General features: G+C 35.9%; 1 protein-coding gene across 1 annotated transcript; it reads right to left on the reverse strand.

The window, feature by feature from the left end:
• Positions 1-24,761: 24,761 nt before the first annotated feature.
• Positions 24,762-85,720, reverse strand: TACR3 (tachykinin receptor 3). Its single transcript, XM_065877607.1, has 5 exons — positions 84,638-85,720; positions 60,858-61,046; positions 58,971-59,121; positions 27,199-27,395; positions 24,762-25,782 (listed from the first exon to the last, which is right to left on the reverse strand). Exons 1-5 carry the CDS (start codon positions 85,180-85,182, stop codon positions 25,470-25,472), a joined length of 1,395 nt encoding a protein of 464 aa, XP_065733679.1. The 5' UTR covers positions 85,183-85,720; the 3' UTR covers positions 24,762-25,469.
• Positions 85,721-144,179: the final 58,459 nt, after the last annotated feature.

Genomic DNA, 144,179 nt, shown 5'->3' on the forward strand with positions numbered 1-144,179 from the left:
ATATTTGAAGAGATTATAGTTGAAAACTTCCCTAATATGGGAAAGGAAATAGTCAATCAAGTCCTGGAAGTGCAGAATCCCATACAGCATAAATCCAAGGAGAAACACAACAAGATACATATTAATCAACTATTAAAAATTAAATACAAAGAAAAAATATTAAAAGCAACAAGGGAAAAGCAGCAAATAACATAAGAGGGAATCCCTGTAAGGTTAGCAGCTAATCTTTTGGCAGAAACTCTGCAAGCCAAAAGGGAGTGGCAGGACATATTTAAAGTGATGAAAGGGAAAAACTTAAAACCAAGATTACTCTAACCAGCAAGGATCTCATTCCTATTTGATGGAGAAATTAAAACCTTTACAGACAAGCAAAAGCTAAGAGATTTCACACCACCAAACCAGCCTTACAACAAATGCTAAAGGAACTTCTCTAGGCAGGAAACAGTAGAGAAGGAAAAAACCTACAGTAACCAACCCAAACAATTAAGAAAATGGTAATAGGAACATAAATATCGATAATTATGTTAAATGTAAATGGATTAAATGCTTCAAAAAAGACATAGACTGGCTGAATGAATACAGAAACAAGACCCGTACATATGCTGTCTACAAGAGACCCACTTCAGACCTAGGGACACATACAGACTGAAAGTGAGGGGATGGAAAAAGATACTCCATGCAAATGGAAATCAAAAGAAAGCTGGAGTAGCAATTCTCATATCAGATGAAATAGACTTTAAAATAAAGACTATTACAAGAGAAAAAGAAAGACACTACATAATGATCAAGGGATCAATCCAAAAAGAAGATATAACAATTGTAAATTTTTATTCATTCAACATAGGAGCACCTCAATACATAAGGCAAATGCTAACAGCCATAAACGGGGAAATCGGCAATAACACAATAATAGTAGGGGACTTTAACACCCCACTTTCACCAATGGAGAGATCATCCAAAATGAAAGTTAATAAGGAAACACAATCTTTAAATGATACATTAAACAAGATGGACTTAATTGACATTTATAGGATATTCCATCCAAAAACAATAGAATACACTTTCTTCTCAAGTTCTCATGGAACATTCTCCAGGATAGATCATATCTTGGGTCACAAATCAAGCCTCGGTAAATTTAAGAAAATTGAAATTGTATCAAGTATTTTTTCCGACCACAACCCTATGAGACGAGATATCAATTACAGGCAAAAACTGTAAAAAATACAAACACATGGAGGCTAAACAATACACTACTAAATAACCAAGAGATCACTTAAGAATTCAAAGAGGAAATCAAAAAATACCTAGAAAAAAATGACAATGAAAAAACGACGACCCAAAACCTATGGGATGCAGCAAAAGCATTTCTAAGAGGGAAGTTTATAGCAATACAATCCTATCTTAAGAAACAAGAAACATATCAAATAAACAACCTAACATTACACCTAAAGCAGTTAGACAAAGAAGAACAAAACAACCCAAAAGTTAGCAGAAGGAAAGAGATCATAAAGATCAGATCAGAAATAAATGAAAAAGAAATGAAGGAAACGATAAAAAGATCAATAAAACTAAAAGCTGGTTCTTTGCGAAGATAAACAAAATTGATAAACCATTAGCCAGACTCATCAAGAAAAAAAGGGAGAAGACTCAGATCAATAGAAGTAGAAATGAAAAAGGGGAAGTAACAACTGACACTGCAGAAATAAAAGCATCCTAAGAGACTACTACAAGCAACTATATGCCAATAAAATGGACAATCTGGAAGAAATGGACAAATTCTTAGAAAAGCACAACCTTCCAAGACTGAACCAGGAAGAAATAGAAAATATAAACAGACCAATCACAAGCACTGAAATTGAAACTGTGATTAAAAATGTTACAACAGGGGCTTCCCTGGTGGCTCAGTGGTTGAGAGTCCGCCTGCCGATGCAGGAGACACGGGTTCATGCCCCGGTCCAGGAGGATCCCACATGCCACAGAGCGGCTGGGCCCGTGAGCCATGGCCTCTGAGCCTGCGCATCTGGAGCCTATGCTCCGCCACAGGAGAGGCTGCAATAGTGAGAGGCCCGCATACCACAAAAAAAACAAAAAACAAAAATGTTACGACAAACAAAAGCCCATGACCAGATGGCTTCACAGGTGAATTCTATCAAACATTTAGAGAAGAGCTAACACCTAGCCTTTTCAAACTCTTCCAAAACATAGCAGAGGGAGGAACACTCCCCAACTGATTCTACAAGGCCACCATCACCCTGATACCAAAACCAGGCAAAGATGTCACCAAAAAAGAAAACTACAGGCCAATATCACTGATGAGCATAGATGCAAAAATCCTCAACAAAATACTAGCAAACAGAATCCAACAGCACATTAAAAGGATCATACACCATGATCAAGTGGGGTTTATCCCAGGAATGCAAGGATTCTTCAATATAGGCAAATCAATCAATGTGATACACCATATTAACAAATTGAAGGAGAAAAACCATATCATCATCTCAGTAGAAGCAGAGAAAGCTTTTGAAATATTCAACACCCATTTATGATAAAAACCCTCCAGAAAGTAGGCATAGAGGGAACTTACCTCAACATAATAAAGGCCATATATGACAAACCCAGAGCCAACATCGTCCTCAATGGTGAAAAACTGAAACCATTTCCACTAAGAGTAGGAACAAGACAAGGTTGCCCACTCTCACCACTATTATTCAACATAGTTTTGGAAGTTTTAACCACAGCAACTAGAGAAGCAAAAGAAATAAAAGGAATCCAAATCAGAAAAGAAGAAGTAAAGCTGTCACTGTTTGCAGATGACATGATACTATACATAGAGAATCCTAAAGATACTACCAGAAAACTACTAGAGCTAATCAATGAATTTGGTAAAGTAGCAGGATATAAAATTAATGCACAGAAATCTCTTGCATTCCTGTACATTAATGATGAAAAATCTGAAAGTGAAATTAAGAAAACACTCCCATTTACCATTGCAACAAAAGAACAAAATACCTAGGAATAGACCTACCTAAGGAGAGTAAAGACCTGTATGCAGAAAACTATAAGATACTGATGAAAGAAATTAAAGGTGATACAAATAGTTGGAGAGATATACCATGTTCTTGGATTGGAAGAATCAACATTGTGAAAATGACTATACTACCCAAAGCAATCCACAGATTCAATGCAATCCCTATCAAACTACCACTGGCATTGTTCACAGAACTAGGAAAAAAATTTCACAATTTGTATGGAAACACAAAAGACCCTGAGACACAAAATACTAGCCAAAGCAATCTTGAGAAAGAAAAACGGAGCTGGAGGAATCAGGCTCCTGGACTTCAGTCTATACTACAAAGTTACAGTAATCAAGGCAGTGTGGTACTGGCACCAAAAAGAGAAATATAGATCAATGGAACAGGATAGAAAGCCCGGAGATAAACCCACGCACACATGGTCACCTTATCTTGATAAAGGAGGCGAGAATATACAGTGGAGAAAGACAGCCTCTTCAATAAGTGGTGCTGGGAAAACTGGACTGCTACATGTAAAAGAATGAAATTAGAACACTCCCTAACACCATACACAAGAATAAAATCAAAGTGGATTAAATGTAAGGCCAGACACTATAAAACTCTTAGAGGAAAACATAGGCAGAGCACTCTGTGACATAAATCACAGCAAGATCCTTTTTGACCCACCTCCTAGAATAATAGAAATAAAAACAAAAATAAACATATCGGACCTAATGATTATCGGACCTAATGAAACGTAAAGGCTTTTGCATGGCAAAGGGAACCGTAAACAAGATGAAAAGACAACCCTCAGAATGGGAGAAAATATTTGCAACTGAAGCAACTGACAAAGGATTTATCTCCAAAATTTACAAGCAGCTCATGCAGCTCAATATCAAAAAAACAAACAACCCAATCCACAAATGGGCAGAAGACCTAAACAGACATTTCTCCAAAGAAGATACACAGACTGCCAACAAACACATGAAAGAATGCTCAACATCGTTAATCATTAGAGAAATCCAGATCAAAACTACAATGAGATATCATCTCACACCAGTCAGAATAGCCATCATCAAAAATTCTAGAAACAATAAATGCTGGAGAGGGTGTGAAGAAAAGGGAACACTCTTGCACTGCTGGTGGGAATGTAAATTGATACAGCCACTATGGAGAACAGTATGGAAGTTCCTTAAAAAACTAGAAATAGAACTGCCATACGACCCAGCAATCTCACTACTGGGCATATACCCTGAGAAAACCATAATTCAAAGAGTCATGTACCACAATGTTCATTCCACCACATATATACCATGGAATATTACTCAGCTCTAAAATGAAACTAAATTGAGTTATTTGTAGTGAGGTGGATGGACTTAGAGTCTGTCATACAGAGTGAAGTAAGTCAGAAAGAGAAAAACAAATACTGTATGCTAGCTCATATATATGGAATCTAAAAAAAAAAAATAATGTTTCTGAAGAACCTAGGGGCATGACCGGAGTAAAGACTCAGATGTAGAGAGTGGACTTGAGGACATGGGAAGGGGTAAGGGTAAGCTGGGACAAAGTAATAGAGTGGCATTTACATATATACACTACCAAATGTAAAATAGATAGCTAGTGGGAAGCAACTGCATAGCACAGGGAGACCAGCTAGGTGCTTGGTGACCACCTAGAGGGGTGGGATAGGGAGGGTGGGAGAGAGATGAAAGAGGGAGGGGATATGGGGATATATGTATACGGATAACTGATTCACTTTGTTATACATTTGAAACTAACACAACAATGTAAAGCAATTACACTCCAATAAAGATGTTAAAAGAAAAAAGAAAAGAAAAACCCTCTTTGAGAACGTTAACTGCTTTCTGAGTCTCTTAAGACTCAAACAAACTAGAAAAGCCACATTTATTTTCTCTTTAACTGCCAATAAGCTTATGATATTTCTATTCTGGTCTTTCCAGTATCCTGTGAGCTTGACAACTCTGGGCAATGGACCCCAATTAGGACTTCATGAAACTGATTTCTGCATCCATTTAGGTTGAGATTTTGACCTGTGCGTGTGTGTGTGTGAACATAAGTTTATTTCTCTTTCATAAAGAGCCAAGAGAGGGATTTTTGAGTCATACAGTGTGTTTTAACTTTATAAGAAACTCCCAACTTTTCCAGAGTGACTATGCCTCATGCATATTCTCCTTTACTTGGATTTTTTTCTCTATACCAATCATATGCTGATAACGAGGACCTCACAAGAATAAGAGAATTATGATAATGAGGACAATGCTGTCTGCAGGATAGGATTAGAAGGGATAGCAGGTTTCCAGAGGTGGGTTCCTTGAGCTGCAAGCAGTATAGCAGTGGAAAATGTATGCCCCTCAATTCCAGGTTAGTTCAGACTTCAAGCACAGACATAGCCACTGGTTTTTGGCATCCAAAAGAACTCTGCTAAGTTTTCTTTTATAATAATAAGTAGCACAAGAATTATTATCAAGTTATGTACATTGGATTTTTTGTGGTGGAAGACTATATTATTTTTTAACTTAACATCTTGAGGCCTGGTTCAAGATCCTGCAATATGCATTTAGCCATAATGAGGGTTTATCTTGGGACTTATTAACTCAAAGTACTCAAAATTCGTAATTATATACGTATGCTTCATCTATACTAGAGTTCCATTGCATGGAGCTCCTTTAACTCGAATTAATGAACATTTACATAATGCTTAGCAGTTTCACCCTTCAAAATAGTCATTTTTGTTATTATCTCTTCTTGTAGAAAAAGTAAAATTTTGGCTCAAAGTAACTTCTGCTTGGAAGTCTAGCTGCAGGGGTCTAAGGAGGGTTAAAAGGAGGCTCTGACAAATGAGAGCTAAAGTGTCAGTTCACATTGTGCTCACATTTATTTGATCTTTAAGGGGAAAAGGATGATAATGATTTCTGCTAGATCCAACCAAGGTCATCCATGTAAGACATCAGATTATGGTCTAAGGCACAAAATCAAGGCCATCCTCATGCTTAAACCCTTTACTCAAAGAAAGCAAGCTTTTACTGCAATTTTCTTAAAATTCTCCATGTTCATTTGGGGGTTCAAATCACCTTGTTCTTGCTGTGGTGCTGCCTTCCCCTCTTCTCTCTGGCTAATTCCTTATTTACCATGTTTGATGGCAGAGCCCAAGTTAAGCTTCACGATGAAGCCTTAGCTCCTCTGCAACCTGACCATGTGCTGATTCATATTGTGGTCTAACTTTGATTTCTACTTGGTGAGATTAAGATTCTATGTAGTATTGAGCACAAAATAGCTAGTCATTACACGTACGTTGAGTTCAAGAAAAAAATACCACTTCCAAGACAGTCTTCAGCCCTTCCTCCTTTGCTGAATAACATCAGCTTCAAGTTGCAAGAAAACAAACAAGCAGCAACAACAACAAAAGAAAAGGTTGGGGATAGGGTCTATGTCATTTCTACTTTCAAGCTCTGGTGAATGATAAGGGTATTTAAGTTTAACAGCTTTCTATAATTTGACTCATTATACTTCATAAATATCCCTATTGTATCTTTGAATATCTATGATTAGTCTAGAAAAAGAACTGACTAGAAATGAGATAGTATTTGAATCTTTATTCCAACTTCAGGTTTACTATGGCCCCCTTGGCTGCCTAGTTTTTCTCTCTGCCAAAGACTGCTGGTAAACTATTGAATACATCTTTCCCTCAATCTGTTTAGATTTACACTAAGTTAAAAAATGACAAAAAGTTATTTTCCTTAGTAATTATCTTCTCATCTTAAAATTACAACTTTTGCAGAATGAAATTATCCAGGGAAGCACAAAGTAATGCGTATCAGCTCAGATCAATATGTAGGCTTATTAGTAACTTTACTAAAAGTTTTAATTTCCTAAATTAAAGTAATAACTTTTAGCTTTCTGTGAAGGAGATAATTATTGAATTAAATTCATTAAATACAAAGAAATAATTGTCTGCAGTTACTAAAATTTTAATTTTAAAATGTTAATCTCCGTGTAGTAAAACTATAATTGACCAAATCTGCTTAAGAGGCTGTCATATAATTCTTTCTCTTTTGGTAGAAATTGCTTTAGTATATATTTAGTATAATACTGATCCTAGTGAAATGCAATAAATTAATCTGCAAAAATCATAAAGTCTTAATTCAGTTTGGAGGCATCCTCAGTTAGATGACTTTGATTAATTAGTATCAGCTCATTGGAGTGAGGAGTTCTGAAATTTAATGCTCTGAATTTTACATGCCTATAATTTTGTGAATTTTGAAACACCTATTTTCTCTGAAACTACTTACTCTGACTTTTATTTCAGATGTTTTTCTGGAGGATAAATCAATTGATATGTTGATGATCTTTGAATATTATTTTCTCCAATAAAACCATTCCCTTGCACTGAAATGTGAGATTGATATTATCATTTTTCCTATTTTAGACATAGATTTCTATCAGAGTTTTCAAAATTTAATGCCCAGATCTCTCAGGAAAGAAAAACAGGAATGGTTGTGTATCAGTTATGATACATTTGGCTTCAAATAACAGAGAACCTGATTAGTAGTGTCTTAAAACATAAGGATCATTTTAAGTCTCTTTAATCAGAAGCTCATACATAGATGGTCCTAAGGTTGGTTCAAAGGTGTATTTGTCTTTCTCTGTGTGACTTATTTTCACTAAGCATAATACCCTCTAGCTCCATCCACATTGTTAATGGCAGAATTTCATTCTTTTTTAAAGACTGAGTAATATTTCATTGTATAGATATATACTACATCTTCTTTATCCATCAGTGCTCAACCTGCTGATGAGCACTCAGGTTGCTTCCATGTCTTGGCTATTGTAAATAATGCTGCTATGAACATTGGGATTCATGTATCTTTTGAATTAGTGTTTTTGTTTTCTTTGGATATATTCCCAGGAGTAGAATTGCTGGCTCATATGGTAGTTCTATTTTTAGTTTTTGAGGACCCTCCATACTGTTTTCCATTGCAGCTGCACCAATTTACATCCCCACCAACAGTATACAAGGGTTCCCTTTTCTCTACATCCTCACCAGCATTTGTTATTTGTGTTCTTTTTGATGATAGCCATTCTGACAGGTGGGAGGAGATATCTCATTGTGGTTTTGATTTGCCTTTCTCTGATGATTAGTGATGTTGAGCATCTTTTTATGTGCCTTTTGGCCATCTGAATGTCTTCTTCGAAAAAATGTCTATTCAGGTCTTCTGACCACTTTTTAATGATTTGTTTTTGATATTGAGATGTATGAGCTGTTCACATATTAACCCCTTATCAGTCATATCATTTGCAAAGATTTTCTCCCTTTCCCTAGGTTGTCTTTTCATTTTTGTCGGGTTTCCTTTGTGGTGCTTTTAAGTTTAATTAGGTTTCACTTGTTTATTTTTGCTTTTGTTTCCTTTTGTCTTAGGAGACAGATCCAAAAGAATATTGCCGTGATTTATGTTAAAGAGTGTTCTGCCTATGTTTTCCTTTAGGGGTTTTGAACAAAAAACTCAAGCCAGCATTTCATAAAAGAACAGACCTGTATGACCAATACATTTTTTAAAAGGTACTCAACTTCATTGGTCATTACTAAAATACAAATTAAAACAATAAAGGAGGGCTTCCCTGGTGGTGCAGTGGTTGAGAGTCCACCTACCGATGCAGGGGACATGGGTTTGTGCCCTGGTCTGGGAAGATCCCACATGCTACGGAGCAGCTGGGCCCGTGAGCCATGGCCGCTGAGCCTGCACGTCCGGAGCCCGTGCTCCACAACGGGAGAGGCCACAACAGTGAAAGGCCCGCGTACCACAAAAAACAAAAACAAAAAAAAAAACAAACAAACAAAAAAAAAAGGACAGCTAATGTGAAAAACAGACAATCCCAAAGTGGTTGAGGACATGGAGCGAATGGGACTTTTGTAGACTGCCAGTGAGAATATAAATTACTGCAACCACTTTGAAAACTGTTTGGCAGTACCTACTAAAGCTGAACTTACATATGTCCTACAACTTTATGTTCAAGGTACCTAGAGACAAATATAAGAATATTTCTTACATTCTTACTCTTTGTAATGTCTCAACACTGGAAATACCCCAATGTTCAACCATAGAACAATGGAGTACTACATATACAGCATTAACCAATTTCAAATCTCATGCAGTAAAAGAAGGTCAGTGGTTGCTTTCAAATGTTACTTAAAGTCTTGAATCCACTGTTGGGTTTTATTTTTGGTGGTGAGCTATTGGACTTGAGATAGTCTTATAACATAAAATAGAACACCTTCTGTCATCATATAGTACATCATATGTTATATGTTGGAGATGGTGTGAAGGAGAATAATTTGGGGGAAAATGTTCAACATCTGACACATGTTCGGTTTAAGTGTTATATATAAAACCATAGAGACAACCATGTTTCATGATAAAATTAATTTCCTTATTAACAAATTTTGTTAAATACATATTATGATCATTTCTCAATAATGTGAAATACATAGCATTTGCAGCTCAAAAGAGTGAGGCAAGTTAAATTGTCTTTCAGCTTTTTAAAACTGTGTGTTAATTTGCTTCACTCTTGTGATCCTAAGCATCTATATAAATTTTCAGTGTGTCACTACAGCACTGTGACTTTTGTATATTTCTACACAATTGTACTGAGGCTTAAACATAGTTTGAGAGACATGATTTAAAATAAACAAGATTACAATTCAGTCACATAAAGTGTAAAGGGAGCACTGCCTCTCTTACATGCTTCTTATTTACAACTTACTTATTTTGCTATAATTTGAAGAATAGATTTTAACTAGAAGCTAAGGAAGTTATACAGTTTCTATTCAATCCTCTTTAAAAAAAACTGTCTAAAAACAACTGTCTAGTAATTGAGTAATCTGAGTGAATTAGAATTTTGTAATTCTGATTTTACTTCCTTCTTCTGTGTGTTGTCTCAAGATTTGTTAGAAGCTGACTGAAGCAGACCATGTCTGTTTCATAACGGTTTTTATTATTATGTAGGTCCTACATTAATAGGAATTGTTTAGAAACATAAAACTCCTGATATCTAATTTAATTCCCAGGAAACCCCTGTGAAACAGTTATTATTCACATTCTACAGAAGAAAACTGATTCAGAAGGATCACACAGCTAGTGGGATGGGAACAATGGCCTGTATTAAGCCAAACTTTATGCTTTAACAACTGCTTTCCTTTGCTTCATTCATTTGTTCTTTTAACCATTATCTATTAATTTCCCATGATGTATCAGGCAAGGCCCTGGATACTGAGATTACGCTGGTAAATAAGCCAGTCAAGGTACTTGCTCCCATCAGCTTCCAGTCTGGTTCAGGAGACAGATATCAAGTAAATGAGCAAATAAATAAACAAGAAAGATATCAGATAGTAGATGTATGAAGAAAATTAAAATAAGGTGATATGGTGGAGACTGAGAGATCAGGGAATATAAGAAGAAATGTTTTAACTCAGATCTGATTGACAATAATTAGCCAGCCATGACAAGATCAGAAGGAAACTCTTTTCAGGCAGAAAGAACAACTAATTTTATTTATTTATTTAGGCTGCGTTGGGTCTTCGTTGCTGTACGTGGGCTTTCTCTAGCTGCGGCGAGCAGGGGCTACTCTTCGTTGTGGTGTGCAGGCTTCTCATTGTGGTGACTTCTATTGCTGTGGTGCACGGGCTGTAGGCATGCACTGGCTTCAGTAGTTGTGGCTCACGGGCTCTAGGGCACAGGCTCAGTAGTTGTGGCGCACGGGCTTAGTTGCTCCGTGGCATGTGGGATCTTCCTGGACCAGGGCTGGAACCTGTGTCCCCTGCATTGGCAGGCAGATTCTTAACCACTGCGCCACCAGGGGAGCCCAGAATAATTTAAAAGCCGCAAAGCAAGAATTCTAGGGAGAGATGAACAATTTAGTTCTGTGGTTGAAAGAGAGTGGGTGATGCATAGCATAAGACAAGATGAATCAAGGAGGCGAGCAGAATCAAATCATTTAAGACATTGTAAGCCAGGAAAAGAATTTATATTTTGTTTTAAGTGTGATGGAGAACTACTAGAATTTTTTTAAACTGGCTATTGTGTGAATAATGAATTTTTCATAGTAAGAGTAAAGGCTAAGAGTCCAGATAGGGGGTCACTGTGGTGATATAGGTGAGAGATAATATTAGCTAAATATAGGAGGTAATGCAGATGGAAAGAAACAGACAGTTTTGGGTTACATTTTTGAGGCAGAGTTGACAGGACTTTCAGACTGTTTAAATGTGGGTAAGAGGGAAAGAAAAGAGTAAAAGATAGCTTACTGACTTAAGCAACTTGCTGGATGGTAGCACTATATATTGAAATGTAGATCAGAAGGAGATAGTTTCGGGGGTATTATGATGACTGCCTATTCATCCCATGGCTGAAGGAGAGATCCTATGCCCTAAATCATAGAAGGTGGTCAAATATACAACACTGACACTAGACAGATGAGATCGACAATTTATTAGTCATGTATTCTCACAGCCCAGGGGAAGAGGATAGCACATGCCAGGCCAGGCCTAACAGGTGTTTCAGTCAGGGGCACAGTGAACCAGAAGGGGCTGTGGAAGGCAGGTCTTGTAGTAACAGGAGGGTCAATTGCCCCCTGGTTCCTGCAGGAGGATATGATTGCTTGCTTAAATAATTTCATGGGTTGGCAGCCAGGTGGATTTGTTAGCTTGAGGACCAGGTTGTGGCAGCTAGTTCAGCTGATAGGGAACTAGTCAGGTGGGTAACATTTTCCCCTGGGTAGGAGCATTTCTGGCAAGAGCAGGGAACTCACAACTAGACCTCTGGGCCCTGTGAAACTCAAAGATGTCAAGGCAGCACTTGAAATGTTAGATCTTATAATACAGCAGGAAAGTCAAGTTTCCTTTGGTCATATTATTATTATTATTTTTTTTGGGTTCACGGGCCTCTCACTGTTGTGGCCTCTCCCGTTGCGGAACACAGGCTCCAGACGCACAGCCTCAGTGGCCATGGCTCACGGGCCCAGCCGCTCTGCGGCATGTGGGATCTTCCCGGACCGGGGCACGAACCCGTGTCCCCTGCATCGGCAGGCAGACTCTCAACCACTGTGCCACCAGGGAAGCCCATGGTCATATTATTTTTAAGATGCTTGTGTGAAGATTCCATCAAAGTGTAGATGTCAATTGTATATACACATCTAGAACTATGAGAGGTCAAATTTGGAAGTAATGATTTAGGAGATACGGGTATTTAAAGTGATGGGAGAGTATACTGATGAGGAAGAGAAGGGGGCCCAGGACTTAGTTTTGGATACATTTCCACACTGAGAGAAGGAACGTCAAGTAGACTAGGAAGAGTAGCTGGTGAGATAGGAAGAAAACCAGGAGGCTGAAGTTTCTTGATCCAAGAGAAGCATTCTAAGAAGGAAGGGGTCTCTGTGACAAACACTCCTGAGTTGTCTTGTTTGTAGTGAGGTTATCATGTTTTAAATCCAATGATTACTTACCGTACAAGACAACTCAGGAGCATTTGTCACAGAGATCCATTCCTTCTTGGAATATGACAAGAGTCTCTGTGGAGTTGTGGGAAATGGAGAGGACATTGGATATTCTTTGTTGGTTCTCATTTAGAGTTTAGTGAAACTGGTAGTGTATACTGTTCTCTAGCCTCTAGTTATTGTTTAACGTTGACAACAACAACAAATTCCCTGTGGAATCTAAGGCACACAGATACAGTAAATAAGCATGGAGTTTCCTTCCATAGGAAGTTAGTCTCATCTCTCTTTCAGAGATTGATGTACGAATTTGTGGGTTGGGTCTTATCTGATAAGGTAAGTATTTATCACCTGAGAAGTCACAACAGGCAGGGGTATAGCAGCCAGCACATGGTCTTGCTTTCCTTTCATGTCATACTCCCTCAATGTTTACTCTGGAGCCTTGATAACCTTCTTTTAGTTTCACAAGCAAGACAAGTTCCTGCTTCAGAGTGTTTGTATACACTTTTTTCTCTGCTTGAAAAAAGAATCTACCATTTCTTCTGGATAATCTCAACAGGATCACCTTAGGTTTCTGTTTAAATGTCTCCTTTTCGGGAATCCTCCCGCCCCTCTCAAATGAGGTTTCTCTGCTATGCATTCTCACTGTGAATTTTTCCTTCACAACTCTTCCATGGTAATAATTAAATTGCATATCCATGTAATTATTTGAGTACTATCTCCTCCACTTGACTCTACGTTCTATGATGTTCTAGTCTCTGTTTCATTCTTAATGATATTTCAAGTGCTTGGCACAAGTGCTGGTATAATGTGAATGAAAAATAAGTATTTTTCTTATTGTCTTCTCAGTCTTAAGTGGAAATGGAAGAGATTCATTCAACAGTAAGGATAAGGACAAAACCCATTCTAAATATTTTTTTCATTTCACCTTATGCCTAGGATAGCTTTTTTTTTTTTTTTTTTTTTTTTTAGGATAGCTTTTTAAAAAATTGAAGTATAATTTACAACGTTGTGTTAGTTTCAAGTATACAGCAAAGTGATTCAGTTGTATGTATACATCTATTCTTTTTCAGATTCTATTCCATTATATGTTATTACAAGACATTGAGTATAGTTCCCTGTGCTATACAGTAGGTCCTTGTTGTTTATCTACTTTATATATAGTAGTGTATATATGTTAATCCCAAACTCCTAATTTTAGGATAGCTTACTGGAATAATTTTATTGAAAATATTAATATGTACTGCTGAACTTCCGTGTTGAACTTCACCCTTTAAAAAATCTATTTAAAGCTTGAACTGTAATATTGAATTAAAAAATAATAATTCCAAGGAAGACTACCCTAGTTAATATAGTTCTTTATCAAAGTTATTTTATCTATCTATCTCCCATCTGTCTATCTTTGTAGCTATTTTTATATTGCATCTATCTGCTAAATATTAATAACTGACAAATATAGGGACATTTTATTGGTGATGGAATAGTGCCTCAGAATTATTTTTTTTGTTATTCCATGGACATGAGTATTAGTAATCTACCCTTGAGCAGTAGAAAAGGTTCTGAGGAAAGGCACTTTGACCCTGGGTCCATTACCTTTACTCCATACATGGTCCTTACTCCAAATTTAACTCATTCTGAACTTGATGTCATTCCATTCTTGATCTCTGTACCTTTATTGCCTCCACCTTAAGCCCTTTATCTCTTTATTCATACCTGACTCTCATCTTTTTCTTCATTTCATCCCTGACCTTAAGTAGTTAGTCTCAGACATGGAGTAAGCACATCTGTTTTAGATATTAAATGGCAATAAAAAGAAAGCTGAATATTTTATATTAAAGTCTTCCTGAAACAAAAATGATTGTGTTAATGTTGTTGGGTTAAAATAAAATGTTATGTATCCAATAGCTCCAACAACTTGTACAAATACTGTAAAATAATTAAAACTTTTTTCATTACTTGTATTGATTTAGGAAATACACTGTACCCTGAGTTTGATCTGAAACGTTACAGACAGGAAATGCCTTGATCATTTGTAATCAGATTAGTGTCCGTTCTTATGACTTTGATGCATGATTGGAAGAACCTAAGGAGGATGTGAGGAGGGTGCTTTGTGTGAATCTAAATTGATGTTATAAAAGGTAACTGGCTCTGCCTGGCAGAAGTAATTTATTATTTGACATTGTCAAGCCTCAAGATAATTTTAGTGTTGCCTAGTGATGTACCATTAGCTTTTTTTACTTTTAACTTCGAAAATAATTTTGCAGGTAGTGGGGAAAAATGTGGATTTTTTAGGTCTCCTTGGCCCTTACACTCTGTTCTCTATGCATGACTTTTTCTTCTCTTTGGAAAAGAGATTTATCCTTCGGGATTCAGTTCAAACCCCACTTCTCCTGTGAAAGTTATTCTCTATACATTTCTTTTTTCCTCCCAGTTTTCCCTGGCAGACAGAGGTGCTCTCCCCAGTCTGTTCCCAAGGCACCTTATACATATATTCTTTAATCATTTGCTATATTGTAGTGAAATTATTTGTTCACAAATGTAACTGGGGCTCAGCATTTTGAGGATTCAACAAGGTAGATTCAAAAGAATAGATGCTATATTCATCAACAGTGCCTTAGTCATAGATGAGAATTGTCCAAGGGATAATATATAGAGAAAACTAATAAAAGAAAATGACTATATTATAACCGTTGTCCAGATTCCATGCTCAATCAATTTCCTGAATAATTGTTTCTCCATGTAGGAAGCTAATATGCTAGTTAGCCAATATTATGATATCTTCTCTAGTTGCCTGTGGGATTTACTAATATTACTTAACTAATCTGATTTAGAGTCAACTCTGGGACACCACAGGCTTAGAATAAGAATCAGGACTGACATTTATTCCTTGGAATAACTAGACCTCAGAAGATGTCTCTCCATCGAACTGGTCAGGATCTTCTCTGAAAATACTACATGTTTTGGTGTTTGGTGGTAGTAGTTCATCTACTTCGAAACCACCAAATGCAATGTATACTATCCACACTTTAAAGATTACAATATCAGAATGTGTCAGGATTTTTTGTTTCCTAAGATTGTATCAGCATCAGAGACAGACATACATAGCCTTTACTGTATCAGGTTTATGTGGCTGGAATTCACAAACTACTAGTCAAAGGTGTAGGTAGCTTCTGGAGTCAAATTCCCTGGGCTCAAAGCTTACTTTCACCAACAGCAAGCTGTGTCATTTGGGGAAGAGTGCTTAAATATCTGTGTTTTAATTTCTTTACTAAATTAATAAATAAATATGGGGATAATATTCTACTTCATAAGGCTGTATAAAAAATTAATAAGCTATGCATGATTTAAAAATACAGTCTAAGTGCTTAAACTGGTAATAGAGGGTGAAGCTGATTGAAGATGATGATGAATATTTTTGCTGAAATAAATGTGTTAACTTTAAAACATTTTTTACTAAATTGAACACGATTTTCTCTTGCCTTCACACAAATGTTTTCTGTTGAAAACAGACAAAATAAACTGAGTAATTTCTAAGTCTACATGGCAAGGAAATCCTTATGTCCTTGGTATAATATTATGGGCTATTGTGAATGTTCTATGCCCTAATAGTCTGTATACACTCACATTTTCTGAGGATGATCAAAATGATAAAATGAAAGATTACGGTTGTCTCAACTCTACTCTGAACAATGAAATTTCATATGATCACTGAGGGAGGGGTATTAGCAAAGCAATTATATAATGTTTAGATAATTTTTAGCTGCTTTCACCTCTATCCATACAGGGCTATCCTTAATAGTCTGCTCTTCTGTTATCATATGAGGTAGGTGGACTACATTTTATACTTGACCATGATCTTCATGGACTCTAACAGGCATAAAAGTGAAATGGTTGATTCATGTTTGCTGGAGTTCCTTTGATTCCTGAGAGAAACCACGAGGTGAAATCTAAGAGAAGTTAAGCCATAGAGAGGAAGCAGCTATCTCTTTGAACTTGAGATGGGGTGATAGGTTTTTCAGCCTGAAGAGAATAGCTAGCACGTGTACTTCAGTTGTCATACTCAGGGTCAAAAGAACTTTCAAAGCTGTTGCTTGATTTTGGCTCACTATGATCTGGAGCTCCAAGTCTGAAAGAAGGTTTCCCGTAATCCAAGGACAAAGAAGGATACTTCCTATAAAATCCTTCTTGTATTCATACTTACAAAACCTAAAAACAAAACTTTCTGAAATATTTAAATCTTCTATATTAAAAGTTTTGTTCTGCAACAGTTAGACAAGATGTTAAAACATTTGTTAATAACCTCAGAAAGCACAGTACCTTTCAGTATGTAAGTGTAAGTGATCGAAGTGCAGAACAGAATATTAAAGGAAAACTTCTGCATAGTTGGTGAAAAAGAAATATAATTATTAATTATTTCATATGCTTATACTCTTAAGGAGTATTTTTACTTATTTTGTGTTTTAACATCCATAGTCAATAGTAAAGGAAGCTAACAATATCTCATTTTTCCATTTGATTCTACACATATGTTTTTGATGCATGTGTTTTCAGATGACAGCCATTAAAATCAGATACTGAAATACTCCACTGCCAGGAACACACAATACTTTTCCTCTAGAGATCCATCATTGCAAGAACCAGTGCCTGCTGTGTGCTTCTATTCTTCCCTTTTTTGAATTTAAGTTTGTAGTTATATTTATTCTGTCCCTTCTCCACCACTGTGTGCTGGATGTGGGGTGGGACAAATGGCTTGTCATTTTAGATTGTAGATCACAGTACCAGGAATAACCCCATGCAGGTCAGATGAGGAGGGCTACACACCACCTGGATATCCTGATCTTTGAGCTGGCTGCAGTAACTGGGTGCCACTTCGTGAGGTCTGCAATGGGGTGTGTGGGGAGTACATTCTGTGTTGAGCACAAATAGTGCTCATAGACATTTAGTGGTCAGATGGGTCATCTGTGTCTGCCCACTATACATATTCTATACATATTTTTCTATACATATATATTTATCTCTTTTGACAGTGCACATTCTTTCTAGTGAAAGGCCACAGGTCCTCTGGGGAAAGCCTTGAAGGGATACTTACAATGTATACTTGTGGTTGTGTTGCAAGGTTCTTCCTCAAGGGAAACTGTCTTCCTCTTTCAATGAACTATGAACATAACTGATGTTGTAATTCTGCAACCCACACAGTTAAATTTTAGGAGTAATTTTTAGTCATATCAGCTCTGTGGTTGCCTAAAATAAGAGGTTATTTTAGGGCCCTCTTATAAAACTGATGGTCTTCCAATAATTACTTGTGATAAAAGTTTAAAGGCCTAAGCTCATCATTTTCACTGTGTATGTTTTCTAGTGTATATATTATTAGAAATACTACTACCTCCCCTCCTCAGTCATTGTAGTTAATAATCCCACAATAAATAAGTACAGCTGCCATTCAGCTTCCCAAAGTCTTGCCTTCAGTAGGCCTTTCATCCCAAGTAACCAAAGGTGATAATTTAATCACAATGACATTGCATGCCATTGATTATTAATGCCCAATTTTCCATCGATTGGGGGTTCAGATGGTATTCGAGATCAAAGACATAATTAAACTAAGCCAGAATCCAAGAAGTCCAGTAAGGAAAAGGTAAATCACATTAGGTATTTCAAGCAGAGGTTTTGGTTCCATAGATGTTAGAAGTCTGAAAGAGCAAAAATCAGGTCTTGATACAATGCAGAAATACATACTAGCTGCGGAATCTTGGGATACAAAAAAGTAAGAGGAGATATTGCTAGACTCTGAGAACTCAGAAGAGTGACCTCAGTGGGCTGGTGCTTGGGAATCTGTGAAAATGTCATAGACCTTCTGGTGAGGGAATGTGGTGTGGTTGGGATCTGATCATTAAAGGGGCACAGCACAGTTGCTACTGTTATCTTGGAGGGTGCATGGAAAGCTAGTGCTGGGGGTGTTGAAGAAGGTAGAGGTTTGCTGCTGCTGGAATACCGCTGACCAGAATTTCTCTCCTTCTACGCTCTGAGTTCCTTCTAATGACTCCCATTACAGAACCTAACAGAAACTCAGGCAATAAGGGAGTCTGGAGAGTGTATTTTACAAAACAGCAGCCCTGGCATCACAGTGAAGAGTGTACACAGGGGGCTTGATGGTATGAGACAGTAGGACAATGTCATCTGACATACTCTGGCATTGGGAAATGATGGCTTTATGAAGAACTTCAATCTCCACTATACCTTGCATCAAAACTTTTTTACTCACTCATTCATTTAATGATTATTTAATGAGCCCATTCCCTAGTAGAGCTTGTACATCTATTCAGGGGAGTAGATACTAAATATAATGAATAGATACTAAATATAATGAATAAGTTATATGGTATTCTAAAAAATGATTAATGTGAAAAAATAAAAAGCAAGATGGAAAATTGGGAGGAATAGTTTGGGGTGGGGTAAGGGTTTGCTATTTTAAATAAAGTAATCAGTATTAGCCTCACTGGGCAAAGATTTGAAGAAAATGATGGAGTTTGTCATGCAGTTATCTCAGTGGACAACATTCTAGACAAAAGAGATAGCCAGTTCCAGAGTCCTGAGGTTGTAGCATGCTTGGCATATGCTAAGAAAGAAGTCGATGTAGATGGATCCATGGATCTCAGTGAGCATGGAAGAGAAAAGCAGAAAAACTAAGAAGGGCCACATCACTAGGCCGTTGTAGGGATTTTGGCTTTTATTCTGAGTGAAATGGGAAGCCACGAGAGGGTTTTAAGCAGAGGTGAGAGATGATGTGATGCAGTTTTAAAAGAATCTCTCTGGTTGCTTTCTTGAGAATAAACTTTAAGGAGAGCATGGGGTGTAGGCTATTGCAATAATCCAGGCAGGAAATGATGGCAACTTGGACCTTGTTTGTAGCAGTTGATATAGTGTGAGTCATTAGAACATTGGGTATCTTTTAAGAGCTTAGAGGATTTCCCAGTGCTTTAGATGGGTGGTGAGCTGGTGAAGATCCCTTGCTCTTTTCTCTCCTTCCTGCTTCTTCAGTGAGTTGGTAGGATAGGTTAGGGAATGCTTGTATCTAAATGGGGTTGAGGGACTGAATCAAATAAGATGTCCTTGCAGCTGGTGGAAATGGAGAGTCAGTGTGGGTCATTGCTGCCACCTGACCTGGAATTGTCCCTGAGCACTCTTCCTCAGAGCATGGGAGAGGAGGCCCTGAGAGAGCAGTCAGTGATGCTGCCAAGGAAACCAGAAAGAAAATTTTCTGCTTTTCCTCCATCACCTATTATCTTCTGAAGTTCAACATTTTTATTCTTCAACCTAAAATGGCTGCACCTTTCCTAAGAAGTGAGTTTAGTTTCACATGTCTGAAGCTACTCCTTCTCTTAATTGGCCATTTCTAACCCTTCACCTGTATAGCTTTCCCTGCTAAGGCCCATGGCCAGATGGCAAATTTCCAGAACACTTATGTAATCCCTGAGATCTTGTGGGGACTCTGAAAACAGCCCAGGGCTCAGGGATAGGAGACTATAGGCTCCTTATGCCCCTCAAAGAGCTTTGGATGGGGGCAGAATCATATGGGCAACAAGGGTTTCTTTAATCCCCCCACGCACACAATGATACTAATGATGTTTTTGAACACTTATGTAATGTTTGCCTCTGCCTTATTCATGCAGTAGCTCATTCAATCCTCACATTAGCACTTTGAAGAAATTATTATTTTCTCTTTTTTTATTGATGAGTTAAATGAAGCTCAGTGCAGAGAATCACTTGCCCCAGGTCCCCCAGCTAGCAGATGGTGGGGCTTGGATTTAAACTGGAGTCTGTCAGTTGTTATAGCTCTGATGCCATGGCTCTAAGATGCTCTGCTCTATACTCAGCTACATGCACTTTTCAGTCTGTGTTCCAATTAACCTGCTGCTGCTAACTACTCAGAATATTCTTCTGCAGTTTGCTACCTTTGCTCCCCATAGATGCTTTTTCCGAATCAAGGTAATTTAGGAAAGCTAGACATTTTTATGAAGAAAAATAAAGGAGGAAGCACAATATAGTTTTGAAGGGTGGTTAGGTGAATGTGTTTAGACAAGGTAGGACGTTCCATAACATATGTTTTGGAACATATGTTCCAGTAGGAAAATATTGACTGCTTTTATTTTTAATATTATTTTTAATGCTTTTAAAGGAAAATAAAAAAGAAATCAAATCTGTTACATATCACCACATATACAAAGGGTAATGAATGTATTAAATCTACTCAGTATAATTATCACAACTTGAAAATACTTTATTCACTAGCTACAAACATTATATACATTTATTTCTTATGTACACAGAATTTTTGCCAAGCTATTTTACAACACACAGTTACTGAATTTGTTCAGAACTATTGGACATTATTCTCCATTCCTGCTTGGCCCGAAGGAAAATATTACAACCTGGCCAGTGTCATGCTTGAATTTTCTTAACTTTTGGCACACGGACAAAAATAAGTGGGAACTCAAATTGTTACTGGTAAATGTGCGAAATTGTTATAATTATCCTGCCTTTGTATTTGATGGAGTAAATTACCAGACACTAATCAGAAGTTTTCTGATGAAATTCTGCACTAACAAAAACCAAATTCAAATTCTGAGCTAGGCAGCATTGATTTTTCACATTTATTTTGTTCTTCTGAGGTATGATACTAAGCTTCTTGGCATTCTTCTGTGTGCATTGGAAGGGAGGAGTTCACTTTGAAATGCATAGGATCTCTGTTTATAAGAGACTGGCAGGATCTGGAAAAGAATATGAATTTGGCTGCTGGATCAGAAATGTCATTGTCGTGAAGTTGGGAGATAAAAAAAATGCAGCAGCATACTGAGCTTGCTAAAAAAATAAAAGATGTTTGATTGGATTCTATAGTAATCATGTTTGCTTTAATTTTTTCCCATGCAGGGAATTTCAAAAACACTTTGTCCAGATGCAAAATAATGAAAATACAATGTTTATTATTTTTGTCTTTAAAAACAGTATTTAAAATGATGCAAGGTTTTTTGAGTCTTTTAGAATTCTCTCAAAATAGTTTGTATTTTTCTGCTGTTGATCTAAGTACAAAAACACCTAGGATGTTTTGACCATCTGCCTGGTATTTCCAGCCACTGTTTGCCTACAAACAGTGAAAAAGATTCACAGTGAACTTGAACATCAGAGGGTAGAGTGAATTTTGGTGGCAAATTCTTCCAAACCCTGACAAATATGAAAATACTGGCATAGCTTTATTTAACATGACTCCTACTAAAGCTGGTTTCCATGTGTATCATTCTACAGTTCTCAGTGTCAAAATTCAGACCAAAAATCTTATCTCTTTCATTTTTTCATATTGTATTCATTCCTTTTATTATTTTTACTTTTCAGATTTTTGAACCTAAAGTATTCTGCTTCATAAGGTCTTGGTTTAAGAGTCATGAGTATTGAGTAAATGATGTCAGTTTTCCCTAAAAAGTATTAAAGATACTCTCTGGACCTCAGGTATTTGCATCATGCCAGAAGGATGATACTTGGCAAGCAAAGCAACAACAACAAAAGGAATACAAACAAAACAGCTGATTGGAGCAATATTTTTCCTTAGATGTCCTGCTAAATTATACTGAGTTTCCGTAATGTGTGAAGGCAGGAGTTATGTTTTTCAGGTGTATTAAAGTATTTTTTTAACATCGTTATTGGAGTATCATTGCTTTACAATGGTGTGTTAGTTTCTGCTGTATAACAAAGTAAATCGGCTATATGCATACATATATCCCCATATCTCCTCCCTCTTGTGTCTCCCTCCCACCCTCCCTATCCCACCCCTCTAGGTGGTCACAAACCACTGAGCTGATCTCCCTGTGCTATGCAGCTGCTTCCCACTAGCTATCTGTTTTACATTTGGTAGTGTATATATGTCAATGATACTCTCTCACTTCATCCCAGCTTACCCTTCCCCCTGCCTGTGTCCTCAAGTCCATTCTCGACGTCTGCGTCTTTATTCCTGTCCTAAAAGACAACCCTCAGAATGGGAGAAAATATTTACAAATAAAGCAACTGACAAAGGATTAATCTCCAAATTTTACAAGCAGCTCATGCAGCTCAATATCAAAAAAACAAACAACCCAATCCAAAAATGGGCAGACATTTCTCCAACGAAGATATACAGATTGCCAACAAACACATGTGAGAATGCTCAACATCACTAATCATTAGAGAAATGCAAATCAAAACTACAATGAGTTTATAACCTCACACCAATCAGAATGGCCATGTCAAAAAATCTACAAGCAATAAATGCTGGAGAGGGTGTAGAGAAAAGGGAACCCTCTTGCACTCTTGGTAGGAATGTAAATTGATACAGCCACTATGGAGAACAGTATGGAGGTTCCTTAAAAAACTAAAAATAGAACTACCATACGACCCAGTATTAATGTATTTTGGTGAGGGATGATTACATTGATTTTGGGGGCCAGACTTCACATTCCTATTCTACAGCTGAATATGGTCCCATGTATCTAGAACGTTCATTAATGCTAGTCCCACAATCATTTATAAATTAAAGAAGAAGAAATATTTGCTTTAAAATATTAGGTTTTTTCTTGACACTTTCACATTATATGATAAGCATTTACATATTTTGGAATGAACACTTAAAAACATATTCAACAATTAGGTAGTAAATGGTAATACATTTGCTTATCTAAAGCATGCATACAAGCTTCACAGACTTTATTGAACTGTTTGTGGCAACTCTGTAAAGGCCACTACTATTTCAGCATTCAGTTTTGAATTTAATACTTTGAAGTTCTTACATACGTTAAACAGACTGTATGTGTCTGCACACTTGCATGTGTGTGTATGTATGTATGTATGTGCATCTACTTGTTTGTTGGTGTAATCAGAAGAAATTCAGCTTAAACACATACGATGAGGGGTGTGTAGACTTTTTGAACACCTTGTAACACTTTAAATATTTCTGACTTCAGGTCCAAAACAGGGGGTAGGATTGGAAAATTTGATGCTGTAGGAGCAATAGACCGTGATATTCTCTTGAAATAATTGCTTTTATCTTGTTCTTAAAAAAAACCAGGAGGTTCTGTATTGATGGAGACATGAAAATCCAGTAAAGTGTTATCGGTATTTATTTTAGCTGGATAGCTTTAAAAATCTGACTATTTTAAAGGAGAAGTCTGTACTATACAACCACATTCTCAGGAGGTTTCTGCTTTCTTGAGCAGGAGTGAGAGTATCCCTAATTCAAGAAAAGATGGTTTGTAAGCACTGAGGTCTGGAAGGTAAATTCTACGCTTAATGGTGTACCTTGTTTTGTTATGGGTTTCAGAAATGTGTCAGTATATTTTTGCTTGTAGTAAAACAGATGCTTCTTTAGGACCATTAGCTCATTTCTTTCTGGAGAAATTTCTGAATTATCTAAGCAGACAAAAGGAAGGGTCTCTCTGTGGAAAGGTGTATATTATTCTCGTTCGCCTGGTATTAGTTCACATTTATCCAAGTATGGTCCAGCTTTCTACTCTAACAGTTGATTCAGCTTTCTACGTCTTACTTGATTTACCTATAGGTACTAATATACATATAGGCAGTACATAAACTTTTTGTCCTAAGGCTTTGCATCTGAATATATTTTCTGATACTTTCCCCTAGTCCTTACTCTTTTTTTCAGTGGAGGAAGGGGAGAGAATAAGGGCACTGTACAAGTATTAAGTTGACATCCACCTTAAACGTTTTCCTTGGGTTATGGAGGAGAAACACGTTTCCCTTTGGAGCTAGTAGATGTTCTTGTCCGCTGTCATAACTATGAATTACTATATTTAATTCTCACCTAAAAATTGGTAGTCAGGGGCTTCCCTGGTGGCGCAGTGGCTAAGAGTCCGCCTGCTGATGCAGGGGACACGGGTTCGTGCCCCAGTCTGGGAAGACCCCACATGCCGCGGAGCGGCTGGGCCCGTGAGCCATGGCCGCTGAGCCTGCGTGTCCGGAGCCTGTGCTCTGCAACGGGAGAGGCCGCAACAGTGAGAGGCCCGCGTACCACACAAAAAAAATAAAAATAAAAATAAAATTGGTAGTCAGAGATTCTTCCCTTCTCCATTAGAAAGCATCATTAGTGTTTTGTAATCTACCTATCTTTTAAAAATTTTTTAAAATATTTGTGAAAAATAAAATAGGGAGGATCAGAAGGATTTGCTTTGTCATTTTAAGGCCCTAACTTTGTTTCTTAGCTTTTGGCGCTTTAATATATGTAATGGTCAAAAAGTAAATAATTATTTTTTTTCTTTTGAAGCCACTTTCCCAGATAAAAATGTAAAGAAAATAATATGTACAGATGCCTAATAATTTGATTAGATTTCTTTTTCAGTTACATTTCTTGGAGAAAATCTTTAAATCTCAAAAAAATTTTATTCCACAGAATTAGTTCTCTTTTGCAAAGATTTTCATTAACTTTTACTCCTGGAGGTTAAGTTTCCATCATTCTAATGGTAAAATTAGTCATATAACTTTTTTCTGTTTTATAGCTATAGATGAAAACATATCATTTTATACAGGTTTTGTTTTAATTCATTCACATAATTATATTTTAAAGGTTCTTTAATCTTTTGGGAAAATCATATGTCACCTTAGTGTCACAAATGTATATTGCAGTTTTTCAGTGAGAAAAATGGAACATTCTACAAGTATTTTTCAGTATATTTTTCTGTTACATATAATAATTCCGTTTTCAAAGAATAAATTTAAAGGCCATTTTACTTTTGAGGGGGCAAATACCTGAATAGTGTCTTTGTTATACTTATATGCTATCTTTCTCAGTTGAAACATAGTTGCCTAAAAATTGCCCTTCTATTTTCAGAGAGTATGTAGGACAGGGCTGACCGACAATCAGGAGGGTGTGGGCCTATGGTGGCACCATGATGGCCTCACCCTACTCTTTCAGCTGAGGAAATGGATTTAGGAATATTCATCCACAGAAGTATAGGGTGAGCTTATGAAACTTGAAGTGGTGGAGGCAGATTTGGAATTCCGGCGGGAGCAGCCGTTGAAGCTTGGGTCTCTTGGAGGCACTCTCTTCTTCCGACTGGATTTGGTCTTATCCACATCACTGGGGTCAAACACCACTGTCATGGACTCCATCCTGGTCACAGTGTACAGGCTGCTTTGCCGAGTCGGGTGAAACCTGGTGGTCTTGAGCTCCAGCTCATCATAGCTAGAAACTTTGATGAAAGGACACCAGCGGAATGCTCTCTTGAAGCCAGCTCGAAATCTGAGGAGAAGCAGGCCATGGGAAGAAAAAGTCATGTTTTCAAGTGGAAATTTCCTTCAACTGGTGCAGAAAGCCCTACTTAATGCAGTTAAGCCAACTCAGTTTTTTAATTTAATTTTCTAGTCAAACTCTTAGAATTTATGCCACAGTATTGGTACTAGTCTTTTACGTTCTTCTTGTTTGAACTGAATCTTAATTTTCCATCAATGAGAAGCAAGCTCATCATATAGTAAAAGCACAGTATCACTAATCAATATGCTAAAGAAACAGTGTATGTTTCTTTAATAATTTTATACATTTACATAAGTGAATTAAGTTTGCTGGGTAAGGCAATTAAAAATGACATTTCAAAATAGCTTCTTACAGAAATAATTACACATTTATAAAGTCTCATTTAATATTAAAATTAATTGCTCATCTGGATGGTTTTTTCTAATCATATATGAAAGTGCAAAATCCTTGGCTTTGTAAACCATTAAATGAAGTTGATTAAAAACAGATGTACTGCTTATGGGGAGGTTTGAATTGATATATGGCTTATGCACTTACTGAAAAAAAGTAAGAATTTAGTAGTTTTTAAGAAACTTGAGGAACGGTGTGGTAGAGGTCCAACTGGAAAACGAGCTTAGGATTTAGGTCATGTAGTTACTTCCATGAAATTCAGTTTCTGCTTGTGCTAAACCATATTGGTTTATTAAGGAAATTATTGACCCTATGAAACTTAACCCTTCTCCTCCATGTGCTGACCTTACAACTAAGGTGCTTTTTATCTGGAAACCACAGTTTACCTTTTTTTCCCCAGTCTTAAATTGAACTGTGAATATTTCTACTTTTCTTTCCAACTTCACTTTAAAAAATAGCGCCCCCTCCACCAGAGGCTGCACCCTGTCTAACTCGCTGACCTCATTATGCTGGAAGGAGGATTGTCATTCTTTAGTGTTGCTTCTGTTGCTCTCACAACACCTTCTATTTTGAAGTCTATTTACAAGACATCCTTTTTAATAGAGTCCACTCACATATGCCATCATCTCTCTGTCTGTGCATTTCTACGAAGTGCCTTCATTTCTTGGAGGACTTGAGCACATTTTCAACTCTCCTCCTTTAATAACAGGGCATTTCTTTGTCTTTGGCAAGTATAATTCTAAAGGGTTTGGAGAGAGAATTTGGCCTATATAAAACCCACCCAGGTAGAATCCCTAAAAGCATTGTTTTGAGGAGGTAATTGTTAAGGTGAGCTATTTCATTAAATAGGGAGGAGTCTAGAAAAATATCTAGCTCTGTGCTCCTCTCAGTGAATTTTTCAATTTTCCCTTCCTTTTGAATTTTAAATGTGCATCAGGGAGCTGGAACAGCATTATATGCTTTCACTGAAGTCAGAAGTGAAAAGGAGCTTGCATTTGGTAGTCTTGTGTTTACCTCTTATTCAGACAGCAGTAGATGATGGGGTTGTACATGGTTGAGCTCATTGCCAGCCAAAAGCTAGCCAGGTAGACCTGCTGAATATATTTCCACCTATTTAGTTGTTGATAGATCGCGGTGAGGATGAAGTAAATATGATAGGGCAGCCAGCAGATGGCAAATGTCACCACGACAATAATCATCATTTTTACAACCTGGGAAGACAGAAAGAGGTCATTTTTGGCAAATATAAAAGTCATTGTATCTATTAGTTCTAATAGCCTACTGCAAATCATATTTTTCTGCCAATACAGTTAAATACATAGCGTGCCTAAGAAATAGTCAATATATTAAAAAATGGCAAGATAATATAAGGATAGTTACCTAAGGTAAGTTTCAAGAAAGCGTGCTTGTGTCACCTAGTGAATGGGTGACAATCACTCAAACAGAACCAAATACATTTTAATTGGCTTGAAGAAAATACGTGTTTATAAAACATCAAAAAGCCTGGGGGAGAAAGAAGCAAGAGCTAGGATTTGGCTGTGCTAGCCTGAACTGTAAAATAGTGAAGACATTATATCTAGAGAACTGACTGTTGAGTCACAGTGGAGGTATATCAGGCTGTAGTGGCTGAGTGTGTTCTTCAGTATTTATTATAGCCTGAGTATAGGTTATGGCTGTTTAGATTTCTTTACTCTAATACCATTCTCACTGGGAAACCGTCTGAATGTTACCTTGGTTTCTTTTCTAATCTGATATTGGTAAAGGTTTCTCTGGATAGTGGAAAAGGATATTCACATTAGTTTGAGAAAATATCACTACTTTTAAATTTGTAAGTAGGCAGTTGGCTTATACAACTGGTTTATATACCAATTTCTTTGAGTTTGGTAAGCATGGGCCATTTCCTCTGTTCTACACTTTTGAACCACAATATGCTGGAAAGCTCTAGTCAAAGTAGAATGTCAATCTCTATTTCTCCTCCATTAGTCTTTAAATTCCTAAAAGACATTGAGAATGTCTTAATTATATTAACGTCCCCAGCATCTAGCACAGTCTCTAGTGTATTGCTGGAGATAGATAATTAGATATAAAATGAATGAATAATGAAAGACAATGTACAATTCATAACAGGAAGTTGAATGGGAGGATGTTTTGTGTGTCTGTAAATAAGCTAAAATCTGTTCCATTGTGTCTATAAGAAAGGTAGACTCAAAGTTATTGAACACCGTGAGCAGCTTCACTTTCTATGTGAAAAGAAATAATAATAACAACATCCTCAGATAACCTCATTTAATATTTCTCATTACCAATCTGTCGAGTAAATTTGTTCATACTTCTTTTGGGAATTTGTAAAAAGTTTAGAATAATAAATAAAATAATTTTGAGGCTTAACCACAGTCACAGAACACCAATCAGAGAAAGTCCTGATGTAAACAGCCTATGTAGCATCTTGAAGCTATGAAAGTACATTATTTAAGTACTGGACTCATTATTTGATTGCAAGTTGGGATTCAGATGAAAGTTGACAAGATTAAAAATCATGAGAGACATGATTCTAGAAATAGACAAGGCATGATGGATCAATGTGGAAGGCAAAGCTTTCCCAAGGGCCTAATCGCGGTTAGCATCCAGGTATTTAGTATTAGCTGATGGTAATTGGCCATCAGAGCTGAAAATCCAGGTCAGTAGCTCACAGAATGTCATCACTGGCCCCACCATGCAGTGTTTTGATTTTCTCAATGTTCTGTCAATTGCATTTTTTTTCTGAATAACTGTGTTCAGAATTCTGCATTTTATCTCTCCTATTTTTTATTCATATATTTGTAGAATACAAGTAAGGAGTCTATTTGATTATAATTTTACATTTATACAATGTTTCACACATCTAACAACTTATTAATTGGTTTTCAATTGCACTTTAGGAAGCTCAGGCAAAGACCAAAAGATTTGATGACTGTGATTCATGGGATCTAAGTTAAAAATTTTAAAACTCAGCCTCTTAAGTCTGTTTTTTTCTGCTTACAATTAATAAGGTTTATTGAATGTCTATTGGGTCTAAAAAACATAATAGAGAAAAATAATGAGTAGAAAACTAATTCCTTATCCTGAAGAAGATTATAATATAATGAAAAATGCAAAAATGTAAATTAAAACTGCGTAAGAATGGGGATGCAAACGTGTAAATAAATTGAAAATATTTATGAGAACTTACTAGTTTATTATAAGCAGGAATGAAACTTACTAGTTTATTATAAGCAGGAATGACTCAATGCATGTTACCTGTAGACTCAGGGAAGTTTAGACTGAATGACATGGCTTTGGTTGATTTTTTTCATTCTTCAATATGTGAACATCCTATTGTTCCTTGAACATTGTACACAAGCTCCTGTCCAAGATTATTCTCCCTGGCTTCTCCCTCTCCTTCTTCCCCCAGTTATTCTCACTGACTAGCAACCTCATCTCATTCAAACCTTTGCACAGTTGTCACTTTTTCTGTGAATCATTTTCTGACCAGCCTATTTAAAATTGCAATCTGTCCTTCCAGCACCCCAAACCCCTTAGCTTGCTCTTTACTTTCAGTTGGTTGTGTTTATTCTTTACTTTGTGTCTCCTTATGCTAGAACACAAAAAAAGCAAGAATGTTCTGCTTGTTTTCTTTACCTATGTATTTCAGGCATGTAGACTGGATTCACACATAATTGGTGTTCAAAGTTTTGAAAAATAAGTAAATGAAACTGAATACAAAAGCTAAAAGACTTTTAGTTGGCTAAGTGATGTTCACAGTTTTACTCTGTCATGAATCACTGGTATCATTTGTCCTCCAACTTTAAAATGAACATGTGTATATAGAACTATTTCCCTTTTCTAGGCAAACAAATTCAGGTAAAGCATGTTAGTGCACAAACAGTATTACTTATATATTATTCTGGATGCATGAAAGCATTGCATTTCGTTCTGAATAAATGTTAAGGGTAAGAAAAATATTTATGACAATGTGAACATGGTACAAGCTACTGTGTTAAATACAGAATCAGCAAATGTACATAAAAGCTTATTTAATTGCTTTTATACAGACTAACCAGTTTCCCTTTGCATGAAACTGTTTTTCAACGATAGCTGAAGAGCTGCAAAGGCTATCAGAGTCTTGTAATGTGACTTCCTACCATCAATGTGGAAGAAGTCTGGAATGTGGGAAAATTAAAGTGCATGTGTAGAAACAGAGTATCAGATAACTTATAATTCACATATATATGGCCTTAAGGACCCTGTTGCAAAACATTTAGAGACCTATTTGAAGATTTTTAGGAAAAATCTAAAAGAACCTAAAAGAAAGGATCTTTTATCGTGAAACAACAGCTATATTTTACTGATTTATTGCTCTCAAATACATTTGAACCATTACCTTGGGTCTCTGCTCATAAAATCTTCTGGAATGATTTCATATATCAAACTTTCAGGCCCCCAGGTTTGATGTAAATGCAAAAGTAGGCTCCTGGGTGGACAAAATTGCCTTGCTTTGTGAAATGCTGAAATCAAGAAATTGTAATCATCTTCCTCATAAAAAGGCAAGGGAAAGAGCACTTTGAAGCACAAACCTTGAGCAATGATAGATGTGCAACTGCTCAGTTCCCCTGTGTCTCATGGCTGGACAATGGTACTAGCTCAGACAGGCTGCATATGCTAAGCAGGAAAGTTGGTGGACTTTCTGAAACTCCTGATACGTTTCAGGCAAGATAAGAGACTGGGATAGAGATGACTCAAATCTTTCACCATGCCTTAACAAATTTTATTGTAACTTGATACAAAGATTGATCGATGTTGGGTATTTCTTGAAGCAGAAAGACATATCCAGCTTCTGTGGCGATTGGATTTACTCTCCATGGCAACATGGATAGCTGTGGCCATCCATTGTCCTTGGCACAGGGACTTACCAGTTGAGAAAGAAGGGAGGTGGGACAAGGGAGGTAGCTCTTATAGCAACATTGCCTCTTCTTAATAGTTTAGAATCCACTTTACTCGTACATAGGCAGGATGGAAATGCATGTCATAAGTTAGTGAGAATAAGCTTTGGGCACCTTTTCTTCAGGTATCAGGGAAAAAAAATCTTTGACTTTTTATCCTGTACAGGTTAGACTGGAATGCCTGCAGCTGTTCTTATCTATCATATTAAATTAATGCAGGATGGATGATTTTGAGGTTTTAAGTTGTAAGAGAAAAAAGAATCAGTCTAGGAAATTAATTTGCCAGTCTAGGAAATATTGCCAACCTTAAAAAAATCTAGGAATTATATTCTTCAAGGGGGAATTTATTCTTTTTAAATGTCTGAATTGGAAATGGCCAACTGTATGTGAGAAGGAACTTCTTGTTTTGATTAAAACCTCAGAGCATGTTTTGAAGAACCATCCCATGGACTATATACTCTACCACTTCTCTGTACCTTTTATCTGCACAAATATTCTTAAATAGCCATTATATCTCCTTAGTTCAAAATTACAGGCCTGCTTATTCTAACTTCATAATAGCAAATTAAAATAATATTCTCAAGAGTAATGTATGGAAAAAAATTAATGACAAGCATCAAAATCTAAAGTACTACTTCTTGGACTATTTAGGTTGGACTTTTGCTGCTTCAGTTTAAAAGAACATGCTTAAAAACTTCAGTCCCAAGGGAGAAAAAGAGAACTAAGTAGTAACACTTGTGAAAAAAGTTCAGGATAGTCCAGAAGACGAGTTGAATTTTGCCAATAATTTCATAATTAGATGTGATTATAGGTGTATTTTGTTAGTGTCATCCAAGAAATTTGACACTGTTGCCAAATCCAACTAGCATGACTATACAATTAACATTAGTTTAGAGCAATGCCTGTAAGGAATTATGTCAAGGTGAAACAAATGAGAAAACCCTATGTGTATATACATGGAATGTGGAAAATATTTCTGTGTGAGTGTGTGTGTGTGTGTGTGTGTGCAGTATTGTGTTTGGATTCTACTTCTTTACACTTCATTGGTCATGCTTCATTTTTAATGTAATTTCACTTGTCCACTGGAAACTTAGAATTTTAAAGTATTGTAAGATTTCAGGTTTATGATGATCTGAAGACATAAAAAGGAATGCAGCCAGCAGCCACAAAAAGGAAGACAGGAGGACATTAGAATAAGAAGTCCATTAAGGCAAGAGGAAATAAAGTTTGATGTTATGGGATCATGGTTAAAGATAAAAACTTATAGAGGCTTATTATGGACTCAATTATGTCCTCACCACCACATTCTTTAAAGTTTACATTCCTTTTTATTTATTAGAAGTTTTTTCTAGATTTATTGAGATATAATTGGCATGTAACACTGTGCAAGTTTAAGGTGTACAAAATAATGATTTGATACATGTATCTATTGTGAGATGATTATCCCAGGTGGGTTAGTTAACACCTTCATTACATCACATAATTACCCTTTGTGTGTGTGTGTGTGTGTTGAGAACATTTAAGATCTACTCTCTTAACATCTGTGAGGCATCCCCAGTGGCTTGTGAGCTGGCTTCCTGATGGAGTCCATGATGGGTTAGTGGGATCCAAGTCCCTTTGATACGTTCAGTTTGGAGCCCTGCCTGCCGTTCTCCCAGCTGCTCTCTGTCCCCTAGTTGTGCAGATCTCCACAGTCCTCTGGATGGAGGGAGACAGAGATGGGTATCTTTGGCAGGGCTGCACACATCCGAGGAAGCCTGGCACTCCCCCGTCACATGCTCTTATTGCCCCCCCAGGGAGAAATCACAGCTGAGAAGGCCCTCTTGGCACTGAGCTGTGTCACCTTGGGGAAGAGGTGATGTGTGTAAAGTCAGTTTGTTCCTCTTACTCTTTCCACTGCATCCAACCTCAGATTTTTTTGTGCTGGAACTTCTCTGCTGGACTCCTGGACTTCCACAAAGGCTCTCTGATCCGTGGGTGACTGTCTAAATCACTTTTTTCAAGGGACTCCTGGTTCACAGCTAAGCGGGGGCAGAGCTGGTTCATGGGCCACTCAGGGGTTCACAGCCAAACAGAGGTCTGTATGTCTATTATCTGTCTTCCTGTGGGCAAGACTCTCCCAGCTATGGTGCTGGTGATGGAACCAAAGCCAGACGGGGCTGTACCCAAGTCCTCAGAGGTATGAAGCTGTTTCTGGATCTGTAGCTGAGACCGTGGTAGGCGAGTCAGCCGCCAGGGTGCAGGCCATTCTTCAAAGTGACTCTCCTCATTCTTGGACTGCACTGCGGTTTCACAGTCTCCTACCTGGATCTCCCAGTTTCTACAAAAGCACTCTTGCCCGTGGATAGATGCCAAATTGTTGTCGTTGAGTGGGGCTGTGATGAGGCACATCTTATTTGGCCATCTTGCTGATGTCACTCCCCCAGATTAATAGATTGAAGTCCTAACCCTCAGTACCTCAGCACCTCAGCATGTGACTGTATGTGGAGACGGGGTCTTTAAAGAAGTAATTAAGTTAAAATAAGGTCATTAGTGTGGGACCTATACCAATATGACTGGTGTTCTTAAAAGAAGAGGTGGGGCTTCCCTGGTGGCACAGTGGTTGAGAGTCTACCTGTCAATGCAGGGGACACGGGTTCGTGCCCTGGTCCGGGAAGATTCCACATGCCACGGAGCGGCTAGGCCCGTGAGCCATGGCCGTTGAGCCTGCGCGTCCGGAGCCTGTGCTCCGCAACGGGAGAGGCCACAACAGTGAGAGGCCCACATACCGCAAAAAAAAAAAAAAAAAAAAAAAGAGGTGATTAGAATACAGATACACAGAAAGAAGACCATGTGAAGATAGAGGGTTACAGCCATCTGCAACATAGCAGAGTGATCTTAGAAGAACCCAACCCTTGATGACACCTTGAACTCAGACTTCTAGCTTCCAGAATTGTGAGAAAATATTTCTGTTGTTTAAACTACCAGTCTATGGTATTTTGTTATGCAGCCTGAATAGATTAATACAGTGTTTGAAATGCTAAGGAGAGTATATTACATATGGCTTAATTCCAGCAAAGTAGGAGGCAAAATACTATACAAGTTCCCAGTGAAAATGGAGACTTCCAGAGAGGTTTTGATTGCCTGGAAATTGCTTTCGGGGAAGTAAATGATAGACCAGGATCTCTATTTCCATCACTTGAGCCTCTCTTAGGTTATATATGGCCTTCCTCACAAGCACTGTTTTCCATGATAATTCCTTTGTAACAGAAATGACAAGCACTGAGAAAGCTTACTTGCTGGGCAAGGTGATAGATTCTTTGTGGTTGTTATACAAGTCAAAAGTCCAATTGAATCTGTCACTTGAGCTTAGACTGAAGAGTGGTTCCTTTGATTAAGGCAAAAGGTTTCTTTGTTATCAAACTTAGGTATTCACTTCTGAAGGAGCAGATCTGGCTTGTTAGTATTTAGAGGAAGACAGTTAAAATAGAAAATAGCCAGAAAAAATTTCTATGGTTTATAAAACAATAGAAGCAAATTTATCTACCAGTATTTCAGCTATTCAAATAAATAAGACCAACTTCAACAAGAATTAACAAAAAACAAATTGTCACATATTATGAATATTGGGGCCAAGTCATGTTTTTGAAGCTTCTTTTATAGTAGAATAGGGAAGAATGTCAAAATATGGTTTAAAAATGTGGTTTACTTTAAAGGTATACATCTAGCTAATAACACAAAAATGTAATAAAATTATAATACTCAGAACATATGGACAAAATATATAAATGTATCATTCATAGTGAACTACAAGGTGATAGTTTAGTAATGGGACTGGAATTTGAAATTGTTTGATCAGTATCTTCTGATCTTACTTATTGAGATGGCCTGGGTTGTTACACTGTAACTGGACAGCAATAGAGAGCCCATTCCTGATTTCTCTCTCTTAAATTCTGGAAGGTATAGCAGTGTTTTACAATTTCTCATTCTGTGCTCTACTTAAGGACTTTCTTGTTCTTCAAAACTTCTATTTCCTTGTCTTTCCCTTTACTACCTTTCTGTGCTAGTTTGTGATGACACAGTTTCTGTGCTACAGAAACAATGCTCAGCTTGCTGGAGTGCTGCACTCAGCCAGGTAGTTCTAACAGTCATTTTGAGAATCACTAAAGGAAAGTCAAGCTGATAGTTACATTGTCGTTTGAGAGACGTATGGCCAGTGGATACATTTAAGGGCAGAAGTGGTGTATGAGTCAGTGGAGTTGTGTCCCTCTTTGATTTTAGTAAAAGGCTTAGTGCTTTTTATATTCATTTTAAAACTTTCAAATATATGAGTTTATTTAAACTCCATGAAAAACCTTTGACCATATAGTTTCTCCATTTTATGGATGATAGACTTAAAACCAAGGAGGGAGATGATTTCTTAAGATCCCAAAGGCAAGTTCAGAGCTAGGATTACTGGGCCTCTTCCTTCTTCATTAGCTAGGGATCATTTTGTATACATCCTGCTTCTTAAGACCCTGAAAAATAACCTTTGCTTCTTTCCTCATGTAGCATTCTCAGGGGATGCTTAAGTGAAGGGTAGTCAAAGAACCTTACTCCACTAAGGGACAGCTCAAATGAGATTTATGTGATATGAGATATTTTTCTAAATCTGGAAGGGGAAAGAGTGAGAAAATAAGTTGGAATGGTGGAGTGGGCCCGAGAATTTGAAGTTGGAACCTGGCTGATCTAACACTACATGAATAAGGACAGACTTATCTGTACTAAAACTATGAAATAGGGACTCAATACTTCAAATATTTTATGTGCTCATATGGTACCACTTACTTCCACGTTATTTATTTATGTCAAACACAGTTAAAGACAAATGGAAAAAAAGCATAAATCTTTGACAATATCATATATTCATTATACCTGGAAACCATAAAGCAAGTCTGCTGAAAGGACTGTTTTAGTCTCAAATAAATAGTTACTGTTAGGGTTTAGGATCTTTTGACAGACAGAAGTGGGGGAGAGAGTCAAGAAGATTTCTGTCTCAGTTACCCTTCTGGGGAAGAGGGTGTAAAAGAGGAAAGAGCTGCAATCAACTGCCAGGTCATCTCATCCTTCTCTGTTCTAGAAGTTGCAAGGAGGGATCTGGTATCTTGAGAATGCTCCTGGCCAGGTGAAGGGCTAGGCTGACATCATTTGCCAGAACAGCAGATTTTATGCCTTGATATGTGTTTATATATCTTGTCCTTTTAGAAACACAGTGTTGTTAATAAATTGTGGTCTGAAAGGTTGAGCCAGCCAGTGTCTTTTGCAATTGGCTTTTATCTTAAATGTGTGCATACTTTAATTGTTTTTTGAAACAACATAAATCTAGAATATTTAAGATTACTCTTTCCTATATTTCTATAGAAAATAAGATCAGTCACTGAAAATTAACTTTTTTCTCTATAGTATATGACAAACTAAGAAAACATGGTTTATTAATACATGTTGTCCTTATTTGTAGTTACCTTGAAATAAATCTACATGATTTGCACATGTTTACCGCTGGAATGCCCTAATCCAATTTCTTTCCCTGTAAAATTTTCTCTCCATCCTTTGGGAGAGTACCTCAAGTTCACCTCTTGGAGTAGCTTCCCTCATTTCTTCATGCAGGTAGGGTTAAATACTTCCTAATTAGACTTAGCATATTATACTTATAACACAGATATATGTTACAGTCGAGCATGTTTCTGTTTTCTTCTGTCTGGATATGGGGACAGGCATTATTCATCTTTGTGTTAGCATAGTTCTTGACATTCAATAAATACCTATTGACTGAGGATATTTTAATTTTACCAACCATTTTATGAACACTTTAATTGCAAAAAATATCATTTATCTTACCAGTTTTTTGCCCTCTCATGTACATAATAGGAGTTCAAAAATATTATTTCAGTGAATAAAACAAAAACACCTTTATATATTTTAAACCAAAATTAAAATCATTATTATTGCCCTTGGCTTTTGTATTTAGCAGGATATTTGGAAAGAATAGCTATATGAACCATGTGAAGGTACAGCTTTAAGAAAGAAGTTCAATTATGTTTGCTTACTTAATCTATTATATCCTTAAATTACAATTGTCCTACAATAATGCCACTTTTCTAAAGAAACCAAGGCCCTAGGCTCTCAAGATACAGTGCTAAATTAAAAAGAAAAAAAAGTTGTCTATTTTCACAGAATTTACATCCTATTAAAGATGTAGTCATTACATAATAAATACACAAATACATATGAAATTACAAATTATGATGATTTCTATGGAGAAAAAGAATTATATCTAGATTTATGGAATGCAATGGAAGTTATATTTGAGGAAGTAATATTTAAGCTGGAACCTAGAGGATGTACAGAGAGAAGAATGAAGGGCACATCATTCTATGTCCTGATAATAGTGTGAGTGAAGACTGAGAAGTGGGATAAACTTTGATGTGCTAGAGCAGGTGAGAGCAAGTGTCACTGGAACATAGTATGTGAAAGGTGAAGTTTCATAGAATTAGATTGGCAGAGTAAGTGGTAGCAAGATTCTGCAGGATCTCATAGGTTATTTTGGGGGTTTGCAATAGCTTTGATCTATTTTCTTAACTATATCGGGGAACCACTGAAAAACTAAGCAGACTGCATGAGTTGATTTAGAATTTAAAAACATCATCTTGTACAGCATGGTGACTATTGTTAACAATACTGTACTATATATTTAAAAGTTGCTAGGAGAGTAGATCTTAAAAGTTCCCATAATAAGAAAAAATTATAACTATGTGTGCTGATGGATGTTAACCAGACTTACTGTGGTGATCATATAGCAATACATACAAATATTAAATCATTATGTTGTATACCTAAAACTAATATAATGTTATATTTAAAATTATATCTCAATAAAAAATCTTGGATGCTGAATGGAGAATAAATTTGAAGAGAACAAGTGTAGATCTGGGGAAATGAATTGGAGAGGCGGTGGTAGTGGACCAGATGACTGTTGTAATGATAGTATCTTGGAGAATTATTTCAATGGAAGTGGAGAGAAGTACAGAAATGGGAGATATTTTTCAGGAGGGACTCATTAGGGTTTAATTTAATACCTGGGTGAATGGAAGTGCCAACTACTAATATTTGGATGACTGTAGAAAGAGTCTGCTTTTACGACAGACATGGAGACTTAAAGATCAGTTTTGTATATTATAATCTAAAAATACCTCAGAAATAGCCAAAACAAGGACATCAAGTATGCAGCTGATTATTGCATAAACTTAGAGCTCATAGAGGAAGTATTGCTTTGGAATATATATTTCAGAGTCAGAGATCTATAGATGATATTTAATGTCATGGAAATGAATGAATATAAAAATGAATATAGAAAGATAGCAATGAATATATTCTGTATTATTGGTTCTGTTTCACTGAAGAACCCTTACTAATACTGCTATGATATCAATTATACTGCACAGCTTCTTATTGCATACTCCATATTTTTGGCCTTCCTAGAAGTAGTCCAATTTCTGAGCACTTTCATTTTTATATAAAAATATATTTGATCTAGGGGAGAATACATTTTTTCTGATCATCTAATCTATTCCTCATTAGTTTAGCTAATGGCATTATGGCATTGCTTCATACATTGTTAATTCATTGATTCTGCAAATATTTATTGAGCATTTTGTATATATATGCATATATATGGTACTGGCTCAAACAATTAGCGAGGCCGAGAACTTCCACAATTTTCCATCTGCAAAATGGAGACCCAGGAAGGCTGGTGGAGAAAATAGATGTCCCAACTTAAGCAGTCAGGCAGAGAGCAAATTCAACCTTCTTCTGCTTTTTTGTTGTATTTAGGCTCTCAACAGATGAGATGATGTCCACCTACATTGGGGAGGACCATCTGCTTTACTTATTCCACCAATTCAAATGCTAATCTCTTCTGGAAATATCCTCACAGACACACCCAGACATAATATTTAACCAGCTATCTGGGTATCTGATGGCCCAGTCAAGATGACACATAAAATTAATCATTACAATAGCATAGGCTTCATTATGCCATTGAATTGAATTTTAGTATGTTACTAATAGAGAAAGATAGATACATGTCTGGATTGTTCATTGCATTCTATTTCAATGGTGGCTAAAGGAACTATTTTCATACACAAACTTATTTTTATGATGTGTGATATTATGTCAGTGTAGATTTATTTATACCCTAAGGTAAATATAAGTCAAAACACATATTCTAGAAGCTTGTGCTTTCTCCCCTTAATTTCAGCAGTGGTAAAAAGAAAGAATTTGCTTTTTATTGAAAGGAATAACTCAGAAAAGATAACAATATGTAGGTACATTTAGTTTTATAAGACTGTTTAAGAAAGAGGATAGTAGATAAATAAGCAAGTTAATAAATAATAAATAAAATCTCAAAGAGTAAAAGTAAGGGACAAACAGTTGCCTCCTAAGACATAAGGGAAACTAAAATTTGTTGAGACCCTGTTATGTGCAAGGTACTGTGCTTGCATTGTATGCATTATATGCTCATTTTAATTAATGCTATTGGTATGTATTGGAGGTGCCCAGCTAACTGTGTTTTAATTAAAGTGAAAAGTCTAGTAGGTAAGAATTTATTTTCTAACAGGGAGTGTTGTCAAGAAGTAGAAGAGGCTGATTCTGGAGGTAAAGGTAAATAGAACATCTCTCTGTACATTAAATTCTGTTCAAGTGAATGACTCCACATTGCTAAGCTAGACCTCTCCTCTAACCTTCTGTTACTTTTTCCCTTGTGATCCTTAGGTGTTTGGCATATCTGTTTGTGTTTTGATATATTTCTTCATTTTCAATGGTGACATCTTCTTTTTCAACAATTGGAGTCTTAAATTTAAAAACGATACATTTAGTCTCATGATTTTCATGCCATAATTAAGAGATCTTATCTTTTGTGTTTTAGTCCATGAAGTACAGATTACTCTAAGTGCTCTGCTTCTCTGTCTTGTTTCTAGCAGCTGGGTTCCCTAAGGTTTGTTTTTATTTCCTTTTGCCAAGTCTAGGCCCTGTCTGTCTTTGCCTGTAAAGATAAACTGAGTGTTCTTTTCAGGACTGCAAATCTGACATGACAGAGGGAGCACAGTCTTCTCTCCTATTGTTCAGCTATGTGTCCTCGGAAGATGGAGAAAGACAGTCTAGTCTGCCCCGTGTGGCCGTAGTGGGCGTATTAGCACTTTCACAGTCTCCGGAATAATGAGGTTGATGCATAAAACCCTGTGCTTTTCTCTCCTTGATTGTACCACCTTCTGGCTTCACACACCCTGCTGAGCTCTGCCCACTCTCCTATCACAGTTACTGCTTCACTCAGAAGACTTAGCATGTGGCAGATGAGAAGGTAGAACTCAGGCCACCATCTTCCCCAGATAGGTAACCTGTGTGAATATCTCAAAGACATCTCAAATTTTATGTATTAAAAAATTTCCCTCCATTCTCCACTCCCCCTCCCCACCCCCCCTTCCAAGGCTGTTCTTTCTGTGAACTTCCCTATCTCTGTAAGTGGCACCACCACCCATCTAGACATTTAGAAGTCATGCTTATTTCTTTGCATCCCCTCATTTGCACTGCCCCATTCAATACCTAGGCAAATCCTGTTGGCCAAGTCACCAAAATATGTCTAAATCTTTTTGTCTTGTCATCTCTATTACTATAATCTCTGGGAAAGCATCATTATCTTTCTCCTGGACTAATGCAATAACCACCTAATTGGACTTTGCTGTCAAAGCTATTGTTATATTTTAATAGCTAATAACAAAATAATAATTGTCTTAATTAGCTCAGGCTGCTATAACAAAATGCCATCAACTGAGTGGCTTCAATAGCACACATGCATTTTCTCACAGTTCTGGAGACTGGAGGTTTGAGTTCAGGGTACTGGCATGATTGATTTCTGGTGAAGTTCTGCTTCCTGGTGTGTAGGTGGCCACCATATGTATTTAAGGAGAGAGGGAGAGTGAGTGACCTCTCTGGTGTGTCCTCTTACAAGAACACTAATCCTATTGGATCAGGGCCCCATCCTGATGACCACATTTAACTGTAATTATCACTGTATAGACCCTATCTTCAAATACAGTCATATTAGAGGTTAGAGCTTCAACATATGAATTTAGTAGAGACACAATTCAGTCTTTAGTAATACTAAATGTAAGACATTATAATATCAAGTTCTTATTTGTCAATGTGTTTAGGTCTATTATTTTCTAGAGTTTCCCTTTGAGTTGGTAATTACCTATTGATATTTTCCAGAAAGTAACATTTTTCTTTTGATATTAGTTTTAATATTTCTATTAATATACCATAATTCATTGTTTGGCCTGGGAAGAATAATTCCCAAATTGGAAGAGACACATAACTTATTTACGGAGTTGTTGAGAAAAATTCTTTCCCTGATATTTTAAAGTATAAGTTTTAAACTTGTTTCTATTTAGTATTGAGGCAAATAATTTAAATGGCTTATCAAGTGGCTGATCAGTGGTGTACATTTAAGCACATAACTTTATGGAATAGTTAGAAGCGAACTTTGAAGTTCATTACACAGTAGTGTACAGCAGTGTCAAGAGCATTGGACTCAAAGACTTTGATTTAAATCTAGGCCCTGATTGTAAATAGCTATGTAACATTGGGTAAATTAAATCTTTCTGAACATCAATAGCCTTATTAGTAGAGATAAGAACACTCATCATACAAGGAATTGTGAGGATTAAATGGAAATGAGAATGCCAGGCTCATAAAATACTCAGGGCATGCTGAGATATTCATTTTTACTTCATTCCCAAGATCTGACTAACTTATAAGCATATTTTAAATTATTGGTACTGAGGCCTAAGTTGGTTATGAATGTGCTTTTATAAAGGCAGTGGAGGGCTATGGTGGTGGGCTTGGGGACAGTGGGTAAAATGAAAATTGGGTATTGGAGAGCCAAGGTCTTCTATCAAATTTTGTGGGAGAAGGTATGCAAACATTAGGAGTTTTAAAAACAGCTCTTTTAAAATCATAATTCTTGCTAATCTGAGTTTGTGTGTTTATGTGATTGTGAATAGAAATAGAGATAGAGAAGGAGAGATATGGCATCACTCCATGTTTTCCATTACAGCTAAAAACATAACAAGCCCAATCATTTTATAGTCACAATAGCTTTGTCACATCTTCAACACAGCATATTTCTATAAGATAACAACATAACAGATGTTCCTTGAAAATCTTTCCTACAGGAAAAAAATGAATAAGATTATTACCAGAGGAAGAAAAAGAATAATAAATGTTTTGTTCTTGATTTATATTTTAGTTTTATAACTGGAGAATTAAGAACTTGAAATGTATTTAATAAAATATTAATTGAACAATAAAAAGACCATAATTATTTTTACAAAGTTAAAAAATACCTAGACTCTAATGCCCATTTAACTGTTAACTATAATATTTAGAGCATAAAATTAATCCAAGGCATATAATCTCAGTATCTTTTTTATTGGTATTTAAGATCTCAATTTGTTTGCAAAGTTCATCTGAGAAAAATAAAAATAACCTGTCTATATATTTACTCCTTTAGATGCATGAATAATTTCTGGGAAAGAGAAATATCCTTTAACAATTCCAGAAATATATTTTAAAACATCAAATTTAAGTCCTCCTCATGATATGTCAGGAAAATTGGTGGTGTTCCAGAAAATTAAATTTTATGGGTTCAGTTAGACCAGTAATGTCAGAAATTAGTGACTTGTGCTAGAGGAAATTCCTAGAGAGGTTATTGGGAGACTACTGGATTATAAGTGAAACATTAGTATAAATTTATGGGTCACTACAACACATGAAAGACACAACCAAAGAAAAAGGACAGGATATATTATGAAGATCTTTCTAATATCAGAAACATCAACATATTGTATAGTTTGTATATACTATATAGAGTATATAGAGTGTATATTGTGAATAATATATACAGAGTAACTTGAGTGTGTATATGTAGATGTATATCTATCTATCTATCTATCTATCTATCTATCTACCTTTCTATCATCTATCTATCTATCTTTTTCCCTAAGAACAACTATAAGCTCTGGAAAAAGTATAACTTACAATAACAACTACAAAACTGTTTTATGGCACTGGAGAGTGGTCAAAAGTATGCTGAAACTGGAGACTACATAACCTGGGTGAGATTCATACATATATAAACTTCTCCGAATTCCTTGGCTTCCCCTGCAATGCACAAGACAATGCTACGAGCATCTTAGGAGGTGAAAAACAGCTGAAAGGCTGTAAGAGGGGAGAGATTTTAGCAGTTACTCCTCATAAGAGAGACAGAGTTTAGAGTTTGAGTCTCTTCAAACTAGAGTCTCAGTAGACAACTTGGGTTTTCCACAAGGTCTAGGCCTTAAGATTAAATACTATGCCTAGGATTAAGAAATTAACCTTAAAACCAAGGGCAAAACTAAAATAGATTCATCCTAGCGAAGTACCAAACCTCTGCAAATTTGAATGATCTACCAGCAACTTAACTGCCTGCTCAGAGAAAGCACAGCATTTTTCAGATGAATGGCACCCTGAGTCTTAACATCATATCTCACAATACCCAGTATACAACTCCAAATTGTCGTACATGCAAAGAAATATAAAAATGTGACCCATAATCAAGAAAAAATGAGTCAGTATGTTTTGCAATTAATAGGTAAGGTTTTTAAATAACTATGAAAAATATGTTAAAGTATTTACAGAAACAGATGGCTTAAAAGATGGAGAATTTCAGGAGATATATGAAAATTATAAAACTGTAAAAAATTCAGATGGAAATCTTAGAACAATATCTGAAGTAATTTAATAAAGTATTAGATGTTTCATTTCAATTCTGACTATGTAAATATTTGATAAGTACTTGATAATGCTTGATTCATTTTGTCAGTATCTCATCACTTTCCAAGATTACACTCCTAGAATAAGACATTTCTTTTCTTTCTACTACTACTAGAAGAGAAAAATACTTTTTTAGGACCATTAAACTAGCAAAATCATTGAAGTGCTGAGTCCACATTAATTGCTTCTGTTTCCAGCTAGAGTCTATTTTTGATAGCAACTCACAAAACATGAGAATTGGTGAACAGTGCCTTATCAAAAATGAAAACCAGATTTGGAGAGCCAAAATGAGTCATGATCTTTTAATATTAATATTTTATTTGAGTCATAAATATTAGAAGACTGTGAGTAATTTGAGTCATGGTTTAAGACAAATAAGCAAACAAAGAAATAGAAAACTTGCATTCATTTTGAAATACTCTGCCTTTCATAATAAGTATAAGCTTTCATGTGTAATAATAATTATTTTTAAAGTAATGATTCACTTGAGCCCTTCAGCTTTGCAAAGTTTGTTGGAAGAGATAGTTAAGCAAATGGATGTTTCTTATGTAAAGTTGTAGGTTGCATGCTAGGGTTTGCTGTGTGATGTAATGGGAGCACATGGACAAACACTGAATGCAGATTGGGGGTGGAAGTTTCAAAGAGGCTTTCTAGAGGAAGAAGTGCCTGTGATACAGCTTTGAAGACAAATAGGAAATATCCAGGTGAGAGGAGCAGAAAAGGAGTGGGAGAGTGGGGGGAAGAGTGTCCTAGTCACATAAATAAACTATGCAAAGCTCATACCTCACTCTAGTACTACAAATAGTTTGACTGACTGGGGGTGTAGCGCATAATATAAGATATGCTGATGAATAAAGTAAGAGATATGGATTGAAGTGAGATTAGGGAGGGCCAGAGAAACCATTAAAGGATTTTAAGGAGAGTATTAATAAATTTAGATTTTAGAGAGATTACTTTGAAAGCAGTGTAGAATCGATTTTACTTAAACCAGATTTAACGGAGGCAGGAGGATCATTAGTTGATGAGTATATTAATCTAGGTAAGAAATTATGTAGTCTAAACAAAAGTAGAGCAGGAACTTAGGAGAGAAAAAATATATTTATATTTGAGTGCTTTTAGAGTTAATTTGAAGGACTTTCTCATTGACTGAGTTTCAGTTGAAGAAAGAGAGATGTTACAGATTATTTCCAGTTTCTTTTTTCTGGTCACTCTGTGGATATTAGTAATAGTCTATGAAATGGGAAGAAGACTTTCAAAGTCTCGACAAAGTCAGTTATATCATTTTGACACGCTTATTTTCAACTGTCTGTTATACATAGGGTTGGGGCGAGAGATGGTTAATAGAATTTTAATCTGGAGCTCAGAGCCTGAACCTCAGAAGAGGAGTCTAGATATGGGCATAATATTAATGTTGATTTGGGAGTAATTTTCAAAGATGTTGATGTCGTGGGAGTGGATGAAATTATCCAAATAAGACTGTATATGAAAGCTATAAAAATATGAAGAATGGGCCTCCAGGGTAAAGAGTAGCATTGAAGTGGTATAGGAAGAAAAGCCAGAAAAGGATACTAAAGAGGAATATCCTGCAGAGAGAAAGGAGGCAAATTCCATGGAAGGAGAGGCTTCTTAAGTGGTGAGTGATGAAAAGGTATCTACTGTGTCAATCTGATCAAGGACTGAATGTATCCAATGAATTTACAACAAAGAAGGCACAGGTATCTTTGTCAAGGGTAGTTTCAGCAGAATGATATGTTGGAAGTCACAAAGCATTAACAAGAGGAGCAAAAGATTGGTAAACAAGAGGAGAAAGCAAATGTAAACAACACAAGATGGAAGAGATGTGAGTATGCTTACATTTTGGAAGAGAATTATAGTGAAGTGAAAGAGGTCATGGTTCAGAAGGGAGATGTTTTAATTGAGGGATGACTACTCTTGAGAAGGAGGTGCCCAGGATGTAGAACAGGTAATGTACTGACGAAAAACATAAGAAGACAGTGATCAGAGGAAGATAGCAGTAGCTGGATGAGGTGTGCAGACAGTGAGCCTAGTCAGCAGTCTGTGGCCACTTGAACCCCCATCCCTGCATTGAAGTGAATCCAAATATAATACTGCAGAAGAGCTGTGTTGTTGTGAAAACGTGGAGCTCAGTTGTAAGGAACAATCAGACCTGGAAGAGACCAGTATCAACGTGACTGGGGAAGGATATTCATCAGCTTTAGGGAATCACACTTACAAAAATAAAATGAAGTGCATATTAAAGTTTTAATCAAAATGAATTGTAGGGAAAAATGATCGATGGGAATGTTGTGAGGTCATTTGCTAGATCTACCTGCTCTCAAATTGGAGTATACCTACAATTTTCTTGGATAAAGGATTCAAAAATGAATAGATTAATTCTTTCTCCTACTACTTAAAGTTAATATAAATAAAGCTATAAGCTTTTCCCCGCTTTCCCCCTCAACTAGTATAACTTGGTACTTTAGTTGTATGAAAAAACTGATCCATTTCAGAGAAATGAGAATCTGATCTGTACTGTTAAATCACCCAAAGACAGAGATTCTGTGACTTTCCTCTAAAATTTTAAAATACCATTAATAAATTCATGTCTGGAAAATAGTCCCTTTTGCTTATAACAAAATTTTTGGTTTGTTATCACAGAATATAACAGAGTAGCCATTGATATGCCTTATATACATTAAGAACTGAGATCATCACAGCAAAATGTCCCTGAACTATGCCTCCCATCTCAGGCTATGAGACTTGAAGAAGGTATGGGTATACACCTTTACCTCTGAATCATGTGCTCAAAGCTGCCTAAATTCTCAGATATCTTATAGGAAAAAGATAAGAGAGCAATAGAAATGGAATTGTAAGGCCTAAGATCTCCCATTCATTGTATTACAGATGATCCTTAAGTAAATGTAAGCTGATTTATTTATTGCCTCAAAACACTGGAGTTTGTGCTCACTGTACTGAGTACTTCCTAGTGAAAATATGTGGTCTGATAATGAAATGTTCCAGGAGATGCCTCATGAAATCTTATGTCTAGAAGTTAGATTTTAATGTTCCAGGTATTGCAATGATGGAGACCTGGCTTGTATTCTCAGTCAAGTGAAAGAAAAAGTGTCTTCTAGTTCTCCATGAAGCCTTGTCTAAAATTGAACACTCTCTCTTGTTCAAACTGGATTAAATGTGGCATACAAACTTATTGTCACCAGTCATTAGTTTTCAATTTCCTTGAGGCACTGTGTATGAAGGGAACTATTATCTAATACTTGATCTTCTGCTTTTTAATCAGCATGGGTAGCATTTGAAGCACCTGTTGTTTATTCTAATTATTACTGGAGTTCCTATTCCCTTGGTTTTGCAACTACTATTCTGTCCATTGTTTTCAGTTCTTTTAGGATGCTTTTTTCCTTTACAGATTTAATATGTGAGGCATGTATGTGTTCCTTTAAGGTGTCAGTGAAAATCATTCTTTTCATCTGGGCTTAGGTGGCCATGGAAAAAGGCTTTAGGAATTTCTATTTCAGAGACTTTATATATTTTTCATTTCAGATCATGTTGGAGAATGATGAAATAATAAGGCAGAAATAATCTGATGCTAATATCTGAGAGTCCAAAGGTAAGAACTATTTACAGTATATTATTTCACCAATCTAAATATTTCCAAATAAAAACAGGTTTGGGAGAAATACAAATAATTTTAAAAATCCATAAGTTTGGAAATACACTGTGTGAAGCACACGGAAGTACAGAGAATCATAGTCCTTTGGGGGATCTACTACTTAAGCAAAGTAGTAGAGGTGAAAGTCTCTCTGAAATCTTTTCAGAAGTGAAATAAAAATGAAAACAGTAGCAGAAAGACATCTGAAAAGACTTGGAGCAAGTAATTAGAATCACATGCATAAAGGGTTCATGTGCAACCTGGTGTGACAGAAACAATAACAACAACAACAACATTAGTTTTCTATTTATAATCCTCTCCTGACTTGAAGGAGAGTGAAATTGGGACTATGGAGAATATTGCGTTTGCTGAGAAGGGTAACGGATGTAGGTGGGGATTGCAAGTTTGGAATTATTTGAATCATAGGATCTGTGCTACAGTTTGGATTATAGGAACTGTGCTGGATTTGTCTTGAAAAATAATGGGTGAGTAGGCTTTCTCAGGCAGAGAAATGGATCAAGTAGAGGCTGCAAGAAGGAAAGGTGAAGAGGGAGAGAGAGACACATACAATTGCCTGGGAGCTGACTTGTAAAGAAATGACAAAAGAGTTTTATGTTCTGAGAGGCAAATTCTCCCTTTGGGCTAATGTACAAAATCCTCAGCAAAATTTACATTTGTCATTCAGGATACATGAAAATGAAAAAAAGTGATATATATGAAGTTACTTAAAATTTGGGTCATATGAATAATGGTAAATGAAAACAGTAGGTTATCGGGAACTAGCTGTCATACAAAATCAAGAGTCAGAATCACTTATAGAGCACTATGTGGGGGGCAGACAGATGTCATTCTAGGCACTTTCAAGGACTGCACTGTCCCTTGTTGCAAAGATTATGTAAAGATGGAACGGCAAAATACCGTGAGTATTTGACCTGTGAATCACGAGGACCATCTGCCAGCATACCCAAGGTTAAGGTGGGACTGACAGCAGTGCCAACAACAGTGTACTTTATGAGCCTGCACAAAGCATGAAAGGGGACACAACAGAGCACACTCACAGGTGAACAACCCCAGAGGAGGAATACTCAGAGGATTCTCTCCCAGTGGGAGTACTTCAATCCTGCCTACCTTGCATCACAGATCAGAAACACAGCTAAGAAGCATATCTCAGGGTCTCTACTTCAACAACTAGGGAGCACACCATACCCCTGACAGGGCAGTGACAACCACAGAGCAAAGGGGAGGCCCAGCTCAATATCCAGCTCACCCACCAGGGGGCAGAAACCAGAAGCAAAAGGAACTGTGATCCTGCAGGCTGTGGAAAGATACCATAAACACAAAAAGTTAGACAAAATGAGATGACAGATAAATCAGTTGCAGATGAAGGAGCAAGATAAAAACCTACAGAACAACTAAATGAAGAGGATAGTCAATCGACCTGAAAAAGAATTCAGAATAATGATAGTAAAGATGATCCAAGATCTCGGAAAAAGAATGGAGGCATGGATTGAGAAGATGCAACAAATGTTTAATGAAGACCTAGAAGAACTAAAGAACAAACAAACAGAGATGAACAATACAATAACTGAAATGAAAAATACTCTAGAAGGAATCAATAGCAGAATAACTGAGGCAGAAGAATGGATAAGTGAGCTGGAAGACAAAATGGTGGAAATCACTGCCATGGAGCAGAATAAAGAAAAAAGGACAGTCTCAGAGACCTATGCGACAACATCAAACACAAGAACATTTGAATTACAGAAGTCCCAGAAGAAGAAGAGAAAGAGAAAGGGCCTGGGAAAATATTTGAAGAGATTATAGTCAAAAACTTCCCTAATGTGGAAAAGGAAATAGTCACCCAAGTCCGGGAGGCACAGAGAGTCCCATACAGGATAAACCCAAGAAGGAACATGCCGAGATACATATTCATCAAACTAACAAAAATTAAATGCAAAGAAAAAATTTTAAAACCAACAAGGGAAAGCAACAAATCACATACAAGGGAATCCCCATAAGGTTATCAGATGACTTTTCAGCACAAACTCTGCAAGCCGGGAGGGAGTGTCATGATATGTTTAATGTAATGAAAGGGAAAAACATACAACCAAGAACACTCTATACAACAAGGCTGTCATTCAGATTCAATGGAGAAATCAAAAGCTTTACAGACAAGCAAAAGCTAAGAGAATTCAGCACCACCAAACCAGCCCTACAACAAATGCTAAAGGAAGTTCTCTAGGCAGGGAAAAAAAAACTTCAAAGAGACCACAACTAGAAACAAGAAAATCACAAATGGGAAAGCTAACTGGTAAAGGCAAACATACAGTAAAGGCTGGAAATCATCCATAAAAAATATATTAAAATCAGCAACAGTGAGAAGAGAAGTTGGAAATGGGAATTGCATTTGAAATGAAGAGACCAGCAACTTAAAACAACCTTGTATATATATAGACTGCTTTATCAAAACCTCATGGAAAACACAAACCAAAAAACTACAATAGGTACACACACAAAAAAGAAAAAGCAGCCCAAACACAACACTAAAGATGGTCATCAGATCACAAGCAAAGAGAACAAAAGAGGAAAGGAAGAAAAAACACCTACAAAAATAAACCCAAAACAATTACGAAATTGGCAATAGAACTACATATCAATAATTACCTTAAATGTAAATGGATTAAATGCTCAAACCAAAAGACTTTGACTGAATGGATACAAAAACAAGGCCCTATATAGGCTGTCTACAAGAAACCCACTTCATACCTAGGGATACATACAGACTGAAAATGAAGGGATGGAAAAAGATATTCTATGTAAATGGAAATCAAAAGAAAGCCAGAGTAGCAATATTCATATCAGACAAAATAGACTTGAAAATAAAGACTGATACAAGAGACAAGGAAGGTCACTACATAATGATCAAGGGATCAGTCCAAGAAGAAGATACTAAATTGTAAATATTTATGTAGGCAGCATAGGAGCACCTCAATATATAAGGCAAATGGTAACAGCTGTAAAAGGGGAAATCAACAGTAACACAATAATAGTGGGGGACTTTAACATCCTACTTACACCAATGGACAGATCATCCAGACAGAAAATTAATAAGGAAACACAGCCTTAAATGACACATTAGACCAAATAGACTTAACTGATATTTACAGGGCATTCCATTTGAAAGCAGCAGAATACACTTCTCAAGTGCACATGGAACATTTTCCAGGATAGATCACATCTTGGGTCACAGATCAAGCCTTGATAAATTTAAGAAAATTGAAATCATATCAAGCACCTTGTCTGACCACAACGCTCAGAGGTTAGAACTCAATTACAGGAAACAATCTATAAAAAACACAAACACATGGAGGCTAACCAATATGTTATTAAATAACCAATGGGTCACTGAGGAAATCAAAGAGGAAATCAAAAAATACCTAGAGACAAATGACAATGAAAACATTGATCCTAGATCTATGCGACACAGCAAAAACAGTTCTAAGAGGGAAGTTTATAGCAATACAATCTTACCTTAAGAAACAAGAAAAATCTCAAATAAACGACCTAACCTTATAGCTAAAGCTACTAGAAAAAGAAGAACAGAGAGAACCCAAAGTTAGTAGAAGGAAAGAAATCATAAATATCAGAGCAGAAATAAATGAAATAGAGACAAAGAAAACAGTAGCAAAGATCAGTGAAACTGAAAGCTGGTTCTTTGAGAAGATAAACAAAATTGATAAATCTTTAGCCACACGTATCAAGAAAAAAAGGGAGTGGTCTCAAATCAAAATTAGAAATGAAAAAGGAGAAATTACAATGGATACCACAGAAATACAAAGAACATAAGAGACTATTATAAGCAACTATACACTGATAAATGGAGAAATGGACAAATTCCTAGAAAGGCACAACCTTCCAAGACTGAACCAGAAAGAAACAGAAAATATGAACAGACCAGTCACAAGCACTCAAATTGAAAGTGTGACTTAAAAATGTCCAACAAACAAAAGCCCAGAACCAGACGGCTGCACAGGCAAATTCTATCAAACATTTAGAGAAGAGTTAACACCTACCCTTCTGAAACTCTTCCAAATATTGCAGAGGCAGGAACACTCCCAAACTCATTCTACAAGGCCACCATCACCCTGATACCAAAAACAGACAAAGATATCACAAAAAAAGAAAATAACAGGCCAATACCACGGATGAACATAGATGCAAAAATCCTCAACAAAATACTAGCAAACAGAATCCAACAACACATTTAAAGGATCATACACCATGATCAAGTGGGATTTATCCCAGGGATGCAAGGATTCTTCAATATACGCAAATCAATGTGATACACCACATTAACAAACTGAAGAATAAAAACCATATAATCATCTTAATAAATGCAGAAAAAGCTTTTGACAACTTTTAACACCAATTTATGATTAAAACTCTCCAGAAAGTGGGCATAGAGGGAACCTACATCAACATAATAAAGGCCATATGTGACAACCCTACATCATGCCCAATGGTGAAAAGCTGAAAGATTTCCTCTAAGATCAGGAACAAGACAAGGATGTCCACTCACCACTTTTATTTGGCATAGTTTTGTAAGTCCTAGCCATGGCTATCAGAGAAGAGAAAGAAATAAAAGGAATCCAAACTAGAAAATAAGAACTAAAATTGTCACTGTTTGCAGATGACATGATACTATACATAGAAAATCTTAAAGATGCTACCAGAAAAATACTATAGCTCATCAAGGAATTTGGTAAAGTTGCAGGATACAAAATTTATACACAGAAATCTCTTGCATTACTATATACTAACAACAAAAGATCAGAAAGAGAAATTAAGGAAACAATCCCATTTACCATCACACCAATAAGAATAAAGTACCTAGGAATAAACCTACCTAAGGAGGCAAAAGAACTGTACTCAGAAAACTATTAGATACTGATGAAAGAAATCAAAGATGATACAAACAGGTGGAGAGATATGCCATGTTCTTGGATTGGAAGAATCAATAATGTGGAAATGACTATATTACCCAAAGCAATCTACAGATTCCACACAATCCGTATCAAATTACCAATGGCATTTTTCACAGAATTAGAACAAAAAAATTTACAATTTGTTTGGAAACACAAAAGACCCTGAATAGCCAAAGCAATCTTGAAAAAGAAGAATGGAGCCTGAGAAATCAGGCTCCCTGACTTCAGACTACACTACAAAGCTACAGTAATTAAAACAGTATGATACTGGCACAAAAACAGAAATATAGATCAATGGAACAGGATAGAAAGTCCAGAGATAAACCCACGCACCTATGAACACCTAATCCACAACAAAAGAGGCAAGAATATACAATCGAGAAAAGACAGTCTCTTCAATAAGTGGTGCTGGGAAAACAGGACAGCTAGGTGCAAAAGAATGAAATTAGAACACACCCTAACACCATATGCAAAAATAAACTAAAAATGGATTAAAGACCTAAATGTAAGGCTGGATACTATAAAACGCTTAGAGGAAAACATAGCCAGAACACTCTTTGACATAAATCACAGCAAGATCTTTTTTGATCCACCTCCTAAGTAATGAAACTAAAAACAAAAATAAAATATGGGGCCTAATTAAACTTCAAAATTTTACACAACAAAGGAACCATAAACAAGAAAGGGAACCATAAACAAGATGAAAAGACAACCCTCAGAATGGGAGAAAATATTTGCAAATGAAGTAACCGACAAGGGATTAATCTCCAAAATATACAAACAGCTCATGCAGCTCAATATCACAAAAACAAACAACCCAATCAAACAATGGGCAGAAAATCTAAATAGACATTTCTCCAAAGAAGACATACATATGGTCAAAAAATGTATGAAAAGATGCTCAAGATCACTCATTACTAGAGAAATACAAATCACAACTACGATGAGGTATCACCTCACACCTGTCAGAATGGCCTTCATCAAAAAATCTACAAATAATGAATGATGGAGAGGGTGTAGAGAAAAGGGAACCTTCTTGCACTGTTGGTGGGAATGTAAATTGGTACTGCCACTATGGAGAATAGTATGGAAGTTCCTCAAAAAACTAAAAATAGAACTACCATATGACCCATCAATCCCACTCCTGGGCATATACCCAGAGAAAACCATAATTCAAAAAGAAACATGCACCCCAATGTTTATTGCAGCACTATTTACAATAGCCATGATATGAAACAACCTGAATGTCCATCAACAGAGGACTGGATAAAGAAGACGTGGTACATATATACAATGGAATATTACTCAGCCATAAAAAGGACTGAAATAATGCCATTTGCAGTGACATGGATTGACCTAGAGATTGTCATACAGAGTGAAGTAAGTCAGAAAGAGAAAGACAAATATCGCATAATGTGGCTTATATGTGGAATCTAACAAAATGGTACAGATGAACTTATTTGCAAAGCAGAAATAGAGTCACAGATGTAGAAATCAAACTTATGGTTACCAAGGGGAGTGAGGGGAGTGGGATGAATTGTGAGATTGGGATTGACATACACTACTATATATAAAATGGACAACCTACTGTAATGATAACCTACTGTACAGCACAGGGAACTCTACTCAGTGCTCTGTGGTGACCTAAATGGGAAGGGAATCTGAAAAAGAGTGGATATATGTGTATATATAACTGATTCACTTTGCTGTACAGCAGAAACTAACACAACATTGTAAAGCAGCTATACTCCAATAAATTTTTTTTTATTAATATAATCATTATCACCAATAATTAACACCCATTTATTGATCACAAAATACATGTGTTGACGTCTAGCAAACTGATATAGAAAACCCTTGTAAAAACAAAAGTATATGCATGGTGTAAATTCTTTTTACTAACATGAAATTTTTGTTTACTGGAATACTATATCAATAATCTATAACGGGGAGAGTCCTATATTATTTTACTAGTGGCAGGGCTAAGAAATATTATTTAACAAAATATGGAAAACTTTCAAGAACAGTTTCATTTATTCAGCAATAGATAAGTAGACCTCATTTTTGGTCCTGAGGATATAATTTAATCCTGAAGATATGAACTTTGTCCTGAAGATTCAGACTAAAATCTTTCCTCTCTGTGCTGAGTCTAGGGGCAGAGTATCAGGTTGGAACTCAGGAAGCCTAATTTCCAGAACTAGTTCTCCGTTTAAACATTTTTGACCTTTAGCAAGTCACATCACATGACTGCATTTTCTTATGTATAAAATGAGAACGCAGCTGATTCACAAAACTTTATTCTTTCAATTATTTATTAATTCACCATCCAGAAATCATTATGCTACGCACTGAGGAGACAATAGTGAGTACAGCACTTCTCTTCAGTAGTCTACAACAGATTTGGGAATTTACCTGTGATAAAATGCCCCACATTTCTTAGGGACATTACCAACCATCATTTTAATTTAACCTAACCTAATTTTAAAGTACCTTATTCTTTCCTCCTCTATTTTTTTGTATACTCTAACAGTACTTGAACTTATTTTTAAATGAGGTTTAATTATAAACTGAAGAATTGTAAATGGATATTAAATGATATATTGTTGAGATAAGTGAAATTTCAATTATTCCAACAGTCTAGTTAAGACTATTTAAGTCTACATTAAGAACTACTTAAGCAAGGTAAAAGAGCTTGAGTTTCCTGATTTGTTAAAAATGGAAGAAAATAGTTTCCACTAGGCTTACCTCCTGGGGATATTGTGAAGATTAGTACAGTCTATGTATGAGAATACAACTTATATAATATAAATACTCAGACGTAAAGTATCCTTCTGAAACCTGGTCCTTTGAGCAAGTTTTCTAAAAGAACTCAACTCTAAAAACTTTTGTCCAGGATTCAAGTCCAAGTTCTGCTACATATTAATTTTGTGAGTTTGAGATTCAATTTCATTTTTATGTAAAACAAGAAAAAATCACATAGATACTGTGAGAATTAAATAATATTCATGTGAGAGTTATTTAGAAACTGTGACTCACTGTAAAATGTAGGTCAATATTATGTTTAAAAAGATAAATGGCCAGTTTTATACCTCTTTACTTTTCTACCACATGATGCTTTCTTATCTTCACAGTACTGGCATATATATTTACAGTAAAGTGCCTAAAGTAACGGGTACCATTTACTGAGAACAGTTCTATGTGCCAGGCACTTTTTGAAGTACCTAACAAGTATTGCCTCATTTAATCCCTATACAGCCACATAGTATATGCATTATTATTATTTTCATTTCAGCTTATAGGGATTGTAACCTCTCTGAGGCTCAGATAGGCTATATTCCCCAAGGTATGTGCCAGAGTCAGCATTTGAACTTGGCACACTGAATAAGAGTCTCTGTTCCCATTCATTACATTAAATTGTCTAAGAGTGACATAAAAGAATGCCATTTGTTTATCCATTCATCAACCCATTCTATATTTCTCTGAATATTTATTTTCCAATTCTCTCAAAGTTTAAATATAATCTAATTCCATAAACAAAAAATCATTTTTAACTAAACAAAAGGATTTTATGAATTTTTATATGTAAAAATAAACAAGAATCACTGAGAAAATTCTGGGAAAAAAAGAGTAAATAGAGGTGAAGAGTTGCCCTATCAGATATTAAAGTACATATAAAGCTTCATTAATTTAACCAGTATGGTGATAATGCATGAACTGCCAGATAAAGCAGAGTAGAAAGGAGACTGAGCCTCAGACACATTGGAGAACTTAGAATATGATAATTGTATCATTTTAAGTTAGTGTTGAAAAAGATGGGTTACTCAATAAATGGAGGTAGATATAACAGGAAAACATCTAGAAAATAATACTGGAGTCTCATTCCACAACTTACATAAATAAACTTCAGCTACATTTAAATTTTATACAACAAACATATTATGAAACCACTAGAAGAGTTTGATTTAATCTAATCTATCCATATAAAGAGTGATTTTATAAAATTGACAATAATTGATACTATTCTCACAAGAGCATGTTCTGAAGTATTGAAAATTGTAAGATAGTGGTCCAGGTTCATTCTTTTATATGTTGCTGTCCAGTTTTCTCAACACCATTTATTGAAGAGACTGTCCTTTCCCCATTGTATATTCTTGGCTCCTTTGCTGTAAATTTCTTGAACATATATGTGTGGGTTTTTTTCTGGGTTCTATTCTGTTCCATTGATAAATGCGTTTGTTTTTATGCCAATACCATACTGTTTTAATTACTATAGCTCTGTAATACAGTTTGAAATCAGGAAGCATGCTGCCTTCAGCTTGGTTTTTCTTTCTCAAGATTGGTTTGGCTATTCAGTGTTTGTATGTGGTTCCATACAAATTTTATAATTATTTGTTCTATTTCTGTGAAAAATGCTATTAGAATTTTGATAGGAATTGCATTGAATCTATAGATTGCTTTAGGTACTATGAGCATCTTAACAATATTAATTCTTCCAATCCATGAACACAAAACATCTTTCCATTTATTTGTGTCTTCTTCAATTTCTTTCATCACTGTCTCATTGTTTTCAGTGTATGGGTGTTTCACCTCCTTGGTTAAGTTTATTCCTAGATATTTTATTCTTTTTGATGCAATTGTAAGTGTTATTGTTTTCTTAATTTCTCTTTCTGAAAGTTTGCTATTAGTGTATAGAAATGCAACAAATTTCTCTATGTTGATGGTGTAGCACTTGTTATTGATTTCATATGCTAAACTTAATTTTCCTTTGAGAAATCCACATTATGTAAACTTGGTTGCAATCTTCCCTGCACCTGTAATTGCAGCATGAGAAATATTAATGGGTAATCCATAGAGGAATCTTTTCAAGTGATTGCCACGCACTAAAGGGCTGCAGATATTTCCTCCTAAAGTGCTATCTTTTCTTATATTTTTCGAAAGGAATAAACACTTCCACTTCTCAAGTACTGTAGCAAACTAGAAAGGAATACACAGAAACTTTCCTAGGCTTTTCAAAATAATTCCTATCCACTGCCACTTAGAAAGAAGATTTAATCAAAGCAAGTGACATTTGCGATCAATGCAAAGCTTAGAGGTAGGCGGTACACCCGATTGCAAGTTGTATCCCCGGTGGGGCAGAAGTTAGAGAGAGGGAACGAACAGTTTTCTTTACACTTCACTGCTTCAATTAGAAGTATTTCATGATAATATTATTCATATCTGTTATAAATTTTAGGTGTTTTTTGACTTTGTTTTGATTTTAGTTATTTTCCTTTAAGAAAATGGGGTTTTGAAATACCCAGTTGGATAAATTTTCATTATATCCTGATTAATTAAACTATTTATATAATTTCAGAAGTATGACAAGCAGGTGTGTTCTAATGGTGTTCTTTGATTTATCAGCCAAAATACAAACTTTTCTCAAAATATCATAATGAAAAATACTTGGTAAAAAATTAGGAACTTCTATATAAAAGTGCTTACAATATTTATTTTTCTTTGTTGGGGAAATATTGTGTTATACATGACAGATACTTAAAAAGATAAGTTCATGGTATTTTACTTTAATTTCCCTAGAAAATCTACTACTAAAATGTTGGTTTTATACCTGGATGATAATATACATTTTTTTAAACACATTTATTTATTTATTTATTTATTTATTTATTTATTTTTGGCTGTGTTGAGTCTTCATTGCCATGTGCAGGCTTTCTATAGTTGCGGTGAGTGGGGGCTACTCTTTATTGCGGTGTGCAGGCTTCTCATTGCGGTGGCTTCTCTTGTTGTGGAGCACAGGCTCAAGGCGCATGGGCTTCAGTAGCTGTGGCACACGGGCTCAGTAGCTGTGGCTCGCCGGCTCTAGAGCACAGACTCAGTAGTTGTGGCACACAGGCTTAGTTGCTCTGCGGCATGTGGGATAAATGAAACTTCTGAAAGACTATATAGTACATCAGAGGCATTCTGTTCAATAAAGGACAAAGATAGCTAGAGCTGCAGAAATACAATCCACTGGGACTCCTACACTGAAATTTCAGAAGTTTCACGTGGTGTAATTAAGAATGCTCTGCAAAAGGTAATAAAAAGTCTTTCTGTAAGGAAGTAACAATATCCCAGACTGATATTGTACATGGCCAGTGGCTTATAGAAGATAAAAGGAAAGTAAATTTAAAAATTGATTAAAAAAACAGGAAAAAAGTAGGAGTCAAGCATCAAATCATATTATATTAAAATGCCATAACTAGGTTTTTTCCCTTCTCTTCACACAAATGCTGGATAAATTATATGAAACAGTACCTTCCTTTTAGCCTTTAGCTGCTCATGATACTTGTCACAGGTGTCCCCTGGGATCTCTCCTCCCCAGAGAGTGATTCCAACAATGGTGTATGTGATACCCATGATGAGCAATGGGAAACAGTAAACCATTATAATAACAATAATATGGTAACTGTAAGAAATAAGAAAAATATATGCTGAAGAGCGTATTGAAATGAAATAGTAAGACTTTGAATTCATTCCATTTTAAGTCATAATTGAACATGCCAAAGATTATTCCCACATTTTCTCTAAGTCCTCATTTCACAAACCCATCACAATACTATGCTATTGTCACTTACAATCATCCAGATGCTACCAGTTGATCTTTGTCAATCTTTACTTCATGTATGAAAACTATAGCTGAACTGTAGTGCTCATTTAAACTACACACGTTCTCCCTTGCATGGAAGCTCAGGATGAATGCCTTTTCTCTGCTTGGTAGTCATTGAGCTAACCTAATTAAATGTATAATCGGAGGAAAAGAGATGGGACATATTAAACTGATGAATTGACATATTTTCTCCTATGTAAAACTATTACATATATCCTACAACATCAGTCATATTTGAAATAAATCATTCTTCAACCAAATGAAGAAAATGTGACTAGATGCTCTGAGTCACACTGGCATTTTTCCAAAGTCATGGTACATTTGATTGCATCATTAAATTTGGTAAATAATATACAGGTGTGTTAGTCACATCAAGATTATTATACTATAAGTTATAACTAAATTTTGGGATTTCATAGCTTTCAATAAAAATTATCAGGATGCAATTAGGGAGGACTAGAAGGGCAACCAATAACATAATAGCCAAATTAGAATTTGTATAAACTTTTGGGTGGCTTCTACTATCTTATGAAGGCTTTAAAGTAATTAAAGAGCTTGGCATGCTAGTCTTCTCAATCCCAGTATTTTTTTGATTTTTTTTTTTGGTAAAGGGAATCTTAAATCTTCTTAATTTCTGTACCCTGATAGCTTATTAAGTATTAACTAAATCAATGGGGAATTAAGTCAACAAATAATTTAATTTTATTATTTTGATTAAATTAATTTTGTTATCATACAACCTAAGAATTCTTAATAGTATATAATGGATAGATGCAGTCCTCAGTTTCATAACTGCTGCCTGCTTTTCCTTTAATAAGTACTTCTTAATGTTTTTCTTTAAAAGTCTGCACGCTGAGTAGAGCAGAGTTTGATAAAATGGCTGCTTTAAAAGATGATCACTGTATTTGCATCATTTGTTATTTTTAAAGGAAAAAATAGTTCACTAAATAAGAATTTTTTGAAACAAAATTTAAATGGTCAGCATAAAACCCAAAATGCAAACAATTGAACAATTATGTTTTTTTCATTTGCTTTTCTTAAGGTGGGTTCAAATTATGAAATATCAAATTCTATCATATAGCATTCCTATTTCCTTTCTAACCTAGTGCTTAAGTTTCTTTAATGCTAAAACAAAGGAACACAACCAAGAACCTACTAAGACTTCCTTTCCCTTCAGCCAGTTTTCTTAAAAGAGCAATCTTCACCTTTGGGTTTCAGTTCCTCCCTTCTGGCTCGTTTCTCAGTGGATAACAACCTGGCTTTCCTTTGCACTTTCATTTCCAGTGATCTTATCAGTTCCTCCAGAAACTCTCCAGAGCTACCCCACATAGAGGTCTTCACATTTTTCCAGTTAGAAACCTTTGTAACTTATACAAACAAATTGACTATATCATATTGTAGTATAGTATTTTTACGTGTCTCTTTCCCAAGTAATGTGTGAGCCCTTGAGGGAAATATCTATGGCTTATCTATGTAATAGTTGCTCCCAACCTGTAGTTCATTTAGTTGAAAATTGTAATAGAGCGTTAACTTACGTGAAACGTTGTTTGGGACCTTCTGGCCATTGCACATAGCAAAGCGTACGGCCCGGCATGACTTTGGTTTTGGAGTAAAGACACTGAGGGAAGGCAAGTAGAAATGCTAGAATCCAAATGCCTCCAATGACAATCTTGGTTGCAGTGGCAGACAGTCTGGGCTTCAAGGGATCAATAATGGCCATATACCTATATAAAAACAAGCAAAACCATTTTGTTGGCTATCTTGTTAATGGAGTTTAAAATGAGTTTCAGAGGAGTTTCCAGGGCCAGGGTTATCTCTCTTCTGGTAAACAAACTGAAAAAGATTTTGCTTGTATAAAGGCAGCATAGAATAATTATGGCATAGTCTTAGGAATCAGGCAGATCAAGGTTCAAACCCTATCCTGTCACTTATTTAACTTTTTGAACTCCATTATTTTTAAAATAGAAATAAGAACCCCCCTCTCTTAGTGGTGAAGTAACGATCAATAGAAATAATGTAAGTGAAAGGTATTGATTATTTGCTGCTGTGCCTAACACATTATCAGAACTCATATGTCTGCTGGATGGAATTGGAAAGATGTGTATTAAGTGCTTAAAAATATGAATTCTGTACCCCAAGACCTTCATTTTTCTTATGTATGTTTAACTTTTTAAAAAGAAAATTCAAGACAACTAATATGGATAATGTCTACATGATTGACAAAATGAGGAATCCCTCATAAGGATATTGTCAACATAGCCATTTAAAAGCATCCAGAGACAAGTTCAGGTTTAGATAAGGATGAATAAATCAAGTTTGACTGAGACTATACTTTCCTATTACCTCTAAAATTGAATTCATACTGTATCATATAAATCTCCATAGTATTTATCTATGTAACTATATATGACATAATTTTTATAGGAAAATATATTTAAGGCTCTAAAATATTTACATATGATTTTTAGAGTGCAATTTTTTTTTTTTTGTGGTACGCGAGCCTCTCACTGTTGGGGCCTCTCCCGTTGCGGAGCACAGGCTCCGGACGCGCAGGCTCAATGGCCATGGCTCGCGGGCCCAGCTGCGGTGGGATCCTCCCGGACCAGGGCACGAACCCGTGTCCCCTGCATCGGCAGGCGGACTCTCAACCACTGCGCCACCAGGGAAGCCCTAAAGTGCAACTTTTTGAGAAATTAGAAACTGTTTGAATATGGTAACAGAAGTCAAGCTTTATGCACTTGGTAAAATAGTAAGAATATGTCTGGGAGAATTAAATTCCAGATTTAAATTGGATAAAATGGCTAATTGCCAAATTATGGCTAATACTCAGAGTAGAAAATAACATACACCAAATGAATTATATTTTGGCATTTCTATCAATAAAACACATTCTTATTTAATTGTATTATTTTTACTATTGGCCATTTTGTGTTTCTCAAATATATTTTTATGTATGAAAATTTTCAAAGGTAATATTTTTATCAAAGGATGAGTATTACTTAAACCAAAAACATTTAATCTTATGAATGTAACTATTTCAAAATAAGGGTAATTCATTAACTTGTTTACTGCTCTTTGCTTTTGTAACTATTAGGCAGAATTAGATCTTCAGTAGATATATTGGAACTTATCTACCTACTATTCATAACGTTAACTTTAGTTGTAATTTACTTAAAGAAAGTACTCTTAATTTATTATGTATGACAGCTATTAGGCAAAAGTGAATGTTAGATATGAAAAAAGTAATCATAAAATGGTACCTTGGTTTAGGGAAATAAAGTGAATCATACAAAAAAAATAAAATATACATGTTTGAAACTGAAAACTGTTTAAAATTCACCTCTCATGCTTATGTTGGTAAAGATAATAATAGCAACGTATATTGATTGCTAAGCATGACTGGACAACTTATTGCACACAATATATATACATTTAGTATCCAGAAAAATTCAATAAATCAACTAATATTATCTCTATTTTACAGAAAAGAAAACTGAGGCTTAAAGATTAAGTAAAGTATTTAAAAATGTCCCAAATGGTAGGAATTGGAATTCTAAACCAGTTCTGCCAATCCTCAAAGTCTACGTAGGTACAGATTATGGCTTTGAATATAACCACTCGTTTAAGGAATTGTGGGAGAGAAAGAAAAATATATAAGGTGATGACTTGAAGAGAATCAGAAGTCGCATCTTGTCTCTAAATTCAAAAGCATTTATGTGCAATATTAAAGACGAAAGTCAAATATATAAAGGCAATAATTGTGATTGGTCATTTCTGTTCCCATTGCTATGGACTATAAATCACCATAGCATTTCTCTCATTACATTGAACTGTTGCTTTATGGTGTTTCCAGAGTCAGACACAGTACTTATCAATAAATTTTGTTGTATTGAACTGACTATTTCTCAATCTTATCATAATCTTTGCTTTTTTGCTTGCCTGGAAATTTATGAATGCTATTTGAATATTTAGACAGCTGATTTTTTGAGACTGTAATGAGAAGTTGAGTGATGTGAGCAGGTTTAGAGTCTTGTACAGCTACTACAGCATGGACAATTCAAAATAAACTACAAATTTCTTATTGATTTTTTTTGTCAATTAGTTTAATGTTAGAGAAATTATTTCCTGACAGGTAGAATATTGTTTTAGTTGGATTGTATGGAAACAGTCAATTTATGTTCTCACTAACTAACACTTTAGTGAAAGTAGACATTTTGAAACTTCAAGCTGACATTTTTGTCATTTCTGGTCTGATCTATTATTCATTCATTCAGCCAACATTTCTTGGATGTCTACTGTAGTATCCCAGATACTGTAGTAATACAACAATGAGAAAAAATGACCTTCACAGAACTCACAGTCTAGTGAAGTAGATAGATACTAATCAAATAATCTCACCAATAAACATAAAGTTACAAATATAATAAGTGTTACAAAGGCAATGTTTATGGCTGTGTGAGTGCATTTACTGGGGAAAACATTTAGATTGTGAATCAGTCTTCCCTAAGAAAAGCATTCTGGGTTGAAACTTGAAAGGGTGACTAGGCAAGGTAGCAGAAGGGTGAGCGTTGCAAAGATTTCTGGGGGAACAAACAACATGTGAAAAACTCCTGTGTTAATGGTGGGTTTTTATGGGTTGAATTGTGTCCCCCTAAAAAAGGTACATTGAAGTCCTAACACCCAATATCACAGAAGGTGACCTTATGTGGAAATAGAGTTTTATATAGGTAATCAAGTTAAAATGAGGTCATTATGTTGGGCCCTAATTCAATATAAGGTGTAAAGGAGAACTTTGGAAACAGAGAACCACACAGAGATTGCCACATGAAGATGGAGGATTGAGTGATGTATCTACAAGCCACGGGATGTCAAAGACTGCCAGCAATCCACGAGAAGTTAGGAAGGGGCAAGGCAGAATTTCCTCATAGGTTTCATGGCCCTTGCCAACACCTTGATTTCAGACTTCTAGCTTCTAGAAATGTGAGACATAAATTTCTGTTGTTACTCAGTTTGTGCTGGTTTGTTACAGTAGCCCTAGGAAACCAATTTGATGGGTAAGGGTGGGTGCATTGTGCACTTGAGGAACTAAGGGCTAATGTAATGGAAATGCTGAAAGTGAAGGGGGAAAGTGATTTGAAACGAAGTTGTAGTTCAGGTTATAAAATTTTGTCCTCTGGAAATTAATTGAGGTGATTCAATCAGGAGGGGAGAGTAATCAGATTTTAGTCTGGAGAATGGATTGAAGGAGGGAAAGAATGGAAGGAAGAAGATAAGTTACCTCATTATTGTTTTGGTTTGGGTGAGAGATGATTGCTGCTTGGAATAGAGTATTACCACTGGAGATTGAATTACATTAATGATTGAGGAAAATAAAGAAATGTTGAAATATTGTAGAAAGGGAGAGCCAGTTGACCAAAGAGGTAGGTAGAACTTCCAGGCACTGCTGAAGACCAATTTGAAATTGGTGATTAGGAATTCACTGTGCCATCAACGTTTCCTATTCTGTGACTCTCTCCTGGAATAATAATTTTCTCAACAGTAAGCATGAAGAAAATGGATCCTTAGGGTCAAATAAATACCCTCTGGACCTTGAGAAGAAATTATCAAACCCAGGATACAATCTCTCTCAAATGAGTGTCAGTGCTTTATTCTTCCTTTAAAGAAATGTATATCTTTGATATGATCACACTAGATTTTCCTAGGTGTTTGTCTGAGCTTCTCATTACCATTTTTCCCCACCAAATAGATTCTCAAATACGTTAGAGTCTCCTTACTCTGACTGTTTCACAAAGAATAGCTAAGATTGGATTCTTTACTCTTCCAATTAGCATAACACCTAAACAAGTTTTAAAGTCACTTTTTGTTGTCTTTCATAGAGGAAGAAATTCTCAGAAATATCTATCAGAAACTTACATTATAATGCCATCTTTTATTAGTTTTCCTTTTCACTCTAATACAGGACCAATGTCCTTTACCATGTACTTCTTTTCCTGACATAATTGAAGGGGTCTTTTTCATGAAAAAGATGATGTCTTTTGCAAAACAGAATTTTTTGACATAACTTTACTGCTCTCAGTAAGTAAGCCTTTCCATTTTGTAATTGTTCTTGGTATATGGTATAATTTTTCCTTTTGGTAGCATTTTTTATTAAGCTCTGTTTCTGGATCTTTACATGCTTATATACATTTAAAATTTTTGGTATAAAGAGAGAGTGCAGTCTTCAGATGTTTATTTGATTATATTAAGTAATATTTACCTGAAATAATATAGATTTTACTGTTCTCCAGTTTGCTTCTGGCTACAGTAGACATTGCTTTAGTCTGTAAATTCAGGATCCTATAATCTGAAGTGAGGAGATGAAGCCCAAGGAAGGAGCACGTGGTAAGAGATATGTATACAGCTGGAGACTTAGCCAATTTGCAGCAATCCTGAAAGGCAAGAGTGGTAGATATATCCCAAAGGCACTCTCCTTCCCATCCCCTCCAGAGGTCTCCCATTAGAAAAAGCCAAGAAGAGACCCAAGCGTGAGGGACCCTATTGATACAGTCAGTCTACAGAAGTAGTCAGCCTGGTGGGCAGGGGCAGAAAAAAGAGTGGAATAGATAGTGAGTAGATATGAATTGAAAAATGGACATTATCCAGCTCAGATAATAATTTCATGTATTTCACATGCTAGTTTCCTTGCTGAAGTGATTTTTCTTTTGCTTCATATGTTATTCTAAAGTTGTATGACTGGAAAACTTCTAACCATCCTTTAATTTCCACTCAGATTACAGACTGATCACTGTAGATTCTTTCCCTCTCTCTGTGCAGAGTTAGTTTTTACCTCCTCAGTGCTGCAACAGCATTATGCTCATAATGATTTTAGCTCATTGGAGACATGATTTATTCTTCTCTGTGTTCTGTAGCACCTAACAAAGTATCTATATTAGTCAACATCATTGTTGAATAGTGACTGCAAATAGTTGTTGAATATTTGGACAGATGGATGGGTGAATAATTGTTTACAAATGAAAACTTAAGCATGTACACAATTTTTAAAAGGAATAGTTTTCTTAACTTTGCTAAATGGGAATAAACATGGCGTAGAGTATGATTATGAGGTTAAAATGACATTACATAACACAATGTATTCAAGGAGACTTAGGTAATATCAGGCACAGTAGACACTCAACCTAAATCACTCTAAAACTATATTGAATAAAAAATTAACACTTGAGAATTTAAAAAATGTTGCTGTGGTAAGCTCGAGACAAAAATAAACAAAGATAACTTATTTAATGTGGTTCTTAGCTAGTTGTGATCAGAGTAGAAAGAAAAATAAGTTCATGCCAAAATTATGATCTAAGGATTAAAAAAAAAAACCTCTTTTAATATTGTTATAACTTTTCAACAGAAACTGTTCCAGCAGGGTAGTGCATTATAGGTTATTTCTCTTTCAAATCTCTCCTTTTAGAAGAATTTCTTATATGGAGAGCACTAAGGTCTTCTATGTAACATCAGTCAGGGCAACTAGTGCTCAGTGGTTCAATGATTAAATAGAAACGTTGCATGTTATACTTGGAGACTCTGTAAGTTCTTTGGGTGCACTAGGAATTAATTTCCTTCAATTTTATTTAATATGGCCTATACCATATTAAACTCCTTTTTGAAGTGGCCTGTGGCAGTTCCACTCTGTTATCCTTAAACTCAGAAAGATGATGTTGTCCATCAAGCAGAAGGAGTACCCAATCTGCAGGTAATTAAGTTGTGATGATGTAAATTCTTATTTAACTGTGCAAATGGAAGAAAGAAGGTATAGATAACCTCTAAACTGGGATAATAATACATTATTGGATATATACTTAGATAATAAATATATTCATAGCATCTAGGATAATGACTGCACATATTTGGCACCTGATACATATTTATTGTATGACTAAATTAATGAATGAATGGAGGTGATTTTAAAAATTGTTTTTCTGTCATTTTCTATCATTGAATAATTTGTGCTCAAATTACCTTAATAAGGTGTCATGAAAATATAATTAAAGAGAAAAATCAGATATGAAAAAAACAGCAAACAACGGCAACAATAACAACTACAAAAAAAAGAAAGAAAGAAAAGAAATAAAAGGCATCCAAATTCAACAGGAATACTGTCTTTATTACTGACAGAAGTAATGCTGTTTTTATTAGCAGATGAAATGATCTTCCTAAGGAATCCACAAAACCCCAAGCCCATTAGAATTAATATGTTCAGCAAGGTCACAGAATACAAGTTCAATGAATTGTATTTCTATATACTAGTTATGAACAATCTAAAAATGAACTTCAAAAAAGTCTATTCAGTAGCACCAAAAACAACCCAAGTGTCCATCATCGGATGAATGGATAAAGAAGATGTGGTACATATATACAATGGAATATTACTCAGCCATAAAAAGAAACGAAATTGAGCTATATGTAATGAGGTGGATAGACCTAGAGTCTGTCATACAGAGTGAAGTAAGTCAGAAAGAGAAAGACAAATACCGTATGCTAACACATATATATGGAATTTAAGAAAAAAAAATGTCATGAAGAACCTAGGGGTAAGACAGGAATAAAGACACAGACCTAGTAGAGAACTGGACTTGAGGATATGGGGAGGGGGAAGGGTGAGCTGTGACAAAGCAAGAGAGAGGCATGGACATATATACACTAACAAACGTAAGGTAGATAGCTAGTGGGAAGCAGCCGCATAGCACAGCAAGATCAGCTCAGTGCTTTGTGACCGCCTGGAGGGGTGGGATAGGGAGGGTGGGAGGGAGGGAGACGCAAGAGGGAAGAGATATGGGAACATATGTATATGTATAACTGATTCGCTTTGTTATAAAGCAGAAATTAACACACCATTGTAAAGCAATTATACTCCAATAAAGATGTAGGAAAAAAAAGAATAATTTAATAAACATAGGAAGAAATTTAATAAAAGAATTGAGACATACATTGAAAACTACAGCACATTGTTGAAACAAATTAAAAAAGACCTCAATAAATGGAAAGATGTAAAAAAAAAGAATAATTTAATAAACATAGGAAGAAATTTAATAAAAGAATTGAGACATACATTGAAAACTACAGTGCATTGTTGAAACAAATTAAAGAAGACCTCAATAAATGGAGAGACAGTCCATGATCATGGATTGGAAGACTCAATATTGTTAAGCTGACAATGCTTTCCAAATTGACTGAAAAATTCAACAGAATCCTTATAAAACTTCCTATTCTAATTCCAGAATTTAAAAAACTGATCTTAAAAATAATTTGGAAGTACAGACCTTCTAGAATAGTCAAAAATTTTGAATAATAAAAACAAATTTGAAGGACTTATACTTTCCATATTTCAAAATTTATTACAGGGTTACAGTAATCGAGACAGTGTAGTACTGGCATAAAAATAGACATGTAGATCAGTGAAACAAAAATATCAAGAGTCTGGAAATAAACGCGTTTATGTTCAATTGATTTTTGACAACTGTGCCAAGGCAATTTAATAGGGGTAAATTGTATTTTTTCAACAAACAGTGCTAGGACGATTAGATATCCACATGCAAAAAGATAAATTATACGGTTATGTCACACCACACATAAAAATAATCTCCAAATGTATCACATGTAAATGTGAGATCTAAAACCATAAAACTATCAGAAAAAAAAACGTAAAAATGAATTTTCACAACCTTGGGATAGCTAATGATTTTTTAGAACTGACTACAAAAGCACAAACAATAAAAGAGAAAAATGATATGCTGTACTTCATGAAAATTAAAACCTTTTGCTTTTTAAATATGCAAGGAAGAAAGTAAAGTGACAAACCACAGACAAGGAGGAAATATTTGCAAATAATATGTCCAGTAAAGGAATTGTGTTCAAAATACACAATAACTCTCACTATTTAATAAGAAGACATATAACCCAATTAAAAACAGAGAAAACAATTTGAAGTCTATGCAAAAGACTATATGTGATATAAAATGATTCCATTTATATCAAATTCCAGAAAAGTCAAATCTGTAGCAGGAGAAAATAGCTTAGTGGTTGTCTAGGGCTGCGCGTAGAATGGGGAGTGACTACAAAATTGGAAGTGAGGTTTCTTTTTGAGGTAATGGAAATATTCTAAAATTAAATTGTGTTGATGGTTACATAACTAAAAACTTACTAAAAATCATTAAATCATATACCTAAAATGAGTATATTTTATGGTATGTAAATTATAACTCAATAAAGCTGTTAAAAATAAAATCTTAAGAGTAAGAAAACAAACAATCCAATTTAAAAATGGGCAAATGGCTTGAATAGGCACTTCATCAAAGAAGCTGCATTAATGACAAATAAGCACATGAAACTTGTCTAATATAAATATCCATTAATGAAAGGTGAATTAAAAGCACATCAAGATACACATTAAAATGGCTAAAATTAAAACAAAAATACTGACAATACCAATTGCTGATGAAGATCTGGAACAAGTAGAACATTCATACACTGTTGGTATGAATACAACATGGTATAGCCACTGTGGAAAGCAGTTCCACAATTTCTTATAAAGTTAAATATACATTTACCAAAGGACCCAGTAATCCCACTCCTACTTATTTACTCTAGAGAAATGAAAACTTGTTTTCACACAAAAATCTTTAATGGATGTTTATGATCTATGAATAGATCATAATTGTTCAAAACTAGAAACAACCTAAATACCCTGCACAGGGTGGATGAACAAATAAACTTTGGTGCCTCCATACAAAGAATAGCCTCAGCAATAAAAAACGAGCAAACTTTTGATACACTCAACAACTTAGATCTCAGAGATGTTATGGTGAGTGAAAATAGCCAGTCTCAAAGTTCACATATTGTATGATTATATTAATATGATATTTTCCCCAAAAAACCAGACTACAGTGGAGAAAGATAAATCAGTGCTTCCCAGGTTTTAGGGCAGAGAGAGAGGGTATGAATACAAAGGTATAGCATGAGGGAGTTTGTTTGTAGTAATGAAATTGTTTTGTGTCCTGATGGTGGTGACTGTTGCATGAATAGATTCATGCATTAAAAATCCTAAATCTGTACATCAATTAAAGTCAATTTTAGTACAGTTAATTTAAAAATTAAATAAAATTATGTAATTAAAATTTACATTTCCACACATCATGGGATCAAATTTGTGACTTCTAATCATATTAGACATTCTTGGTGTTAAAATGTTTGTGTGAAAGGGGTTACCATGTAAACACTAACCAAAGAAAAGATTGTCTAGAGACTGTCATATAGAGTGAAGTAAGTCAGAAAGAGAAAAACAACTATTGTATATTAACACATATATGTGGAATCTAGAAAAATGGTACAGATGAACTGGTTTGCAAGGCAGAAATAGAGACACAGATGTAGAGAACAAACATATGGACACCAAGGGTGGAAAGCTGGGGGTGGGTGGTGGGATGAATTGGGAGATTGGGATTGACATATATATATATATATATACTAATATGTATAAAAGATAACTAATAAGAACCTGCTGTATAAAAATAAAATAAAATTCAAAAACCATCACAAAAATTAGGCTTTAAGGCATGAGGTGTTACTAAATGCAAAGAGGGACATTTCATAATGACAAAAGGGATAAATTCATAGGAAGGCATAACAGTCCTAGATTTGTATAAATATTGCTTCAAGATATACAAAGCAAAAAAAAAAAAAAAAAAGATATACAAAGCAAAATGGACAAAACTAAAATGAGAGATACATTCCCATTCCCAGTCATAGTTGGACTATCACACTTTTCTCAATAACTGATAGAAGAAGAAAAAACAACAACAACAACAACAACTAGTAAAGATAAAAAAAGATTTGAACATAACAGATGTGGTGTAATTATAAAGGATCATTCATTATGTCAACAATGCTTTCCTTTTTTTTTGAAACGTATATGTTGCTTGTAGTTTTTCATTTTTTTTTGTTTTTACTGAATGAACCCTTTAGAATGTTCTCCGCTAAAAATTAGCAAATGGAAAAATTAACAAATTAAACATATCCAAATAGAAGATGAATGGAAATTACTACGCAAAGGTAATGAAACTCAGGATGAGTTGTATGGAACAGGTTACAGCAAAGGCAGAACGATTGTCCAGGTTTTGACAAGTAAATTAATAACAGAATAAAAGAGTAATGAGGAAGCATATGAACATTTAGATCTTTCTACAAAGTAAGATTGTGGTAGAATAATTTTGTCCTGCTTTATAGAATGTTACATTTTCCCCTTAGATTATTAAATACACATTTTGGAAATATAGCAGAGGCCCCTCACAATACTGTGAGTTACTTCCAGGAACTGGACCATGATCCCACTGTATATATCAGAGAAAAACCCCCTCATGCTTCTAGCAGGATGAAGGGGAAAAGGACTTTTTAAACACATCAGAGACTATTCTTCTTAACACAGATGTTTCTCTCCATTTGGATGGGACAGATGTCTAGAGTAGGTTAGAGTTGGCTATTTCCCTTCTCCCAAGTGGAAGGCTGATGCAGCTGGACTGGAGTGTATCCTCCCCTCAGGACAGTTAGACTCCGATAATACCCCAGCAGATTAAACTCTGGCCAACTAGTTTCCTCTGAGGGCAGTCCTTGTTAAGAAGAAGTAAAAAACAAACTTATGGTTATCGGGGGGAAAGAGCAGGGGAGGGATAAATTGGGAGATTGGGATTGATTACATACACTATACTATATGTAAAACAGATAACTAATAAGGACCTACTGTATAGCACAGGGAACTCTACTCAATACTCTGTAATGACCTATATAGAAAAAGAATCTAAAAAAGAGTGGATATATGTATATGTATAACTGATTCACTTTGCTGTACAGCAGAAACTAACACAACATTGTAAATCAACTATACTCCAATAAAAATTAAAAAAAAAAATAAAGGGAGGGAAAAAAACGAGAAACACTTGTGAAGTTCACAGAACAGAGACATAGGCTCACTAAATGACTGAGACCTAATTATAGGACTCTAGAATGCTTCCCCTTCCTCCGTACCTCACCACCACATTACTAAGTCTATTTAGAGCAGTTCCTTTTATCCAGAACATCATGTCCAGCTATCAAAAGACAAAAAAACCCCCAAAACAAAAAACAAAACCTGAAGAGATGAAGCAAGCATGAGAACCAGGCATAGAAGGGATGTTGGAATTATCATACTGGGAATTTAAAACAACTGGATTAATATCATTAGGGCTCTAACTGATAAAGCAGACCGCATGTAAGAATAGCTGGGCGATGTAAGCAGAGAGATGGAAATCCTAAGAAAGAAAGAACCAAAAGAAGTGCTAGAGTTGAAAAACACTGCAACAGAAATGAAGAATGCCTTTGATGGGTTTATTAGTAGACTGAGCATGGCTGAAGAAAGAGCCTCTGAGCTAGAGTATATATAAGTAGAATCCATAAAAACTGAAAAGCAAAGAAAACAAAGACTGAAAAAACGGAAGAGAATATCCAAGGACTGTGGGACAAGTACAAAAGATTTAACATGTGCATAAGGTTCCCAAAAGGTTCCAACAACCTTAACAGACACCTCACCAAAGAAGATATGCAGATAGTAAATAAGCATACAAAAAGATGCTCCACATCATACATCACCAGGTAAATGCAAATTAAAACAACAATGAGATACCACTACACACCTATAGAATGGTGAAACTCCATAACACCAGATGCTGGAAAGGATGTGAAGCAACAGAAACTCTCATACATTGCTAGTGGGAATGCAAAATGGTTCAGCTACTTTGGAAGACAGTTTGGCTGCTTCTTAAAAAACTAAACATACTATTACCATATGATCCAGCAGCAGTTGTGCTCCTTGGTATTTACCAAATAGAGTTGAAGATTCATGTCCACAAAACAAAACAAAACAAAATAAACAAAACAAAAACCCACAAAAAACCAAAACAACAACAAAAATCAAACAAAACCCTGCACATGGATGTTTACTGCAGCTTCATTCATAATTACCAAAAACTTGAAAGCAACCAGGATGTCCTTCATTAGATGAATGAGTAAACTATGGTATTGGTTTGGCCAAAAAGTTCGTTCGGTTTAAAGTAAAAATAAAAGACACATTTTTCATTTTCACGAGTAACTTCATTGAACAATGTATTCATTAACCAAACGAACCTTTTGGCCAACCCAATACATCAGATGATGAAATATTATTCACTGCTAAAAAGAAATCTAGTATCAAGCCATGAAGAAACATCAACAAATCTTAAATCCATATTACTAAGTGAAAGAAGTCAATCTGAAAAGGCTACATACTGTTTGATTCTAACTATGTGATTATGGAAAAGACAAAACTATGGACACAATAAAAAGATGAATAGGCAAAGCACAGAGAATTTTCAGGGGAGTGAAAATACTCTGGAGGAGACAATAATGATGGTTACATGTCATTACACATTTGCCTAAATGCATCGAATGTACAAGAGTGAAGCCTAATGTAAACTATGGACTTTGGGTAATTATGATGAGTCAGTTAGGTTCATCAGTGGTAAAAAAAATGTACCACTCTGATGGGAGATGTTGATAACAGGGAGGCTATGCAAGTGTGGGGGGCAGAGGATATATAGGAAATCTCTGTACCTTCCCTCAATTTTGCTGTTAACCAAAAATTGCTCTAAAAATAAAGTCTTAGAAAAAAATATAAAGGTATCATGAGTAGTTTGAATAGTGTTTACTTTATTCTTTCATATAACATATACAGAGCCAACATGTTTTCTATACCTTGGAAGAGTGTTGTACTCCTTTGTAAGTTTGAATCAGCTTCCAACATTTTATCCTTGAACTTTGAAAGTGGTGAAGTATCTGAGAGTTTTTTATATGAAGATTTTTGCCAGTTCTCTTCCTCTGGGACATCTTCATCATTTGTCACTATCATTTTCCTCATTCATGTTGATAAATTCACCTTCACTAATTTCCTCTGGCTGGATATTTAGAGTCTCTTGTAAAGTGACTGTCAACATTCTCTTATTCAGCTATTCTTCATCTTCACCTATACTGGATTTGAATTTCACTTTCAGTGTTATCACTTTTTATTTCTTCCTCTTTGTTTGCAAGTCCTTCTCTTGATTAGCCATTTTTCTAAGGTGTCATTTGAGTTTATCATTGAAAGACAATGAGGCAATGCAACTATGTGCTTTGCTGTCTGTGCATGAACTGACTAAGATAATCAGTGACCAATCAGTAACAGATTTTGAAAAATAGGAATATGATTGGTCACTGATTATGAAGTATATCTGTTATTTGTGGAGTGATTTGTGAGCGCTTAAGAGCTAGCAGATAATTTTTTACATTATGCAAGTACTCACAGTTAATGTGACATGGTAAGAAAAACTTGAGCCATGCTGTTGAGGGGACTGGTGTTATATAAATAAATAATCTTGGTAACTGAAATTTGTGCAAAGCAAGGATTGCGTGTATTGAATTGTGCATGCATAGAATTGGTTATGTGTGTGTGTGTTCTTTGGCATATGTGTTCTATTTTTGAGCTGCTAAAACTTTAAAATGGTGTCCTTTTATATGTTTCTAAGGAGACCTTATTCAGTTTCATTCTTGTTCATTAAAGATAGTCTCATCAACGGTTTTGTGACTGGTCAATGGAGATTGTCAGTAATTTCTTACATAGGAAAGCATTGTAATCTATTATTTAAAAAATATTATTACACTAGTTTGTTTGTGAAATACCACAGCCTTCAACATGAAATTTAGCTTATGTAAATCTTTGTTGAAGAGATACTGAAAATATTTTTATTTTAGGATTAAAACATTTTAAGTTAATGAAAACATGATGTAAGTTTAAGAGTTTTGAATTTATTTTATACCACGTAGTTAACTTAATGGGGAAAACGGCCTTCATATATTTATTTAATTTGAAGGTATAAAAATCAATACATATGGCACTGTGACGTCTTTTAAATTCAGTAAGTTTATTCATCTAAGAATTCTGAATTGTGATTAATAGTACTTATTCAACATAAACACTCAATTTGTGAGTTTTTAATTTCTTCAAAATTGTTTCCTATGCTCATTTGAAAATCTCCTAATCATTTTCTTTATAGATGATACAGTTTAGTATGATAATCACATATTAGGTTGTATAGAATATTTTAAATGTTTTTATTTAAATAGTAACTACTCATAGCCAATTTATTAGGAGATATTTTCTATACTTCTATAAAATAAGGAACTTTAAAAATGCTTCTACATTTCTGTGTTTTACTGCTCTAACACTATAAATGTGCTTTCCCCTGCTATGTGTTCCCAGTTACCATAGACTCTATCTATTCTTCATTTACTCAGTTGAGACACAGGTCTAGCCTTGTCCTCATGGAACTTAGAATCCAGTAGGGCAGGACATACAAACAACAATAAACATTGCAGATGAGCTAACTATATAGTATATTAGAAGGTGATACATGTGGTAAAGAAAAATTTAAAGCAATTTCAAATAGAGTAGTCAGGGTCCAGAAGTAGTACAGGTAATGAACAATATGTCTGGAGTAAGAGTGTTTCACACAGAGTGTAAGATCCTGAGGTGGAAACACGCTTAGTATATTGATGTAACAGAGGAATGCAGTGATGGTGGAGCAGAGCAGTGGAGTGTAAGTAGTAGGAGATAAGGTTGGAGAGTAACAAAGAACCAGTTACTATAAATTCTTATAGACTGTTGTAGGAACTTTGATTTCTACCCTGAGAGAACTGAGGTGCCATTGGAGGATTTGTAGAGGGGATATATTATCTGACACATTACAGGATCTCTCTGATTGTTGCATTGAGAACAAACCCAAGCGGAACGAAAGCAGGGGTAGGGAAACCAGTTAGGTGAGAAATGATATTGACTTGGACTAGGGAGGCAACGATAGACATCTTAAGGAGTGATTAGATTCTACATATATTTTGAAAGTAAAAGTGATTAGATTTTCTGATTGATTGGACATAGAGTATGAAAGAAGAGATGAGTGAGAATACTTCCAAGAGTTCTGACCTAGGGTTCAGATTTTTGACCTCAGAAAATTGTAGGAGGAGTAAGTTTCAGAGGAAAATCAGGAACTTAGTTTGGAGCATGTAAATTCTGAGATGCTTATTAAACTTCCAGATGTTAAAGTTCAATAGATTATCGGATTTAGGACTCTGGTGGACCACAACTGAGGGATTCAAGTGAAGATATTAATTACAGTTTCATTAGGATATGGGACATGTTTGTCTTGTTTATTCCAGTGTGCCCCGTATCTATACAATGTTAATACTTAGAAGGTACTTAAGAAATAGCTATTGAGTGAATGACTACAAATGTAGTGATTTGTGTGCTGGTAAATGTTTAACCACAAGCACTCTAAGGAAAAAAAAACCACAGAAACAAAACAAAACTCATGACTTCTAGCATTTGCAAATTTCTGTGGTGTAAATACTCCTACCATGATTTCAAGCTACCAAAGTAACATCACTAAATGCAGAGTTGAGAAGAAATGTGCACAATTGATTCCCTCTAGCAAGTATAAATCAGCTCCAGAGCACAATTGAGCCCTTTGTTGCTTAGTGATAAAATCAGATACACATTTTCCTTACTTACAGGTATGCGTAAAAGAAAAATTTAAATAACCTTGATACTTGGGCAGATTTGAAGGTAAAAAAAGTCATAGATAATAATACAAACTCAAAATGGGGAACTTCTTAAGCAAATATTTAAAAACTTTTGTCATATACCAGACTAAATAATAGAAATACTGAGCTAATTTATCCCTGTATCTTTAGGCAGTCTTCTAAATTACTCCACATAGGTGTGATATCTTTACATAATTCCTGGGGAAAAGATTTCACAGTTTACAAAATAATCCATTGTAATGTGAAGGTACTCTTTTGCCACAGATGTCTTCATGATTTCTAAATTAGCCTAGAAAGTGTATTTTAAATGTTTCCATAAAACATCTATCACTAATAATCTATACAAAGTTTAATCAAGTTTTTCTCTCCTTGAGTCTAAACTCTTTAGCGTGTATCTCAGAGTCATTATTAGGTCCTTAAACAGTATTTATTTATTTAATTAATATTTAAAAATTTTTATAGTGATAAAATATACCAAACAAAATTTACCATTGTAACTATTTTTAAGTGTACAGTTCAGTGGTACATTCACATTATTGTGCAACCATCACCACCATCCATCTTCAGAACTTTAATTAATTAGCAATGTATTTTGTTTCATGTAAAAGAAGTACATTTTGTTGTAGATAATTAGAAAAGGAAAAGTATAAAGGAAAACAAAATTACCCAAAATCTCAGCATTCAGAGAAAATCAAATCTATATCTACCTGATTGCACATATAGAATTATATCAGACTGTTAAATCCATAGTCTAAAAATTCATCGTGTGTTAGAGATCCTGCTGAATCTAAAGTGGGATTCAGACTCTGTGTCTAATGAAGTGGTGGGGCTTCAAACCCCAGTTGTATATTTTGCACCATTTATCCAACATACCAGTGAGCAAGCCTCAGTAAGAATGGTGTATTCTCAAAGCAATGAGGCATAGGGAAGTAGGGAAACAATTCCTCATCCTGGACATGTGGTTTAGAGCTGAGCCCCAGGGAGAGAGAGTTGCAAGTAGAAGATGAAGGAACACTGGTCTTTAAGAATTTGTTAATGGAGCAAAGATTAGGGACAAGATAATTCCTCCAAATTCTATTTGGAACACAAATAGACATCACAAAAACTTCAGGCAGAGGGCAGTTTGTAATTTATGACTTCTGCAGATTTGGATGCAATATGCCCAAAACAACTGGAGAAAGGCATGGCTTCTTCCAGAGACACTATTATGTTCTGTACCAAAGTGCTGACATTGCTGTTTCTTTCTTTCTCTCTCTGTGGCCAGGGTATGGTGAGGAGAAGGGAAGTGCTAAGGAGGACTACTGATGAACTCTCATCAGACTTTCCTAGGGATTCTTTGAAATAATTGGAGACTAGAAAGAAATGGTTTATAAGCAAAGGTTATAAAAGGATTAAAAATGTTTGGATATGCATGTTAATGTTAGCACATTTATATACATGTGCCTAGAGACTTGAGAGAACTGATGTTATATTCAAATGTAATTTTAAAATTTCTACATAGAATTTCATTTTTAGATGCCTCATCATTCATTTCTTTTTGTTGAGCTTTTTAGTTGTTTTCAGTTCTTTGAATTTTGATTTGAAAAATATCTTTGAACATGTTGGAAAATTGCACCCTGAAAGATTTTTGACAATATATACCCAACTGTTAGATTAAACCATATGAAATGTTAATTGACATTTTAAACTATTAAAAACTGACAATTACATATGGTTCAATCTAAAATCATGTGTTAAAATGCCATGTTTACTACAACTTAGCAATCTCTGCCGATTTTAATGGAAAAAAGTTATATCTCATCACTTTAATTTTTATATGATTACTTTTATGATTCTTTTATTCAGGAATCTGGATTGTGTGCTCACCATGTGCAAAACAGTATGATAGGCATAAGGATACAGTAAAGACTAAGAACAGAGGGAACTTGTCTTTATGATGTTTATAAGTTTATTAGAGGAAATTATTAATCAAGTATTCTTAATTTAATATATAAAAATGCTATGTCTAACATGTGCTAAGAGAATCTACAAAGTGACATTTAATTTAAATTGGGAGGCTTATGGAACGTTTCCCTGTGAAATGAGATTCAAGTTGTTATCTAAATGAGGAGTATGTTCAACTAATGAGGAATGGGCAGAAGGGAATTTGAGACAGAAGGAAAATTGTGTTTAAAGGCTTTATGGCAAAAAGATAGCATCATACATTTAGGCACTTGAAAGAGGATCAGAGTGGCTAGAACAAAGATTAGGAAGTTGAGGTATAGTATGAATTGAAGTTGGACAGGTCAAGGAACCAGGCTATCCAAGGTATTATTATCTGGATTAAGAATATTCTTCTTCTCATAACAGCAATGGGAAAACATTGTAGCATTAAGTAGGAGTGCAGAAACATCTTCTTATATATACTAAGGTGGATTAAGATTAGATGTGGGGAGACCAATTAAGAGGTGTTTTTAGTAGTCCAAGAAAGATATGATAGTAGCTTGGACTATGGAAGTGGGGGTAGAGTCAGAAAGAAGGTAATAGATTGGGAGCTATTTGAACAACTGAATGGATGCTTGTACTGTTTATTGAAATGGGGAACACTGGAAGAGGAAGAGGTTTGGAGGTAAGATAATGGGTTTGGAGGAGTTTGAGGAGCTTTTCAGACCCCAAGTGGAAACGTCAGGTACACGAGCAGAGCTCAAAGACGGTTTAGAGGATTTTAAGCTGGTGATCCATTTACTTTTTGAGTTTTAAAACATATGTATGTATTATTTCTATCTTATATGTACCTACTGTAATTTAAACAATTAAAGTAAAAATGTTATAGAGTAAGATAAACATCTATATCTTCATAACATATAATGTCCAAGTTTTATAATTTGTTCAATAAATTTTAATAACCCTGTATGGTAAATTTAAAATGACATGATAATGTGGTACTATTTTAGTAATTAAAAAATATATCTTTATTTATGTATGTACATAATGTAATATGTGAGATATACATATCACAAAAAATGAAGGGAGAGTTGAAATGTGAACATGAAGATCATAGATAGGCTATATTTGGGGTGTAGGACAATTAAAGGTAAATTTAACTTTCTAATATTTCTATTTTTAATTGTTTTCACTGTGCATGTATGATCCTTATAATGCATGAGGGGAAAATAAGTTTCAATAAGAGACTGGTATAGAGGATGGATCAGGATCAGAGACTGGGGACTGGAATGAGAATGATTTGTAGAGCTTTTGCCATATGTTACAACTTTGAATTATCTGATTCTCAAGCTATATCCAAAGTTCAGGTGGAAAAAAATGCTTTTGGAGGAAATACATTTTATCCTTTTTTGTAGTTTTTTCAGTGCAACAAACCAGACCATCTGGAAACTGTGCTCAGATAGAGGTTTTACCCTGAGAATATTCACTGAGTTCTGCTTTGGCATATGTCTTTGGCCTACTCAGAGGAATGCTAAGCAAACACCTATGGGAAATCTTCTTTTGCATTTATGACACTGTGGTTGAGGACACTGTCCTCTTAATTGCCCATACAAAGAATTTCTTGAAACTCAAATATCAGAAATTCCTAAGCCCTTAAGGAATGTGTATATATTGTTTATACGGACAGTGTAAACAAATTTACTGATTTTATTTCCTTTTTTGTTTGTTCACTAAGAGGCTCAGAGACATATTTGAAGCTTAACTTTCATAAATGATTGGGACTCTTTGACCTGAATGTCCATGTTATAACTTCACTCCCATCTTGTTTCTATTTTCTCCCTTTCTATCTTTTCCAGTTTTAATTTTTCATTCATTTATATTTGTCTACTTTATTGTATGGATTGTTATGTGTCTTCTATAATTCAAAAGAAAACCAATTAGATAATAGAAAAAATGGAAACTGTTCATTCAAAAGTGAAAAATGAAGCTGTGGGTTTGAATGAGAGTACTTAGAAATAGAGAATAAAGTAAGGACAAAATCAGGTCCAGGATTTGGTATTGTGGAACCTATGCATTTAATTACTACATAGAGGCAGAGAATTAGAAATAATTCTAATTATTGAGAATTAATAATGCCATGGAAGAGAGGCTGAGGGGGTAGGAGGTGATCAGGACAGTTGGAAGCCAAGAGGCAATAGCCACCTGTGAGGAATACTACTAAAAGGTCAAGGAAGTCTAGGATTAAAATGCTCACTGGATTTCTCAATAAGGCTCTTTGGGTAGAGTGTTGGGAAAAGAGTTCAGATTTGAATGTCTTGAGAAGCAAATAACAGGTGAAAAATGGAGATACAGAATATAAGCAATCCATAATTTAATGTTTGTCAGACACTTTTATTTCTTCTTTTGTGAATTGTTTGTTACTTTTGTTCTTTTTATATTAGAGATATATATTTTTATTAGTGTGTAAGAATATGTTATATATTCAGCATTTTTTATACTGTGTCTGTTAAATATGATATAAACTCCTTTTTCTACCAGTGTTGTTAATGTAACATTGATATCAACTGGAGTTCTGCTAGTTATCTAAGAGATACTTCTGATTTCACCTTACTTTGTGATAATTTTATGTTTCATTCATTCAATTAATACACATTTATTGCTTTCATTATATACTCAGGATTAATTTTATAAGAATTTTCACTTGAATTTGAATTTGTTTGATAGTTTTAATCGAACTTTCATAGCACACTACAGCAGTAATTTTAGTGACTGCAAATGGGGTATTTTAAAATCCTTGAATAAGAACTACAAATTGTAAAAGGAGCTAAAGATTCATAAAAATTTTTCTAAAAGTAATCTTTTCCAAAGCATAGTTTTAGTTACTATTTTGCAAAGAATGCAAATGTAAACCAGTTTATCTTGGGCTAAGCTCATGCAGTTTATCATCTGGGCTAAATAATGAGTCAAGTCTTATTGTAATAAAGAATATAACTGCTCAGGCACTAGAATTAAAGACTGATAAAGATGTTTTTTAAAAAAAATTTACCAAAGTATTTATAACCATAATATTTAAAGCAATGGTAAAATTTACCACAATACATTTAGATAATTTGTTACCACATTCAGGCCTTATGATTTTTTATGACTATATATTTTTATCTGTCCATAATAAGCTTCAAAAGAAATAGAGGTTCTATGAATACTTTGCATAACAGCTTTATGAGAAGCAAATTTTTTAAAGTATAGCATATAAGATAACTTTTTATCTATTTGGCTAAAAATATAACTTACTTCAGTTAGATTAAATATTTATTTTACTAATTATTTATGTCAGGTGTCCCTGGGTTTGAAGAATATAAAGTATTTTTTGCTGTGTTTGTTAATGCTTTTGAATTATTAAATAAAACATATTAAATTACTTCCTTAAGGTTTCCAGGTAAAAAACACTGACTGTCACTTAAAAAATTCTTTAAATATTTTAATCAATACTGGACCCTATGCCCCGAAATTGTCCCTTACCATATGTTAATAAACCTTCTTAGAGTTTCTAACTTAACTTCAAAAATGTGCTTAGAAAATGGAAGAAAATATTTTCTATTTTCTAATATCCCTGTATGTCAAGTGGGATATGCCATACATTTTTAAAAAGATAATATTTCTGTTATAAACTGTTCTATTAATTTTCTAACACCTGCATTCTTAATTAAAACATAGGTAATATATATGTAAGATGTGTTATATATAAAGTAGAGCAAGATTAGAGGCAATTTCACTTGTTCTCCAACTTGGGGCTAATTTTATTGCTTTTTGTACTCACCTCTGTCCCTACAAAAATGAAGGGGTGAGATACTTGTGGAAAATCAGAGATAAAGGGGAAAGGAAGATTGGCAGTTTCAGAGGCTTTTCTTTTTTTTTTTTTTTATCCGATAGGCGGGCCTCGCACTGTTGTGACCTCTCCTGTTGCGGAGCACAGGCTCCGGACGCGTAGGCTCAGCGGCCATGGCTCACGGGTCTAGCCGCTCCGCGGCATGTGGGATCTTCCCGGACCGGGACACAAACTCGTATCCCCTGCATCGGCAAGCGGACTCGCAACCACTGCGCCCCCAGGGAAGCCCTCAGAGGCTTTTAAAATGTGGTTTTATGCTTATTTATCCTAGTTAGTGACAACTAACCACTGCTCCTTCAATTTAACCCCCTGGGCGTGGCATTTGAAAATTGTTTCTAAAGCTTTATGTCATCAAGACCTCTATGATCACTATTTCAAAATAGTAAACACAGAGGATGGACTTACGGAAAAAAAAAGTAGTTTTTTCTTATTCTCATAATGGTGGCTTAATGTAGTAAGAATTAATATTAAGCCTCATTTTACTTTGAACAAGTTTAATATAGAAAAAAAGTGTTTTTTTTATTTTCACAGATGAGGACATAGTTACTTGAAGTTAAAGTGACTTCAATCCCCTCCGCCGGCCTCCATGCATCCCCCTTGCAAGCTGCCAATCATAAAATGAAGACTAAAATCAACTGGTGTGTTTCTTTTTTTAGCATAACATTGAATTAAAATGTAACTATCAGTAACAGGTAGAGGTTTACCATTGTGTTAACACAGTATGCATAGTCCATAATGTTCAATATGAGAAAGAAAAAAAATATACAGAAATTTCATAAACTGGAACCTGAGGACAACTGTTGGAGGTCTCTCCAGCTTCTTAAAATTGCTTGAGAATCTCAGAATCCCCACTGTAGATGGGGGTACATTCTAAAAGATTATCTTCAACAGTTATAAAGCGGTGTGCCTCATTTCTTTCTTTTTTTTTTTTTTTTTTGCGGTACGCGGGCCTCTCACTGTTGTGGCCTCTCCTGTTGCGGAGCACAGGTTCTGGACGCGCAGGCTCAGCGGCCATGGCTCACGGGCTCAGCCGCTCCGTGGCATGCAGGATCTTCCCGGACTGGGGCACGAACCCATGTCCCCTACATCGGCAGGGAAGCCCGGTGTGCCTCATTTCTTAACCACTTATTCTTTGGGCTTTTTGTTGCCCATCATCTGAATGATTTGGATGCCATCTTCCAGACACAGGGTTTACCCATCTCATGGCCTTCACAGATTACTGAAAGTGAAATCTACCTGAAACACTGTGGAAACTGCTAGCTGACGGCAATCATTTGGAGGGAGCTTATTGCCTCTGATGGATCCTCCATAACTGGGAGATCGAACCAGTGCTGGCCTTGGGGCAAGGATGGGGAAGGGGATGGACCAACAAACCAGAGGGAGGAGAAGGGTAACTTATTCATTTCTCTGACAGAATAACGACTGACAGAAGGAAAGCCAAAAAGTACATTTTACAGATAACATAATTTTTGTGGCAATTGCTTGAAGCCATCTGAGAAAATGTGCGAGTACTAAGCGTTTCTAACTGAGTTTGTCCTACTTGGAATGACAGATTTTCCCCATCTCTCTCATTCACCTTCTTCAGTCCTTCTAGATGCCCTTAATGGGGATCAGGGGGATTAGGGTGGGAGTGGGGAGGCCGTAGAAGCAGAAACCAGTTCAGCCATTAGAAGACTACAAATGGGTTAGTGACCTCCTTTCTTCAAGAACTTTTAACTGGTCCCTTTCCTTTTATCAAACCCATTTTGTCACCATTTCCTTTGTAACCTTATCCCACCGCCCAGCTCCTCTCTCCCTCCCCCTCTTCCTCCCTCCCAGTCTTCTCACCTGTCCACTGCAATGGCCGTCATAGAGTAGATGCTGGCGAACACCGCTGTAATAGGAAAGAAGTTCTGGAAGCGACAGTAGTTGGCGCCGAAGTACCACTCGCTGTGAAGCGCATAGATGAAGTTGACCAATGTGTTGAAGGCGGCCATGGAGGCGTCGGAGAAAGCCAAGTTCACGAGGAAGTAGTTGGTGACGGTCCGCATGCGCTTGTGGGCCAGGATGATCCAGATGACGATGAGATTCCCGAAGACCGCCACGGCCACCACCACGCCGTACGCTAGGGACCAGAGCGCAATGCGCCAAGACGGCTGCACGAACTGGTTGGTGAGGTTGGCCCGGAACTGCGAAGGCGCCGCGGAGGCCGCGGCCAGTCCCAGCGTGGAAGAGGAAGCGGAAAGATTGCCGGCTTGGGCTAGCAGTTGCCGCCACTCGGGGTCAGCCTCTCCCGCCGCTGCCCCAGCCTCGAGCGCGGCACTCGGGTTCCCGGCGTCCGCACCCGCTGTTCCCCCGTCCGTCCAGTTCGCGGCTACGGGGAGCGAGGCCATAGCGATGGGTCGGCAACCCGGTTCCCCTCGCTCAACCGCTGCCCGCCCGGGCAGTCTCCCTCGAAGTTCTTCTCTGCTTCCCGGTAGCTTTGCTGCTCAGTGGACCTCAGCCCCGCCCGAAAGCGGGGTAGAAAGGTACTCACAGCCCTTTCTGGTTAAGGGATGCTTTGAACCTGCAGGTGATGGGGAGAAGGAAGGCACTTTCCCCGAGGAGTCTGCGAACCTAGCAGGCAGGCAGGATGAGACAGTTGGAAAAAGAGATGCTAAGGGCTGTCGCCCGCGGAGAACTCCGGGGTCGCCCCTGCGCGAGTTCCCGGGCACCGGCTGGAGCGCTGAGGATCGGGGGCTGCTGCGAGCTTTATAGTTTGTTATAGTGCCCTACTTCCGTGACGTTGTGCGGAACTGACGAGCCCCTTCTTGGAATAAGATTGCCCTCCTTTCCTCCACCCCCGCCCTTTGGGTTTCATTCATTCGCTACTCGGCGAGTTGATACACCGAAGGAAGGGCTGCACTTTCTCATACGTAAAATCATTACAAGATTGTTTTCCGTCTTTTAACTTCAAGGTAGTTTGCTGAGGTCCCTGCTTTCAGACATTTACTGTGGACTATTCTTTTCTAAACCAGTTTAACCATTCACCCGTAAAGCAAAGGCACGATCCCCGGAGATTTTTCAGCTAGGGCTAGAGCATGTGTGGGTGCAGCCTGCTGAGGACTGTGGACACCGAGAGCCGCGCGCTTTGTTAGGTGCCACTGGTTTTTGGAATTTCACTCAACTTTCTGCTCGTGTGTTTCTATTCTCCCTTCTCAGATCCCGTTTCTTCTCGTTCCCCCTTCCCAAATCCACCCATTTCCCCTCTTCCTCTAATCTCTATCACCAGAAATCTGACCCCTCCTCTCCCCCAGGCAGAGAGAGACTATGGTTTTTCCTGGAAGATTCTGCTCGGGTTGGAATGCCATAAAACAATGAGGGTAAATCAGAGATTCCAAGATGTAGATTTTCTTGAAACACAAGGACAAGACTTGAATTTCTTCATTGCTCTGGGATGAAAGTATCCTGTAAGCAATCTAAATACATACACATGGCTATACGGTTTTGGACATTTGGAGCCTTAGTTTTCAGGGCCTGACCATGAGGACACACTGATGAGGATGCAAGAATAACCTTAATTTCCTGGGCAGACAGGCAGGCCTGACTTTTGAGCTTTGGGTGAGAGCAGGTGAGCTGGAGTGTTCTGTGGAGTGCAAGCTGGAGCCTGTGCTTAGGTGGATCTCAAAAACAATTTATCAAGATGTTCTGGGGGGCTTCCCTGGTGGCGCAGTGGTTGAAAGTCCGCCTGCCGATGCAGGGGACACGAATTCGTGCCCCAGTCCGGGAAGATCCCACATGCCGCGGAGCGGCTGGGCCTGTGAGCCATGGCCACTGAGCCTGCGAGTCCGGAGCCTGTGCTCCGCATCCGGAGAGGCCACAACAGTGAGAGGCCCGCGTACCACAAAACAAAACAAAAAAAGATGTTCTGGGACCAGACTGTCTTTTATTAGTCTCTTGAGGGGCAGGTGAGAAGAGATTTAGGGTTACACGTATTTTAGCAATCCCCCCAAAACACTTGAACTCTTTCCCCCCTCCCCACTTGAACTCTTTGAGCTTTGATTTCCTCACTTGAAAATGAAGATTTTTTTAAAAATCTAATTTTTAGGGTAATGATGGGAATGAGTAGTTTCAACAGCCTTTCGACAACACCGGACAGGAGGGAGACCTCAATAAATGTTAGTGCCCTTCTCTCTTGTTACAATGTGCATTTCATCTAAACATTTTCAGGTAAGATGTATTGGAGAGCAACTTTTATTTGCTTCAAGAGAAGGTAGCTTGTGATTTCTGAACACTGTATTCTTTAGTTTCCCAGTTAAGTACCTATTCTTTAAAAACCCGGATTATTGCATAAGTGGACTTAGGGTGATTGGTAATGAATAATAGTTTCCTTCTTATAGTTCTTATGACAAAAAGGTAGTGTACATAAGTAAGGTTGAGGCAACCTGATAATAATTCTGTGGACACAACCCTACTTCAAAATAAATGCATGCTGAAAATGATAATTATCAAAGGTTATTATTTGCTATTTCTTCCCAGAAAGACCTGCAAAAACATGTGATAAATCATAAGTTAACAGACTCCACACTTCCTGCTTATTAATTCTAAATTAAATCATTTTCTTTTGAAAGGCAAATTACTTCTTTCTGTTAATTCACCATCTTGGAGAATTACTTGAATTACAAGTGAAAGCCTCTTTCTTCCCTAATGAAATCAATGGATAATTGTTAAAAAAATTCCTTTGTATGAAACACACCATTTATCAAGATTAGGAAATGGGTCATGATGTGGTTTGGTAATTATGCATATTTTGATCAAATATTTACAGTTGTAAAATTAGTGGTGTGGAAATCTATTCAGTTTACACTGCTGTTTTACTTATACATACAGAGCATTATACGTTGTGATTTGTCCTCATTGGACTTAAACATGAGTAGAAGATATGACAAAAATTGATTGGTGATAGAATTAGAAGAAGTTACAATGAAAGGCGTTTAAAGAGTTGTTTTCTTTCAGAGGAAGAGAGGGATCCAGCTCATGCCTTTACTTTTAGATCTGCCTTACGTAGAGAGACTTTCCCTGTGTCCCAGTAGAGTAGTTACTGTTCATGCGTTGCTTCAGTCATTCCTTCAATGTGTATTGAGTGTACTTCCTTCCAAATCTGTACCAAATACTAGGGATGTAGCAATGAGACAACCAGATACAAACCCTGTCCTCATGGAGCCTGTAGTCTAGTAGTGTTTTTGACATTAAAGCAAGTGTTAAGGGTAGTAGAATAGGAAGATGCAGAGAAAAATGGGAGTACGTAACTAAGTAGGAGGATGTGTGCCTACTGGATTCTGTTAACTTCGCTTAAAACATAAAATGAAGTGCCAAAAAGAAAGATAGACTTAGCAGAAACTTATGCCTTGAAAAACAGGAAGGTTTAGGAGATAATGGTTAAGGAGGAAGTTTCCCAACTAAGAATTTGGCAAATAATCTGGCCATAGTAGCTCCGGAATCTGAATCTTGCTCTTATCTGAGCCTACTCTTCTTTTTTCCTAATTCTTTCTCATCCTCTTTCACTTACCGTAAGAACTCCAAAAGCCTTAGCCTTGGACCACTGAGGAAAGGAGCAGGGAGGTTGAGAAAACGTTAACCCACTAGAAGGTAACTTAGAGAGAATCCTATACTCCCACATTTAAAACCTGGGAGTGTGTGTGAGTATGCACCTATGCAAATGTATGAGGATCCTGGAAAATAAGCCAAGCATGGTATCCTAGGAGACATTAATAGGTTTTAGATAATAGTGTGTAAATCTTGGTTTGACTGAATAATTGTAATACAAATTATGATCATTTATGTGAGTGCTTGCAGTTTATTCCTAATGACCAAGAAATGTTTGCCTATTTTATTATGCATAATAGATTACATTTCCTCCAAATGTTATTTACTCTCCATATTTTTGCTTAGAATACATACTGGTGATGTGCCCCAGTAATTTACTACAATTTATATTAATAGATTGGATGCTGGTCATATATTAATTATTTTTTCCTCTTTTACAACTCAAGGAAACGATATGGCATATTTCATGCTTGTATTTTTATTTTAACAGGCCTCCTAAAAATAAACATATCAGGGTAGAATTTCAGGTAGTGTTGCTGGCTAGTGAAAGAGTTATTTTCAGAAAGAAAAAGTCAAATTTCCAGATTTCTGTCTCTGACAATAATCTTCCATGTGACAGTTCTCCCACACTTTTAGCTTCAGTATGTTCATTGTTTCCCACTACGTTGAGATATTTTTTTCTTTTTACCAATGTCAGATCCTGATAGTCCACTCTTTGCTGCTTGCTTTATTTTTTACCTTTATTATTTAATCATACCTGCTTTGCAGTTACACTGGGTCATTTCCACGCTCTGAGTTATGGACTCCAACAATCAGGCTGCTGAGTATTGCTGACAATCAACAATCGATCATCTCCACTTAATTGTGTAGACAGCTACTTAGCAATTCTCGCTGTCTACCAGACCCTCTTTCCATGCGGGCCTGTGATCGGTTCTCAGCTGTTCTGCAATTCTCTTTCTTCTCCATCTTCCTCTCTATGCTCAGCAAATGATGTTATTTACAGTTTATCTGATAAAAGTAAGACCACCAGCCAAGAACTTCACATTTCTGTGCATTTCATCCATCTTTAAGTCATTTATTATTATCTCTGTGAAAGATCCTTGCTGGGTACAGTAATATTGATTGTAGGCTTTTCCCTTTCATCACTTTAAATATCCTGCCACTCCCTTCTGGTTTGCAGAGTTTCTGCTGAAAGATCAGCTGTTAACCTTATGGGGATTCCCTTGTATGTTATTTGTTGCTTTTCCCTTGCTGCTTTTAATAGTTTTTCTTTGTATTTAATTTTTGATGGCTTGAATAATGTGTGTCTTGGCATGTTTCTCCTTCAATTTATCCTGTATGGGACTCTGCGCTTCCTGAACTTGATTGACTATTTCCTTTTCCATATTAGAGAAGTTTCCAACTGTAATCTCTTCATATATTTTCTCAGACCCTTTCTTTTTCTCTTCTTCTGAGACCCCTATAATTCGAATGTTGGTGCATTTAATGTTGTCCCAGTGGTCTCTGAGACAGTTTTCAATTCTTTTCAACCCTTTTTCTTTATTCTGCTCTGTGGTAGTTATTGCCACTATTTCATCTTCCAGGTCACTTATCCTTTCTTCTGCCTCTGTTATTCTGCTATTGATTCCTTCCAGAGAATTTTTACTTTCATTTATTGTGGTGTTCATTGTTGTTTGTTAGGTCCTTGTTAAATGTTTCCTGTATTTTCTTCATTCTATTTTCAGGATTTTGGATCATCTTTACTATCATTATTCTGAATTCTTTTTCAGGTAGGCTGCCTATTTCCTCTTCATTTCTTTGATCTGGTGGGTTTTTACCTTGCTCCTTCATCTGCTGTGTGTTTCTCTGTCTTCTCATTTTGCTTAACTTACTGTGTTTGGGGTCTCCTTTTCATAGGCTGCAGGTTCGTAGTTCCCATTGTTTTTGGTGTCTGCCCCCAGTGGGTATGGTTGGTTCATTGGTTGTGTAGGCTTCCTGGTGGAGGGGACTGGTGCCTGTGTACTGGTGGATGAGGCTGGATCTTGTTTTTCTGGTGGGCAGGACCAAATCCGGTAGTGTGTTTTGGGGTGTCTGTGAACTTATTATGATTCTAGGCTGCCTCTCTGTTAATGGGTGGGTTTGTGTTCCTGTCTTGCTAGTTGTTTGCCATGGGGTTTCCAACACTGGAGCTTGCTGGTCGTTGAGTGGAGCTGGGTCTTAGCATTGAGACAGAGATCTCTGGGAGAGCTGTCAGCAATTGATATTATGAGGGACCCAGAGGTCTCTGGTGGACCAATGTCCTCAACTTGGCTTTCCCACCTCAGAGTCTCAGGCCTGACCCCTGCCCGGAGCAGCAAGACCCTGTTAGCCACATGGCTCAGAAGAGAAGGGGGGGGAGGAAGAAAGAAAAAAATTAAAATAAAATAAAGTTATTAAAATAAAAAATTGAAAGTATTATTAATTTTAAAAAGAGTAACAGAAAAAGGAGAGAGCAACCAAACCAATAAACAAATCCACCAATGATAACAAGCACTGAAAAGTATACTAAAAAAAATGGAGAGACAGAACCCTAAGACAAATGGTAAAAGCTAACCTATACAGAAAACGTCACTCAAAGAAGCATACATATACACTCACAAAAAGAGAAAAAGGAAGAAAAAAATATATATATATATATAAAGAAAGGAAGGGAGCAAGCAAATCAATAAACAAATCTACCAGTGAGAATAAGCTCTAAATACTAAACTAATATAAACATAAAGCTAGGAACAAATTAGATGCAGAAAATAAACCCCAAGTGTACAGATGCTCCCAAAGTCCACCGCCTCAATTTTGGGATGATTAGTTGTCTACTCAGGTATTCCACAGATGCAGGTTACATCAAGTTGATTGTGGAGATTTAATCCGCTGCTGCTGAGAGAAATTTCCCTTTCTCTTTGTTCGCACAGCTCCTGGGTTTCAGCTTTAGATTTGGCCCCGCCTCTGTGTGTAGGTCACTTGGGGGCGTCTGTTCTTCGCTCAGACAGCATGGGGTTAAAGGAGCAGCTGGTTCGGGGGCTCTGGCTCACTCAGGCGGGGGGGACGGAGGGGTATGGAATTCAGGGCGAGCCTGCGGCTGCAGAGGCTGACGTGACATTGCAACAGCCTGAGGCACTCCGTGTGTTCTCCCGGGGAAGTTATCCCTGGATCCCGGGACCCTGGAAGTGGCGGGCTGCACAGGCTCCTGGGAGGTGAGGTGTGGATAGTGACCTGTGCTTGCACACAGGCAGAAGACCTAAACAAAGTTATCAAATTTCTGCTTGTCCAACTATTTCTCATTATAAGGATGGGAGTGAAGACTTCCAAGATCTTTGCATGTCAGAGCTGAAACTTGAAGTCTACTAATAAATTTTTAGAACATCTATTTCATATATTTCTGCCATGCTTTTGTGTACTGTCAAACTAATGATTCTTGCTATGTATTATTTTTAAAGGAATGCATATCTAGCAATATTAAAGTATTTCATAATGTATTCAATAAACATTGTCATGCTTTAAAATGATTAAGTGAAGTTAAAATAGATCATATTTTATACAGGATTATTAAAAATCTAGAAGTGTCTTCTAGAAAGTTTATGTTGAATTGTGTAAACTTGAAATAGAAACAAAAAAGGCACTGAATGTTTTAGTACTTTTTTATACTTGCAAGGCAGGAAAAGGAATGCACAGGGTTGCTTGGTGAGAAATATAACTAGAGTTTTCAAATGTGGGTAGTCCAAAGGGAACAAATGCAGTTTTTTTATTTGGATAACATTTTGACAATACTATGCCAGATGGAAGACTGCAAGATGTAATTGCACAAAGTAGAAAGAAGGTTAAGAGCAATGCAGGACTCACCATATAAACAAAAATTGTAATGGTCAAGGGAAAATGATACCAAATCTTGGTGGATAAAGCCCAGCCTGCTGAAGATCCACTGCTCCAAAAACAGTCTATTGAGGGTGCCCACTCTTGCCACTATTATTCAACATAGTTTTGGAAGTCCTAGCCACAGCAATCAGAGAAGAAAAAGAAATAAAAGGAATCAAATTGGAAAAGAAGTAAAAGTGTCATTGTTGGCAGATGACATGATACTACACATTGAAAATCCTGAAGATGCCACCAGAAAACTACTAGAACTAATCAATAAATTTAGTAAAGTTGCAGGATACAAAATTAATACACAGAAATCTCTTGCATTCCTATACACTAACAACAGAATATCAGAAAGAGAAATTAGGAAACAATCCCATTCACCATTGCAACAAAAAGAATAAAATACCTAGGAATAAACCTACCTAAGGAGGCAAAAGACCTGTATATGAAAAACTATAAGGCACTGATGAAAGAAATCAAAGATGACACAAATAGATAGAGAGATATACCATGTTCTTGGATTGGAAGAATCAATATTATGAAAATGACTATACTACCCAAAGAAATCTACAGATTCAATGCAATCCCTATCAAATTACCAATGGCACTTTTCACAGAACTAGAACAAAAAAATTTGTAATTTGTATGGAAACACAAAATACCATGATTAGCCAAAGCAATCTTGAGAAAGAAAAAGAGCTGAAGGAGTCAGGCTCCCTGACTTCAGACTATACTACAAAGCTACAGTAATCAAGACAGTATGGTAGAACTTCCCTGGTGGTGCAGTCGTTAAGAATCCACCTGCCAATGCAGGGGACACAGGTTCGATCCCTGGTCTGAGAAGAGCCCACATGCCACAGAGCAACTAAGCCCATGCACCACAACTACTGAAACCTGCACGCCTAGAGCCCATGCTCCACAACAAGAGAAGCCACTGCAATAAGAAGCCCATGCACTTCAACGAAGAGTAGCCCCCACTCACCACAACTAGAGAAAGCCTGTATGCAGCAACAAAGACCCAACACAGCCAAAAAAGACAGTATGGTACTGGCTCAAAAACAGAAATATAGATCAATGGAACAGGATAGAAAGTCCAGAGGTAAACCTACACATATATGATCACCTTATCTTTGATAAAGGAGGCAAGAATATACAATGGAGAAAGACAGCCTCTTCAGTAAGTGGTGCTGGGAAAACTGGACAGCTACATGGAAAAGAATGAAATTAGAACACTCTCTAAAACTGTACACAAAAATAAACTCAAAATGGATTTAAGACCGAAATGTAAGGCCAGACACTATAAAACTCTTAGAGGAAAACATAGGCAGAACACTTTATGACGTAAATCACAGCAAGATCCTTTTTGACCCACCTCCTAGAGAAATGGAAATAAAAACAAAAGTAAACAAATGGGACCTAATGAAACTTAAAAGCTCTGGCACAGCAAAGGAAACTGTAAACAAGATGAAAAGACAACCCTCAAAATGGGAGAAAATATATGCAAATGAAGCAACTGACAAAGGACTAATCTCCAAAGTATACAAGCAGCTCATGCAGCTCAATATCATAAAACAAAGAATCCAATACAAAAATGGGCAGAAGACCTAAATAGACATTTCTCCAAAGAAGATATTCAGATTGCCAACAAACACATGTAAGGATGCTCAACATCACTAATCATTAGAGAAATGCAAATAAAAACTACAATGAGGTATCACCTCACACTGGTCAGAATGGCCATTATCAAAAAATCTACAAACACTAAATGCTGGAGAAAAAGGAACACTCTTGCACTGTTGGTGGGAATGTAAATTGATACAGCCACTATGGAGAACAGTATGGAGATTCCTTAAAAAACTAAAAATAGAACTACTATATGACCCATCAATCCCACTACTGCGCGTATACTCAGAGAAAACCATTCAAATAGACACCTGCACCGCGATGTTCATTGCAGCACTATTTACAATAGCCAGGACATGGAAGCAACCTAAATGTTCATCAACAGAGGAATGGATAAAGAAGATGTGGTACATATATAAAATGAACTATTACTCAGCCACAAAAAGAAAGTAATTGGGTCATTTGTAGAGATGTGGATGGACCTAGAGACTGTCATGCAGAGTGAAGTAAGTCAGAAAGAGAAAAACAAATATCGTATAATAATGCATATATGTGGAATCTAGAAAAATGGTGTAGATAGATGATCTTATTTACAAAGCAGAAATAGAGACACAGATGCAGAGAAAATATGTATGGATACCAAGGTGGTTTGGGAGATGGGGATTGACATCTATACGCTATTGATATTATGCATAAAATAGATAACTAATGAGAACGTGCTGTATAGCACAGGGAACCCTACTCAATGCTCTGTGGTGACCTAAATGGGAAGGAAATCCTAAAAAGAGGGGATATGTGTATACATATAGGTGATTCACTTTGCTATACAGTAGAAACTAATACAACACTGTAAAGCAACTATACTCCAATAAAAATTTTAAAACAAAAAAATGGCCTATTGGCTAAGCCATCTTATCTGTGGCTCAGTGTGCTTTATAATTCTTAGATGTGTTTCACAAGCAGACATATCTGTTCAATAAAGAAATATTTTGTAATGTAAGGCATTTTGATTTTTTAAATTTGATATAATTTCAGTTACATTTTTATATTTGAAACTTTACTACTATCTACTAATTAATAATATCCTTAGCTACTAGATTTAGTATATTCAGAATATTTCAGGCAACAATTTTCTGTATTATAAATTGATTTTTTGAAAGTAAATTCATCTTTTCTAGTTTTTCAGAGAAAGAATGCTAGTTCTAGCAACTGATGTTCAGAAAATATCTTATGTAAAGTGAGTCCTTTGTTTTGAATCAGACTGGCTGGCAGGATTTTTTTCTCTTACCTTCCAAGTTATTTAAACATACTCAAAAAGTATTGTTCAACAGGTATTTAACATGAAATGGAACAATCCATTCATTGATATTCTTTCAGTGAGGAGTCTTTATAGTTGCTATCTTTATTTCTTTAACCTGGGATTTTGTGACAACCAGAGGATTTTGTTCTTTTCCATAATTAAACAAAATTTTTTATTAACTATATTAGGAAAATTGTTATTATATTAATAGCTATGTTTTAGCCTATTTTAGAAGTTCTTACTCTCATATTTGTCATTGTCAGTAATACTAAAGTTTCCTTCCTCTTTTAAATACTAGCTCTAATAAGAAATCACGAACTATAACTGGTTCTAAATGGAAAATGGAGACCAGCTGGGCATTAATATGTACTTTTTTTTCTGAAGTTTATAGGAGTTGTTAAAGGATACCACATATATTTCAAGGTCCAATTCAGGGCCAGTCTCTTCCATAAGGTTATTTGCTCCTAGAGTAGTTTTCACTGATACCTACACTTCCTAAAATTCATTCAGACTCATAGTGTATTTCCAAAATTTGGCAATTAATTTATTTGCTCTTTAATATGATCTATATTATTCATATATTGTAATGCTATATGTTTGTGACAGATGACATTTTACAAAGATGGCTACACTAGTATTTCCCATCCTGTGTGTTCTTTGACAATTTGATCTTGACACCCTTCTCATCCTCTTCCCTTGAATTCTAAGTGGGCTTTTGAGTCAATTATAATGAATAGAATGCAGTGGAAGTAATACTGCACGACTACAAAGGCTATGTCAGAAGAGGTGATGAACTTGTCACTGGGACATTCTCTTTTGGAGCCCTGAAATGCTATTTAAGAAGTTGGATTACTCTGAAGCAGCCATATTATGAGGTCTTATGAAGAGGTCATGGGGAAGTCTCAGCTGAGGTCCCACAAGACAGCCAGAATCCACTGCCAGACATATGAGTAAATAAACTTTTAGTTGATTCCAGCCTCAGGCTGTTGCTACAGATTGTCAGATTTGAAGTCTGATTGAGCCATGATTGCAAGTTGTTGGAGCTGCTGGATTAGAAGGTCATGCACAAAGGTGTGGAGCGCTCCTTCCTTTTGTGGTGAAGAGCCCAGACTGTTCCCACACAGGATAACACCCAGCCATCTTACTTACCTTTTACTCTCTTCTTCAAAGTTACTAAGAAGATTCTGGTAAATTTTAAAGATTCAGACCAAGACCTAGAAGGGAGAGAAGTTCCTTAAATCCCCTACTTAAGCCATTATGCTAGCTCATTTCTACATTATTCCTAAAATCAGAGTTTGATACTCAAATCCAAGTGGACTAGACTGTGTTTCATTTTCTTTTGTCATTCATTTTCCTGTGCTTTCAACTCTCCTGAAGCCTTTCCTCTCTTGAGGGAAGGAGTATGAGTGCCAGAATTTAACTGGCCTTTGTGGGTCCATTCCTCCAATATTACTTACTAATTCTAATTTTCTAGAGTAGGCAGAGATGGTCCATTAACTTCTAAGAGAACTCACAAAATACTGGTTAATTAGTTGAACATCAGCCACTAAAGTGTATTACTTGGAAAATAATTGGTAATAATAATAGGAATGACAAAAATAGTAGCATCTGGAATTTATTCAGAATTTTATATGTGCTGGCCCCTTTCTAAGCCCTCTGCCTATGTTCTATCTTTTAATAGTTCTGTCACACTTGTGAGGTAGATATTAGATAATATTTCAGAGGGCATATTTCTATCTCGGACATGAGAAAGCTAAGGAGCAATAATTTGTTCTAGGTCACACAGCTAGTAAGCAATGGCTCCAGAATAAACCCAGGTATCTGACTGGAAGAAATTACTTCCTCAACCTACATTTTGCTGAAACTGGAAGTAAATTGCTTGGGAAGGTTGGATTTTTGTTGTTGTCAAGGATTATTCATATATTTAAAGACATTCATGGTTACTAGAGTCTTATCCTATTGGAAGACTAAATTTGAGAGTAAGAAAATACTTTCATTTATGAAGTGTTTTCATTATTGAAAACTCAGATTAAAAAATTTTTAGTATAAAGCATATAAAGTCCTTTAGTATAAAGGACTTTACTGAATAAAGTAGTTTACCCAGACATAAACATAAAACCATTTTGTTTAGTGTAAGTCCAATTTTTTGATCCTTTAGTTTATATCTTTTGGTCTGTGATGTTTCACTTCACAGGTGTTAGTACCTTTGATTGACCTAGCAAAAGGATTTTTGTCAAGCTCAGCATGAAGATAATATTTATTCATATATTCCAATTGTAGAGTTGAGCAAATTTAGACACAGAACATAGAATGGAGTTACTTGGAGGCAAGAGATAACTATATAAAATACATACTCATCCACCGCAATAAACTAGTTAGCCCTGATTAAATATCTTATCGATTAAGCTGAGATGCCAAATAAAAAGATATCACAAGATTATATATTCTGGGGCTTCCCTGGTGGCGCAGTGGTTGAGAGTCTGCCTGCCGATGCAGGAGACATGGGTTCATGCCCTGGTCCAGGAAGATCCCACATGCCGCAGAGCGGCTAGGCCCATGAGCCATGGCCTCCCGGAGCCTGTGCTCCGCAACGGGAGAGGCCACAACATTGAGAGGCCCGTGTACCGAAAAAAAAAAAAAAAGATTATATATTCTGGTTCTTTTTTCAACTGTAAATATTGCTGCATGCCACAATATATTGACCACTGATCATAGAGGCTGCTTTTTGTCATTTGTCCCACAAACTAATTTAAAATTGTCACTGAGCATTAAGTAATGTCATGTCAGAGACTTTGAGAGACTGTTTTTTCTGTACTACATGGAAATACTTGCAAGTTTTCTCTGTATTTTTTTGACTATTTGTAGTCCTAGTAGACTTATTTGTTAATGCATAACATGGTATTGAGGAAAATTTGAGAAATGATTACTGCATATACAATTAAAAGGAGAACTGTTATTAGTAGAATGCTTTGATTATAAATAACATTAATTCAAGGACTTAATAGATACCTAAAGAAATAAAAATTTGAAATTACATGTAAAAATGTTCAAAAGCAAAATTCCAAAATAATGATACTGATATACTACTTTTTCATAATAAAAACCAGGGTGCACAATTGTATATTTTTGATAGGGTGATTTTTACTTCATTTTAAAGGCTCTACATATGTAAGAGATTTTTTACAATTCATAAACTGAAAGATATTGTTAATTTAAAGTACCTACCAGAGATGTAATAAGTGAAGAGACTGGTGATCAACAGTTGTGAAGTTTCAACAAGAGCATTTGCCTAAACAGCCAATTTTAAATTGGCTTCTCTGCTCCCATTTTCTCTAGAACTCATAATAGGGCTATTATTTGCACTTTAAGTTTAAAGTAAGAGATGAGACAGAAATGATTGCACCCCTTGTTGCGTGTGAAAATTGTCTTACTTTTAAAATGGGAAGCTTTATTCCAGCTCCATTTGGAAAGTTAAACTAGAAAAGCGTTTCGTGTCAGTCTTCCCCAGTCTTTCCTCCTCCAACGCAGATTTACTGTACTTCCTTACTGCTCTCTAAACTCTTATTTTCTCTCCACTTGCATTTTATTCTTTTTCTCTTCTCTGTTTATTCACTCCACTTGTCCTCATTATATACATCTTTATCTTTTAAAATAATTCATTATAATAAAACAATTCAAGCATTATTTTATATGTACTACTATAAAAAGAGAGAAAATAATTATTCTTTAGTATTGAATATGGAGTAATGGCATGAACACAAAGCATTGCTATTAATCGTTAGAGATAGCTGGTGGGGATAAAAAAGAAGCTCAGGGAAGTGAAAAGATATTGAATTGTAGATTGTATTTGGCTCTCTGGCGTAACACAATATTGGTCTATTGGTAATAGTGAATAAACAAAATAATAAGTTAGTATACTGATTATAGTAAATCAAAATTTGAAGAACTTAAAATTTTAATGAACTCCAGTTAATGCTTTATTTGGTGCTGCTAATTTAGGATTTTTTTCGTTACCTCTAATTAATATGACGTTATTGGCATAATTACTCTTTTCTTACAGTTGTTGAATACAATTTAAATAACCACAGTGTTCTGACAGCGGTAGTTCTCCAAGTCTTTCTGATCTGTCTTTCTGATTGTCGAAACAGGCAGCAAGTTTTTTTTTTTTAGCAAGTTTTTATTGTTCCCAAAATAGCTAGAATATTCTAAAGGTAATGATGAGGAAATCAGGTTTGTTTAATCTGGTGTGAGTCTCACAATGTATTAGTTTATTGAAGCATTGCATCCATTCAGCTAGTATTCATTAGATGTCTCATGTGGTGTGGTAGAGATACAGTGCATAGCATAGCAATGCCTACCCTCTTGAAACAAGAATGATGAACATCCAGCAGGCAGTCACAATTGGGAGGATTATTACAGGGTTACATGTAAGGTTGAGTTGGGGAATGGTCTATGACTTCTACAGAGGGCCTAAAACAAATCTCATGATGTCACAACTCTTGGCAAAGGTTCTAGGAAAATTTTTTCCTAAAACTTTTAAACAAAAAGCAGGATATTTTAAACTTTAAGTTATGTAAATGCTACAAAGCAGTGATAGAATTACAAATAAAACATGAATTGACATTACCATATACTTAGCATAACATTATAATACACAAAGGAAAAAATTGTTTCTAAAAGATATTTCATAAGTTTTATAAACCGTTTTCAGTTGATTTTATAATTGTTCCTATTGCAAAGGCTGTTTTCTACAAGAAAAGTTTCAATTTGTGTTTCATTCCAAGAATTTTACTTTGATTTAATATGATGAAATTCATAAATTATGCTTTATAATATTTTACATATGATAATTTTGGGGGGAAGGGTTGTGTGGGAGAAGATAGGTACATAGATTTAGTTTCTAATTTGTTTTTAAAGCACCATTATTCTAAGAATTGCCTCATGGTATATTAATGTCCCTTGACATTTGTGAACAAAAAATGGTTTTATGATAATGGAAGTCACTGATAGCTGCTTATCCAATATCCAATATGCCTATATTCTTTACTCACAGAAGCCCAGTTTTGATTGCAACAAGAGCCAGAACTCATATTTCAGCCTCCCTTCAGCTAGGATAAGTTGTCAGTTCTGGTCAATGCAATTTCAGTGGGAATCTTTCTTGTGACTTCTGAAAGCCCTTTGGCATTTCCTTCTTCTTACTGCCTGAAATTCAGATGAGAGGGTGAGCGCTGACTGCCATCTTGGTAATATGAGGTAATTATGAGAGTGGTGGAGCAGAAGTTAGAACAAATCTAAGACAGTGATGCTTTGTAAACCTACTAAAGCCAGTATACATGGGATTTCTTGTTTGTGAAACATATTGGCTAAAGCCGCTGTAGTTGAGTCTCTTTTAAATGCAGCTGAACTCATGCAATGACCAAATAAGCAAAGAGTTTTATTAGTATAAAGTCTATGTTAAGTTCTGGTAGTTCTCAGAAAGTTTATTGGCCAAAGAATTCTTTAATTCACAGAATAATTTTTAGTGTTTCGGTAGATAACAGTGAAACCAATTTGTAATATTATGACATTATCATGACTTTCTTTTAAACTTAAATTTCCATTTTCTTTCTACCATACTGTATCACCTCTAGGAAAATCATTGTATAATAATACACAGAACTTTTATTACTATTTTGTTATGCTGTGCTTAAAATATTAAGGTTAACTAAGTGAAAAATTAAATTCAAATATGAAGGGTTAGAAATATTAGCTACTGAGAGTGTACAGTTTTAGTATAGTTCTCAAGAAAGAACTTTACTGCTATTAACCTCAAGGAAGAATCAGACAAAAGGGAATTTTTTTTTACCAATAAGAAGTGGTGGTTGAGTAATTAATTCAATATACATTAACTGATTGTATATATATATATATATATATATATATGTATGTATAATTTTTGTATATATAAAACTCTTGTATATATGCAACTCTGTGTGTTGTACCTATAATATGGATACTAAAATACTGCACTCAGACTTTATTGGGACACATAGACCCAATAAAAGTTGCAAGTCACCAGGAGAAATACTGTAATGGGAGTATGCACTGGGTAGTTAAGGAGCAAAGAAGATGGGAAATTACTAACTCTTGGGGAAGGTCTTCTTAGAAATATAAAACTGGAGCTGAAGTTTAAAAGTGACTAGAATTTAGCTGGATAAGTAATGAAAAAAACTTTTATTCCCAGCATAATAAACACAATGAGTGCAAAACCACAGACACAAGAGAATATTATTGGAGCATGAAGTATGAGCTGGATAGTTTGATCTGAGATTATGTAAACTAGGGTTAGATCCATGAAGGGCTTTGTATCTCATACTAAGAACTTTGCCCTTTATACTAAAAGCATTGGGAAACCATTGATGAGGAACTTAAGAGTTGGAGTGATGCTATTAAATGTATGTTTTTCATAATTTTAGGAAGGTAATAGTTGCAGTAGAGGTAGCTGAGCTGTAGGGAGTGCTAGAAGGAAGTTGGAGGGAGAAGGAGTAGTTGGGAAATTTTCTTCAAATCATCTATTTAACACATACAAATAATATTATCAGTTAATTTGGATTCTACAAATCCTAATGAACAAACAGTGAGATCACAGGGATGTGTCAAGAAAAAAACTAAGAAAAATAATATTTTTATAATCCATATAAAATGTTATATATAGCACAGGGAACTCTACTCAATACTCTGTAATGGCCTATATGGGAAAAGAATCTAAAAAAGATGGCTATGTGTATATATATAACTGATTCACTTTGCTGTACACCTGAAACTAACACAACATTTTAAATCAACTATCCTCCAATAAAAATTTTAAAAAAATATTATGGAATGGAACACTTAAAGGAAACCATGAATTCTTTAAAACTGGTGAAGAAAAATGGTCTGTCACATTTGTGGTTTCATCCACTGAAGATTTTTTGAGTTTTCCTTCCTTAAGTATCCTTGAAATGAAGAGGGGGTATTAAAATATTCACCTTCAGTTTATGATGTGTCTATAATCCATGATATGCTTGTGGTGTCTTTGAAGTCTGTGATATGGTAAATGGTGGCTGAATTCAGATTATTCATTTGATTTTTTTTCACCAAATTCCAAATGGTTTCAACTAGGTTAATATGAGTACTACCTCTGTGCCGTTATTTCAATATTTTACTTGTATGAGCAGTTATTAAATGAGAAGTTATTAAATGAGCAAAGGGACATAGTAAATTCTATGTTCTCAGGGGCCTCATTTACATCTGAAAATATTAGTTTAGAAACTAAGAAAAATAAATTGTATTGATTTACATTAAACATTAAATAATAGGCCTATGTTTCCTATGAGTGGATTATCAATGCAGAGGCCAACTATAATATTGATTTTTGTAAGTAAAATAGAACACAGCAGAGAAAATGATTATACAGAATATTCAACCTTATTTATGCAGAGTTATACCAATGCTTCCTGCAATAGGAAAATGACATCTATTTTGATGAAGATAATGCCACTAGGTATAGGTGCTTTTGGAATAAACTACTTGGAAGATTGAAATCAAGGAGAAGCACATGTAGTCAATATTCTTCAATATAAGAAAAATAAGGGACATATTTTCAGTTTTTCTGGTTTTTGCAAGATAATATGAATTGCATTGTAGCCAAGTGCTGGCTACTGGAGAGAGTAGTATTATCATTGTTAAAGCAATGTTCCCAACTGCTTCCAACTAGGAATATGTCAGTAAAAGACAAAGACCTTAGATACATTGAAAATTGCTGCACTGTGTTTTCTGGGCTCTTGAAATCTTCACAGGTCACCTCAGCTAACAGAGGTCTCTTCATCTTCAGAATTCCTATTAGATATGTTGTTTATAATAAATTCACTCATTTATTTAACAAAAGTTATCAAGGTTATACTATGTACTGAAAGACAAAGGTATTTATGATCACCACTATTATTTTACTATATTTTTCTGAAATTTTAGTAATTTAAAAATGATTTAATTTCCAACACTTCTAATATTTTGAACAACTTTTAATTGATATATGTGAAGACAATCAGGCATACAGGAATTAATACTCCCTGAGTAAGGATATTTGTTTGTTTCTTTATTTACTACATTAACACAATGAATAAAAATTGCATGATCATCTCAATAGATGCAGAAAAGGCATTTAGCAAAATTCAACACTCATCAATGATAACTCTCAACAAATTTGGCATAAAGGGAACATATCTTAATAAAATCAAGTCCATTTATGACAAACTCACAAAGAACATCATACTCAATGGTGAAAAGCTGAAAGACTTTGCTCTAAAATCAGGAACAAGACAAGGATACCCACTCTCACCACTTCTAGTTAACGTAGTATTGGAAGTCCAGCCACAGTAATCAGACAAGAAATAGAAATTTTAAAAGTCTGACAGGTGAATAATATTATATCCTTGTTTTTAATTTGTGTCTTCCTGATAAATACTAAAGTTGAAATTCTTATTTTTATTAACCAGTTGTACTTCTACTATTAATTACCTGGCTCATAACCCTTATGTATTTATCTATTGATCTTTATGCATTTATCTATTGAGGCATTTATCTTTTAGTTTATATTTGTAGGAGCTTTTTGTAGATATGAATATTAATTTATGTTGCAAATATTTTCCCACGTGTTCATTTGTCCATTAACTTTTTGCTATCTTTGTTGTAAAGAAGGTTTTAGTGTTTTGGTAGTCAAATTTGACAATCTTTCCTCTGATGATATTGAATTTTGTCCTGGGAAGAAGTTTTCTGCCTTAAGGTATTTTCCTTGAATTTTTATAGATTGTGTGTGTGTGTGTGTGTGTGTGTGTGTGTGTGTGTGTGTATTTAACATGCCTTTGTAGTTTGTCTAGAATGTGATAAATGCTTTGAGATAGAAATCTAATATTTTTTTTCCAAACGGACAGCCATTTTTTCCACAACCATTTGTAAAATAGTGTCAAATTTCATCTACAAAAAAATAAATGCCCTATTTCTCTTATGTTAAATTCTCACATTAACAGAAATCAGTATCTGTATTCACCATTCTGGTCCATTGATCCCATAAGTATTCCTATACCAAAACCATATGTATAGGTTTTTAATAACCTGGTAATTACTTTACTGCCCTATTATTTTTAACTTTCTAAATTAGCTGTTCTTGAACAATTCTCTCTTTTTCAAACTAACTTTAGAATTCATTTGCAAGTTCCATGAGGAGTCCTTTGAGGTTTGTTTGGAATTCTTTTGAATTCATAGACTGTGTTTTGAGGAAATAATATATTTACAATATCAAATTTGTCCATAGAGAAACATGAGAAATCTCTATATTTATTTGTGACTTCTTTTATATCTTTAAATAAAACTTCATGGTTTTATTTTGGGGGGACTGTTATTTGATCTTAACACATTTAGTAAGTTTATTACTTGTATTTCTATAATTTTATTTTTATGGATTCAGAAAGACAAAAGGAAAACTTTCTGTTTTAGTTAACTAGCTTGAATCAGAAAGACTATTATATATATTTATCTGTTAAAAAAATGGGATAAAAATATTCACCTTCACAGGACTTTTAAATGATTGAGATGATATATGAAAACATTTTTACCTACCTGAAAGATTAAGTAAGTATAAGGTGATTTAACTATGAGGGTTTGAAGGACCAGGACTAGACTTTGGGTGTATGGAAATGTTAAGCACTTGGTCGTATATATATATTAATACATGTAATGTAAATTAATTTATATGATATATATCACTTTAATTTTGATTGTCCAAACTTCTCTGAAGAACAGATTCTATCTGACTTTTAATTATTTCTCTCTTCATTTCCCGTATTAAAGATAATAACTAGGAGTCCAAAAGTTCTAAATATTATGTTAACCTTAAAATAAATAATAAGTGTGAATTTATACTATTTGCTTGTCAGGAAAGTCAACTTTATCGGTTAGAAATATGGCCTGAACTAACAGAAAGACACAAACAATAATTCCTGTTATGTTTTTCTCACATGGAAGAAATTTAGGCTTGAGTACTTGCTAATGTTGAACTCTCTACCAGATAATTCCATAAGAAGACCTAGATCATCTGGATCTTTATGCTCTGCCATTCTTATATGATGATCTCTGTTCATGACCATTAGATCTATAGACTTTGTGTTCTCATTCAAGGCAAAAAAAGTGCAACCTCCCCAAATAAATCAAGCAAAAAGTCAAGTAGCATCTATATGCGTTTATCAGGAAAGTAACAGCCTTCTCACTGGAATCCTTCCTTGTGCAAGGCTATGTCACATAGACAACCCTAAGTTTGAAAGGAGACTAAAAAATGAGATTTAGCTTTGCCAGCCTCATGGTAGAGACAGGCAATGATAAAGAGGTTTAAAGGGTCTCATAATGTGGTTTTGATCAACCACTCTACGTTTCCAGCCAAGTAAATCTGAGAGGAAATGAGCTATAAATAATAGGATGTTCATTGACTTATGATTTATTATTACAAATGATATTTATTTTCATTATTTTAAATGTATCCTTAGTAGGTCAAATGACTACTCACAGAGAGCTTTATGACATTTTTCAAAGAACCCCAGATAAATAAAACTTTTTTAAAAGGTAGAGGCAACATGGGCCATCACGAATCACATATTAGTACACAATTTCCATAATTTGTTCTTCTCTCAGGTATGACTCATCATTGAAGCTGGGAAATATTTTTTATCTATTAAGAGTAAACTGAATTATATGAAGGATGAAATAAAAAGCACACACATAAATAGATTTTAATGGATAGTTATGAGAGCATTCTAATACTGAGAAACAAGGGAAACTGGAACAAATACTCAGAGTGTCTACTATTTGACAGGCAGTATCCTAGGCACAGTGGATAAACTGCTTAGCAGTAGAGACATGCTCCCTGCTGCTCTATAGCTTGTTATTCAATAGAACAAATAGGTGAGTAGCTCGGTTTTAGAAATGTACACCCATGATAAATAATCAAGACCAAATTGTAATGTAAGCATTATTAATCCCCCTCTTTTTTTTTGTGGTACGCGGGCCTCTCACTGTTGTGGCCTCTCCCATTGCGGAGCACAGGCTCCACACGCGCAGGCTCAGCGGCCATGGCTCACGGGCCTAGCCGCTCCGCGGCACATGGGATCTTCCCGGACTGGGGCACTAACCCCTGTCCCCTGCATCGGCAGGCGGACTCTCAACCACTGCGCCACCAGGGAAGCCTCCCCTCTTTTTTTAAGGAAAAAAAAATGAGGCTTAGGATTAAAAGTGACTTAGATGATAACATAGAATTTAGAAAGGATCAAATATTAGTCAGATAAACCTGAACACAAATTCATTACCTTCCTCTACATTAGCAACCAGTACTGAGTTTATATTACACTAAAATTTAGTTATTTATATTTTACCCCAGTAAAGTGTTTTTAGTGTTCACTCCACCAATAACAATAGAATACATATTCTTTTAAAGTGTGTACAGAATCTTTTTTAAGATGATAGACTATATTTGAAGCCATAACACAAGTTTCAATACATTTAAAAGAATTCAAGTCATATAGAGTTGTTCTCTGCTCAAATGGGATTAAAATAGAAGTCAATAACTGAAAGATATCTGAAAAATCCTAACATATTTATAATTAAATAAGACCGTTAAATAATTCATGATTTCATAAAAGAATCAAAGAAGAAATTAGAAAATATTTTCAACTAAATAGAAATGAAGATACAGCATATAAAATTATTTGGGATGCAGCTAAAAGAACACTTAGAAATTGGTATCACAGAATGTCGTTACTAGAAAATAAGTTCCCAAATACATGAACTCAGCTTCCACCACAAAAAATTTTTAGAAGAACAAGAACAAAAACCCCAAACTAAGCATAAGAAATGTTAGACTGAAAAACCAGTGAAATAAAAAGAAAAATCTAGTAGAGAAAACCAAAATAACCAAAAGCTGGCTCTTTGAGAATATCAGTAAAATTGGTAAACCTCCAGCCTAAATGACTTGGGAAAAAGTGACATGACAAAAGTTATCCGTGTTAGGAATTAAGGAGGTATCAAGACTACAATATGTGCAGATATTAAAAAGGAAAATAAGTGAATATTATAGACAACCTTATGCCAAAAAATTCTACTACTCAACTGAGGTGGACAAATCCTTGAAAAACACAAGGTACTAAATCTCACTCAATATGAAACAGATTATCAGAATAACACTATATTAAATGAATTGGATTCCCACAGATAAAACTCCAGGTCCAAATGACTTTACTGGTGAATTCTACTTAACATTTAAGGAATAAATATTACCAATTTTATGCAAATTATTCTAGAATATTGAAGGGAAACAAATACACTCCAATTTATTTTATGAGGCCTGTGTTATGCTGTTACCAAAGCCATACAATAACATTACAAGAAAATAAACTATAGACCAATAACCCTCAAGAAAGTAAGTGAGGTATTTTGTAGCAACATTTGAGCAAATGGAATCCAACAGTACATCAAAAGGCTAAAACATTAATTGCCAAATGGTAATTATCACAGAAGTTCAAGATTGGTTTGACATTCATAAATCAATAAATGTAGTTAACCATATTAACCAATTGAAGAAGAAGAAATAGATGATCATCTTAATAGATACATAAAAAACATTTGACAACACCCTATATCCACTCCTCATATAAACATCTTAGCCACTTCCCCAATTTGACAAAGGGAATCTACAAAAAATATACAGATTACCTCATACTTAATGGTAAAAACATGAGCACTCTTCTTTTAAAATCAGAATCAAAGCACACAGATCCACTTTTATTGCTTCTATTTGATGTTATGCTGGAGGTTCCAACACAAGGAAAAGAAATAAAAGGCATTGAAATTGGAAAGCAAAAAGACATGATGGCCCATACAGGAAATTTAGTGAAATATATTTTTTAAAAGCTACTAGAATTAAACAAGTTTTGCAAGGAAACTGTATACAAAATAAATATATAAAACAATGACATATCTATATACTAGTAATCAAAAATCAGAGCTCAAGATTAAAAATGTTGAAATAGAATCAAGTATAGAAACACTTCCAGAATATCAAAGTAAGGACTTCTGAAAATCCTCTCTTTAAAAAAAAGCAATGATAACTGGCAAATTTGTTAAAATCAACTTTTTTAGAGCTCTGGAAATTAATTAAAGGCTTACAAAATGCAAGGACCATTTATTCAAGAAAAATGACTGAATTTCATAAAGAACCTTTCTGTCTTCTTTGGGAATGGCAGGGAGGGGGAAGGGAATGTCAAGACATTTTGTTATGTTGCTAAAGACTCTGGGATTACAGAATACATAATAGGAGCACTCATAAATGAGTGAAACAGTACCTTTCAATAAGATATTACCTTATGTGTAATAGAATGCCTTCCTAAAAGATAATTTCAGATTTTATCCTTATCTTTTATAGGTATCTCTCAAGCTTGAATGTAAGATATTATTAGTAAGGCTAAATTATATTTACATAAATGACAAAATAATTGTTTAAAATTTAAAAATTATTAACCAAATCAATTGTTTTGTTTATATAAGCTGTGACTCATATTTGTTGATATAATAATTGTTTTAGGTAGCTAAGATACTTCAACATCAAGTTATTATTTCACTTGTATTAGCCACAGATACCTATTTTGTCCTCAAGCAAGATAGTTAAATATTTACTGAAAAATAATATCTTTTATAAAACAGGTAGATGTTTAACTGATATATTACAGTTTTACCATTTAAAACTTTTTTTATTCCATGGTTAGTCTAGCTAGACACTAAAAATTAAGCCAAATTATTTGATATCATAAAAAGCAGCCTAATTTGAATAATGCTATTTGCAGCAACATGGATGGACCTAGAGGTTACCATACTAAGTGAAGTCAGACAGAGAAAGACAAATATCATATGATATCATTTATATGTGGAATCTAAGGAAATGATGCAAATGAACTTATCTGCAAAGCAGAAATAGACTCAGGGATGTAGAAAACAAACTTACGGTTACCAAAGGGGAAAGGATGGGGGAAGGATAAATTAGGAGTTTGGGATTAACAGATACACACTACTATATATAGAAGAGATAAACAACGACTTACTGTATAGCACAGGGAACTATATTCAATAATTTATAATAACCTATAAGGGAAAAGAATCTGAAAAGAACATATATATGTGTATATATATATAAAACAGAATCACTTTGCTATACACCTGAAACTAACACAATGTTGTAAATCAGCTACAATTTTTAAAAAAGTATACAGAACATAGTAAATGCCAAATAAATGTTAGTTATCAAAAAAAAAGCAGCCTGATTTGGAGACTCTGAACCTAACAAACAATTATTATTATTTTTATTTTAAAATAGCTCCCTATAGATTTGTATTTCAGATCAGCTATTTGAACTTCTGAATGACATAAGCAAAATAGAGTCTTGATTATGTTTGCTCTCTGAAGTTCTTATTGCTACAATCTAAAAAGCTGGAGAAGGATGGTCTCAGTATATTGAATTTGTAACACATTACATTCTAGGAGCTATGAACTTGGAATTAAAACTCAACTTGACATTTCTAAACTTTATTAAATTTACTATCAGTTGGAACATTCTTAGAACAGAACATTTTCATTGAGTCTATGGCAAACTATTTTAGTTTGGCATTTAGGACTCAATTACTTTGGAAGGCCATTTGCCCACAGAAGTTGACTGATTCATTCATATTCTGTAGCCAAAGATATCAAAGCTTTTAAAAAAATGAACTCCATTCTCACTCCTGTTGTTTATTAAATGCTCTTTATCATTAAACTTATATTTCTGAAAAAATAACTTCCTTTGAGATTACTTTTACTCTAGAAATATAGCAAATTCTAATGAACTTAATTAAATTAAATTAGTGACACCATAAGAACTCGATTTTAGTGCCTACTAAGCCTTAGGAAGTATTCAAGCGTCCTTAGTGAAATAATTACCCACTTGGTTCCATGTGCTCTATCAATAACTTGATTAGTTATATAGTTATTTCCATGGCAAGAATTTGGACTAATAAAAGGAAGGATTGGAAAGGCCTAGAGAATGTATGGATAGGAACTGTTTTCTTTATCTCAGATCTTTGAACAAGTTACTGCCCTTCCGAGCATTACAGTACTTTAATTTCAATTTTCTGTGAAAGCAGTCCAAAATTTTTATGATGACTCTTCTTCAAAAATAAATGACATCATCACATAAACCAAACTTTATGAAGAAATATAATTGATGTCTAAACTGAAAATTAAACCAAAATAGATATTTTCTCTTTCCTGTGATGTGCAGCCAATCTTGTTTTTCATAAAACTCTCTTCGATTACTTTACCTTCCAGTTTCATCTAACATGCCACCTATTAAAATAATCTCTTATCCTTGTCACTGCCATACAAAAATCTCTGCATTGACTCCCTGCAAATCAGATTTACCTCTCCTCTCTAGGTTTCTACCTCCTTGATAACACTTTATATTTTCACTACTCTTCATGTTGTTGCTCATGAAAGGAAAATTTTTTATGTCTTATCAAGAAAATAATCTTTTGTTACATTTACATAGTCTATATCAGATTTTCAAACTTTTCTTGTGCTGTGGACCGCTGAAAGTTTGGAAAGCCTATATCCTTCCTGAAAAAATATATTTTTTTGAATTAAGAATTTATTTTTTATGAGCAGCTTTAGGTAAGGAGCAAAATTGAGGGGAAGGTATAGAGATTTACCTATATCCCTTACCCCTACCCTTGTATAGCCCCCCCCATTATCATTACCCTCCACCAGAGTGGTACATTTGTTAGAATTGATGAACCTACAGTGACACATCCTAATTACCCAAAGTCAGCAGTTTACATTAGGGTTCACTCTTGGTGTTATACATTCTTTGGGTTTGGATATATGTGTAATAACATGTATGCATTATTATGGTATCATACTGAATAATTTCACTTCCCTAAAAATCCTCTGTGCTCTACCTATTCATCCCTTTCCCACACCCTACCCCCAGACAACCACAGATTTTTTTTTTTTTACTGTTTTGCCTTTTCCAAAATATCATATAGTTGGAATCAGACAGTATGTAGCCTTTTCACATTGGCTTCTTTCACTTAGTAATATGCATTTAAGGTTAGTCCATGTCTTTTCATGACTTATTAGCTCATTTCTTTTTAGCACTGAATAATATTCCATTGTCTGGATGGACCACAGTTTATTTATCCATTCACCTACTGAAAGGCATCTTAGTGGCTTCCAGGTTTTTTGGCAATTATGAATAAAGCTGCTATAAACATCTGAGTGCAGTGTAGACAAAAGTTTTCAACTCTTTTGGGGGAAGTACTAAGGAATACAATTGCTGGAGCATACTGTAAGACTATGTTTAGTTTTGTTTGAAATAGTCAAACTGTCTTCCAAGGTGGCTGTACTGTTCTGCATTTCCACCAGCAACGTGTGAGACTTTCTGTTGCTCTACATCCTCACCAGCATTTGGTGCTGTCAGTGTTATAAGGATAAGGATTTTGACCATCCTTATAGTTGTGTGGTATCTCATTGCTGTTTTAATTTGCATTTCCTTGATGACATATGATGTGGAGCATCTTTTAATATGCTTATTTGCCATTCGTATATCTTCTTTGGTAAGGTGTCTGTTAATGTCTTGGCCCATTTTTTTAACTGGGTTGTTTCTTATTTTTGAGTTTTAATTTTTTTTGTATATTTTGGATAACAGTTCTTTATCAGATGTGACTTTTGCAAATATTTTTTCACAGTCTGTGGTTTGTCTTCTACTTTTCTTGATATTGTCTCTATGTATTCTGCTATTGTTGGATGAAGTAGTTTATAGATGTCAATTTTATCTAGTTGATTGATGATGTTATTGAGTTCAACTACATCTTTACTGATTTTGTGCCTGCTGGAGCTGTCCATTTCAGAGAGAGAGAGAGGTGTTGAAGTCTCCAGCTATGATAGTAGCTATATCTATTTCTCTTTGTATTTTTATTAGTTTTGGCCTCACATAGTTTGATACTCTTTTGTTAGGTGCATACATGCTAAGATTGTTATGTCCTTTGGAGGATTGATCCATTTATCTTTTTTTTTTTTTTTTTTTTTTTTGCGGTATGCGGGCCTCTCACTGTTGTGGCCTCTCCTGTTGTGGAGCACAGGCTCTGGACGTGCAGGATCAGCGGCCATGGCTCACTGGCCTAGCCGCTTCGCGGCATGTGGGATCTTCCCAGACTGGGGCACTAATCCGTGTCCCCTGCATCGGCAGGCGGACTCTCAACCACTGCGCCACCAGGGAAGCCCCATTTATCATTTTTTATTATGTAACGCCCGTTTTTATCCCTGATACCTTTCCCTGCATTGAAGTCTGCTCTATTTGAAATTAATATTGCTCTACCTACTTTGTTTTGATTAGCATTAGGTGTATTTTCCTCCATCCATTTACTTGAGATCTGTATGTGTCTATATATTTAAAGTGAGTTTCTTATAGTTGGTTCTTGTTTTTTAATTCAATTCTGACAATCTCTGTCTTTAATTAGTGTACTTAGATCATTGACAGCTATGTTAATAATCTGTATTTATTTCTGTTTCCTATTTGTTGCCCTTGTTCTTTGGTTCTATTTTTGTCTTTCATGTCTTTTCTGCTTTTCTTAGTTTTAGTTGAGCATTTTATATGATTCCATTTTCTCTCCTTGCTTAGCATATCAGTTGTACTTCCTTTTTTAACCTTTTTTTTGTGGTTGACCTTGAATTTGCAATATATATTTACAGCTAATCCATGTCCAATTTTGAATAACACTAAACACTTCACAGGTAGTTTGAGTAACTTATAATAACAAAATAGTCCCAATTCCTCCCTCTTATACCTTGTATCCTTAATGTCATCCATTTCATTTATACACACACACCCACACCCACCCACCCACCCACACACACACACACACACACACACACACACACACATTATGTATATGTATGCATATATGCATACAAATTGAATACATTGGTGGTATCATTTTGAACAAATTGTCTTTTTTTTTTTTTTTTTTTTTTTTTTTTTGTGGTACGCGGGCCTCTCACTGTTGTGGCCTCTCCCGTTGCAGAGCACAGGCTCCGGACGCGCAGGCTCAGTAGCCATGGCTCATGGGCCTAGCCGCTCCACGGCATGCGGAATCCTCCCACACTGGGGCACAAACCCGTGTCCCCTGCATCGGCAGGCAGACTCAACCACTGCGCCACCAGGGAAGCCCCAAATTGTTGTCTTTTAGATTAATTAAGAATAAGAAGAAAGTTTTTATTTTACTTTTACTTAATCCTCCTTCAACCTCTTCCTTTCTTTATATAAATCCAAGTTTCTCACCTATATTATTTTCCTACTCTCTGAAGAACTTCTTTTAACATTTCTTGCAAGGCAGGTCTACTGGTAACAAATTTCCTCAATTTTTATTTGTTTGAGAAAGTCTGTTTCTTCTTCAATCTTGAAGGATAACTTTGCAGGATACAAAATTCTAAATTGGTACATTTTTTTCCCCCCTCAACACTGATATTTTTTCATTCCATTCTCTTGCTGCTTGCATCGTTTCTGAGAAGTGGGATGTAATTCTTATCTTTGTGCCTTTATAGGCAAGGAGCTTTTCCCCTCTAGCTTCTTTCAAGATTGTTTCTTTGTGTCTGATTTTCTGTAGTTTGAAAATGATAAGACTACGTAGTTTTTTTTTTTTTAAGGGAATTGTGAAGCCCTGTTCATACTTCTAAATCTATTTAAGCCTTAAACAACATTCTTATGAAACACTTGATGTCAAAAGAGAATACTCATCTAAGTGACCTCACTTTATACTTATTATTTATTTACTTATTTATATATTAGGCCACGCGACTTGCAGGATCTTTGTTCCCCAACCCATGTCCCCTGCAGTGGAAGCATGGAGTCCTAACCACTGGACTGCCATGGAATTCCCAAGCCTAGGTTTAATTTTGATATTTATCTGCTTGGTGTTCTCTGAGCTTCCTGGACCTGTGGTTTGGTGTCTGACATTAATTTGGGGAAATTCTCAGTCATTATTATTTCAAACGATTCTTCTGCTACTTCCTCTCCTCTGGTATTCCCATATGTATATAACCCATTTGGAAGTTGTCTCGCAGTCCTTGGATAGTCTGCTGTGTTTTTAAAATATTTATTCTCTTTGCTTTTCAGCTTTTGAGGATTCTATTGATATATCCTCCAGCTCAGAGGTTCTTTCCTTAGCTGTGTGTAGTTTATTAATAAGCCCATCAAAGTCATTCTTCATTTCTGTTATAGTATTTTGAATTTCTAGCATTTATTTTTGGCTCTTTTTTAAGGTTTTCCACCTCTCTGCTTACGTTGCCCATATGTTCTTGCATGCTGTCTATTTATCCATTAGAGCCCTTAGCATATTAATCATAGTTGTTTTGAATTCCCAAACTGATATTTTCAACATCCCTGCCATGTCTGCTTCTTATGCCTCTTCTGTACCTTCAAATTGATTTTTTTTTGCCTTTTGGTATGCTTTGTAATTTTTCTTGATAGCCAGACATGATGTACTGGGTAAACCAAACTGCTGTAGTTAGGCTGTTAGTGATGTAGTGGTGAAGTGTTGGGGAGGGGAAGCTTTCTCTATTGCTATGATTAGGTCTTAGTCCTTTATTAAGCCTATACCTCTTGACTGTGAACTTCACAAGTTTTTCCTCCTCTTATTTTCCTCCCCCTTAAGAGGAACAGGAGGGCTAAAATAAGCTGGAGTTGAGAGTTTTCTTTCTCCCATGTAGAAGGCTGGAGGTGGCAAGAGTTGGGTATTTTTCCTCTCCTAGATTAGTTGGGTTAGTTAGACTCCACACTTTTTTACATCATTTGGACCAAAGATACAACAGAACTTTAATTTGCTCATAGAATCAAACCAAATCTTTTTAAAACCTCCTCTCCAGAAATTTAATTCCACATGTACTTCCCCCATTCCTAGCCTGTGATTTAATCCCTTGCTTTACCTGAGAAGACTGACTTTGCCTTACTTGAACTCTTTTTATTTGAGAAGACAGCAAAGTCTTTTTAGAAAGATGAAGCAAGTTGTAGTGTTAAGTGTTTGGGGACAGGAAATCAGTGTCCTGGGTTTGGACACTTTAGATAGATTACTAACCCTCTGAATTTCAGTTTCCTTTTCTATAAAATGAGATTAAAATTGTATTTTACCTTATACGATTGATGTCAATAGTGAGATAGGCTTGTAAAGTGCTTGACAAAAACTGGGCACTAAATGTTAATAGCATGTTATGTTAACAGTAATCATAATGATGCAAGTAGTATGATAATCTCCTTCCAATTTATTCAACATACTACTCATAGATTAATTTTCCTTTGGTACATGTTCTGTCACCCATTCAGTGATTCACAAATGTTTTATCTCACAGGCACTTCATGAGTCATTGCTCTAGATGCTGGGAACACAGAAATGAATAAGATAGAATTCTTCTGTTGAGTGGATTACAATATATCCCTCATTTTAAGAAACTTTCACTAACCCCTAATTGCCTTCGAAACCGATTCTAAAGGTCTCATATTTAAGACTATCCACTATATGCCTATTAACTGACAATTTGACCTCATCTTTTACCACTGCTCCTCTGGACAATAAAATTGAGTTACTTATACCTCAAATGACCTTAAAGCTTTCCCATCTTTAAAGTATCTGCTTTTCATGTGCTCTTTCATCTCTGCCTTAAGATCTACAACCATTCTTCAAGTACTATTTTATCCTTTATTGAACCCTGTAACTAAATACAAACTTTCATCTCTCTGAAACCATACCCCCCCCACAGCATCACTGCACATTTCTGATGGCACTTGCCTTATTTAGTCTTCTGACTTAATTATGTAAATACTAGTATTTGTTTTCTGCCTTCCAACTCACATCAGCCATTATTATAAACTCCTCGAGAGCTATAACTGTACCTTTTATATTTTGCCTTTCAGCACCTAACAAAATGATTGTACATATGTACATATAATAGGATAGTACTTTATCATTTGCATAAAAACAAATACATTCAGTTACTGCATTAACATCATATTAAAAGCAAATATTTCTCTCTTTTGATATGCGCCTATGGAAAAAAAGGGGTAATTTTCTTCCTACATAAAGTATCCTTTTTTTTTTCATTTTCACCAAGAAGTTTATTGAACAACTTATTAACCCTTTTGTTTCATTACCTTCTGCCATTTTTCAGGCAACTTCATAATTACATCTTCCCAAAACTTTTTATCTTTTTGAGCAAAGAACTTTCCCAGGTGACTTTTACAGTCTTCCAGGGAATTGAAATTTTTTCCATTAAGAGAATTTTGTAAAGACCAAAATAAATGAAAATCCGAAGGTCCAATGTCCATTGAATACAGCGGATGAATCAGAACTTCCCAACCAAGCTGTAACAGTTTTTGCCTGGTCATCAAAAAAGCATGTGGTCTTGCGTTATCCTGATGGAAGATTATGTGTTTTCTGTTGATTAATTCTGGATGCTTTTCGTTGAGTGCTGCTTTCATTTGGTCTAGTTGGGAGCAGTACTTGTTGGAATTAATCATTTGCTTTTCTGGAAGGAGCTCATAATAGAGAACTCCCTTCCAGTCCCACCACCATATACACAACATCACCTTCTTTGGATGAAGACCAGCCTTTGGTGTGGTTGGTGCTAGTTCATTTCACTTGCCCCACGTAAAGTATCCTATTCTTGATGGATGGTTTAGACCACTACTTGCCAACTAATATCCATTCTTCTTTTCTTCCTCAATAACATAATTTCTAGCTGAGTACATGACTGTCCAACTAAAGGCTAGATTTCTCAGTCTCCCTTGCTGCTGGGTGTGCTGCTATAACTGCATTCAGGCTAAAGAGGTGTGAACAAAAGTGATGTGTATGACTTCTAGTGCAAGAGAAAGTGGGCACTGTCCCTTATCCCTGCTCCTTTTTCACTGGTTGAAATGTGGTTGTGCTGAAGCCTCCTGGGAACATGTAGATGGGAGTGATGAAATAAAATGCATATTTTAAGTCAAGACAAGAAAAATTTAAGCATAAAATTTTCCTCTGCCCATTTGGGTCTCCTCTCCCCAGTACTGTGCATTATACATCTGCATTATGCATTAACCAGACCTTCCCAATTGCAGGATACCTGCACAACCATAAAGATCAATTTTTCTTCTGACGCCAGCCATGTAACTCCTTAGAAGGTAACATTCCTTTCTCAATCCTGTAAGGGGTCACAGTGACCCACCACTTGCCTTGTATGTGCAGATATCTTTGGTGAGCTTTATGCACAATGCCAGTATATCATTTCCCTTAAAGATATTGATTGGTACAGAACAGACTGGGCCAGATGACCTGAGGATATACTGGGCCACACCTAATGGAAGTTCTTAGCTTAAATACTTACTTATAACCTTATTAATGTTACTAGCTATATTACTTGTATTCTGCCTATTTTATAAGATTATTGTTTTTTGAATTACCAAATGTGTGACTGAGCATCCTATAAAAATAATGATGACTAGGTGACTTGAAACAATTGACCAAATATATAGTTCTATAATATCGATGATTGTAATAGTGTAACTCTAGATATGGGAAGAGGGAACCAGTTTCTGGACCATAACAGACTAGTAAAACAGGCAGTCCAGAGGATTTTGGCTACTGTTAACAGGGCCTGGTCCAGTAACAGCACTCTGGTGCCCTATCAATGAAAGCCTTGCCTGATCTGGGAATGAGGATCCCTAGTACCATAAGATAAATTGGTCACAAAATTCCTTCCAACCCTTGGTCGAAAATAAGACCGGAAGGGAGGGGATTATAAAATAAAGAATGTTGCCCACCATCTGATTCTATAAGAATTAAGTCATTAGTCGCTGCAGTCACTGACCTATAATACACTCTGAAAGGAATTCAGGGCAAAGATCGGGATGCGGGGCTGTGCTCTGGGAAAACTGGCAGAACTGGCCCGTTAGATATTTTCAGGAGAAAATTTTATGAACCCAGTTTCTTGTATCTTCCCATACTTATAAAAGCACTAAAACCATTAACTAAGATATTTGTCCCTTGGGAATAGCAGAAACCTTCTACCAAGGTATGTGTTTGATTGCACGTACCCCTTTGCCAAAGTCACATACATACTTGCCTCCCCTCCTTACCTCTTCAGAACAGTCCTCAGAGCTTTCTGAAAGACTGTTTTCCAGGTGGTAATCCTCAGGTTGGCTCTAATAAAATTTTCCATTTCTTTCTTAGATTGACTAGTGATTCCTTTTTTTCGATAGGAGCAATACCAAGGGTTAATGGGAGCAAGATAGAAAGACCCTGCGTGTCTGATCTCAGGCAGTTAGCAAACCAGCTTTGACTTCTTATGCCCAGACTGTTAGGTGAAAGCAAAATTAACTCCTACTTTGAAGAATTTTCTGTTGTTGTGATTGTCTGTTATACCAGCCGAGCCTCTATCATAAATAAAATGACTCGTTAATAACCTTATTTTTAATCTTATATAGTTGCTGTATATTGTTTTGAAGAGTAGAGGTAGCTTTAGATAAATATGCCAGAATCCTAATACAGAAATTTGAGATTAAATGAGTAGTGCATTTTAACTTTTATGTATTTAAAAAAAGAAAATATTTTCAATACAGAAAGAGATCAGAACAAAAGTATAAAATATGGGGAAAACTTTTCTTTAACCTTAAGTGAAAATACGTTAACATGTCCCAGATATCCAAGACAGATGTTACCACATTTCTTAGGTTATATCTACTTAAAGTAGAATAATAGAGGTTATTATTAATAGTCAGGAAATTAAGGTCATTCTTAGTGAAAATGCTTAGGTTTTAAATCAAGTCAAATGATGTCACTTTACACATAGCAAACATTAATGTATTATACTTAATATGAAAATGACAAGGCAGTGTTGGGAAGAGGAATTTCCCCCTCTATCCCTTTTGCATTCTTTTGGCTGGACTAATAACAAAATTGACACAATACAGAATAACAGAAAAAAAAGAGAAAAAAATTTGTGTGCACAGAAGTCTCATAGAAATAGGACCCAAGAAGTGGCCAAAGCAGGCAGCTTTTATACTTTTCAGACAAAAAAACAATTTTTGAGGAATTGACAGGACTAAGAAACTTAGGTTTGGGGTGCTCAATTAGTGAAGAATCTAATAAGAGTTTGGGCTTGGGATAGTAAATTAAAGAAGTAACAAGGTTTGCTTATATAGGCTTCTTGGCCCCAAATTCTCTGTCTCTGGCGATAAGTGTCCTTCTGTCTCCAGAGGCAGGCAGTACACCTTTCACCTGAGAGGTTTATTTCCTGCTTTCCGGGAGACACGGAGGTGGGTCGGAGTGTCCCTCTTGCATTGGCTGTTTCTTAAGTAACTTTAATCCAAAATAATCAATATGCCATTGAGACATATTTTGGGGTGGTCTGCCCTGGGCCCCAACAGCAGCATAGTTTGTGGCTTTGTAGTTCTATGGCTGACCATCAAATTCCTTTATGGAACTTCTGTGACATCTTCCTGTGATCTCCTGCAGACTGATTTATTCAAAATCTCTGAGGATGTCTCTGGGATCCTGAGTCTCACTTGTATTTTTTAAATTCCCAGGGGTTTTTGATGATCAGCAATTTTAACACTATCGCTGTGAAATAGAGTTCTAGTGCTCCAGACTAAGAGCTAAAATAAAAGTAAAAGACATTCTTAAGGGACTTGTGATTTAATGCGAAGAGATAAGACAAAGACTAAGAAGTAATGAAAACAATAAACCATTCTCAATATTTACAGTATTGTTCTATACAGGAATTTCATTGCTAAAATGATTCTCTACTTGTGCAGTTTTATAGACCTCTTTGGAATTGTTCTTGTTTGATTTCTCAGTGCATAATTTCTGTTTGTTTATTTTTGGCTTCAATTACTAACCTCTTCAAGCAAAAGCTTCTTTGAAATTTCAGCTTAAAAAAATGTGTGTAGCAGATGTATACCTTCAAGGCAAAAGGATACAATTATTAATTAACCTATAGCTATTCTCAACAATCAGGTATAACCCATTTATATTACTTTAATGGAAAAATGTCAGCATAGATATCATTTAATTATGTAGCTTTGTAAAAAATATGAATGATACAAAAGAAAAGCACTTATTAAACATGGTGCTGCAGGAATATTTTTACCTCTAAAACCACAAGTTTTATGGCATGATTTGTTAATTAAGGAATATTTGTGGGAAAAACACGGTTAGCAATATCCCTTTGATTAAATTAGTGATGGATTAACTCAATTGACTTACTGCCTTAAATCCTTTTTAGGAAATGGGAAATTACAAATTAATAAAAAAATGAAAGCACATAGTAGGTGTTCAACATTTGTTTCAAATATATTTGAACTGAATAGAATCAGAGCAAATATTAAACTTCTGAAGGAAAATTATTTAACTACCAAGAGTGTTTATCCCATTAGATTTGGAAGTTTGCTAAAAACAGGGACAATAATTGTCCAGATTCCTACTACAACCCATTTTGCAATGTGACTGATAAAGAATACACTGTAGGGAAGCAAAATTTGTGACCCCAAAATGTGTCTCTTTGACATAAGGATTAATTTAGACTGATGAATTTTAAGAAACAGAAGACTCAGGAAGATTTTCTTGTTGCCTCTCCCTTAACTGTCTAAAAGAATTTAGATAAAGGGGATGTTCCCAGAATAGAGCTACCACCAGAGAAATCTGAAAAGAATATGGGCCGGCTGTGGTGGAGGCAACTCAGCAGGGCCGAGAGATCAGAGTCCACTCTGTGTTGAATCGTCTCTGCAGGGCCCAGCAAACGACTGTGTACCAAACATTTGCTTTTCCTTCTCTATGTAAATAGCCTTCCTCCCCTTTGAAATCCCAAACCATTACCCCCAACATCCTCTTTTATCTGAAGCTGACATTTAAGGTAAGGATTTTTTTTTTTTTTTTTTGCGTTACGCGGGCCTCTCACTGTTGTGGCCTCTCCCGTTGCGGAGCACAGGCTCCGGGCATGCAGGCTCAGCGGCCATGGCTCACGGGCCCAGCCGCTCCACGGCATGTGGGGTCTTCCCGGACCGGGGCACGAAACCGTGTCCCCTGCATCGGCAGGCGGACTTTCAACCACTGCGCCACCAGGGAAGCCCTAAGGTAAGGATTTTATTCACTTTGGAGAGTTACTTAGTTTTCCTGAGTCTCTCTCAGGTATACATGTTATTAAAGTTTTATCTGAGTTTCTCCTGTTAATCTATGTCAATATAATTAGACCATCCAGAAGAACCTAGGATAGAGGAAAATTTCTTACTTTCCAGCAACCCCAAAATAGGGTTGTTTGCCATTTTATCGCTCATATATTATAACTGCAGAAAAATTCATATGCAAGACCAAAGATAAAGACTTTGACCTTTCATTCTAACTACTTAAACTCATTAACAAATTATACTTCAATATGCTTTGAAGCAGTAATTAAAAACAGCTGAGCTCCCAGGTCAACGGTGTTTTATTTAGATCAGTTAATTGCATACTCTGATGGAATGAAGGTTTCTTCAGGGCAATCATTTGGGATATAGGACTCCCAGTAAATCTTTTCTCTTTCTGTCAAATCCAGATGATTTATATGCAGTAGAAATGAGAATCAACTAAACACCAAAGGCCACAGAGATTTAATTATCTATCAGCCAGAGACTTTTGCTCCTCCTAGGGCCACTATTAAGACCAAAATTAGATTAGCGTGACAAAAGTAAACACATTCTTCTTTATCAGCAAATTTGAGAAAAAGTTCTATGTATTCTCCAAGTGAAATTTTGAACTCAGTACAAAGGGCTTTACAACTTCAGCATACTCACTTACAGTACTTGCATTTTTCCTCTACTTTGGAGTAATTTGAATGACAAATATGGCTGGGAAGAAAATCCTGAAATACTGAGACTTGTGGCTTACTCAGTGATTTTCTATGGGCAAGCAAATGTATATATGACTTTAGCACATTCTATGGCCAGCCAACTACCTGGCAGCATCAATTTTAACAAATTATTTTGTACTGAAAAAGCATGTTGTTAAACCAGGAGTGCACTGGGATGTACTAACATTTTTCATTCCATGTTATGGGGAGTAACACTAATTTTCCCTTTATCCTACTAGGTTCTTAGCTGAAACATACCCCCCAATAATAAAAAGACAGTTTAACAGGAGAAAAACAGAGATTTAATAACATGTATACCTCCTGTATCAATGAGAGAGACCCAAGAAAACTGAGTAACTCCCCAAAATGGCCCAAGCCACCACCTTAAATATCATCTCTAGCTAAAGAAAAAAAAAGATCTTGGTAAGGGAGGGAAGCCAGTTATGGGAAGTTATCAGGCAAAGCACAGTAAATAAGGGTAAGGTTGTTTTGCAGGTTTAAGTCAGTTGCTGTCTCCACTGATATGAATTTCTAAAGATTTAGTTATCCTCCTCTTCCTGGTACGGAGAGGAAGACACCCTTACAAATGGAGATTTCCCTTATAAAGGTAAATGTCACTTACCAAAGGTTAACTTCTACTCAGTTTTCAGAGATTCTCCTATGTCTGACGTTTCTTAGAAATAACCAGCTTAAGATAATCCTTATGCAAAGAGGTGTATTTTGGGGTGGCAAATTCTGTCCCACTTCAGTGCCTATAGCCTCTACTCAAGGATTGTTTTTCTTCCTGCACCAATAAAGGCACAGGTCATTGTAAAAAATCCATCTCGGGGCTTCCCTGGTGGTGCAGTGCTTGAGAATCCGCCTGCCAATGCAGGGGACACGGGTTCGTGCCCCGGCTCGGGAAGATCCCACATGCCGCAGAGCGGCTAGGCCCGTGAGCCATGGCCGCTGAGCCTGCGCGTCCGGAGCCTGTGCTCCGCAACGGGAGAGACCACAACAGTGAGAGGCCCGCATACCGCAAAAAAAAAAAAAAAAAAAAAAAAAATCCATCTCACCTCCATTTTCACTAGTCTTACTAATGACACAGTGCCTTACTAGCAGATAGGTAGTTTTTCTTTATTAGAAGTTTTCCCTTCCTAGCGTAGTTTTCCCTTCCTATTGTAAAAAATTAATAGACAGAAACTCTAATTAAATAGAGTTGGGAGACCAGAAAGGGGAGCTGTCATGCCCTGCTATGATAGCAGAGCCCAACAGGAAGAAGAATGACTCTTCTTTCCTGGCAAGGTCTCAGCCAATGAAAAGCCATGGACTCTGTTCCCTATAGCCCTTCCAACTTCCTTTCCCTCTCTATAAAAGTATTCTCCTTCCCTTGCCAGGAAGTCCCTGGGAGGGACTTTCAGGTGGCTTGCCATGATTGCAGACCTTAAATTGCAATTCTCTGCTGATTCCAAATAAACTCATCTTTGCTGGAGAAATATTTGACAATCTGTTTCAGGTCAACGCTAGAAAGGACACAGACTAAGAAGGGATTGAAAAAAAAATTGCTGTCTCAAATCTGCTTAGTTTATGTAGCAAGCTATGTTATACCTACAGACTCAGGGAAATTGCTAGTAGCTTATTTAATCTTCAGAGCTGGAAACAGATCATATTTTTGACCAATTATTTTCAGAGCCTGGTCATTTGCAAAATGTGTTCTTTTTTTTTTTTTTTTCTGAAGTGGTATTCTGACCTTCAATTAGCATTTAAGTCATACATGATTATTACAACTTAAATTCATGTAAAGATCAGAAAGCACAGTCCAGCAGAAAAGGATCTATCCAATACATTAATGTGTGCCACATCTAAGTCAGGTGGAAAAAAAGAAACTATAAACAAACACTGGACTTCAACTTGAAGTGAATTATTGGGTAGAGGAGTAGGACAGATTGTCCCTAAAGGCATACAAGCAGGCTTGTATGCTTTGTAATATCATTTGTGCTGTTCAAGAAGAAAAGAGCTGAGAACCACACATCTGCCAACCCTATACTGGACACTGCAAGTTAGAATAGAGAAAAGTAAGTAAATGTGGTTGAACCAATGCCAGGAGCAGAAGGAAGAAGCTAGAGTTGATTAATTGATATGCCATCCCAGAAGGCAGTAGTCTCATTTTCTCAAAGTTCTTTCCTCTGGTTTGTACTATTATTGTTTATCTTACTGAATGAGAAATTAAAAATGGAGCAAAGCAATTGTCTTTCCTGGTAAAAAACAAAATTCAACTAAGTAAATTTGAAGATCTAGTTGGCTTTATTCAACAATTCATGAATCAGGCAGCATCCCATCTACAAGTAGAAGGGAGCTCCCAGGAGCTGTGCAAAATGAAAGGCTTTAGGGCTTCCCTGGTGGCACAGTGGTTAAGAATCTACCTGCCAATGCAGGGGCCACGGGCTTGAGCCCTGGTCTGGGAGGATCCCACGTGCCACAGAGCAACTAAGCCCGTGCACCACAGCTACTGAGCCTGCACTCTAGAGCCCAGGAGCCACAACTGCTGAAGCCTGCATGCCTAGAGCCCATGCTCCGCAACAAGAGAAGCCCCCACAATGAGAAGACTGCGCACCACAACAAAGAGTAGCCCCTGCTCGCTGCAACTAGAGAAAGCCTGTGTGCAGCAACAAAGACCCAACGCAACCAAAAATAAATAAATAAATAAATTTATTTTAAAAAAAGGCTTTATAGGCAGGAGGTTGGGACAAAGAAATTAAATGTGTGGATTATTTCAGGCAAGGCTACCTTCCCTTCGGGGAAGGCAGAGGATTTTATCAGGTAGATTACCTCACTAGTGTTGATCAGGAAATTCCAGACCAATTGGTTTAAAATTCCCCTCCTGGGAGAGGCTGAAACTGCAGTTAGGTTAGTTATTAAGTCGTGGTGGGGCTTAACACAAATTACTCCATTTTGGGCTTGTTTCTTTTCAACATTCCTAATGCTTATGAGGTTAATGGAGAGAATATATTGTAATTTATTGCTGTAAATGGACATATTTTAGAGAAGTAGAATCAAGGATGGCATTATCTCATTTCTTAAAAAGGCTAAAATTCATGCTAACATATTTTCAAGTAACATTTATAAAATGGATTTTAGGACTCTGTGTTCCAAGGAATCATTGTTTTTTTCCCCAAAACTTAGGTTTTTTTTTTTAAGGAAATTGACTGTAAGTATGAATTTATGAATTAATAAATTTAATTTTCTGACAGAGTAATATAAAGTTGATGACATTCAACTTTTATCTGATATCATTATCAGAAATTTTCTAATATTGAAGCTGTTAAAGGGAAACCACAAGTCCAAAATGGCATCACTTGTGCTAAATCCCAAGATACCAAATCTGGATTTAATACCTGACCTAACTACAGTTTAAACTTTTCCAGGAATGTAACCTTAACTGGCTAGTCTGGAATTATCTGTTCAGCATCAATGAGATAATCTGTCACATAGGCCCTCTCCAGCCCCCAAAGGAAGAAGAAGCAATGTCCCCTGCTGTTCCCTTCCCTTCCCTTGAAGCACGATGGCCTGTCCTGAAACAATTTTTTTTTTTTTTTTTTTTGGTAATAACTTCCTTGTCCCACCTTCCTCTTATAAAAACCCTCCATTTTGTACAACTCCTCAGAGTGTCTATTTACTAGATAGGATGCTGCCCAATTCATGAGTCATTGGATAAAGCCAATTAGATCTTTACTCAGTTGAATTTTGTTTTTTTAACAAGCAAAATATTAGGTATAGAAATGGTGAAGACAAAACCTTAGATAACATATGGAAGACGAGGGGGAAGTGATCAAGATGGTGGAGTCGGAGGAAGCTGAGCTCACGTTCCCTCAGTAACACATCAAAAATACATCTGTATGTGGAGCGACTCTCATGAAAACAAACTGGAAACTGGCAGAAAGACTCTTCTACATCCAAGCCTATAAAGAGCCACATGGAGTTGGGTGGAAAGGGCAGAGAATGAATCAGGTTGGGACCATGCCCCTAGCAGCTTGCTTACTTCAGATCCAGCTCTACAGACAAAGCCACTGGGCAGATGTAGATTGCATAGGGACACTCCCAAACAAGGACACAACTTCAAGACAGGGATAGGTAGCTGTTTCACCTAATTTCATAGAGTCAGAGAAAGTTAAACAAAATGAGAAGACAGAAGAATATGTTTCAAATGAAAGAAAGAGGGAAAAACCCTGAAAAATCAACTAATGAAACAGAGGTAAATAATTTACCAGATGAAGGATTCAAAGCATTAGTAATAAGAATGCTAAGGGAACTTGGGAAAAGAATAGATGAACATAGTGAGAATTTTTAACAAAGCACTGGAAAATATAAAGAAGAGCCAGATAGCGCTGAAGAATACAATAACTGAAATGAAAAACATACTTGAAGGAATTAACAGCAGACAAGGTGACATAGAAGAACACATACATGATCTGGAAGATAAAATAATGGAAACTGCCCAATGAGAAAAGCGAAAAGAAAAACAAATTTTAAAAACTGAGGACAGTTAGGTCCAGTCCCTGGTGGTCTAGTGGTTAGGACTCCACACTTTCACTACCAAGGGCCTGGGTTCAATCCCTGGTCAGGGAAATAAGATCCTGCAAGCCATGCAACACAGGAAGGAAGGAAGGAAGGAAGAAAGAAAGAAAAAAAGAAAGAAAGAAAAAAGTCAAAAAATGAGGACACTTTAGGGTACCTGTGAGACAACATCAGGCAATACTAATATTCACATTATAGGAGGTCTCAGAAGGAGAAGGAAGAGAGAAAGGGTAGAAAATATATGTGATGAAATTATGGCTGAAAACTTCCCAAAGCTAAAGAAAAAAAAACAGATTCCCAGATACAGGAAGCAAAGATTTGGCAAACTATACTGTCTAAGCTTCAAAGTTCTTATGTTGCCTACCCCATGGAGATGGTAAAGTGATTGAAAGAGGATGCATGTAAAGCTCAAAACATCATCATATTTTATACAATAAATGGTGGCTGCTATTGTTAGTGGTGATGATATTATTAAGGTGTGAACTTATATTTACTCAATGTATTCATTTTTAATCTTTATAGAGCTGTGAGATAGCTTCTATGTGTATTATTGTTGCGCACACACAAACACATACCTCGTGTGCAGATGGTATTTGAGTATAACAGTGAATATTCTTGGGTGAGCAATACTAGATATGTTTTCTTCTCTATATACTATCTTTTTCTGCTCTTTTAGCAAGATTTATTTCTCCCTGAATGTGGTCTGTATTTAATCTATACAGTGTGTATAATTCACCAAAAAAAAAAAAATTAAGAAATGGTTGACATGTTTACATTCTTTTACCCTTGCTTTCATTTCTTTGCAACTAATCTTAACAGCTACAGCAGTCAGATTACATTTTACTTCTTACTTCCACACACCCTTTATTTCCCCACTATGCATTTTTACTTAGAAGAAAATAAAATTAACCAATAATATAGAAATTATACAGTATTGAGAAGAGATGAGTTGGAGCCAAAAAGATAATCTTGATTTAACAATAGAGACAGATGCTTCTACCGTATCGGGAAATTTCTTCTCCCAAAAAGAATTTCTATACTTCTTAAAATATTCATCAGAGAAGTTGTAATATTACCATAGTAAACTAAATCAAAAATATTATTAAATTTTCCCCTACGCTTGTCTTAAATTATAAAATTAATGATATCTTCAGATAAATTTTATAACCATCAGAAACCATCAGTCAGGATTAATGGAGTGAACAAACTGAGACAAAAGTCAAAGTCAGGTTAATAGTTATGAGAGGAATTAGGCTTTAAAATAGTTATTGAGAGCTTTCAATGTTACTGCAACTGTTCTGTGATCTCTTGTGTATGTTCTGTCCTTCATTTGCCCACACTTTCCTTAAAAGTATGGTTACCAGGGGGGAAGGGTTGGGGAGAGGGATATATTGAGAGTTTGGGATTGACATGTATACATTGCTATATTTAAAATAGATAACCAGCAAGGACCTACTGTATAGCACAGGGGACGCTGCTCAATATTCTGTAATAACCTAAATGGGAAAAGAATTTGAAGAAGACAGATACATGTATATGTATAACTGAATCACTTGGCTGTACATCTGACACTAACACACCATTGTTAATCAACTCTACTCCCATATGAAATAAATTTTTTAAAAAATTTGCAAACAACAACAACATTCATCTTTTAGGTTCAGATGGAACTCAGACTGAAGGTACAATAATGCTCTTGTCTACCAGGAAACAGCCATTTGTAAAGGCATTACTGAAGATTCTTTTGATAGTTCCGTTGTAAAGGATGAACCTGTTACCTTGAACAGGTTTTGCATTTCAGGATTCCTGAAGTTGAGGGGAGCACTGAGGGTCAGGTGGAACTTGGTTCAAAGGTGTGAAATATTAACTTATAACTAATTCAAAAAATGGAAAAATTTCAAAGTAAGTATTGTACAATACAAGTATGGCTGGTTTATTTTTTTTAATTAATTAATTTATTTATATTTGGTGCGTTGGGTCTTCATTGCTGCTTGCGGGCTTTCTCTAGTTGCAGTGAGCGGGCGCTACTCTTCATTGCAGTGTGCGGACTTCTCGTTGCTGTGGCTTCTCTTGTTGCAGAGCACGGGCTCTAGGTGTGTGGGCTTCAGTAGTTGTGGCACGTGGGCTCAGTAGTTGTGGCTCGTGGGCTCTAGAGCGCAGGCTCAGTAGTTGTGGCACACAGGCTTAGTTGCTCCGTGGCATGTGGGATCTTCCCAGACCAGGGCTCGAACCCATGTGCCCTGAATTGGCAGGCGGATTCTTAACCACTGCGCCACCAGGGAAGTCCCGGCTAGTTTAAATTTATGTCAATTTCTGACTTCCATTGGAATATGAACACTTATGTCTGTTAGATATGTCTTGAAGTTACTTAAATTAAATCTACATAATTGAAAAAATGTAATACCAGAAACATTAATACCTAGATTAAATAAAATTTAGGGCTCATTGTTTAATGATTAAATGGATTAAAGAATACTGATTACTTTGCAATTGACTAAAATCAGTATGTACATCTTTTTTAGCAGTTTTTCCCTTGATAGTATTTTCAAAAATCAACCAAATCAATATGTGTCTTAGGTAGTTTTCAATTTATGTGATTTCCCCTCCACCACTTTTAGTATCTTCTGAACCAATTTGTCCACAATTATTTTCAGTTTCTCTGAAAAACTAGTATAAATAAACCTAGATTTTAAAACAAAATTAAACTTTAATGGTAGATAGTAGTGATATGGAATTTTTCCAATACGCTTTCGCCCTTCAATAGGCTTTTCACACACCATTCCATTGCTAATCTTGAGAAAGCAGGCCATTTCTTAAGCTCAGGGACAAAAGTGGACATTTCCGCCATGATGAGAAAATGTAAGAGCTTTGAAGACCCCTAATCTCTAGGATGAAGGCACTGAGGCTAAAGATCAGACAGTGGGGTTTGCATTTTCTTTCTTTATAAATATATGCAGTTTCTATATTCCCAGCATGCATTTGGACATAAATCACCTTAATTTCATAATATTTTCTTCTTTATTTATACCTGTTTATGTTGTTTGTATGATGTATTTACTGTCAAATGTGTTTCATACTTTGTGGCAGATTGTATTTTCCAAAAAAGGTGCACACTGTTTCTCATTCCACATGTTCTTGCATTTTTACCTCAACATTTCTTCCAAGGAGAGGTTGGGTGTATGACCCCTCTCTTTGAATCTCAATGGCCTTGTGACTATAGTGACGTGATACCATGTGGCTTTTGGTGTTAGGTCGTAAGAAGTGATGCAACCTCTAGTGGCTTAGGATGCTTGCTTCTATGCCATTAAGATTGAGGTGGTTTGTTTCACAGGAATAGATAACTTGAACTAATCTCCAAAATTGTGTACTTTCTTTAGGATGCCTTTCATCTGCTTATTCAAATATTTAAGTGAAACAGTTACATCGAACCAGACCTTGTAACACAGATTGAATTCCCTTCTTTTTCACTGTCTTGGTGGGATTGCTTTTCATCAATTTTTCAAAGACTAGTCATCATGGCCGTATATACTGGAAAGAGAAATTAAAGTTTGCAAGTGACTACATAATTTGACAGTGTTATAAATTTACTTTACATAACCAAGCTCCTGACTTCGGGATGTGTACCTTCTTTCTAACCAGCACCACAAAATATATATATTTTTCCTTTCATGTGTTCATTGTAGAGAACAAGGAAAACACAGGAAAGTTCAGAACAGAAAATTTAGAGCATAGATATTATTGGCACTTTGATTTTTCTCCCTTGTAGTCTCTTTTTCTCCTCACAAGTGTATATTAAAGCAATTTGCTGAAAATACTATTATATATACTATTATAAATACTATTATATATACCATTATATATGATGATAGTATGTTCTTTTTTTTTTGAATCCTACTTGGTTCCCTCTGTTCTTTTTTTTTTTTTTTTTTTAATTTATCTATTTATTTATATTTTATTTTTGTCTGCGTTGGGTCTTTGTTGCTGCACACGGGCTTTCTCTAGTTGCGGCGAGCGGGGGCCTCTCCTGTTGCAGAGCACAGGCTCCAGGCGCACGGACTTCAGTAGTTGTGGCTCGCGGGCTCTAGCGCACAGGCTCAGTAGTTGTGGCGCACGGGCCCAGCCGCTCCGCAGCATGTGGGATCTTCCCGGACCAGGGCTCGAACCCGTGTCCCCTGCATTGGCAGGCAGGTTCTCAACCACTGTGCCACCAGGGAAGTCCCCGTTCTTTTTTTTTTTAACATTTATTTATTTGGTTGCACCAAGTCTTATTTGCGGCTCCAGGGTTCCTTAGTTGTGGCTTGCTGGCTCCTTAGTTGCGGCAAGTGGGCTCCTTAGCTGTGGCATGCAAACTCTTAGTTGCAGCACACATGTGAGATCTAGTTCCCTGGCCAGGGATCGAACCTGGGCCCCCTGCATTGGGAATGCAGAGTCTTATCCACTGTGCCACCAGGGAAGTCCTGATGATAGTATGTTCTGATCTACTTCCACCAAACTTTTCTGGGAAAACTTGTCCACCAGTGTGAAGACCCAAATGAGCTATGGTTGATCCCTGAAGGGAATATGCCATCCTATTCCCTCACCTCACTCTGAGAAAATCCCAGAGACCACATTGTAAGTGAATTCTTTATTGTAACAGAGAGGGGAATGGCAGATGGTGTGCTCACTGGGAATGCCCTATATTATCGACAGTGATGCAGTAAATGTCTAACAAACACATAGACAGCCAGCACTGGGATAAAGCCTGCTGTGGGTTGGGGAGTTTGGAGCGTTAAGTTCCTACTAGTTACTGCTGGAGCAGTTAAACTAACCTAATGGCTTGGTATCAACTCTGCGAATGAATGTCTGATAGGACACTCTAGTGAAGCCAGAAGCTTCAGCCTTGAGATCAGAGGAGAGTAAGCTAACAGTTATTTTTTTTAAAAATATGATCTAGTGTTTGATGGAGTCTGAATGAAATTGAGAAAGTTCTTGATTTCCTGTAATTTGTCCCTAGTGATGCTCTAGAGGGTCTTTCCTGACTTTGTCAGAATCAACAGGCTAATTCACATATTAGGAAAACCTCACACAGGGCCATGCATGCCCTGACCTAAGCATTGGCACAGTAGAGACCTCACTTTAAAAGGACGGATCCGTGTCTCACAGACTCAAAATAAAAAATAGACAATCTCTTTTTGTCAGTGGGATAGAAAAACTGTTTTGTAAGGTATGCTTATGAGAAAATTGGAGCAGTCAGATGCAGTGCTGAACACTATATGGAAATTACCAAAAATAAATAAATGATAATCTATTTTGAAGTTAAAAGTGATAATCACTAGATTTCTGATCCCATTTACTCATTGGACAGCAGTGTTTTCCAAAGCCCATTTGAACTGCAGCTCTAATATAATAACATTCAAACTTCTAAGTTAATTGTTTTCTTTTTCTCTATGTGGATGCTAACAGGGCTCTGCTGTCTTTAAATAGTATGGAGGATGGAAAGAATAAAGCTCACACTGATTCAAACCTCTTATGCACCAGACACCAGAGGCATAAGAACCTCTATAGTTATGGTCTAACTTTAAGGAGTAAGATTTTAACTTACCTTTATTTTGATATTTTATTTACAATAATAGTAATGTTTAATTCTTCACAGCATTAAACTAATATTAGAGACTAAGTATAATTAATAGCTCTTCCCCCCCTACCAACCTCACTGAGGTATAATTGACAAATAAAATTATATATAAAGTATACAATGTGATGATTTGATATATGTATACATTGTGAAATGATTACCACAATTAAGTGAATTAACACATCCATCACCTCATATGGTCATATTTTTTCTTTTGGGTGAGAATGCTTAAGATCTATTCTCTTAGAAAATTTCAAGTATACAATGCAGTATTGTCAACTATAGTCACCATGCTGTACATTAGATCCTCAGAACTCATTCATCTTATAATAGAATGTTTGTACTCTTTGACCATCATTTCCCCATTTCCCTCACCCCAACCTTTTCTTAGAGTTAAAAATCATCTTAGAACTGTGTAAAACCCTAAGAACCATCTAATCCAGATGTTCAGTGATATTCCCCAGAACATTCTGTTCTGGGAGTTTTCTTTGGGGCAAAGATGAGTGGGAGCAGTGAGGGGACCTGAGATAATGGGTCGTGAAGTGTACAGGGCTGTTGACTTCAGTTATAGTAGCTATGTGCTTTTCTCTGTCTTATATATTGGGTTTTTTTTTTTTTTCTGCCTTTGGTAAAATAATTCTGCTACTCGAAAAATTTCAAAAGCTGTATTTTATTCCAGATCTCTCAATAAGGAAACTAGACCCAAAGAGAATAAGTATCTTGTCCCAAAACACATTTATTTAATAACAAAGATGTGATACGAATACTTATCTTCTCAATATAATTCCAGTATATTAGGTAAATGCTCTCATTTCAGATGATTGAAAAATTGAAGCCTAACTAAACTTTCCTTAAAATATATTTGTTTGGATTACCTTAAAGGTGTCTGATATGTGCATTTTACTGTCCCCAAATAAATAATTTACACTTACCAAAAATGGTGGTGGCTTCTTACCAAGTTACAATATCTCCTTTCTATTAGAATTGCCACATATTACTTTAGCTGCTTTTGTACTGTCTTACATAAAAAAATTAAGGACAATTTATAAAAAATAAGCAAACAGAATCTATGTTATAAAAACAAGTATGTACAAAGGGACTATTAATATCTGCCTTTAGATAATTTCTCAAACCCCAAACCTTAATTAATATGAAGTTATTCATTAAAAATTCTTTTTTCTAAATCATATTCTGGTGGAAAATAAAATATTTCTTACATATTCTCAAACTCATTGTTAGAACTTCCAACTTTTAGTAGAATGCTATCTCTGCTTTATATCCGATTGCTCTACATGTGGTAGGGCGAGGGTCAGATGAAGTTTTGCTTTGCTTCATTTTGTTGTTTAGGTTTTTATCACTAGTCTTGAGTACCTATGATTGAATTTTTCTCAATAAAAATATATATTTCCATATGTAAGGAAACATCATTATTTTTTAAACATCTTTATTTGAGTATAATTGCTTTACAAATGTGTGTTAGTTTCTGCTTTATAATAAACTGAATCAGCTATACATATACAACATCATTATTTTTTGTTACAGTTAGTCTAAACCATTAATGTCAACAGCAAAGATATCAAGGGATTACTATAACCTTCTTAGCATACATAAATTACTGTCTCTCCCCAGTACCTCCTTCTTGTCCTGAGAACAGTATCATCCTCTTTTCAAGATTCACTCTTCTCCAGTCCTGTTCACCATCCCCACTTATGATTCAGTATCAGCTGCCATTTTCTTCTTTTTTTAAATTGATGTATAGTTGATTTATAATATTGTATTAATTTCATAGTGATTTAGTACTTTTGTAGATTATACCCCATTATAGGTTATTATAAGATAGTGGCGGGCTTCTCTGGTGGCGCAGTGGTTGAGAGTCTGCCTGCCGATGCAGGGGACATGGGTTTGTGCCCTGGTCCGGGAAGATCCCACATGCTGTGGAGCGGCTGGGCCCGTGAGCCATGGCCGCTGATCCTGCGCGTCCGGAGCCTGTGCTGCTCAACGGGAGGGACCACAGCAGTGAGAGGCCCGCGTACCGCAAAAAAAAAAAAGATAATGGCTATAATTCCCTGTGCTATACAGTATATCCTTGTTCTATTTTATACATAGTACTTTGTATCTGTTAATCCCGTACCCCTAATTTGTCCCTCCTCCTTCCCCTCTCCCCTTTGGTAACCACAAATCTGTTTTCTGTATCTGTGAGTCTGTTTCTATTTTGCATATACATTCATTTATATTAATTTTTAGATTCCACATACAAGTGATATCATACAGTATTTGTCTTTCTCTGTCTGACTTATTTCACTAAGCATAATATTTTCTAAGTCCATCCACGTTGCTGCAATGGCAGAATTTCATTTTTTTTTTAATGCCATATTCTTATATTTCCTCACTTCTTTGTAAAAATGCTTCGTGGAAGGAGTGGGTCTGTGACACAAGCCATCTTAAGTCCTTCCCTGAGAATTAAAAAAAAATTAGAACTAAACAGGTCCTTTAGTCTCTCTTGATAAGGCTGAAAAGATAAGTGGGAGTTACTAGTAGGCATGATATCAGCAGTGGTAAATGAAATTTATAGACAAGGGAAAAGAAGAGAGAGACAGACAGAGAAACAGAGAGATAACTTGGTGGTAATTAACCACAAGTTCCAAAGGACCCAGAAGCTAGTTCCAACTTTATTTTTCTTGTTTCATTTTTACTAGAGTAAATAATTTACCTACTATTTCCTAAGCTGTTTATCATTTGGATTTCTGCCTCTTGCAACCAATAACTCTGTTATTACATCCCTACTCTCTTGTCAGCAGATAAATTTATCTATTTGCACTGTCATTTTTATTTAAATATATTTTAATTATTATCTTGGAGCCAATTTTCATTTGACACAGTTATTTTATTTTATTTTTTTTTTGTGGTACACGAGCCTCTCACTGTTGTGGCCTCTCCCGTTGCGAAGCACAGGCTCCGGACGCGCAGGCTCAGTGGCCATGGCTCACGGGCCCAGCCGCTCCGCGGCATGTGGGATCTTCCCGGACCGGGGCACGAACCTGTGTCCCCTGCATCGGCAGGCGGACTCTCAACCACTGCACCACCAGGGAAGCCCTGACACAGTTATTTTTAAAGGTCACATTTCAAAATGTAATTGATGAATCAGTGCCTTTGTGATAATGTATTTTATAGGTTAAAAAGGATCAATCCATGGTAATTTACTTTTACAACCCTATAAAATTGCAAAGGTGAAATGCTTACCTGACTGCAGTTAATGGAAATTTCAACCTGACAATCAGAAAATGTTCATAAACAACATAATCTAGTCCAGAATCAATGATGACATCTGAATCTAGGAGAATGATATTAAGGATTGGAAATATGGGCTCTTTTGGTTCTACCATCTGTTTAAATATCATTAGTCTTCATCTCATTACTCTTGCTCTATAAAAATCTCTGCAAATGACTGTTACAACTGCAAGAAAAACTATTACTTCACTTTCAGGCTTATATATCCAACTGTCCAAATATTTTCATTCAGATGCTCAAAATACACCCAAATCCAACCTTATGATGAGACTATGTACATTATATTCCAGAGAAAATCTGTGTCTTCTGTGTTTCCAATGTTGGTTGATGGTGCTTCTATCTATAGTCATCCAAACCAGAAACGTGCGAGTGGTCTCCCTCCCTCGCATCTACATCCAACAATATACCATTCATGGATTAATACTTTTATATGCCCTGCCCTAATGTGACAGGTACACAGTGATAGTTGCTAAAGGAAACTCACAGGATCCAAAGTGGCAATGCTGACAAATCTCCAGTTCATTGCAGGAAAGATGTACGATATAGTCACAGCATTAAAATAAGGAAATGTATCACAGCCAAAGCCTGCCTCACAGTAAAGTGTCTGGAGAGGCCAGGAGTAAGTTCCAGCTGTCCTCCCTCTCTAAGGGTCTTCCCATGACACACGTCCTTTCTTGAACCAGAAACCACCAATGTGTGAATGGAACACCTCAGAATAAGGGGACCCAAAATTTAGTTTCAGTTGGGGTTCCTCATACCCTACCAGTCATGTAGGCATATTCTGGATACATAATGCAGGGGTCTTACCAAGACTAGGGGCAATTCACAAATCTCATTGTTTAGAAGCTGGTGCAAACTTCCCTGAAACTTCAGTCTTATGGCTACCAAGCAGCACTATTAATCAATATGTTACATGCTGACTAGGAGTCAGTGCCAGGCCAGGTACATTTGTAATTTTTACTGAAATAAGAATAAATTCCTGCCTGCTGGAATTAATCCTCAAAGCACAGAACCCCATCTCCTATCAAATAAAGCTTAAATTTCTTAATACGTTAGCAAGATCCATTGTGACTGGTATCTGTCAGTCTTCTAACATTCAGTTATAATCTGTGCTCTGTCGGCAGTGAACTGCCTGCTGTTCTCTATGTGTGCAGTGCTTTAGTGTCAGCCCTGAGAGTTGGTTTTTCTTTGTTGTGATATAAGTGCCTGACTTAAGCTTTGAGTGCCAAGACATTCACTTCAGAGATGGCTATCTCAAGTAAACACATTGCCCCAGCCATACAGCTAGATAAAGCACCAGGCCAGTCACTTCCCCCCTCCCTCTCCCTCTCCCCACCCACCCGCCCAGGCTCCTTTGTTTTAGAGATCTTGGTGGATTTTGATAACTGACAGTTTGGGCTGCTTTTTCTTTTCCTTCTCACTCCTTAAATTCCTGCTTTTATGTTTTTAATTCACCAATGTAGAGTGAGACCAAGAAACCCCAGCTCTTGACCCTCAACCCCAATAAAAGCAGAACCCCAGGCCCATTTTCTCTCTTCCCCCACCTCACCACTTCCCCCATGACCTTGTTGTGAGGCCCCAGGTGTGCCCTGGGTTTTCCAGGACTTATAAGTAATAAATCTTTTTTTTTCCAAAGCTTCCTGATGGTTATTGCTGAAGGCGTCTTGCAGTCATAATAAGAACCACAAGGGCCAGTCCAGCCACAACGTTGGAAATTGATAGGCTGAAATGCACTCGACAAATGCTATTTCATATATCCATGCTCAGAGTCTCTCCTGGTGTCCACCAAAATATGGAGAGGTGCATCTTAAACCATTTGTCATTTTCCTTAAGACAGGAACAAAACAAAACAAAACAAAACAAAACAAAACAAAACATGGTTTTCTGTATTGCCAAGGCAATGCACACTACATTCGGGTTTGCTGCTCCAGAGCATTTACTACGTAACTCAGAACTTCCACATATGAATTTGGCTCATGTTTTGGTATATGTTGCAAGTTAAGCAGCCTGGCTGCTTAATGTTTGGCTTTTATATAACAGTAGCGTCTGTGCTACAGGATACTGCAAAGAGCCTATGGCAAGGCCTGCTTGGAGATAGGAGACACATTACAGATTTTTAGGTTTTGGGAACAAAACTCTTGGACACGTATTAATGTAGTACTTTTCCTTGGAGGAATTGCTCCTGGCAATATAATAACCTTTGAAAAAGACTGAAGCTGATCTTAAAACATCAGGTAGTAACTCTGCAACTCCCAATATCAAAACCACCCAATATCACCTGGATATGATTTCTTCCTCCTAGATAGAAAGTCAGGCAAAACTGACAGCACCATGTGATAAGGCACTCAGAGCCAGCCTGCATAGGCCCTGGGGTCACATGTAAATTGCATAGGATGCTTGCCCACATTCCCAGCACGCCTAATCCTAGTCACTGTCACCCCTCCTTCAACCAACATGTATGATCTTCATGGAATGATTTCTAAAGCAACTTATGAGTGTGAAAATATTCCAGCCTGATTTTTAGATGGTTCTGCATGACATGATGTTAATAGAAATAGAATAGAGAAATTCTCTCAAAAAGAACACCATTCTCTTGTCCACTTTGCATGAGATAGAGGGATAGAGATAAAGATCCCCCAGATTCAGAGGTATGTGGAAGAAACATTCGGAATAAATCCACAGCATGAAAATAATTGGTTCAATGTAAATGCTTATCAACAGGATAGCATAGAAGAATGGAAAGAATAACTCTCTTGTTAAATAAATCAGCCTCCTTTGTTGGATATTGCCCATTGTTAAGTAGAATTTCTTCTCGCCCCCTTCAATATTTTTCCTTATCACAAGAATTAGAAGGACAAAATCTACATTTTTCATAAGGCATGAAACTTAAGATTGTGAATGAAAGTTTGGTTCTTCCAGGGAGATGCAGATCTGTGATATGTGAAAGATGGAAGTGGGGTAGAAGCCATCTTCTGATGACTATGGTAGTTAACAAGCTACTCTTCACAGACAGGCATGTTTGTGATGGTGAAGCTCCATGTTCTAATGTTTAGTCAACAGCTTCATGAATGTGTGGCAGTTGTATTGAAGCAGCAGAGGTGGAAATAGTAGCACGTCCAGATTGCAGGCATAGTGGTTAATAACCCTGAATCTAGCAGTGCAGTTAATGCCCCTGACTTCCATGCCTTTGGCTCTTTTAATGATTTGTAAGTATCTATTTTCCTGTTTTAGATCCTTGTGTCCTTAAGATACCTAAAGTTGTTTCCTTTTCCTGAAGAGATTAGTCACACATGCACATTCTTTCCTGCCATCTCAGGACTTGTTCAATATTGTCCTTATGATGCAAGTAGCTAAATGTTCATGGATAGAATGTGTTCTCAACATTGCGTCTCCTTCCTTTCACCAAGGTTTCTGCAGCTCTCTCCACTATTGAGAGCCCTGTGCTCAGTGGCAGTTGCTCACCTTTAGACCCCAAACTGTTCCCTTATGCAGAGCAGTCGGCCACCTGGCAGCATTATATTCTTTTCTTTATGGATGGCCAGAAGTCATCCTTACATGGGGACAAAACTAATTCTTAAATTGACTTTCTTTCCTACCCCTCATGTTTTTCCTACATCAACCTGTGATTTCCCCCCTCACTTTCATCAAACGCTAGAAAATCTTCAGAAATTGAATCACTCAAACTATCATAACTCTTTTGTTGGTACTTCTATTACTATTTACTTGTTCACCTATTATTCACTACATTATTCATAGTTTCTCAATAGATGAGCTCTTCTGGGTTTGTGCGTGCATGTGTGCTGTGAGTGTATGTGAGACAGAGACAGAAAGTCAGATATGATGAGGATAAACCATTTAAACAGAGTGAAAAACACACAGAATATGATTCCTTCTTTCAAATAACTTATGGTGTAATAGGAAGCGAAAGCACACACACGCGCATGCACACACACGCACCAAAAAGCAATCATCCACTGAATGAATATTAATTATATTGTGAATAATTGGAGAAAGTAAAGAATGAAATAAATACCGGAGTAAAATTTTTAATCTAATTTGGAGAATCCATTTTGGGGGGAGATTTTTTTTTTCCCATTTGACGAAAGCAAGGGAAAAAATTGGCATAGATGTATATATGCAGGGACATTAACCTCTGAACTCTGAACTCTTTCTTATTATTCAAATTTCATCACACTTTTAGTGTAAAAGAGAGCCACAGATAAAACACAATTTCAGTCAAAAATTTTGTAATCCCAATTCATTATGACTCTACTTACCTCAGTAACAACACAAATGAATGAAAAAATACAACTCATCTGCTTTGGCATCATTTTCTTGTGAGTTAGTTGTTTTAATAAAGTATAATTATGGTAAGCAAAATATAGAATGAAATTATAGTGATTTAAAATTTCTGCGAAGATAGACATTTATATAATCTTGGCAATCTGGGAATGCGTAGCATTGTTTCTAGTTACAAGAGCTATAATTAGTGGTATTTTGCAAAAACTGTGGCTGATAGGGCCTGTAAAATGGCTGATGGTGCCTTTGCACACCTGCTAAGTTAATCTGTGATTCTATTCTTCAGCTTTGCTCTATAATTTTTAGTAATTTATCTCAAGTCTCTATGATGATAAAAATTAATCTTTTAAAAAATCTATAAAATATTTGGTAAGGAATTAAATAAACATAATTCTTTTAGAGGAAGAGAAACACTTCTGTGAAAGCTTTTTCAAGTATTGTACAATATCTCCTTCTAGGTTGAATGGCAGACAGATTGTCTTCCAGGTATAGTAATGACAATACTACTCTCCTGAACTTTGGTGAGCCAGAGAATGGCTTGAACCATTTTAAGCAATGTCATGTCAAGAAGAGTTTTGTATTATTTTAATACAAAAAGATACATATTCAGAGGATATCTTTGGACAAATGTTTTTAAAAAATAAGGGGGAAACAAGAAAGTACATCTCATTAAATGCTACATACAATCACATTAAAAAGCCTAGATTTCTCTTCCTTTCTGTACTAAAACTATATCCAGAATTGGACTCCAAAAACATAATTCCTCTCCTTTTGTGAAGGAGATATATTAGTATAATTTAAACCATTATTGAATTTTTATTTAGGGCATTTTAAGTCTGGGGATGGTTATAATATCTAACAATTCTTTTTTAAAAGTTTTCAATAAATTTAATAAATTATTTTGTTAATTCTGTTGTTGCAAGTTGATCCAAAAACTTTTTAGAGTAAAGAAATACAAGTGAATTCAACAAATAAAAAATAAATGAATATCTATGATGCACTCCAAATTGTGGTAAGTACTATAGGGCCTTGTGGAGCAATGCATTTTATTTTTTTAATTGAATAAATTTAATGTGTAACATTGTGTAAGTTTAAGGTATATAGCCTGTTACTTTGATACATTTATACATTGTAATATGATTGCCGATGTAGAGATATTTATCACATTACATATTTTTAGTTACATAATATATATCATTGTCTATTACTATTGTACATTAGATCTCTATGGCTTATTTACTACTAATTACAAGTTTATATTCTTAAAAACCAACACTCTTCTTCCTTCTACTTCCTTTTTTACACTCCCATTGTAAACACATCAGTAAACCCTTTTTGTGTCTCTCTTACTTCATTCTCCTATCTCACCTCTGATAATTCAAAAGTTCTTTTTCTCAGGTCTAACCCAAGTTTTCTCTCCAGAGTGGGGATTTCTCTGATAACACTAATCCACTCAATTTTCTAAATCTTAAATCTTTAGGGTTGGTTTCCCACAAGTTAACCAAATTAGGCAGTCTGTTTACCATTTTTCTAAGTGTTTTTATGTGTTACCATTGAATTACTAAACCATTATGAACTTCTTGAGGGCATAATTCATCTTTTACTTTTTGATACATTCATCCTCACCTAGGAGCTAATATGATGAAGTTGATCACTGAATATTTATTTTTATGACACAATGATTACTTAATCTTTACCATAAGGAAACAGTGGCCTTAAATAAAACATTAAACCAGATTGACTTAATAGATTTACGCAGAACATTCCATTCAAATGCAGCAGAATAGCCATTCTTCTCAAGTGCACATGAAACTTTCTCAAGGATAGACCATATGTTGGGACACAAAACAAACCAATAAATTTACAAAGATTGAAATCATATCAAGTGTCTTTTCTGATCAGAATGATAAGAAACTAGAAATCAGCTACAAGAAGAAAGTTAGAAAAATCGCAAGTATGTGGAGACTGAACAGTATGCTACTGAACAACTGTTGGATAAATGGAGAAATCAAAGAAGAAATAAAAAATACATGAAGACAAATGAAAATAAAAATATGACATATCAAAATCTATGGAATACAGCAAAAGTAGTACTAAGAGGGAAATATATAGCAATGCAAGTCTACCTCAAGAAAGAAGAAAAATCTCAAATAAACAATCTAACCTTACACCTAGAGGAACTAGGAGAAAAAGAACAAGTGCAGGTCAAAGTCAGTAGGAAGTAATAAAGATCAGAGTGGAAATAAATTAAATAGAGACTCAAAAGACAATGGAAAAGATCAGTGAAACTCAGAGCTGGCTCTTTGAAAAGATAAACCAATTTGACAACCTTTAGCTAGACTCACTAAGAAAAAAGAGAGAAATAGCAAGAATGACTCAATATACAAGGGATACCTTCATATTGAAGAAATACCTGGAGTATCAGTGAGCATTAGTACTGAGACTGAATTAATCTTTAAACAAGTTATTTTTAACATGAGGTACAATGCCAAATATATACGTTTCTAAGAATAAACTACTTGAAGACCTTGTAATGTGAATAAACAGAAAAGTGTCAAATAAATTTCAAATTTCAGTTGTTAAGCCTAGGGGAAAATTGTGCACTCATTGTGCTGGGAACAGTTATTTCATATTATGGAGAGGTGATATGTTTGTCAGATAAATGTAGGATGACCAGCTGTCCCAACTTTCCTAGGTCTGTCCTAGTTTTAGGCACTGAAAACCCAAAAGTCTCAGGAAAATTGGGATGGTGTTTAAGTATATTAGAGAATTTGGGAAAGAACTTGAGGTCCAAGACTAATTCAGGTTTCAAGTTTTGCAGTCAATAAAGTCATCAAGGTGCTGTACATTTTTGAAAAGGGCATCAAGTACACAATGGTAACTAAACAAATATTATCTTGTACTTGTATAAAATGGTGATATATTTCTTTATGTTTAATTCTATAGCCAGTTCTGGTTTTATTTTTTCCACTATTAAATTATAAAGTATAAGAATGGGAGATTCAAAGAAGGAAAGTTTAGTTAATAGTTAAGTCATAAAAGTCATGTGGAATGGAGGGAATATAATTGAGGTTTATGTATCATGTTATTGGCAAGGCAGTTGGGTATATAATCTTTCAGGAGTAACAACCTCTTTGTGGCTCAATTTCTTCATATGTAAAATTGGACTATAATAGTACCACTCATAACATTCTTCTGAGACTAAAATGAGTTAATAGGCATATAGTGCTTACAATAATACCAGTACATAAGAATATGTGGTATTAGCTAGAATGCCCTATGCTATGGGAAACCCAGTCATTCAACAACTTTTACTGTGTTTCTGCACTATGGCAGATGGCTACACAGGCAGGCACTAGTGGTGCACAGAGACATCAGACCTGGTTTTTCTCTTGATGATCTCACAGCTTAATGGAGAGAAAACTCATAAATTCAAAAGTGTGGGACAGTGTGATAAGTGTTAATAACAGATATGTGCAAAGTGCTAAGGAAACAGTGGCAGAATATTAGGAAGCAGGGGAAAGTTTCATAATGGCGGGTTTTCTTAATGAATTTATTTATTTATTTATTTACTTATTTTTGTCTGCATTGGGTCTTCAATGCTGCACGCAGGCTTTCTCTAGTTGCGGTGAGTGGGGGCTACTCTTCATTGTGGTGCACGGGCTTCTCATTGCGGTGGTATCTCTTTGTTGTGGAGCACGGGACCTAGGCACACAGGCTTCAGTAATTGTGGCACATAGGCTCAATAGTTGTGGCTCACGGGATCTAAAGAGCAGTCTCAGTAGTTGTGGCACACTGGCTTAGTTGCTCCACGGCATGTGGGATCTTCCTGGACAAGGGCTCGAACCCATATCCTCTGCATTGGCAGGCGGATTCTTAACCACTGTGCCAAAAGGGAAGCCCAAATAATGGCAGTTTTAAATGAGCAAAATCTTGATAGATAAATGTGGAATATAAGCCTGATTCTTGAGAATTAAGAGGCAAATTGACACAACTTTGGACCAGTCAGAAGAAGCATTTCTTTTTGTAGCTGGTAGAAAATATCAATACACATTAAGAAATGATACAGGGTAAAAAATTCAGTAAGCATTGAAAAATCAAGGAATAGACTTAAACACTTAAGACAAATCAGAATATATTGTGTTCTCTATATTAGTTATTTCTGGCTGCATAACAAATTATCCCCAAATTCAGAAGCTTCAATCAACAAATATTTATTATTTCACATTTTCTGTATGTTAGGAATTTGGACAGAGGTGATC

The sequence above is a fragment of the Phocoena phocoena genome, chromosome 5 (genome assembly GCF_963924675.1).
Source record: "Phocoena phocoena chromosome 5, mPhoPho1.1, whole genome shotgun sequence".
In the NCBI taxonomy this organism is placed as follows: Eukaryota; Metazoa; Chordata; class Mammalia; order Artiodactyla; family Phocoenidae; genus Phocoena; species Phocoena phocoena.

Bases quoted from the DNA above. Each gene is read 5' to 3' on its own strand.
- TACR3 (XM_065877607.1), bottom strand. From the start codon at position 85,182: ATGGCCTCGCTCCCCGTAGCCGCGAACTGGACGGACGGGGGAACAGCG. The intron at 59,122-60,857 runs GTAAGTTAACGC...TATTTCTTACAG, and splicing joins GGTCCCAAACAACGTTTCAC to TTACCATATTATTGTTATTA. The intron at 27,396-58,970 runs GTACTGTTTCAT...CTGTCTTCCCAG, and splicing joins AGCTAAAGGCTAAAAGGAAG to GTTGTAAAAATGATGATTAT.